General features: G+C 44.4%; 2 protein-coding genes across 7 annotated transcripts; one reads left to right on the top strand and one right to left on the bottom strand.

Moving 5' to 3' along the window:
* Positions 1-7,517: 7,517 nt before the first annotated feature.
* Positions 7,518-20,519, bottom strand: dthd1 (death domain containing 1). The gene is made up of 11 exons (XM_056443230.1): positions 20,453-20,519; positions 19,869-20,307; positions 18,127-18,562; positions 16,123-16,453; positions 15,106-15,285; positions 14,522-14,763; positions 12,631-12,786; positions 10,428-10,717; positions 8,995-9,245; positions 8,855-8,912; positions 7,518-8,373 (listed from the first exon to the last, which is right to left on the bottom strand). The coding sequence occupies exons 2-11, from the start codon at positions 20,299-20,301 to the stop codon at positions 8,084-8,086; spliced, it is 2,667 nt and encodes an 888-aa protein (XP_056299205.1). The 5' UTR covers positions 20,302-20,307; positions 20,453-20,519; the 3' UTR covers positions 7,518-8,083.
* Positions 20,520-22,961: 2,442 nt separating this feature from the next.
* arap2 (ArfGAP with RhoGAP domain, ankyrin repeat and PH domain 2) lies at positions 22,962-139,588 on the top strand. 6 transcript variants are annotated; one of them, XR_008835237.1, is made up of 34 exons: positions 22,962-23,069; positions 26,935-27,764; positions 28,559-28,641; positions 33,131-33,207; positions 33,518-33,582; positions 34,821-35,174; positions 36,025-36,094; positions 46,192-46,312; positions 54,992-55,185; positions 63,294-63,400; positions 69,975-70,174; positions 75,753-75,838; positions 76,062-76,244; positions 81,109-81,283; positions 89,961-90,071; positions 101,987-102,131; positions 106,127-106,229; positions 107,504-107,702; positions 113,099-113,162; positions 113,633-113,796; positions 114,576-114,788; positions 114,912-115,017; positions 119,211-119,358; positions 121,283-121,360; positions 125,396-125,470; positions 126,131-126,248; positions 128,586-128,714; positions 129,192-129,322; positions 130,874-130,956; positions 133,555-133,590; positions 135,213-135,276; positions 137,509-137,625; positions 137,810-138,223; positions 139,352-139,588. XR_008835237.1 is itself a non-coding variant. In XM_056443226.1 (33 exons), exons 2-33 carry the CDS (start codon positions 27,001-27,003, stop codon positions 138,164-138,166), a joined length of 4,920 nt encoding a protein of 1,639 aa, XP_056299201.1. In that variant the 5' UTR covers positions 22,962-23,069; positions 26,935-27,000; the 3' UTR covers positions 138,167-139,073. The 6 variants fall into 6 exon arrangements, 1 of the variants encoding a protein (XP_056299201.1); XR_008835235.1 differs by having other exon boundaries at positions 139,243-139,588; XR_008835236.1 differs by having other exon boundaries at positions 139,230-139,588.
* The last annotated feature ends 4,591 nt before the right edge of the window (positions 139,589-144,179 follow it).

The following is a 144,179-nucleotide window of genomic DNA, read 5'->3' as shown; positions in this document are numbered from 1 at the left end:
CGTGTGCGATTACACTTCCTCTATAGTGGAGCTATTCCATTGTTCAGAATGTGTCTTTCTTTCTTCTCTGCTAGTTTCGTGAGGAATCGGGGGTCCGCCTGTTCAAATTAAGAAATAAAAACGCCGCATTATTCAGCATCATCATCAGATCGCTGGAGATCCTGGCAAACTCGGCACTTTACTCTGCTTTACTCAGCACTTTACTTTATTTCCCCCTGTATATTTATTATTAGTATTAGTTTTTAGTTTTTAGTATTTTGTTTTATATTTATTTTTCATTGATGCTCTGAGGTGCACCGCTGCTGTGATTTTTGAAATGTCCCCACTGCGGGACGAATAAAGGAATATCATATCATATATCATATATCATATTTGAATATCTGCATGTTTTTTTGGGCTGTATTTGGACATGAGTCCCATATAATATAGTTAATAAAGACTCAAATGGACCCACAGCATTCAAACACCGCTGTTCCCTTTTGCAGTGTGAGAATATAGCTGTTCTACACATGCTCAAACCCATGTTGATGTGTATATACGCCGCACCGTGACCAGGAAGACACATTATTGCCTGAAAATAATTGTTTTCAAAACAGTGAATCATCGTCCTCTGGGAGAAGTGTGGCATGTATGTCTCGCATTGCGGCGTGTTGACATCTTTTATTATTTTCTCTTTGCTCTCCTGTCACAGTAGGATGTGCATCATGGTGCGTACAGCCACCAGGGTCAGCGCCACAATGACAGTAAACATGCCGTCTGCTCACACAATGCACCGACATGGTTTGTGTATGCACGTCGGCACTGTATCTACAGCTGATATCTGCAGCCTGAAGAGCTCAAAGGAGCAGGGTTAAATTTAAGATTGCGATCACACGTCTAAACTAGAACGGGCACTCGGTAGAGCGCATACCTTCGCATATCACAAGAGTGGGTATTGAATTATGGACCGTGCTATGGTAAATAGAAGATTTTTACCTTTCCGTGACCTTGACCTTTGACCCGATTGATCCCAAAATCGAATTAAATGGTCCCCGGATAATAACCAATCATCCCACCAAATTTCATGCGATTCAAGAAGATGTTGACCTTTTCATGACCTTGACCTTTGACCCGATCAATCCCAAAATCTAATCAAATGGTCCCCGGATAATAACCAATCATCCCACCAAATTTCATGCGATTCAAGAAGATGTTGACCTTTTCATGACCTTGACCTTGACCTTTGACCCGATCAATCCCAAAATCTAATCAAATGGTCCCCGGATAATAACCAATCATCCCACCAAATTTCATGCGATTCGGTTTAAAACTTTTTTTGTTATGCGAGGAACACGCATACAAATAAATAAATAAATACACGGCGATCAAAACATAACCTTCCGCATTTTCAATGCGAAGGTAATAAGGACGGAACAATACGATCCCTGCGGGAGGAAGCTTTCTGCAAAATCCAATCTTTTTGGACACTTAAGCGTAATGCTTTGACAATCATCTCCACTTCAGGTTGGAATAATTCTTCTGCGTTGCTGCATCCGAAGAGGATCGTTGGAGTAGTGAGGAGAGAAGCCAGATGGTTGTTTAACATAAGAGGAACTTGTGAGACTTCTCGCTGCAAAAACAACAAGATTGCTCGTCTCCTCTCGCTCTCAGGCTTATTTTAAGCATCGTTGACAATATCTTTGCAAAAAAGTCGAACCCCAAAAAGACGAAAGACCTTTTCGAGGCTGTTTTTTTATTCTTTCGAGCTCCTCTCAGCTTACAGAAATGTCAGTTCTGGCTCATGGGACATAACCGAGACGTCGTTAAAGATGGACGGGTGAACGGGGACATGAAGAAAAGAGGGCATGGGGGCCATCAGACGCTCGGAGCGTGAGCCGCCACAACGAAATGTCTTCCTTGTCTAGCAGACGACCTTTTCATTTCCTTTCACTCCCTTTCTGCTACTTTTGTCTTGATGCACGTTCCTTCCTCAACACAGAGTTTAAAGGTGCTGAAATAAATATATTTATATAAAGAAGGGATCAAATTGAGATGGGTAACGTGAAAAGGGACAGACATGGGGGCGTCGGAAATCTCTTTTAGATGGAGCCAATCTCCTGCTTAGATCATCCCGGAGCCTGTGGCCTTCCAAGAGCCAGAATCGATCGGCCTAAATAATCACAACATACGGTCTGAACACAGTGGAGCGAAAGCCATTTTGAATCATTCATGTCACACTCGATTGGATGGCAGAGGGATACTGTCAAAGTGGAGGGTTTGGGAAATCAGCAACTTTGCTCATCTGTGGAATTCCGCAGCGTCTTTGACAATTATCTTTCAAAAGTCAAACAATGAGCTGCAAATCGATGGACGCGTCTATTTATATGCGGCGACGGTACAAGTTGCGGCTCGAGTGTCCGCCCCGTGCTTTTAGCAATGGAAACGGATACGAAGCTTTTTCGAGCAGGCAACTCGAGAAAGGTCGAAATTTCTGTCAGATTCAATAAATGTCATATTTCAGCACTGGCAGCTTAATAGTTATATCAAATGAGGTATTGAGTGTAATCGAAGTGTGCAGGGTTTGACACTGTAGCATTACTGTGACAAAATGTCTCGCCTACTTTGAGTGGGAAGGGTATACTGACAGGGCGATACTTAGATAGACCCAGAAGAGGAGCCGATGCAAGAAAATACCTCGGGTTTAGTTTTCTTGCTTGATGATCAGTGTTGGGAGTAACACGTTACAAAGTAACGCGTTACTGTAATTCCACTACTTTTAGCGGTAACGAGAGTGTAACGAAGTATTTTTTAAATCAACTAACGCAGTTACAGTTACTGAAATTTAAATGAGTTCGTTACTCGCGTTACTCTCTTTTGTGAAAAATGAACACTTGCAGACAAGAAGACAAGCTAGGCTACTTTAGCTGCTTCTGATCCGACATCGCAGGACCTTGGTGGCGCAATGATGTAACGTCTCGGACGTTATGGACTGATGACACGGAGACTGGGCGACGTTATTATTCCTCCCTTTATTGGGCATCCACCAACACAGACAGCGTGCTCCTCTCGGCTCAGCAGCTCGAACGTCAACAACAACGGTTCCCGTCAACCACCCTTAACTTCCGTTTTCCGACAGGTTAACCCCGCCTCCCCTCTACTCCGCCAATCACAGGCACGCCTCCCCTCTCCTCCGCCAATCACAGGCACGCCCCCTCGACCAGCACGCACGGTGCCACACTGTGATTGATAGCCACTTCCAGTGTTGCCAGGTCCGCGGTTTTTGCCGCTGGTTGAATTTTGTGTCCGCTGGTTCGGGTAGACCTATTTTGCATGCAAATTACATGAATATCTTTAAATAAAAATCCATATTTTAAATGAAATAATTTATTTATACCCAAATCCTACCAAACTGACTCCAGATCAGCACGTACACGCCTCACTAGCACCCCCCCCTCAATTATATGCAGCACCTCAAGGCACCTTTGTTTTCTCTTTTAATTAGTGTTAATACTGTAGGCCAATCACTTTTATTTCATTGGGCCTAATGTGGTAAAAAAAACACTGTTAAATCACTGAGACAGTTATTTTTATTAAGTTAACTAAAAAAGGGACTTTTGTACTCCTGCTTGATTTGAAGGCCTGTTGCCCTGTTGATTGCAATAAATAGGTCTACAACATATGTTTATTGTGTTTGACTGTTCATGACATTAAAAAAGCAGACATAAAAGTAACTTAAAAGTTACTTTCCCTAGTAACTAATTACTTTGGATATACAGTAACTAGTAAAGTAATTCAATTACTTTTAAAAGAAGTAACTAGTAACTATAACTAATTACTAATTTTCAGTAACTTGCCCAACACTGTTGATGATTAATAAAATGGTTCATGTTATAACCGGAAGACGGTTGACTTGCATTCTGTCGTTTAGGTGTTGTGTTCGTACAGGTCCGCATTGCTCTTTTAGAGGTCATGAGATGTCGAGCTACGCACGCTTTATGACGTCACAACCCTAAAAAGGTCTTCCCAGCCCTCCTGCACTGTGATATTCATTTATCTCGGTTATGTGTGTTTGTTTTTAAAATATTTTTTGGGTTTGAATTGTGCAAAAATAAATAAATACAAAGGTCCTCTCAGCCCAGCCAGAAGTCTTTGTGTGTGTGAAAGAGAAACGGAGCCAGTCTCCATGACCCCCCCCCCCCCCCCCACACACACACACACACACACACACACACTCACACTCCCACTCCAGATGTCAGGCCGCTTCTTCACACTCCAGTGGACACACTGTTGCCGCACCTCCCCCCCCCCCCCCCACAGCCTCTCCCATCGTTATCACACCTTCTCGTCCGCTCGGCTCCTTTTGCTCATCCCTTCTCTCTCTGCTTGTTTACTCGGTCTTCCATCGCTCCTCTCCTCCGTCACCTCTTCACCCCCCGCCGTTTCTCGCTCTCCGTCGGCCCGGCCCTCTGTTCACCTCTTCTCTCCCGCGCCATCTCACGACATCACACGCTATCTCGGAGGATTTCCAGAGTGAACAAAACCAATTTAATTGCACCAGACCATGGTCCAGCGGGAGGATGTGCATGCACATGGGTGGTGCATCTTAAAACCACGGACTGATCCATGAAAGGACGTGAGGGCTTTTGATGTGTGAGGAAAGAGAGCAACACATCAGCGGCACGCTGCTGCCCGGTTTGGAACCACTCCAAATTTAAGTTGAATATGGATCAGCTGTGCCGGCACTTCCTTTTCAAAAACAGCCACCCAGCCAGAATTTGGTTCAGACGGGTCGGCCCAGCGGCCAATCAGAAATCTCAAATTCCCTGGAAAAAAAACCACAAGCTTATCTTCAAAAAACGGCAGCCAGCGAGCTTATTGAACAAAATCCTCAACGATGTCCTTTTTTAATAGTTTTGAGGTGAAACCTTCACTTAATTAATATTGTATTATATTTGTGTCTGCATATATGTTGTGTATATATATATACATATATATTTTATTTTGTATTATATATTTTACTTTGTATACTTTGCACAGTCATTGTATTATATTTGTTTGTGTGTGTGTATATATATATACATATGTTTCATTTTATATACATATATATATACTTCATTTTGTATTTTATATTTTACTTGTATACATCTATATCTTTCATCCCTGTTTTTTATATTTTATATTTTTTTCTCGTGTGTTTAGTTTATTGGTGCTGCTACTGTGGCGACAAATTTCCCCTTGGGGATTAATAAAGTATATATCTATCTATCTATCACTGCTCGCATTTATTATGTCATGCACCCCCCCTCCCCCGGTATGAAGAGGCCTTTACTTTTGAGATGTTCCCAAAGCGCTGACCTTTTCCTCTCGAGAGCTTTCCGTCACTCGAACAACTGAAGTTGAGATGAGGGAGTTAATTTTCATTATTTGTCGACTTTCCATCACATGAAGTCCTTCTCATCCGTGAGCACACACTCGACTGTGGTAGATCTGGCTTTTTATTTTCCTCCCATCTTCACATTTAATCTTTTTGAGAACTCGGCTGTGCTTACTTCTCAATGACTGCGAGGCGGTTGCGGTGTGTACGATTGCCTAGATGAGTAAACGAGAGTCTGGGTAATTAAAGCAGCCGTGAATCAAAAAAAAGAATCAGCCGTACAGCAAAAACAGACTCTCATAACTGAATCTGGCTTTCCACTTCTTTTTTTTTATATGCCAACATCAAATTTAACAACACATCTCAGGTTTCACGACGAGGGACGATAAATCTCCCCCGCCTCTGAATCCCACGCTCCGACACCTCCCCGGGATGAGCTGTGACAGTGCATATGTTCATTCATGGCTGTGTCTGCATCTCCATCACGTCGCACTGTTTTACCCCGACAGCCAGAAGTGGCAGAGCGGAGAGAGCGATGGAGGAGGAGGAGGAGGAGGAGGAGGAAGAGCTCTCGGAATGAAGACGAGGGCGATGAAACAAATGGTGGACCGGGTGAGGTTTTAATCGGACTCTCTTCGTGGGAATTCGTCACCTCATCAGCCTTCTGTGTCCTCCCCCACTGGACGATGGGGCGGCCTCCCAGAGTGCCTTGCTGCGTGGCCTTTTCAATAATGTAGAAGGGAGACAAAGGGAGGCAAAACGATTTCCTGGGCGCTGTGGGAGACCCCTCTGTGACATTCATCTCTCGCATGGCCCTCAATGTCTGTGTGTGTGTGTGTGTTCGATGGCCCTGTGCCAGACTAATGACACCCCCCTCTGGTACACACACTGGAGGCGCCAAGCTCTCCTGCCATCGTGATGCCACACATGTCGCGAAGCGTTTCGGGGAAAGATATGAGAGCAATAGTTCCTTCAAAGAATGAATAGAGGAGGCAGGTGACAGAGAAAAGAGCGAGAGCGATCATCCTGTTTAATTCATTGGCTCCACCTGTTGCCATTTCATACTTCATTAACCTCCCCCCCCGACCTCATTTGTGGCACTGGGTGGTCTCCGCGGGGAGTCCCCTATCCCCCACCTGGACACATCTATCATTACCCCCCTTGCTTCAGCTCAGAGCCTGCAGAATGTCACGCAGCTGGAGCGTGAGGCTCTGAAGGAAACCCCGGCGAATGTCATTAAAGAGACCGAGCACACGGCGCAGCGACAGAAAAGGAGTCCTCGTCTTCCTCGTCGTCCTCGTCAAGCTGAACCAGCTTCAGCCGAGGAATACGAGAGGATTGCTGCATGGAACACAATGGAGAAAAACAATCTGACCTTTAAGGTCCCTATGGTGGCCGAGCAATTTCACACCATCTTCAATCATCCCGTGGAGTTCTCACAGGTAAATAAATATAACCATGAAGTAGAGCGGAGCATGTAAAGGCTTAAAGGGTTCAAAGTGCATCCTTGACCCTGGTAACAGGTTCTCAAAACAAGGCTCATTTGAAAATGTAACGTCTACAATGGAACTTTGGCTGAGCCCCATTTGGTTATTTTATAAGTCCTCTATTTTAGAAGGTTTCAGGGAGAAAAGCGTCTCATTTCTGGACCAATAGTATCGGCTCAAATGACATCTGTAGCTGGCAGATTTGATCAGATTTATCTCCAAAGCTAATCAAGCTCACATGGCTCCATGATTTAGTTGGAAGCACTACTTACTACTAATTGGTATCTTCCAGTTCCATGACTGGGCAAGCTCGTTATGGGAATGTGATATGTTTGATAACTCCAGTATACCAACTAAATGGACCTCATGGTGAGATCTTGTCTCGACTGGTTGAACAACGGGAAAAAAAAATCGACTTTGCACACATAAACATATAGGACCTGTTTGCATATTGTCATTTAAAGGCATAATATGATCCAACGGAGACACAAATCATATATATTGTTCGCCTACCTACCTAAAGTGAGTGTAAACATAACAATAACCTGAGAAATCTCACATGTTTTAAAATGTGCCCATACACACAGGGTAGTTGGCAGTGTGTGTTTAGGAATCAGCTCCAGTTATATTTTAATATCACTACTTTTACATTGAAAAAAAAGAGAAAGAAAAAAACGAACTTTATGTCATTATTTTAATCAGAATCAAGTTCTGGGTGCAGATATGTCACCCCGCTTGAGATTCATTGCATCTAAACAAATAATATGAGACACGGTGTTAATCGCAGAGGACTAAACTAAATATATGACCGAATACTTGACCTTGATTGTTCGACCGGCTCACTCGTATGTGGTGATCTACAACTATTTTTTATTTCAAATGTGTCACAAAAAATGCTGAGAAATATTACCCACACCCCTGCTAGGGGTCAAAAGAAAAAAATATGAGGTCATGAGACAAAGAAACAGAAAAAAATCCCAAATTAGATTTTCTTTTCTGTTTAGTTTAGTTTTTTTCACATAATCTCATAAAGTCTTCAGGGCTCTAAAACATTACTGGGTTGGCTTGTCAGGCGTAAAAGACTGAAGTCTGGAGGAGATCACGTAATCTCACAGTCCAATGCTGACCCCTTGTGGATCACACAACGTACTGCCTCCATCTCATTTGACAGGCACACAGGCCTCTGACTAAAAGCAACGATTTTCTTTGGTTTTCAATCTCAATTTCTACTTTTCAAGCTTCCCTATTTGGGCGCCGCCTGCCGCAGCAGCAGCTCTCGGGCCAGGTCCGGCCTGCCGCTCTTGGCTAAGCAGTGGGCCAGCTGAGAGGCCTTGGGTTGGTGCGTGGCAGCGGGCAGCCCCCGCCTCCACATGGTCAGGACACGGAAGGCCTGGGTGGGCAGGCTGTCCCCCGCCCGGAGCTTCACCAGCTGGGCGGCGCTACGCCGGAGATGCAGACAGAGCACCAGAAGAGCCACTTCCTCCTCGGAGAGCTCCCCGGACAGCCAGAGGAGAAGAGAGTCGGACAGGGAGTCTGAAAGATGGAGGAACTGGTGCACTGAAAGTGATGCTTTCATAACGAGAACAGCTTGCTTATGAAAATAAGGAAAAAGATCTGGGCTGAGATATCATATTTTCACAATATCAATCAGGACAATTCCTGATACTGATTTATCTAAATATACCAAATAGTCAAAGTTGAATTTAACATATTAAAAGTATTACATTGTTCAATTGTAACTCTGGAAAACTGTTTCGGGGTATAAAAATAAATATTTTGTATTTTTTTTTATTACAGCATGCTCCAAATTATTTTTGTGGAAATCAGCAACTTAGGTAAAAGTATTATTTTACCATAATGTAAAAAGTACTATTAGCCACACGTAGTTGAAGTCTCAACAGTAAGAATAACCACAACAATAGCTGTCAGATAAATGTAAAGAAGTAAACAACAATACATACAATATTTCCTTCTGATATGTAGTGGAGTCGTGCACCTGAGACATGTCACCCACCTGTCTCCTCGCATAACTTCACCCGAACCGTGACGGGCCGATTCACGGTTCTCACTCTCTGAGATGAAACGGAATACAAACGTGAGAATATGCTTTTCGTTTAAAATATGACGCAGACTTCCTGGCGAGTGTTCGCGCACCTTCGGTAGAGTCAGAGACAGCTTGCAGACGGGCTCTCCCAAAAGCTTTGCGTCCATCGGGACCGGTCCGTCGCCTCGCCACTCCAGCTGACCTCTGCTGACCTTGTGGAACACGGCCGTGCCCTTGTAGTGGGGCGAGCTGTAGTTCCCGAAGGGGTCCACTTCGCTGAGCCGCAACGAGAGGTGACTCTTCCGCTGATTGTGGAAGGTGAGCCGCTCGCAAGGGAGCCCGTTAAGGTCGTTTTGAGCACCTGTCGGAGAACATCGGCGTTGGACTCGTCACAAAAATCTGCGAAACTGTGTCACGCTCAAGTGCGAAGGACAGCACCTGAGGCCGTGGAGAAACTGCACGTGTAAATATACATCGTATATTGAAATATACATCGTTAATAAACTGCATTCATGTACCCGGCTGTGTGGTAACGAGCAGCAGGAAGACCAACCTGAGCCGAGTTTTGCTTTACTGTTTATGTTGAAAGCTACAAATGGATTAATTCTGACTTCACGCTTTTTAATAATAGCATATATAGCAGCGAACGTGAATATTGCAGTACACACCCAGAAATACACACGGCAAAGGAAGTAGATCGAATGGATGGTTCAGGGACACACATTTGAGCGGGAAAATTCTTTTCTTTAAAGTTACAGAAGCCAAACCAAAACTCCCTTTCGGCATCATTACCTTCGCATTGAAAATGCGGAAGGTTATGTTTTGATCGCTGTGTATTTATTTATTTATTTGTATGCGTGTTACTCGCATAACTCAAAAAGAATTAAACCGAATCGCATGAAATTTGGTGGGATGATTGATTATTATCCGGGGACCATTTGATTAGATTTTGGGATTGATCGGGTCAAATGTCAAGGTCAAGGTCATGAAAAAGTCAAAATCTTCTTGAATCGCATGCAATTTGGTGGGATGATTGGTTATTATCCGGGGACCATTTGATTAGATGTTGGGATCGATCGGGTCAAATGTCAAGGTCATGAAAAGGTCAAAATCTTCTTTTTACCATTGCGCGGTCAATTTCTATCCAATTGGCATGCAACTAATGCCAAAATGTTCATAATTCAATGCCCAATCTTGTGATATGCGAAGGTATGCGCTCTACCGAGTGCCTGTTCTAGTTCTAACTTGTATTAAAGGGGCAGTGTGTCATATTTAACAGCATCTAGTGGTGATGTTGTAAATTGCAACCAACTGAATAACCCTCAATTCACCATAAATATAAATATAACTACAGTGGCCTTCGGGTAACCCGGCCACTAGCACACCATCAACACACATCACATACTATATGACTAGCAATGGCCAGGAAGGAGAAAGTAAGTTGACGGCCTTATCATCAAACCAATCCCCTTTCTGTCACTTTCCGCCTTCATCATTTGTACGTCAATCCCCTCGTCCTTTTGTTTGAAACATGTCACCCTACCCGTGGAGGTGATGTTGCCGCTGAAACGCAGGAGAAGCTGGTCTCCTTCCCGCATGGAGATCTCGGAGGCGATCTCCGAGAGGCCGCTGTAGCCCCGGGCTCGCAGCCTGGACATCTCCCAGCCGAGGTCTCTGCTGGGCAGCGCCGCCACCAGGGCGGCGTGAGGCTCCTCTAGTCGACGCTGGAGGACGACGGTCACCGCGTGGCAACAGACCGACTCCTCCAGCTCCTCCGCCAGGGAGGCGAGACCACCGGGCTGCAGGGGTGAGAGGAGACGTACCGCCAGCAGCCTGACAGGTGGACAGCCGGAGACAGGAGGATTAGACTGCTGCTGCACAGGAAGAAGAGATGAGTCTGTTATCCTGAATACAGACTTAATATACTTAAGTTAAAATGAAGAATTCATATTACATACTGCACTTATATTATTCCCTGGGGAAGCTGCTTTAGATAAGAAAGAGAACTAAAGCGCATGAGAGAAATAATGGCAATCCATCCTGATTAAAGGAACAGTTCACAATTTACAACTAGCGGTCTAATATATTCCTAATTTAATCTTTTTCAGCAGGACTAAAAACACAAAGGCAATACGATATTTTCGTATTATCTTTGAAACATTTTGACCAAGTCCTAGAAATATTAAAGCCTGGAAAAGCTCACTAAGTCTGGCCCACAATAAAACACTGAATTCTTTTTATTTTTTTAATTGAGCCAAAGATTAAATCCCCCCAAAACCCTGCAATGAATTCATCATGTCAAGCCTTCGGGTCGGTTTCCTCGGTGAAGCAAACAAACCGTGAGTCTGAGAACTGCGTCTCGGCAAGAAGGTACGCGCAGCCAACCAGACGGAAACGTCTTTCGCTTTCATTTCATTTGTTCCGTGATGCCTGAGAGTGTGTGGTGCCCTGTGGTCAGAGGCAGGATGTACGACATCCTCTTTTGTGGCGCGAGCAACCGACGTCAGTGGTTGATGAACTTTGGCAACGAGGCTCAGGCCCGAGGGAGATGTGGGGAGAGACTCACGGTCTGGCGGCGCAACACACACACATGCATTCACGCAATACTGTTTTAAGGGTTCTTTTTGACACGATATAGTCTGATTCTCTACAAATGAGTATCGCCCAGCCAGTCTGACCCCGGGCTTCACCGCGCAGTCCTTCTGTGCATGTTTCTGCCTCGCATTGACATTTGTGCTGTGATCTGTTTGGGTTGGACTGTAGAGCAACATTTCCACTGAGGGCCGCGGTCACAGAGAGTCATCTCGGCTTTTTGTCAATATTTCTGCAAAAAGCCCTTCTCTCTTTTTTCTTTTTGCAGCCTCCCACTGTCCCCAGAGCATCCCAACAAGGCTTCTAACAAGATAAGAAAACCCAATCACATTTTCTCTGGCCTCCCTGTAGTTGCTCCTTGTTAGTTTTGGAATTGAATCTACAATTCTTATATTTACATAAAATGATACTGCTGTTGCCTTGGCCCTTAATATTAGCTGTATATCTTCGCTCCTGTTACCATAAAACTGACGTACATCCCCCACAATACACACAAAACACTCCTTTACTCATTGGTTTTTAATTGAACAGAATCTCTGTAACAGTTTAGCTCCACGCCTTCCTTTTTGTAATGGTTTTTTTCATCCTGTCACACCATCTCGTCAATCCAACTCCCCTCACCTGCTTCTGGTCACCTCGTTAGTCCCTCATTCCCTTCACCTGGTCCTCACACCCTTCTCACCTGCAGCCCATCCCCTCATTAGTCCCTCACTATTTAGCTCCCTCACTTCCACTTGTCCTCTGCCAGATTGTCTTGTGTTTTCGTGCCAAGTTCTCCAGCGTTATTAGAGTATATTCCTGACCTGCCTGCCCTGACCTCTGATTCTCTGCCCCGCCCTTTTTTGGACTTGTTTGCTTCTTCGACTGATCTCCCAGTTTTGACCCAGCCTGTTTCCAACCAAAGACAGTCATCTTTGTTACTCCTGTCTGAGTCGTGCTATTGGGGCCACTCTAATAGCGTCGTGACATCTCTTATTTTTATTATTTGTGTGTTCTTGCTAGTACTGTATGGTGCGTATGCATCTTTCTTGAAATACGCATTTCTGTTTCGCTCCATTGCCGAGCGGTCCTGTAAATCCCTGTCGGTAAACCGCGGTATACATTTAAAGGACTCTTTGAATAAAGTTGCGATGCCACTGCTACAGATCTGCTACCTGTCGAAGTTCTCCGTCAGCTCAAAGGACACCAGTCCGTTCTGCTGGTTCCGGACTGGGACATGATCCAGGACGCTCCACTGGTTGTCTCTTGAACCCAGAACAATCAGCAGCTCGTTGGACATCTTCTTAGACTTCACCGAGGCCCCCAGGACTCTAACAGAAACATTCAAAGTAATATGTAATATATCAGGGTGGTGCTCCACAGCTAAAGCCTTAACATACTCATGTTAACCATGTTCCTCCTCCTGGTTTAGGGGTTTAACACGCAACAACTTGCTCATTAACACGAAAGAATGAATACAGCTTTATTTTTTTTAGCAAGTATTTAGTCATGAACTAAAGTATTATGACATAACTTACGTTGCTACACTTCCTCCTAAGGGGAACTTGAATGTTTGAACCACATTGTATAGCTATCCATGCAAAAGGTAATATTCCTGTTTGGACCAGCTGGCAACCTTTTCTCTTTTTTTCTTATAAGACAAAAGACAATACATAGACATAACACCTAGAGGACGACGAAACAGTGCGGATGACAAAACAATGGACATAACATCATAAAGTCAGAGTATTGTGAAAGAAGAAAAAAGAAACGAAGAAAAAAAATATATATAATAAGAAAGAAAATAAGAAAGATGCATGTGTATATGTGCGTGTGTGAGTTAAAAAAAATTTATTTTTTTATTTAACCCTTGTGTTGCCTTCGGGTCAATTTGACCCGATTCAATGTTTAACCCTCCTGTTACCTTTATATTTACTAACATATTTTACCCTTGAGGTCAATATGACCCCAGCTATTAAAATCTCCAGAAAATTATTAGAATTAATATTGTTTTCCAAGTTTAAGTGTGAGATACTTTATGTTTGTTTGTTGACTCCCGAAAGAACACCGACATTAAACATTGAATCGGGTCAAATTGACCCGAAGGCGACAGGAGGGTTAAATATTGAATCGGGTCAAAATGACCCGAAGGCAACACAAGGTTTAAAGAAACAAAAAATCCATTGATGATGGCAGATGTATATGTATGAGCGTATGCATGTACATGGAATTGAATTGGTTTCCAGGCAAGGTAAAAAAATTAAAACAAATAAAATAAATTATGATGAATTAACTAATCAATAAGAGGAGTGGTGTCATGTTTGTAAAAATATAGTGAATAATGACTAGCTGGCAACCTTTGGACCTGAAGTGATTGAAGGGCCTTAAATTAGGGGGGCGGTTCCTCTCATGGCAAAGATAACTCTGATTGCATAGACAGTCTAAGAGGAAAGTACCCGTCTTCTCACTTGATTTATCCCCCGTATAAAACACGTTTTATGAGTTTCTGGTCTCAATCTCTAGTTTCAAGTCTTCTTCCACACAGCATGGTGTTCATTGAGTTCACTACGGTCCAGTTTGGAGTCTAATAGACGATAAAGCAGGGGTTGCTTTAGGGGGCGGCGGCTTTGTTATTGAGGTCTCCGCCCCCTAAAGCAAGCTCGGCACCATGGCCGTGTCCGTTCTGGGTTTTTTACAGTTTCTTTTTAGTTCATGGAAGTAAATCGTAATCTAAACGGTCTCAGTCTAGCTCCATTTTCTCGTGTCACCTCTGGTTGGGAAAAAACAAGGTGGCGATGGCTGAAATGTCAAACTCGAAGCTTCAAAACATAAAAAAAAACACAATACAATGAGTGATGTCACCGTGACCACAACCATGCCAATATAGTGTTGAGACACAAGTGTTGTACCAGCTGACAGGCCTTTGTTGTCGTTTTAAAGATGGTTCGTACGACACAATATTTCAGTCGTTACTTCATAAATTATCATTCTCATATGGGAGCTGCATATTTTTGCCCACCGACACCCTGGTGTCTAAAAAATACAAAGAGGTCACACTTTACTCACCTCCTTCTGTGGCACGAAGGGCTAACAGGCCGAGTTTGGTGGTCTCGCTCCTCCTCTTGACCCCTTGTGTGCCTCTTCTTCTCGGGGTTTGGGGGACAGGGCAGGGTGAGAGTGAGGGGTCTCCTCAGGGGCTGAGAGGAGGGCTGCGTGAGGTAGAGCAGCGGACTCGTGGACACCACCGAGTGATACGCGTCGCTTCTGGACTTGACGGCCGCCAGAAGAACGGCGTCCACCGGCTGGATCTGAGGCAGATGAGGCAACAGCTGCAGTTTGGACTGAGCTGCTGTGAGATATGAAAATTGGTTCCCCCCCCCTCAATTCAAATATCGGCCACAGCTGTTCATCCTTCCACCTCACAGCAAACATCTGGGAAATCTCAAGTCTGTGAATTATGAGCAGTCTCGCCGTTTCTCTTGACAGGTGTCGGATTTGATCTCCTTTTAGGAACAATTTTAATATTTATAACATTGACAAGGCTTGTTGTGTTTTCCTACTTCTCAGTCCCCAACAGCCAACAATACATTATTAATCCGTGAAGTAGAGTCGGAGACAGACGGATGTTGTTTGAATGAGTATCTCTGTACCGCGGTTTGAGCCATCACTGGAGCCGTGAAGCATCCTGGGGGGTAGTTCAGACAGATCCGTTGGTCCATGGGAAGCTTGAGTAACAAACCCTTTGTGGGAACTGTGTAGTTTTCTTTTTTTAAACAGGAAACCACTGCAAACAGGCCCAGGGAGTACACCCTCACCTCGGCGAAGGAGCTCTGACGACAGACACAGGCCAACCATGAAGGAACTCATACGTCAGGTGTTTTGAGCATTTATAAACGGAGGAATACACGTTTTTCCTTTATGTCCCGACGCAGTGCAAATACAGCGGTGTCAGCTGTTATTGCGTCCATCGATATGCAACATTGCACAGCTGTATTGGCTTTTAGAACAGTTGAACAAATAGCGGAAAAGAAGTACACGATTGGTTTAGAAAATATATTTAATTTATTAACTATTTTAACCACGCCGCAATCCAACAGGAGAACTAGTTAACTAGGAGACCCCCCCCCCCCCCTCCACCATCCCTTCTTCCTAATTTTGTATTTTACTTTTATTTTGTTTATGTTTGCATGTTTCTACATCTCGATCCGGAGTAATACCCCAACTTCTTGGAGGTGGTTTTATTCTTCCTTTCTGTGTTTGCAAATTCAATAAAAAAAAGATTTAAAATAGAAAAGATATTTCAGTGTCTTTGTTGATGATTGTTAAGTTAATTCAAAGTTAAGTTCATAAAAAGTGCAGCACAAGGCTTTATGTTAGCAGTTAGTTTGTCATCCAATCAGATTACTTTAAATCCAGATACTATGATTATCTCTACAGTTGGCAGCTAATTAAAAACTAATTTCTTCAAGTAATACTACTTCTTCAGAATGTACAGCCACTCTATATAAAATGTTTACATTTAAGTGAATTTAAAAGTTTTGCACTTACATATATGCTAATAAATTAATATAAATAATGAATGTCATGTCTGACAGTAATAAATAAATAGATTAATAGTTAATAATAAGTCAATGTTAAAACATACAGGAAGTGAAAGAGCAGCTCACCCTCTGCCCTCCGTACGTGCCCTCTGTGGTGACGGGAGTGACGTAGCTCGCCCTCCTCTCCCCGTCGACTATCTTCACGACTACGTCCCTGTAGTTGCCGCGGTAACGTGCGCAGAAGGGCACGACCACGGTCACGGGGAAGCGGACGTCGGCTCCGTCCCGAACGTCGACCCTGATCACTCTGCTGACCAACTCCTCCGAGCCGGTCACCATCAGGCAGCTCAGGGTGTCGGCCGCCTCGCATCTCAGGGCTCCGGCCGCACCCTTGGGTGCTCTGATGAAGCACGTGTCTGGCACATCTGAATAACTCTCCTCTTGTTTACCGGCGAGTCTAGAGATCAAATTCACACAGACAGTGATGTAGGGAGGATATTTTGACAGTATTTTTGCTTTAATCTTAGTACGGCCAGTGTTGGCGGTATAATTTGTTGTTGATATATTCTCATTTAACCCTCCTGTTACCTTTAGGGTCAATTTGACCCCATTCAATGTTTAACGTCGGTGTTCTTTGGGGTCAATTTGACCCCAGGCTGTTTTTCACTGTGTCAAACATATAAGAAATATCAACTTTTTTATATATTTAAAGGGCTATTTAGGTAGTCAACAAACAAACTAACACTTAAACTTAGAAAAAAATATTAATATTAATAATTTCTCAGGGTTTTTTTTAATGGGGTCAATTGACCCCGAGGGTAAAAAATACTTGTTTGTAAAAAATGTAGGACAGGTAGGAGGAGCTTTACAGCAAAAAAAAAAAAAACACTTAACCCTTAACCCCCTTTTTACCTAGGGGTCAATACCCATTCAAATGTTAAATGTCGTTGTTCTTGGGGTCAATTTGACCCCAGGCTGTTTTTCACTGTCAAACATATAAGAAATATCAACTTTTTTATATATTTAAAGGGCTATTTAGGTAGTCAACAAACAAACATAAAGTACCTCACACTTAAACTTGGGAAACAATATTAATTCTAATAATTTTCTGGAGGTTTTAATTGCTGGGGTCAAATTGACCCCGAGGGTAAAATATGTCAGTAAATATAAAGGTAACAGGAGGGTTAAACATTGAATGGGGTCAAATTGACCCTAAAGCAACAGGAGGGTTGAATACATCTAAAATGCTGGACTACGCACATTTCCATATCGGCTTCTCCCAGACTCTGCCTCTCCCTCTGATCTCAATGTTCCTGATTTGTTTGGCTTTTGGACACATCTGTGCGTTGACCCGACTTGGAGCCAGCTATGAGGAGGCCAGGTGGTCGAAACATGTGCACCTTGTGAGGAGCCACTGCAGAGAGCTCAGCTTCTGTGTCAGTGAGCAGGGGACATGAGCGGAAGGAACGGCATCATGCCCCGGCTCCCAAGCTGGATCAGGGACAGGATGTCGGACACGGAGAGTCTAAATTATAGTGGAACAACCGACATGTTTGGCTGCGAGCATGTAAACGGGAACAATTTAGAATAATTATGATGGAATTATGATATGGTCTAACTACAAAACAAGCAAGCCTACAGAGACTTCAAGTAGCTTATAATGATGTCATGCGAAAATATTGAAGAGACCGAGGTGGAGTAGGGCCAATGAAATGTGTGTGGTTGCAGGAGTCAATACTTTACAAGCTGTTTTAAGAAATCTTATGTATAAATGTATCTGCCGGGTTGATGACTCCAAAAATGAGATCATCAAGGTTTTATCAAACATAAAGTTTAGTACAACACGCTACAAATCCCAGCTGTGGAGACATTGATATATCTGTCGGATTATTTGTAGTTGTATGTATTTTAATTGTGATTTTTGTATGCATTTTATTCTATTTTAATGTTTTGCACTATCTGGACCTTAAGTCTGAAATAAAAGTTTGATTTAATTGTAGGTTTTGAATATTTCACCCTGTGTCATTTGTCCTCTCGTTGAAGAACTGGAGCGAGCTGATGAGCAATATAAGAATGTCAAACAGTGTGGACAGTGTGCTTTAGAGTTGAAACTCTATGTCGTCCACTCACTCGACTGGGATCCATTCCTTGTTGACTTGTTTTGTGTCCTTCTCTGTCTCCTCCCGTAAGTCTGTCTCACTCTCTGCAGAAGCACCGTCCTCATGCTCAGCCCCTCGACTGTTCACCGGCACTTCTGCCTCTTCTGCCTCTTCTTCCTCTTCTTCCTCATCGTTGCAAGCGGAACTGCTGAATCTTGAGTCGGATGCTTGTTCAGATTCAAGGGGCTCACGGGAGTCTCCGAGTTGCTCTGGTGCTTTCCGATCTCCGGTCTCCTTGAGGGACGCATCCACAGTCGAGGCCTCCTCTGCACTTGCTCTGAGGAGTTCTTCATCCAGTTTGGCTACGATTGCGTTCAGTTTGTCTAAAATGTTCTCTATGTTCTTCCCGACACTCAGAAAAGTGCTACTGAAGGAGTCTGAACAAGGTGTGACGTTACATTGTGTATCTGCAATAAAACAGACGTAAAGAACAAAGCAAACAACTCAACGATATTGTACAACTTCTATGTGACAAACGAGAGCTTTTGAGAGCCAACTTTAGATTCTTTCTTAAACTAATCTGTAAAAACAATATGACATTGTTTGGACTGCTGGTCAATTGCTGATCCACAAAAGTATTGTTGAATTTCTCCCATAATACACCCTTTCTAAGTAATTAAGTCAAATGCTTTGGGAATTGTATATATATATAAATATATATATATATATACACATATATAAATATATATGTATATATATAAATATATATATATTTATATATATATAAATATATATATACTGTACATAAATATATAAATATATATATGTATATATATATATATATATCATTTTTTTTTCTTTCTATGCAGGCTTCAGCAGACAAGTCCCACATCATTGATTGTGATGTCGTGCTGCTGCAGTGGAAGCGAGCCGGCCCTGGGAAGCGGCGCCAAGGTCGCGCTCTCACACACACAGAAATGTGTTTGTTCTAGAGAGATCCAACGGTCATTAGCAGGAACATGAAGGTAAAGCACAGAATGTCAGCTGAGGTTGTGGTCGCTGAAGAAGAGGGAACACAGACTGTGTGCATCAAAAGGGATAAAACCAGGGTTTGAGAAGGTTTTAGCTCCTCTAATTAAATGATAATTCACATTAATAATATATTGTACAATTATATCTACTGATTTTTTTCCGTCAGTTGTTGCATCGTTGTTGCGTGATAATGCAGTGTGAGGGCTGATTGATTTGCAAAGTCTGCACTGTATTTACCTCCAGGGCTGAGGACTGAAGTGCAATATGTTTTGGGGACTGACTAAAACACATTTGTACAGTTAAGTATCAACAGTTGACATTGAGTGCTTCAGCAGTTTTAACGATGCTTCAAATTCCACTGCCTTCAACACCTAATCCCGTTTTCATGCTTCCACATGAGCTACATTTCAACTCCCTTTTCTGCTTACAAGAAATTGACACACGTGCCCTTAAAATAGGTTTGAAATTGCATAAAATAACTCACGATCCATCTCTTCAACTGACGCTCAACTCTTTCCACCTTTTGTAATTTACTGACAAATGCCTCCAGCGTGGATATACCGATGGTTCAAATTCAACTCCTCTTTCACAGTCCTTCAAAGTCAACCAACACTTAGACTGACACTTGAATAGTGTCAAGTCTATTACGTGTCATCTTATCATACTTGTCATACTTCTTTCTCTTTAAACGAATATAAAGCGGCTAAAAAAGACACACGTCAGTCGTATAAAGTCTCATACCTGTAGTGGACGGATGCTGCTGATCACTGCCCCCTGGTGGAGACCTGTGGGATCGCTCCCTGAGAACTTCTCTCCACGCTGTCGCTCTGTCTGAATGAAACACACTCAGCTGCCTCAACACTCCCAGAACCCTCCGCTCGCACTCTCTCTCCTCCCGCTTCTCATCAGCGTGTCCTCTCGTTTCTTCAGCGTCGTTCTCGTCTTCCTCGTCTCCTGCGGGACCGAGCATCCCTCCTTCTCTGCCTCTCTGCGTTCCCTCTCCTCCGCCTCTCGTCCCACCCTCGGTCCCACCGTGACCATCTCGCCGACGTCTGACAGCTTCAAGCCTCCGAAGAGTTCCAGTCAGCACGTCGAGCAGACTGAGCTCCCTCTTGTTGCCGTGCAGACACTCGGCTTCGTCCATCAGTTCATCCGCATGCCGGTGTGCCTCCATGCTGAGCTGGAAAAACACAACAGATAGGGGTTGAAAGTACATCATACGGCCTGTTTTGTAAGCACATGGTAAAAAATGTTTTGTCCTTCAACAAAACGATGGGGAATAACATCAAATATTCACTAAAAATACATTGCGTTCCCTTGTGTACCTCTGAAGTGCCCTTGTTCCTTGTGTCCTTGGCATTGGGTGTTAGCGTGCACAGCTTTCCTAGTTTACAGGAGGCAAACGCTGTATTTATACGGCCGCCGGTAGTAAAACACGTTGCCAAGGCGACCCCTGGAGGCGCGACTGAAAGGGACAAAAGAGGAGCCGCAGAGCAAAAGACTCTCAGGGCGACAGAGTGCTGTCCTCCAGACATCTCATCCCTTTCTTCTCTCCTTCTGTCACTCGTTTTACTGCTTGTATGTGCAGCCAGTAAAAGACTCCAGCTCCTTGAATTCACCCACTCCTGAATCATACACAAACAACAGGATAATTGTTTCTATATATATGTATATCTTTCATTTTAAATAGCAGAAATGTAACTTGTTTTGAACGCATATTGCATTTTGAGGAGGAGGAGGAGGAGGTCGTAGACTGACATGCTGGCTCTAGACAACACAAACACTGCGGGGAGCGTCATTTTATAGGTTTCCTTTGGAATTCCTGGTTTTACGATGTAAAAACATTCGTGGTGGAGAAGTATTCAGATGAATACAAAAGCACAAACAACTTTGTCTGAAAATACTCCACGTGAAACTAAAATATGCCACGGAAGTAAAAATACAAAAAGGCCATACTACCAACAAAGTGTTTTTACTGTATCATTAGTAAGCACTATGCAGAAAGTATAGCTCTCCTTTCAGAGTGATACTTGATATATTAAATATACCTCAAGAGAATGAAACAAGTAACTATTCTTCTATTCTTCATCAAATATATTGTAATATTGTGTAAAGTTTGTCAATGCTTTGCTTTACTTTATACACTGGGTTGGTTGATAGTTACACATCATACTTTATAACTCCAGCTTATATTTTGCTTGTCAAATAAAACGATATAAAATGAAAACGCTCTTTAAGATTAGAATTACCGTTCATGAATCTGGATTATCACAACGGGCGAATAACACAACGTTAAAAACACGAAGTTCAGAGCTATTTAACCGAAAATTAACTCATTTTAAAGACAACTGTGTTACTCCATCGTGCACAGACAGTATGATGGTGAGCCAGCATCCACGATACCAAGACCCTGGAACTGAGGCATCTGTGATCATATTATTATAATCATCATTATTATTATTATTATTATTTAGCCCTGTGCTTTTACTACGATGACGTGTCAAAATATCTTCATTGTGGAAGGACCATTTTATTCTGCTCTGCGATTAGAGTCCCGGAAGCTCCAGTGCAGCAGCACTCTGTCACCATCATGTGGCCGAAGCTGTAATCTGTTATTCTGTTACTTATTTGATCGCTTCTGATTCCATAAGAATCAGAATCATAACAGTTTATTGCCAAATATGCACATGCATACATACAAGTAATTTGTCATGGGTGGGTGGTGCGTAACATTAAACGATACTCATAATAAGTGTCCACCCAAGGGGACAGAGGTTAATATATATATATATTCAAATTAGGATATAATTTAGATGTTTAATATATATATATATAATAAGTTTTATATTCACAATAGAGGGGTTACATTGTTAAAGTGCTGCATTTGACACAGTGGATCACACTCTCCTCCGAGAGCGCCTCCACGCCACCATTGGACAGACTCTGCACTCCAGTGGTTTCAGTCCTACCTTTCTGGCAGAAGTGAATATGTCTCACTGGGAAGATGCAAGTCCAGACTGCTCCCCGTCTCCTGCGGTGTTCCGCAAGGGTCGGTCCTCACCGCCTGTCTTGGGGAGATGAAGGCAATAATGAGCAACAACTTTCTCCAGTTATACATTAAGTTAAATGTATAGAAGAAATGGTATTATATTTAAAAAAATATATTTTATTGTTTTAATGACTATTATACTTGTTACTGGATTTGGGTGCATTTGTCATCAATTGTATTGCAAGTCGTAGTCCAATAGGAATAATAACGTCCCATGTAATATTTGTTTATATGTGTCAACACTATTTTATATGTCATTTAGCTTTCAGCTTTACATTTAAAACATCTTACATCACATTTGTTTTTGCTCATCAATTAAATGCCTTTTGGTCGCTGCAGCTCACCTACAATATCAGCATTTAACGATATAGCACGCAATGAATAATGACAAATAATGAAACTAAACGTGTGCTTCTCTTCATCGGGACTCGCTCGATTCGTAATGCCGGGCGTCCCGCTGCATTCCTGTGCGTGCGTTGAATGCGGAGCCCGGGGCCCTTGTTGGGGAATCAAGCAGGAACACGCAGGTCAACCCCAGCCAAACAAAACGAGTGCCTCCACTCTGCACTTCATCCGGTGCCTATCGCATGCGAGCCCATTTCTGTTGTTGTTGTTGTTTTTGTTGACAACTTTCAACGGGGCGACTTCACCTCCGTTAGGTATCAGGTGACCGCAACGCCGCTGGACTCCCGGAGCCCCGCGCGCTGAAAGGGGCGTGGTCAAAGCGACACGCTGGGAGCGGAAGCAGAGCATGCGTGTAGGTGTGGGAGCGCGCGTGGCGAGGGCTCGCGACAGTCAACAGAGCGCAGCCGCAAACAACAACAGCAACAAACCACAAAGAAAGTGCGCCAAGCTCGACGCCCTGAGGTTTGTCTCCTGTTTTTAAGCCGCAGGTAAGCTTCGCTAACTATAACCACCTGACGCACTGCGACGTGTTACGTCAACACGCCCGGCTGGTGTATTGATTTACAACCGAAAGGAACTAACTTAAAGTTAAATAAGCTTCCTTTTAAAAACAATTACATAGTTTTGAAGTTTGTCAGAGTGCAAGTATGGCAGTTAGCGTCACTTCACCGTGTTCGTGTGCACATTAAACCAAGTGCAGTGAAGATGATGGAGTCGAACTGCGTCTCTATTCGTAGTGGCGTGGTACCCGTTTCCCCCGCAAGTGAAAACAATAATTAACTAACGCAATGCGCAACCCTCACTTGCGTTAACACGATACATTAATAACACCTTCAATTAAAACACAGTGCCGCTTTAACTACTTTCAAAAAGTGTTTTTTTTCTCCTTCATTTACCACCGTTTTAAATGATATCCTATTGAAGTCCAAACTAATTTCTTTAGCGTCAAACCAGGAAGAGGACACCAAGTGGACTTTGATCCCAGTTGGTTGGCTGAGGGATGTATGCAGAATTCTGAGGTGCTAGATGTGCATGCATGGGCGTGCATGCATGCCATGACTCACCCCCCCCCCCCCCCCTCGTGCTGTACCCATACCTGTGGTGTGCTTAGTGGGTGGAACTCATCTCGGGCAGCATGCTTACACAAGTAAAGTTTAGTTTAGCAGAAGAAATAATATCTTCAGAAATTACTGTTAGAAACTGCAGTCCTGTTGTATCCAAGTGAGCTTTGTAGCCAACATACTTTGCCTACACACACTCACACACACACACACACACACACACACACACACACACACACACACACACACACACGCACTGTGTTGCCATGCCCCTGTGGGATGTGCAAGCTGTTTATCTCGTGAAGTTCTCTTTTTTCCCCTCCCCTTATTGAACTTAACACCCTGTGGGCTTCGACATCGGGCGGTTTCTGTGGATCAAAACTATTGTGTGTGTGTGTGTGTGTGTGTGCGCAGCTGTGTGTGTGGGAGTATGAGCGCCGACAGGCAGAGTTGAGGAGCGGGCCACGGTCAAATGAGCTCGCAAGCTCCGGCGTGTGCCTGCGCTGGCTCTCCGCCACGATACAGGTCCCTGCATGTACACAGCTGCAACACACAGCTGGGCAGGTCCGGTGGACTGCAGAGGCCCCTCGCTATTGTGAGGACTGAATACTGTTGTGTGGAGCTGGGACTGTGTGTTCAGTGCAAACAAAATAGGGGAAACAAAGGTGTGAAGTGCTTTCGAGATGAGAGAGATCTACGAGAACACGAGCGATGTCATTCTGAGAAGAAGGACAAATACTTTGTGCGCGTTTGCGCAACGATCGCCTATCAGATTGTAGTCGGAAAATAGCCTCAAAGGACCTGAAGGTCAGTTTCAGTTCATGTTTATGATGAAAACGGCTCGTGTGGTAAAGCTCCCACGATGTTTACGCACATGCACACGCCGCAAGACTGTTTACGTGAAAGCGGAAGTAACACGTTGTCCCCTGCGCACCGTAGGTTTGCAACCCAAACGAGAAGTGGACTTGGCAAGATGTTGGTGTGTCTAACTGTGAGTTTGAAGTGTGTGTGTGTGTGTGTGTGTGTGAGAGAGAGAAATAGAGAGCAGTTGTGCCACACACTTCATTAGACTTTGAAGAGATGGTGTCAAAGCGCGAGGAAACGGACGCTTAACAGTAGCTTCGCCATTTCAGAGGGTTATTTAAAGTCGCCGGGCAGTGAGCTGCGATGTAAAGCTCGGACCTGTAAATTGTGTGATTTTTACAAACAATTTTTTTAAAAGGGTGACGATGTCAGTTGGCCTTTCCGGGTCCAGAAAGCCACTTTGTGTGTCATTTGATTTAAAAAATCGCACCTCGAGGTAAGTCTCAACCCAAAAGCTGTAACACCGGCCTGCTATTTCTTCACAGCAGTTGCCGTTTCCTGCCGTTGCATTTGAGGGCGCAATTCTGGGCACGTTTGCTCACTTGTCAATGAATGTAAAGCACATGCAACAGCATTGATCTTTTTGTTGTTGTTGTTGTTTTTGTTGTTGTTGCTGCAGGGAGTAGTAGTTTCGGGAGAGAGGCTTGTTCAATATATCGCTGAAATTGCACAACAGAATAAATATTGATCTCATGTCTGCGGGGTGATTTTGAAGCTACATCCAGGAGACGCTTAGCTTAGCTCAGCAAAAAGACTTGAATCAGGTAAAAAAAGAAGGAAAATCTGCACACCAGCAACTTTGAATTTTTTTAATTTTATCATTTTTTTAAAGTGAAAATGTTCTCGGTAAATTGGCGAGGCAGATGATGAGGCGGTGAGAATGCAAGACGTATGCAGAAATGAAATCATAAGCATGTGATGATTTTAATCTCTCCACAACACTCGGTGCTTGTAGTTCTGCTTCATCATAAACACAAAAAAGTGTTATTTGTGCTAATGAGCCATGAATATATTTCATTAACAGCCTGCAAGGCGCTGCTGAGGGCTCGACCCCAGCAATTAAAACCTCCAGAAAATTATTAGAATTAATATTGTTTTCCAAGTTTAAGTGTGAGGTACTTTATGTTTGTTTGTTGACGACCTAAATAGCCCTTTAAATATATAAAACAGTTGATATTTCTTATATGTTTGACAGTGAAAATCAGCCTGGGGTCAAATTGACCACCGACATTAAACATTGAATGGGGTCAAATTGACCCTAAAGGTAACAGGAGGGTTAAGCAAATGCTGGAAATGAATCGTTAAACTCTGTATCCTCATTGTGAGTCCTCGTCACGATGCAGGCCGCGGTCACCACGACACAACTTTAATAAAATGGTCGCCTGTCGAACCTCTTTTTATAAAAAAAGCAAATAACTGGTATTTACAGACGTGCATCGCTCCTGCTTCGCGCTCGGCTCTCCGTACCGCCTCCCAGGCCGCAGCTTCATTTTCACCGTACGCACGTTCGAGTGGTATCATCAGCAACTCGGTGTATTCCCCAAAAATGTCAAACTTTCCCCTTGATGAGGTCCAGTAATGTCATCAAAGTGTAAAAGACGGTAGAATTCAAGTCTTTAAATACATTTTCACCTGCAAAACAACCCTCCAAGACAAAATCCATATCCACTTAATCATCTGAGCTGGCAGAAAGATGCATCAATCGAGCCTTCCAGCTATATTGAAGTAGTTCTGTTCGATTTATTGGACATTTCACAGGTTAATAATTTAGCCTAAGTGGATTCCTGCACAGATTAAATTCAGTCTGCTATAGGTAATAAAGCCTCTTTAGTTTGCTGTTCTTTGTTACCCTCGCATTGAAAATGCGGAAGGTTATGTTTTGATCGCCGCGTATTTGTATGCGTGCGTGCGTGTTATTCGCATAAGTCCAAAAGTATTAAACCGAATCGCATGAAATTTGGTGGGATGGTTGGTTATTATCCGGGGACCATTTGATTAGATTTTGGGATCGATCGGGTCAAAGGTCAAGGTCAAGGTCATAAAAAGGTCAACATCTTCTTTGAATCGCATGAAATTTGGTGGGGTGGTTGGTTATTATCCGGGGACCATTTGATTAGATTTTAGGGATCGATCGGGTCAAAGGTCAAGGTCATGAAAAGGTCAAAATCTTCTTTGAATCGCATGAAATTTGGTGGGATGATTGGTTATTATCCGGGGACCATTTGATTAGATTTTGGGATCGATCGGGTCAAAGGTCAAGGTCATGAAAAGGTCAACATCTTATTTTTTACCATAGCACGGTCAATTTTTATCCAATTGGCATGCAACTAATGCCAACATGTTCATAATTCAATGCCCGATCCTGTGATATGCGAAGGTATGCGCTCTACCGAGTGCCCCTTCTAGTTTTTCTTGTGTGTGTCTCCAGTTTAAAGCCGAGCCACGACGTCCTCTGAATGTGTTCCTGATGTGCGGTCGGTGAGACGACGGCATCATGTCGGTGCCTCCGGAGCCGAGCCGGGGGATGGCGGAGTGGCTGTCCACCCTCCGCCTGTCCCAGTACGCCCCGTACTTCCAGAGCGGAGGCTATCGAGCTCTGGGAGACTGCAAGGAGCTCACCGACGACCGGCTCCTGGGGCTCAACGTGTTTCCGACGGGCCACCGTCGGCGCATCCTGCGAAGCTTGGAAGCGCTGGGGGTGAAGCAGACGAGCGGCGGAGAGGAAGACGACGACGACGAAGATGAAGAGGAGGGAGAGGTAACGAACGGGGTGCGCCGGAGGAGGCCCGTGCCGCACCCGAGACACGTCTTCCTGAAGGATAAGAAGAGGGGCGCGTCATGCCGGCCTCAGCCGGAGGAGAGGGGGGGCCGTCAGTCGGAGGGCAGTCGGACTCTGCCCCCGGGGGCCGGACTGGGAGCAGAACTCGAGGGCGGTCTCACGCCTCAACCGGCCCCGCGCGACCCCCAGAACATCCAAAGGGCCCTCCCAGAACACACCAGCGTCTCCGGCTCCTCCTCCAGCAGCAGCGACTCCCCCTCCATATTTGAGATTCCCTCGGATGGGGAGATCTCCTCAGAAGATCCCTCGCTCACTGGCGGCAAATGCGGTTTCCAAGGAGACATGGTGGACAACTCCATCTATGAGGCGCAGCCCCACTTCAAGGTGGCCCTCGGCCCACGGGTCACCCGCTCCTACCGACTGAGGCACCGGCCCGTGCCCAATATCCCCGATCTGACCGCGCCGCCGCTTCAGGACAGGTAACGCTTCAACCGGAACGGTTCAACGGTTTTTTTTCCTTCTTTTTTCGTGGGGGAAATGTACCGGTTGACTTTGTTGTGGAGCGGGCCGACGAGAGCCCAATCGTCTCACTTAAAGCTACGGCGTCTATTTTTGGGGACATGTTGAACTCTTCCTTCGAGTATAAAAGTTTGACGTAATGAAAGTTTAAGTTTGAGAACTATTCAAACGAGTTGGAGGAGCACTGGGAAAAGCACCTGGAGAAATAAATACATTTGCATGCTGAATGAATATGAAAACATGACTCGACTCATACGTTCACTTTGACACTGATGGAGCACCTGTGGCCTCGAGTTTCATTTGTGCATTTTGTGGACATTAATAACCCTCATTCTGATCATGGACTTCTGAAGCGTGAAACTAACTTCTTCTTCATGGTGTTACCTCTTCTTCTTCTTCTTGTTCTTCTTCTTCCTTCTTCTCCTGAATGGTGTTAGCTATTTTTCTTCTTCTCCTCCTCCTCCTTCTTCTCCTTCTTCTTCTTGTTCTTCTTCTTCTTCTTCTTAATGGTGTTAGCTATTTTTCTTCTTCTCCTCCTCCTTCTTCTTAATGGTGTTAGCTATTCTTCTTCTTCTTCTTCTCCTCCTCCTCCTCCTCCTCCTCCTCCTTCTTCTTCTTAATGGTGTTAGCTATTTTTCTTCTTCTTCTCCTCCTCCTTCTTCTTCTTCTTCTTAATAATGGTGTTATGCCTATTTTTCCAGCCCACATGCTTTCTCGGGGGGTTGTAATTCACCGATTTCTCGCCCTCCTCCAGGAGCGCCGCGTCAGCGCAAACAACCGGCCCCGAACACCCAACCGGCTCCCAGGGTCCCACCGGTGCAAGCGGCAAACAGAAAGGTACACCGCCTTTTCTTTTTCAGATGCAGCCGCTCTATCGTCTCCGCCATGAATATTTCATTCGTCAGTCGAGTCAGCGGCGCTGTTGTTTGCCCGGATGAAACAAGGGAGAGGAGATGAGGGGTGTGGGGAGGGGGGGGGGGGTTTGTTCAGTGGCTGTGTCGCGGGAAACTGCATCGCCCCCGTTTCCAGCAGCACGTCTCACTGGGAATATCTCTCACATCGCGTCCCTCAGCGAGAGCCTGCTGTGTATTCCTGTCACCCAGCCCTCCAAAGTTTTTGAGAAGTTGTTTAACTTTGCTAACAACACACAGGCGTGTAGTACAACCGGTACAAATACGTCGTGATATCCCCCCCCCCCCCCCCCCGCTGTCCGCGTTGGGCTTCGTCGACCCTCGCGTCTCATTTGCTGAAGGTTTCTACGCGAAGGTACGAGACTTTGAGAGTGCGGCAAGACGGTGAAGTGGGTTGGGAGGAAGAGGAGGAAGAGGAGATGGAGGCAAAGCAGGCGGAGAGACGGAGGAAGAGAGGGAGCCAGAGACGCTCCCCGAGCGGGGAAACACAGCGAGGTCTAGGCAAGGCGTTATTTGACGGATCATTTTACCCGAGCATATTTGAAGAGTTTATTCACTGATGAGATCTAAAAGTCTCGCGGTATTCAATCAAAACTTTCCGTTGCAGGCTGACAGAATGTTAATTAACACCACAACAACTTCACTTATAGGTTTTATTTTTTTTTCCACAAGGGAAATCTGTCTGTCTGGTGCTTCTTCAGCAGCTCTGCAGCTAAAAGCACACCAAGCAAGTCCTTCCATTCATGACTAAAACGTATGAATAATTACAGTTATAAGGCTACTTTTTAAGGCCGTATTAATGCACTTCTAAGGCTGTATTAATGCACTTCTAAGGCTGTATTAATACTCTTCTAAGGCTGTATTAATGCACGTCTAAGGCTGTATTAATACTCTTCTAAGGCTGTATTAATACACTTCTAAGGCTGTATTAATACACTTCTAAGGCTGTATGAATGCACTTCTAAGGCTGTATTAATACTCTTCTAAGGCTGTATTAATACACTTCTAAGGCTGTATTAATACTCTTCTAAGGCTGTATTAATACTCTTCTAAGGCTGTATTAATACACTTCTAAGGCTGTATTAATACTCTTCTAAGGCTGTATTAATACATTTCTAAGGCTGTATTAATGCACTTCTAAGGCTGTATTAATGCAATTCTAAGGCTGTATTAATACTCTTCTAAGGCTGTATTAATGCACTTCTAAGGCTGTATTAATGCACTTCTAAGGCTGTATTAATGCACTTCTAAGGCTGTATTAATGCACTTCTAAGGCTCTATTAATGCAATTCTAAGGCTGTATTAATGCACTTCTAAGGCTGTATTAATGCAATTCTAAGGCTGTATTAATGCTCTTTTAAGGCTGTATTAATGCACTTCTAAGGCTGTATTAATACTCTTCTAAGGCTGTATTAATACTCTTCTAAGGCTGTATTAATGCACTTCTAAGGCTGTATTAATGCACTTCTAAGGCTGTATTAATACTCTTCTAAGGCTGTATTAATGCACGTCTAAGGCTGTATTAATGCACTTTTAAGGCTGTATTAATACACGTTTAAGGCTGTATTAATGCACTTCTAAGGCTGTATTAATACTCTTCTAAGGCTGTATTAATGCACTTCTAAGGCTGTATTAATACTCTTCTAAGGCTGTATTAATACTCTTCTAAGGCTGTATTAATGCACTTCTAAGGCTGTATTAATGCAATTCTAAGGCTGTATTAATGCACTTCTAAGGCTGTATTAATGCTCTTCTAAGGCTGTATTAATGCACTTCTAAGGCTGTATTAATGCAATTCTAAGGCTGTATTAATGCACTTCTAAGGCTGTATTAATGCACTTCTAAGGCTGTATTAATGCAATTCTAAGGCTGTATTAATGCACTTCTAAGGCTGTATTAATACTCTTCTAAGGCTGTATTAATGCACTTCTAAGGCTGTATTAATGCACTTCTAAGGCTGTATTAATGCAATTCTAAGGCTGTATTAATGCTCTTCTAAGGCTGTATTAATACTCTTCTAAGGCTGTATTAATGCACTTCTAAGGCTGTATTAATACTCTTCTAAGGCTGTATTAATACACGTCTAAGGCTGTATTAATGCACTTCTAAGGCTGTATTAATGCACTTCTAAGGCTGTATTAATACTCTTCTAAGGCTGTATTAATGCACGTCTACGGCTGTATTAATGCACTTTTAAGGCTGTATTAATACACGTCTAAGGCTGTATTAATGCACTTCTAAGGCTGTATTAATACTCTTCTAAGGCTGTATTAATACTCTTCTAAGGCTGTATTAATGCACTTCTAAGGCTGTATTAATACTCTTCTAAGGCTGTATTAATACACGTCGAAGGCTGTATTAATACTCTTCTAAGGCTGTATTAATACTCTATTCAGGCTGTATTAATACACTTCTAAGGCTGTATTAATACATTTCTAAGGCTGTATTAATACACTTCTAAGGCTGTATTAATACATTTCTAAGGCTGTATTAATACACTTCTAAGGCTGTATTAATACACTTCTAAGGCTGTATTAATACACTTCTAAGGCTGTATTAATACTCTTCTAAGGCTGTATTAATACACTTCTAAGGCTGTATTAATACATTTCTAAGGCTGTATTAATACACTTCTAAGGCTGCACTTCCCTTTCTAAGCACCCGGCACATTTCAGCCTGTAGGGTTCCTGTGACATTGCGGTGGTGGTGACAGACATCACCTTGGTGCACTGAACTTGTTTTGCTAACTCACACGTCCAGAACAAAGGATATATGACTCTTTTTACATAAATATTTGCTCATGTATTGACATATGTAAACGCTTTCTTATATATTGCTGTAGAAAGTAACCGAACCGCAACCATAGCAACAATTTGCTAAAATAACAGCCCCTATTATTGTCACTATTAGTGATTATAGAAGGTAAACCGCTCTTGACTTGTATTATTCTTGAGCTATTCAGGAGTAAATTCCGGTGAAGCAGTGACTGAAATAATAAAGAGTTCGGTGTCTAATTTGAATTCAGACGGTGGCAATTTGTAAGAAAATCAATCTCCTCGTTAACTCCGAACTGATGGCGGCATCTAGGTCTCTTACCGGATGGCGAATTGAGAGAGAGAGAGAGAGAGAGAGAGAGAGAGAGAGTCTGTTCAGGACCAGATAAAGAAGCGGCGTGGACGACCGGGAGAGACAAAGAAGTCGGAGACAGAACCAGGGAGGGGAGGATGGAGGGAACCAGACGGGAATGGAGTACAGCGGCGTCCTGTGAGAGAACGGCGAGTGGCCTGAAGGTCGGCTGATAGATGATGACTGATGGTCGCCACATGCCCGCAGAGAGGGGTGGCTGTGTTGGAGTGGATTCCATCATCCAATAAACTGACCCCTTCATAGAGCTTACCCAGCACACTACATGCCCCTCGTGCCCTTCTGTAATGGTCTGCAATGTGTGTGTGTGTGTGTGACCGCCCGTTTCGTCTCTACGTCCGTGTTTTGTCTCGAGGCATCTTTATGTGTTTCGATCTCCGTCTGCGTGCATATGCTTCTCTCCGCCGGTGTCTGTGTGTGTGTGTGTGTGTGTGTGTGTGTGTGTGTGTGTGTGTCTCGCCCGGAGGCGGCGGTGTCTTCTGGCCCTCACAATCCTCAGGAGAGGGGCGGTGTCATTTTTCACAGTGACAGGCCGCGGCCCACGCAGGGTGGCCCCCAGGTCTCCAGACTAATAGTGTCTGGCCACACTCTCTCCGCTCTCCCCTCCTCCGTCTTCACTACCGCCGACCCAATCCCCCCCCCCCCCCCCCCCCCCGCAGCAGCCGAGACAGAGAAATGGCCTTGGAGGGAACTGGGTCTGTGTGAGGCACGCCGAGGAGCATCCTACTCCCAGTTGGGCAGGAGGGGGGGGGGGGAGGCACGGAGATAGGCACGCTGAGACGAAATGTAACAGGTTTACTGTTTCCAGGGATCAAGTGTTTTCACATGTATGCAGATCAATGAGTTGCTTTCATCAAAGGGCACCGAGTGATTTTACATTTGACTGGAACAATCCGTCTAACCCTCCTGTTACCTTGAGGGTCAATTTGACCCCATTCAATGTTTAACGTCGGTGTTCTTTGGGGTCAATTTGACCCCAGGCTGTTTTTCACTGTGTCAAACATATAAGAAATATCAACTTTTTAAATATATTTAAAGGGCTATTTAGGTAGTCAACAAACACATAAAGTACCTCACACTTAAACTTGGGAAACAATATTAATTCTAATAATTTTCTGGAGGTTTTAATTGCTGGGGTCAAATTGACTCCGAGGGTAAAATATGTTAGTAAATGTGAAGGCAACAGGCGGGTCAACGCCGCGACGTGAAAACAAAACACTGTTGTGTTATCTGTGTCCTTTTTTTCTCTCTCTTTTTCTTCTTCTTTTCAGCTCCACTTCAAAGAACCGTGACGCCTATCGCTCCCTACGGAGAGCTGTTCCTGTACAACAACCCCGAACGCACTCCGGTAAGTCGGCGCTCGCTCCCAAGAGTGGACAGTGAGCAGCGGCTTAGCAAAGAGGAACAGGCGCCTCTCGGATCTCCCAACACTTGTCGGTGGCGTTTCGACCACACCGAAACTTCCCTCTCGGTGTGAATGTCGTCACCGCGGACAACGCGGCGCAGTGGAAATATGTGCTCGTTTCAGTTTGGCCACCTGAGGTTAATGGAAATGTCAGCCGGCCACTAAAGTGTTGAGCGATAACGCGATAACGCCGTCTGACAGGAAGACGGGCGCCTTCTCTCCGTCTGATGCTAATCTCCTGTGTGCTCTGTAGGACCACGGCGCTAAAGACGGGCGACCGAGGGGCTTTAAGGACCAGATGAAACCGAAGAAACAGAGGTAGGGTCCGCTGATGTACTGCCGCTGTACCCACGGATCTGGAAACCTCAACTTTAACCCTCCTGTTACCTTTATATTTCCTGACATATTTTACCCTCGGGGTCAATTTGACCCCAGCAATTAAAACCTCCAGAAAATTATTAGAATTAATATTGTTTTCCAAGTTTAAGTGTGAGGTACTTTATGTTTGTTTGTTGACTACCTAAATAGCCCTTTAAATATATAAAAAAGTTGATATTTCTTATATGTTTGACACAGTGAAAAACAGCCTGGGGCCAAATTGACCCGAAAGAACACCGACATTAAACATTGAATGGGGTCAAATTGACCCTAAAGGTAACAGGAGGGTTAAGAAAGAGTGGCAGCCACGTTGAAGCAATTCTGCATTTTAAATGACGAACACAAGACATGGTTTGAGGCAATAGTTCTACATTTTCTACACGCATGACTGGAGGCCTTCTTAAAGGTTGGAAACATGCATGTAGATTATTATTCTTATTCTTCCATTACATGTCAATTAGCTGACGCTTTTATCCAAAGCGACTTACAATCATTTTACATTCATACACACAGCTACAGGGAGCAATTCAGGGTGAAGTGTCTTGCTCAAGGACACATCGTGTAGGGCGGGGATTGAACCGCCAACCCCCTGATTGAAAGACGGACCTGCTGACCTCTGACCCACTGACACGTGTGTGATCAGAACCACGTCATGTCTTATTTGCTAAGTACAGTCAGGTTGTAACCATTTTATGTCCGTTCCTGTTGTTGTTGTGAAATAGGTACGACATGTAAGAAAAAAGTAAAGTTTAAAATGTAAAAATAAAAGTTTTACGTCTAAAAATTCTATATAAACAAAAATACATACACTACCGTTCAAAAGTTTCCATCAACTATCACTCCAGTGTTCTAATGGTACATTGTGTTTGCTAATCGCCTTAGAAGACTAATATCTGATGAGAAAACCCTTGTGCAATTATGTTAGCACAGCTGAAAACAGTTATGCTGGTGATATAAGCTATACAACTGGCCTTCCTTTGAGCTTGATGTTTGTAGAACAAAATTAATACTTCAAATATTAATCATTATTTCTAACCTTGTCAACATTTTATATTCATTTGATAAATAAAAGTGTGATTTTTCATGGAAGACACGAAATTGTCTGGGTGACCCCAAACTTTTGAACGGTAGTGTACGACGTGTTGTCAGGCCGGTTCCTTTTTTTCATGGTCCCACAGAAAGAAGATACTGAAACGGAAGAAATCCAAGGAACACGTTCCCCCCCCCGCTGCAACGCTCCCCGACCCCCACCAAGACGACTACTCAACGGTGGACGAGTGCGCCGGCGTTTTGCCGCGAGCCGGCTTGAACCCAAGTTTCCCGGCGAACCCCGAGGGTCTCGCCGTGGGCCCGGCGGCCTCTGGCCCCGAGGACGGATCTCTGACGATGGTGGAGTGTGACCTCTACTCGGATCCCGCCGGCGCTCTGGGGGTCGCGGCACGGCCGGACATCTCTCCGTACGCCTGCTTCTACGGAGCCCCCAAGCACCAGGTGCTCAAAGTGGGTTGGCTGGACAAGCTGTCGCCTCAAGGGTAGGTCGCCGTGCTGCCGAAGGTCGTTCGAGGAATTGTTCTCAATCCGATGATAATGATGCGCGATCGATCTCCTTGAACTCATCGCGGAGGTCATCCGGCAGCTCGGTGCGTAGGTCGCGTTATGAATGTGTATTTAACGCTCTCGCCTTTCACCCCATCGACCCAAATCGGGCCTTGTGTCACTTCCGCAACGAGTGGCGTGGAAAGTCACCGCCGATGTCAGTACTTCCTGTTCCTTCGCAGGCCCCCTATTTCATTCGGCGCTCTTACGACAACTCCCCCAACGTGTCTCCCACCGTTTGAGCCTGATGCATGGCGGTAGATGCGGAGCGCCTGAAGTGGGTCCATCCATAATGCGCTGCACGGGCGGGCGGAAGGGAAGACGGGTGATAACGTTGGAGTATTGAGATGCAAAATACGTTGGCCCTCACTTAGTTTGGCTTCTCTGGCAGCATAACATTTATTTCCCAGAGTCTCTGCGCGCAACCTGCTTCGCCGTTTGCTCCGAGCCCGAGCTATCAATCATTTACTTCCTTTTTATATTCTGCCTCCCCCCACCCCGATTTGCATAGATCTGGCAAACCGCCCATGGCTGTTGAATATTCAAAATTGAAAGTGCCCATTTGTTTTGATTATGCTAATTGACAGCTGTTGATACAACTCTTGACATTAATGAATCAATGGCACTCTTCATGAAATATGAGTACCTGTTCAGAGCGGATTTAGTCACCGGCTTACTGCCTCGGCGCGTTTAGATCAGCGTTGTTTCTTCAGCTCCAAAAGTGGGTTAGTTCGGTCCGTTGAGCCAGGCGGATTGAATTCACACCTCACCTTCTCGTCTTCGCAGGAACTGCGTTTTTCAAAGGAGGTGGGTGAGATTTGACGGAGAGAGTCTGGCCTACTACAACAATGACAAGGTACGGTGAGCGCCAGAGGAACACGCGCACCACGCTCACGCCTTCCTTCCTTCCCTGCCGACACGCCCACATCCTCCGCGGGCACGCTTGCGAAGTAAACCCCTCGGACAGAAATCTAGCGTCCCATTCTCGTACCCTTTCTCCCCCCCCTTCTCATCGTCATCATCAACATTAGCTCGGCAGAGGGAAGAATGTGGGCAAGGACGGAGCGACATTACGCCGCGAGCGACAGGCCAGCATTCTCTGCCCGCTCAGCCGTACGTCGATGCTGGCGTCCGACCAGTTTCCCCCCCGAGCGAGAAGGAAGGAGAGGAAGGGTAGACTTCTCTCCTTTTGCCTCCCTCAGCAGTTCTCTCTCTGCCCCTGCACCTCTCTCCATTCTCCTTCTGTCTGACAGCCGAGTTTGAAATTTCGCTTAGCAGTGCCTGCCTCACCATCAGAGAGAGAGAAAGAGGGGGGGAGGGAGGGAGGGAGGGAGGGAAGGGGTTGGGTGCGAGCTGAAAAAGCAGAAAGTGGAGAGCAGGCAGACCGAGATGCAGGCGATATGGAAGCTTCACCTCCACCTGTTTAGTTTGAAAACTTTTAATATTGAGATTTTAACCTTTACAAATGTTTTTTTTTGGGTGAAGAATGTAATTTCTCTTGCATTTTACATAATACACTTTTATATATGTATATATACATATTTTTATATATTATTTATTTATATATATATATTTCTATTTATTATTATTATTATATATATATATATATTATTTATTTATATATATTTATATTAGGGCTGTCAATCGATTAAAAAAAATTAACTAATTAATCGCACATTTTGAAATTGCGATTAAAAGTTTGTTCCTTCTTTTAAAAGACAAAACTTCACACAGAGCTGTGTTTTCAAAGAGGCTCCTACCTATAAAGTGCCAGCGAGGTATTTAATATCGTGGATGATAAATTGTTTCTTCAGTGAAACATCAGATTAGTAAAAAAAAAGAAGTATATTGAGACCCCATTGGTCCTGTCATCTTTAACATTGAACAGCAGCAGAACCAGTGGCCTTGGTAACTGACTGACATTCAAATATGTCACGTTAACCCTCTGGAGGCTGGGCTCATTTTATACATTTTACAACAAACAAAAAAATTCACCTTTTAAAGGCGTTTGCATATGACACATACCCACGTGTGTTATACATCAAACATTCCAGAACAATCTCAGCTCTATTCAATGAGGCTCATTGTCCTCGCGCCGTGTTCTCTGCTCTCTGACTGACAGGCTTCTATAGAGCTCCCCTGTGAGGTGGGAGGTCCTTTGTGATTTACTGAGTGTTCATTGGTTGTTTTTTTCCCGAAATGTTGACAGACAAACGGATTGACAAATCACGTTGAAGGTTTCGTGTGACGAGTTCTTTCCGCGCCGCGTCACCCGACACGTCGCCCCTTTGTTCCTCTGTGTATCAGAGGGGGAGACGGGAGGAAGGAGGAGCAGGAGGAAACCCGACTGATTCATCCACGAGTTAAACTGATTTCTGCTCCTTATTTTCGCTGAGAAATAATTGTTTTAAAAACGGAAACAGTGTCAAACCGTACTACCGCGGTTTAAAAAAATAAATTAAAAAAATAAAAATAAAAATTTGCGTTAAAATATTTTAGTGCGTTAACGCGGCCAAATTAATCGCATCGATTAACGCGTTAACGCTGACAGCCCTAATTTATATATTATTTATTTATATATATATTTATTTTATTTTATTTATTATTATTATTATATATATTTATATATTATTTATTTATATATATATATATATGCAGACTTTCCAAATCAATCTTCCCTCACACTGCATTACCACGCAACAACTGACGGAAAAATCAGTCGATATGATTGTCCAATTGATTATTATTGTGATGTGAATTACACACAAAAAGACACTTAGCTGTTGAGTATACATTTAATTAGAGGAGCTCAAACCTTCTCAAACCCTGGTTTTATCCCTTTTAATGCACACAGTCTGTGCTCCCTATTCTTCAGCGACCACAACCTCAGCTGACATTCTGTGCTTTACCTTCATGTTCCTGCTAATGACCGTTGGATGTCTCTAGAACAAACACATTTCTGTGTGTGTGAGAGCGCGACCTTGGCGCCGCTTCCCAGGGCCGGCTCGCTTCCACTGCAGCAGCACGACATCACAATCAATGATGTGGGACCTGTCTGCCGGAGCCCGCTCGTTAATCACTTACTAATTATAGCCCTCCGTGTTCTCTCCTTCCCCTCGTTTTCTCTTTCCATTGCATTTGTTGCTTTATTTGTCGGGACACGCTCCGTCGCCGGCAGAGCGGGAACCGGCGGGGGAGGCCGGGCGAGTCGGCACTTTTTACGCCGTGTTGGCGTAGGCGCGACAGATTCTGGAAAGATGAAAGTTTGTCTGTGTTAAGACCCCCCCCCCCCCCCTGAGAAAGCAGCGGGCTTCATCATGTTTCGGGGTGAGCGGAGCGGTCGAGTACAATCTCTCCGTCATCCCCGCTATGTGCGGCCAGCTGACGCTCCGCGCCTCCATGGAGGGAGCCGACTAGAAAGTCTCTCGGCGCCGCTTCACGTCAGAAATTGAAATATGAGTCTTTGGCTCGCAGTGCAGAGGCACGCATGTGTGTGTCTTCTGCTCTGCCCCGAGCAGACGGCTCCCATTACGAGTCATTTTTTTCTTCCCGCGCTGTCATGTCGCACACAATTGATCTCAGACCAGGTCTATTGATTATAGGAATCCTCTGGAGACTATTCATCTTCCCAAGTACAAGACGTGTTGCCGACTCCTTCCAATGGAACTGGGCCTTAATGTCGCTGTATAGTGTCACGCCTGAATTTGCATATTGATGACGTCATCACATATTTAACTAGAACGGGCACTCGGTAGAGCGCATAGCTTCGCATATCACAAGATTGGGCATTGCATTATGAACATTTTGGCATTAGTTGCATGCCAATTGGATAGAAATTGACCGAGCTATGGTAAAAAGAAGATTTTGACCTTTTCATGACTTTGACCCGATCGATCCCAAAATCTAATCAAATGGTCCCCGGATAATAACCAATCATCCCACCGAATTTCATGCGATTCGGTTTAATACTTTTTGTGTTATGCGAGGAACACGCATACAAATAAATAAATACATAAATACACGGCGATCAAAACATAACCTTCCGCATTTTCAATGTGAAGGTAATTATCGTATAGAAAGATCAAGAAAACGGAAACCAAGTGGAACTAAACTCGACTGACTAACGAGCTGTATCAGTTGCCCATATGACCACCGGGCCAACGCCATGGTAACAAGCTGATGTTGAGCATGTTGCCATGATTAACTTTCACGTACAGTTGGAGGATGATAAGAATGGATTTTTTGCAGATATTTGGCCATGAATGAATATATTTTATATTAACTTTACAGAATCAGCCTGCCCTAGACTTCATATCTATGAATATCATATTGTCCAGTTTCGACTACCCCAACGCAAACATACACAATTCCCATCCTTGTTCTCTTTCTCAAACTTTCAACACCCCCACACACTCTTTTGTAGTTTCTAATCCTCCTGGAATCTGCCCGCCTCAGACAGAACTAATCGCGTTTAATCACAGTCGCAGCTTGAAGGTCTCTGGCTGCGGCGATGTCGTCATCGGGGGTAGCGGCGGTGGCGTGGGAGAGTAGCGAGATCCTCGGTCTCACTTCCTCCCCTCTGCAGTGTTGTATCCAATCCGTCTCGCCAATCACCCCCTTTCGGCGGATTTCGTCAACACAGGGATTGACTTGGGAGACCGCTGTGGGCCGGGGATGTAGTCTTCAGGGTCCTTCTACGGTGTCGCATGTGTGTGTGTGTATGAACAGTCCAAAGCCCGGCTTCAGGGTGGTGAGGAGAGGGAGTGTGGAGGATGGCTGGTGGGGATGAGAGGATGGGGGATGGAGGTGGAGGCTGAATAGAAGGGCCAAAGGGGAGATGAGGTTTTAGGATCGGGGATCAGTCTTTCAGTGCATCAGTCCGCCTGATTGTCTGCCTGTCTGACACTGCAAAGCTCTCCACCCCCCCCCCCTCTCTCTTGTGTCTTCCCAAAATGCCCGTGCAGACGGTTGACGCCAACAGACGGGAACACCTCAAGTGTTGATTTTCTTTTCCCATTTTATTCCGTGACCAAAAAAAAACCACGCAACATATTTCAGGAGCAATATTTTTTTTCTTTTCTTTCTTCGCGGTGTCAAACATTTCCACGGCTCTTTAGTTGTGGCACGATCACATTTTCGTATATCTTGTTGATGCATTGACGTTGTTTTAATTGACACCAGTCCCTCAGTTGGAGTCAGACGAAGGTGCTCGTCAGAAAAGCAACAAACAAATGTGTCAAATGTTCTGTTAGCGCTGCACCCAATACAAACTCAATGTTGTTCCAGGATTAAATGTCTAGGTAAAGCAGTCTCTCGTATTATTAAACTCACAGATAATTATCACCCCGCCTCTGCAGTTCCCTCTGCGGCTGCAGAGCTTATTTGAGTTTGAGTTTAGTTTATTTCGATCAGTAAAATATACAACAATCAGAATTCAACAAAAGAAGAAAGTGGCTGACCGAAAGGGTCGAGGCTGAAGCTATTTAGCTTATAAGTACCCCAACCTATGATTTCTCCAAAAAAACTTATTTCAAAGAACCAGATATATATACAGGACTGTCTCAGAAAATTAGAATGATAAGTTCTTTTTTTTTTTTTGTGCAATTAAAAAAAAAAAAAAAATGTCATGCATTCTGGATTCATTACAAATCAACTGAAATATTGCAGCCTTTTATCTTTTAATATTGCTGATTTATAAAACACAGTTTAAGAAAACTCTAAAATCCTATCTCATAAAATTTTAATATTTCCTCAGACCAAGTAAAAAAATTTATAACAGCTGAGTGTTTGTCAAGGCTCAGAAAACCTTGCAGGTGTTTCGAGTTAATTAGACAATTCAAGTGATTTGTTTAATACCCTACTAGTATACTTTTTCATGATATTCTAATATTTAGAGATAGGATATTTGAGTTTTCTTAAGCTGTAAGCCATAATCAGCAATAAATCAGAATAAAAGGCAATTTTTCAGTTGATTTGAATGAATGAAGAATGCATGACATTTTTTTTTTTTTTTTTTGCATACAGAAAATAAAGAACTTCATCACAATATTCTAATTTTCTGAGACAGTCCTGTATATATATCTAAATCGATATATATATATATATACACACAGACATACATACACATATACATACATATATACAAAAAACAAAACAAACAAATAGTGTCCTTCAGCTCAGTGACCGTGTTTACACGCATTCGAATAACTGGCTTAGTCGGACTGAAATCGAATGATCCGTTTCATGTAAACACCTTTGTTCGACTATGTGCGGTCCGACTACGATCCGATTAACACCCCTGGATAACTCGATCCGATCCGGTTGATAATTCGACTATCGCGGCATGTAACGGTGAATTGGATTAGGAACTGGACTTTGCGTCTTTGCGCATGCTTGAGATCCCGCCGCCCTCCTCCCTCCTCCCTCCCATGTCGTGACCCGGAAGTCGAAAGAGACGATAAGTTGTCACTGCCGGGAGCCTGGCCGGCAGAAAACAAACAAACAACGCCAATAGCGCCATTTGCATTCGCTGTACTCCTATTAACATCATGCAAGAACAGTAGAGGGATGGAGCTTCGCCTTGCTCTCTGTTCGCCATCTTTCTCGAAATGTTGTTGTTGTTGTTGGTTGTTGTTGGCGGTGGTGAAGAGGTCAAGCGGAAATGGCTGTATCACCACGAGTTGTAATGAGAACAGCGCCACCTATCGTATCGGATATGACATGCTTTCAAAGGCCAATGATTCGAATTACTCACTGCCATGTATGTTGGGATAACAGCAGATCCCCCAAAAGATAGCAGAGTCCGACTAAAGCAAGATTCTAATTATACCATCATGTAAACGCACTGATTGTTTTGGTGTCCTGGCCCACAACTCCACCGCGGCTCTCATCAGGGTTGTGTTTGTTTTTGAGCTCCTGCAATTCTAAAGCTCCAAACATCCGATGTCCACTGGCCGCCCAGCGCTGACACATTTAGCAAATAGCCAACATTCGACCTGCTGAAGAGCCCGACGTCTTCCCTCAGGAGCCGCCGAGGCACCGAGCTGAGCCCGACGGAGAGCGAAGCGAGAGTCGTAACCCGATTTTATGTGAACGTCGTGTTTACGGCACCGCCCGCCCCGGAAAAATGAAATAGCGCAGGTTCGAGCGTGACCCCCCCCCAAAAAAAACTACCACAAAGTCTCGGGGACCCGATCCCGGATGTCTCCGCACTCGCAAACTCGGAGGCACGTTCCCGCCACGCCCGCGAGGGTTAACGGCTGTCCCGCTGTCAAGTCGTCAAGTGCTCGAGGGCTCTCTCCCGCAGACACGTCGAGCCCTTCATGCTCACTTCCCGTAAGTCCGCCTTTCTGGCAGACTTTTTTTTTTTTTTTGCCTGAGGGAATTACCCACAATTCCTCGCGTCGCGACATTAAACACCGGCGCACCGGGGGGAAGCCCGCGGGCGATAAAAAGTAAACTCGACGTAAACAAAGAGGACGGCCCCGCGTGTTCAGCCTCGGCAATATTAAAAGGGACGCGGAAAACATTCACATTAAGGATTTACGAGGGTCCATTAAAAAGGCATGAAATCAGAGGAACGCAACCGTGGAAACAATGTTACCGGGGTCTATTCATCAAACATTCCCCCCCGTCAAACAAAAACAAGTGCATTGATTATTTCACAATCACCGCGCGTCTCGTAGAGGCAGGAAAGAGAGAGCCGGAGAGACGTTCGAATGACGCGGTCGAAGAAGTGTGAACTGGAGCCCCGTCGGTGGTGAATCACGCGTCTCGGCGTCGTCAAGGTGAAGTGACTCGTGACGAGTCCCACTTGGGATTCATCCCAGTGCAGCCGCTCACTCCCATGCATGTACTGCGTGGAGTCGGTGAAGTCCCCGAGGGTCTAGCGCTTAAGGTCTTGGAGGCGGGGGCTCCTTGTTAGAGCTCCTTTTTTGTTGTTTTTTTGTCTTGGATGTGGGAGGAAAAAAAAATCAAATGATAATGGTCAGCATTCAGAGACATGAAAGTGTTGCAACGGGCTGTCTCGTTGGCAACGTCTTTAAAATCCTTCAGGCACACTCTCCACTCTAAAGGGGGGGCCACACACACACACACACACACACACACCAGAGTAAAGAGGCGTTTCCTCAGCGGTGCAGCTCTCTGTTCCGACCAGTTGGTGTCCTCATGCCTCCATTAAACGGTGCGGCTCCTTTGGTTGGCCGCCGCCAGAGCCTGAACTCCACGCCGGTGGTAAAACTCTCTCCAGCCCTCCTCAGCCTCCTCTCTGGCTTTATCCCCACGCCGCCTCCATTATTGTAGGCTTTAGCTCAATTGCTCTGCTTTAATTGTTTCCTGAAGTTTACCAGGGTGGCTGTTGTTGTTGTTGGTTTTTTTTTTTTTTTAAAGAGAAAGGAGACACAGAGGAGACGGTGTGCCACCGAAAAAGAAGAAGCGACCCCTCACACACACACACACACACACACACACCACCCCACGCAAAAAATGTATGTAGTTCAATAAGTGCCGGGAGGGTAAACGGAGAGGCAGTGATACGGGGGGAGTGAGGGAGGTGAAAGTGAGAGGAAATGAGTCCGGTGAGGTGTGTCTGCTGTCGGAGGAGGAGAGGGAGCTGTGCCTCATTGCTGTGTCGTCTTGAGATTAGTCTAAAAACATCACGTGTGCGTGTGTGTGTGTGTGTGTGTGTGTGTGTGTGGGCGACGCGCGGCACGTCGCATCTGAATCCAGCTTCCTGACACTGACCGCCTCCTGCTCCTCCTCCTCCTCCTCCCCACCACCCTCCGCCGACTCCCGCCGTCTGTCGAGAGTATTTACAGATGCACAACGACGCAATTAAACAACTCTCTCCTTCATGACCCCAAAAGTAGAATTAATACAATTAATTACCGTTAACCCATACTGGGGTGTAATTAGCAGCTACCAAGCTAATCCATCCACACACACACACACACACACACACACACACACACACACACACACACACACACACACACACACACACACACTTTCTCCTTTCCTCACCTTCCTCTAACTTCGATCTAAATTTAGAGAGAGGCAAGAGGGGAGATATTGGTGTGAAACTCCTCGGGAGAGAGAGAGGCTGTCGGTAATTAGGTTGAACCGCTTCTTGCCGTTGTGAACATCCCGTGTTAATATGAGGAGGAACCCTCTCCGACCCTCTCAGGCCTCTTCATCGACCCAATGGAGTCTTCCTCTCCTCCCTCTCCTCCTGTCGCTGCGTCTCTTTCTCCTTCCCGATGATGGAGTTCCACTGTTTGCCTCTTCTTGTTTTGACCTTTCCACTCTGACGGACCTCCCGGGGCGCTTTGTCATTTTCTTTCTCTCTGTCCTCTCCTTGGCCTTTCACATGAACCTAATTTCTCCATTTTTTTCCTTCTAATTTCACACTCCCCATCTATCCATCCCTCTCGCCACTCCCCCCCCCCCCCTTCTCTCTAACTGACTGTGCCACCTGCTATATTCTTGGAGGTATGGTCTCTAAAAATAGGCTCGCGTGGCTGGCTAAGGTCACGGGGCTTGATTAAGAATGGCGAGAGAGAGAGAGTCAGAAGTTCACCTCCTTCATCATTTCCCTCGCTCGACTTCCCCCCCCGGATGCGACCGCGGCGGTGCGGTCGAACAAACGCACGCGGTTTGCGCGCGTGGCCGATCGCCATCGAGTTATTACGCCGTGCGCCGGACGGCGGAGGATGAAGAATTCGGGGTCGAGCCCATCGGAGAGGGGGGAAAAAAAAGACGTCTGTTTTTTTTGCCATCTTCATTCTTCGCAACCGCGAGGACATTATCGGCACGAATAATGCAATGTTTGCGACGACCCCCTTTTATAACCCAGTGATGTTCACGCCGCTGCAGAAATAATGTACGGCCCCCCCCTCCTGTATTGCAAAAATGTTCTTACTACTCTAACTACTTTTCCCTGTCGCACTCGCCACATCGCGGTACGGTTCTGTTCTTCGCGTCTTAAGAAGTGATGATATTGACGTTTGATTTAATTATTTATCCCCCCCCCCCCCCACACACACTTCCGTCTCTTTTTCCTATTGACGATGACCCAGTACTTTAATTGCCATTGTCAAGGGAGGTTGTAAAGAGGGTCATGAAGCCTCCAGTGCAACATCCTCTTTATTTAGAAACCTCCACTAGAGCTGCTGAGGAAACACATGGGGGTAATGAAACAATACACACACACACACCCACACACACACACACACTCACACACACAGCCCTATCTCACTTTAACCAACGAGCACTTTCTGTGCTTCACCCGAATCCCCCTACACGACAGCATGCCTGTTTCTTTTTACATATTTGAGAAGTTTGTATTTCTGCTTGAGGATATGTCTTATGATGTCTCCCGACACCCTTCTTGTCCCTGTTCTGTGTGTTTATTATTTTGGGCTCTGTTTTAATGCAATGCAATTTCACGCGCCTCTATTTCCAACGACACATATTTCTCGCCTGTAACTCGAGTTATCTAAGGTGATAATACGCATTTGTTCCGGCAGTCTTAACGGCACGCAGCTCGTATGGAATCGTATACGATGATTGTGTGTATTCCCGCAGCCGCTTTCGGGTTTAAATGCTTCTTGTCCAAGAGCTCGGGGCCATTTATCAAAGTTATTGCTTGAAAGGGAACAGGGAAGCCATTTCTGCAAATACATTTGACACTCTTGATGGTTAATGGCTCCATTTTGACGAGGATGTCTTTTAGTGTCGTTTCAGATTGAATGCCATCATAGTAACGGGACTCGAGCATCTATTGATGCAAACAATGGGCCTGAATACAGTCGATGTGGGTCGACAGATGCAGATGATAGGAATAGGGAGTAACAGTATGCATGAGGTCGCGTGTGCCGGCTTGAGTTTATATAGCAATTTTCTTTTGTTGCACTTATCTGTCTCTTTGTGTGTGTCTCTGTCTCTCCTCAGGAGATGTACTCCAAAGGTATGATCCTGGCCAGTGCTGTCAGAAAGGTGCGGGGTCTCGGCGACAACAAGTTCGAGGTGGTCACCGCCCTCCGGACCTTCACATTCAGAGCTGACAGAGAAGGTCAGTCGAGGACCCTTTAGGCCTCAGGTGGCCTGTCCGGTGGTGCGGCCCAGTCTTGTGAGCGTGACATCTCGGGGAACTCCTTTGAGGAAACGTCTCCACATTTGGCCCAAAACGTGCACTTGGACTCGTGTATGAACTGATTGGAGTTCGCAGGTCAAAGGTCAGGGTCACTGTGCCCTCACTTTTACAGGGTTCGTACGGTCATGGAAAACCTGGAAAAGTCATGGAATTTTAAAATGGTCATTTCCAGGCCTGGAAAAGTCATGGAAAAAACTTGAATCATAAAAGTTTTGGAAAAGTCCTAGAAATGTGTTATAATTTTGAAATAATTAATATGTTTTTTAAAGAAAGACGCTCAAAATATAAGCCGGCGTACGCTCTCAATACGCAAAATGTTCTATATTTTTTTGTTTATACCGAGCTTTCAGTTTGGTCATGGAAATTTGTTTTAAAGTCCTGGAAAAGTCCCGGAAATCCATCGGTCAACATGTGTAAGAACCCTGCTTTTAGTTACGCCTCGAGAAAATGTTCTCAAGTTTGGCTCCACTGTCCACTCGGACTCGAGGATGAACTGATTTGAATGTGGTGGTCAAAGGTCACTGTGACCTCACTTAACACCTTGTTGGCCATAACTCAATAATTCTCGTGCCACACATGACTATTTCACACACATTTATCACTGGAAAAAGAAAAATGATCCGATTTTTACCATAACACATGGATGCAAACTGGCATTCCACCGCCAGGTGCTATTTCTAGTATTTTGCACTCATCCGTCAGCTACGCCGGTCGCTCTGTGTTTGTCTGATTCCTTGTCGAGCTTTGTTCTTCTCTCTTGTCCTCCACCTCTCTCTGTCCTTCTCTCCCCCTCCCTTTCCATCGCTCCCTCCCTCTCGCCTCGCTCTCTCTCTAATGTGGTCATCCTCCGCCTCCCGGTCTGAATCTGTTATGAGTGTCTATCTTAGTTTAGCATAACAATGAGAAGTAAACTGAAATGGGCTTGCCTTTGATCTCGTCAAAAAAATATCCCAAAATAATTTTCAAAATTCTTGAAAGATCACTCGTTCATATTTTAAAAAGTCATATTTCTAGAGGGAGTTGCATGCTGAATTATTAGTACAACACATTGTGTACAAGAAGGCTTGTGATTGGGTTCAGGGTTTGTTCTTTGCACAGAACTGGTTGTCCCACCCGGGTTCTGGTCTTTTTCTCTTCTCCTTCAGATCGGTTTCTCTTCGCCGCTCCCGGAATATTGTGCCGTTTTAAATGTTTAAGGAGATCTTGGTGGCAGTAATGACTTCATGACTGCATGTCTGGACCCAACTGTACGCCATTAAGTTAATCTAAAGGGACGGACTCTATGAAAAAAATTAGCACATTCTCAAATCTCCCGGGAAGCGTCCGTTTAAGCGTCAAATTGAATTATCGATATTTGACATGTTGCTGATTGATATTGAGCATCTGCCGTTGATGAGTTCACCTGGTCGTTTATTTACTCGACACTCGTTTTGACATATTCACGATGGTAAAGCTTACAGTCGATCATAATGCAGCCGACCTGATTTAATGGCTCCATCAGTCAGGTGGACGCTTCTTCTTGCGTCTCTATTATGGAACATCTTTGAAGGACCGAAACCTGCTTCTTAACCCTCCTGTTACCTTCACATTTACTAACATATTTTACCCTCGGGGTCAATTTGACCCCAGCAATTAAAACCTCCAGAAAATTATTCGAATTAATATTGTTTCCCAAGTTTAAGTGTGAGGTACTTTATGTTTGTTTGTTGACTACCTAAATAGCCCTTTAAATATATAAAAAAGTTGATATTTCTTCTATGTTTGACACAGTGGAAAACAGCCTGGGGTCAAATTGACCCCAAAGAACACCGACATTAAACATTGAATGGGGTCAAATTGACCCTAAAGGTAACAGGAGGGTTAAATAACATATATAATATTTCGTAGTGACTTTTCGCTCCACCATCCCAGTGTAGAGAGCAGTGTCAGCGTGATTGACCTCTAAAAAAAACGTGCACTCTGTTGACGCCTTGCATCAGAATAAGGAATTTATTTAGTGGGGTTGATATTTGAATATGCAACGGCGACAATCTTGACCTGGTGTTTATTAAAACAAGGCCAGGGACGCATATAATCTCTAAACAGCTTAAAAGTCTACAAAACATTAATGCATGCTTGTGTGTAGCTTGTCGTTTAAATATAAATTGTATCCCTTCTACTATCACCGCACTGAGCACGAGCGATTCCTCCTCCTCATGCCGTCGACTCAGTGCGGCGCCGTATCGACGTCTGCCAGCCCTTCCGTGTTCGTTTATGAGTTGCGGGTCCGCGGCGGCGTCATTCATCACGCTGTCAGCCAGCCGATCGCCGTACGTCGCTCTCGGAGGGGAGAGGGCCGTCTTATTCGGAGGTGGCCTCTGACCGCCTGGGATCCGTGGGAGGTGGCTGCTGCTGTCGGGCGAAAGGGTTGGGAGGAGAGATGGAGACGAGAGAGAGAGACGAGAGGGAGGATAAATCCTGGCCTCATCCTCTCATGCATCTTTAAACGGGCCCATTCGCCTCGTGGCGGAGAGTCATCAATCTTTGGGGAAACACATGAGAAAGAGAGAGACGTGAGGAGACGGAGAGAAAGAGACGGAGTGAGTTAGTGAAGTGGAGGTATGGAGCTGCTGGGCTGATGCAGTAGGGGGGGGGGGGGACGACGGACAAGCGAAAGAAGCGATTTTAAATGAGGGAATAACAGGAATGGACAGAGCGGAGGGAGGCCGGCACGCAATCTCGGCGTGGAGAAGCAACAGAGAGGTAAAGGCAGAGACGGCGGGGAGAGATGAAAAGAGCAGAGTGAAGATGGAGAGATGGGGGGGGGAAAGGATGGGGGGGCGAGTGAATAATTGAAGGCCACCGGAGAGAGTGTGCACACAGCTGTCGACTGATTCTCCACTTGGTCCGCAGGTGGCCTCTTCCCTCAGGTACTGTCAGCTTGAGATAGAGGAGAGATGGAAGGAAGAAGGTGGGCAGGCGGAGGGAGAGAAGAGAAGAGGGGGAGGGAGGGAGGAGAAGAGCAGCAATGGGGGGGAGGGGGAGGGAGGAGAAGAAAGCGAGGGGGAAAAGTCGAGTTTGGCAGGAAGAGACGCGGCGCAGAGTGACGGGAAAACGGTCGGGACAAGAAGACGGCGCCGGAGACAAATGTGCTGCGAGGGAGAAGATGGGATTTATGGTGTAAAGAAATGTTGATGATTTGTATTCTGATGCTTCGGCAATTGCCTTTCCACAAAAGGCCGCTCGGAACACACGTTCGTCTAGTTTGAGATGACAGCGGAGGGGCGACGAGACGGATGTGGAGGATAAGTAGAGATAGCAACAAAATGGTTGGGAAGGGGCCAGAAGGAGAACGGTGAAAGGAGTATAAACTCGGGAGGACACGGAGTGGGTGGAAAGTTGTATTAACTTCCTGGACATGTTTCGCTTTCTGGATCATTTCACATTAGCACGAGATTTAACGTTGAATAACATTTAGTGTTGGCTTCATAGCTCGTATTAACAAGCGATGAGACGGTTGAGTGGAGCTCCGTATATTTTTAGATATATATATTTATATAAATATATATATTTTTTGTATATATTTATATATATATAAATATTTATATATACTGTATATATATATTTTCATATATATATATATTTATATATATATATATATATATTTATATATATATATATTTTTAAATATATATATATATATATATATATATATGAAACGATAAAGATTGATATGATTGTTCGGCAGCAGCCGTGACCTGATAAAAAATGGGCCGATAAACCTGGACAAATCCAATAGAAAATAAAATAAGGGATATAGCACTCATAGCGCCAGAGCTCATTGAGTCAATGGAGCGGCGGAGTAAAGCACCTCCTCTATTTTACGTCGTTTAGCTTCTTCTTCATATGAAAAGGTAACCAGTTAGTTACCAGTCGATGGGTGTCGGGGAAAGCAAATTAACCCAAAACCCCGTCCTAATTCTGGCGAATAATGCTTGAATCCCGAGGTCTCAAATGGATTAACGTGCACGCTTCTCATACATTTTCTATCAGTTTAATACAGTAAAGAATTCTGAAGCGTGTAATATGATGGTGAGTTTAAATTGCCTCCATGTCCTGTGGCAATGTACCATTGGCTGATACCATCGGCATTAGCCAATCGAAGAGTAATGCACACATTTAATTATGCTTTGTGCCCGTATGTTGGGGTGAGAGGTTTAAAAACGACAAAAAACAAAGGAAATCTCAAGCTTTGTATTTAGGCTTTAAATTGATTGCATGACGGCCGCGTGGGAGGTTGAGATCTCTGTTGACCGCTAAGTGGACCTTGATCTCATCTCATCCACTTTCAACGAGCATTATCCTCTCCCTGCGTGTAAAGCGGAGCAGTCTTTCAAACACACGGCCGTACGGATCCAGATGCGGCTGCCGGGTCTTTTAAAAAAAAAATATGCACAAGGAAGGAGGTGAGGGGCATGTTTGTCAAACTTGAGTGGAGATAATCTCGGCAAGCACGCCGGCGCTTCAGGTGCGAGACGGTGTGAGCGCCGAAAACCTGAGGCGAGTCGCATGCGAGACACATGCAGGCGTGCCGCCGTCTCCTCGGTTACACTTTGGGTTTCTCTCAATCCACCCGCCGCCGGGCCTCGCTCCAGCTCCCTCCCTCCCCCCCCCACAAACTCGGATTGACAGCCTGTGGGGGAGGAGGAGGAGGAGGAGGAGGAGAGAGAGAGAGAATGAACAGGCAAATAAGTGAGCGCAGGACAGGTAATGGAAGTCAAGAAAGCACAGGCGGGAATGGAACACTAAAGCCTCATGATGTAAAGAGCAGTCAATAATTGAGTAGGCCGTTCATTATTAATGCCAGCTCTTTGTAAATTTATAAGAATATAGGGAGGGGGGGGCAGACCAGAGGTGAGTTCGGAACCAGACAGCAGATCCAGTATTTTGGAGCTCAGGTGTGTGTGTGTGTGTGTGTGTGTGTGTGTGTGTGATACTCACAGAGGAGAGATTCCTTCAGATGTGGGTGGATATGTTCCCATGCTCCAAGATGGGCACATGTGCACCAGGGCCGCTGAGGTCAGGAGGTCACTGAGTCGAGAAAGTTAATTACGGTCAAATTAGGGCACCGTGAGGTTGACAGTGGCCACGGAGTGACTGACAAGTCCCTGAGAAGACCCCCCCCCCCCCTCTGTCACTCAGCAGGAGGAGAGAGATTCAAGGACACACCAGCAGGTCGCTCTGAGGGGCAACTCAAGCTCACAGTTGGCTCTGGATAACCAGAGAGGAAGGGAGGAGAAAAAAAAGAGCGCTTCTCTTAAAATAATACGTGATGCACACAAGTCGTTAGAATATGTGCGATATTGTAATATGAACTGATATTTGTGAATGAATGCGTGGAGAGTTTTTTTCTTTTTCAGACTGTTCACACAAAGTGAATCTTCAAAAATAGAGACCAGGACTCGCCGGATCCGAGATAGACTTGAGGAGGATCTGAAATACGCTCGACCCAAAAGGAGAGAAAACAGCGGCATGATGAGCCGCGCAGTCGCGAAGGCAAAGATCAAGAGAAACACACATATTTGTGCTTAAATGTAGGAAAACACTTGAGTCCTGCAGCATTGAATATGATTTGCTAAACTCTAGATCTTGGTTGCCTCGCTGTGATCAAGTGTCAAGCAAATTCACAGTTTCTCACTTTGGCACAAGTGTGTTATAAATAATAATAATAATGCATTTTATTTGTAACTCACTTTTCATTTCAAAGCATCTCCGAGGGCCTCACCTCTGGCTCTAAATACTGTGGGTCAGTCATTTCTTCATTGAAGTTTAGCATCGCATCTGCCACGGATATTTTAACACTCAATAAACTCATAAACTGGGAAAATAAGTTTCTAAAACGGTTATATTTACCCCCTTTTGTCCTTCTTTTTGAGGCCGCCGCTGTGTTTCCGTCTTAATTGTGTCGCTGCGCCGCTCACGGGTTGTTGTTTTTTTCCTCCAGGATGTGAAGCGGACTTCTAACTTCGGTGCACACACGCTGCGGTGGCAGCTGTGATTGATGCCGACTGAGAAACGATACACGGAGTAGAGCACGTGGGACGGAAACAATGCCTCGGGTAACTCGGGGCTACCTGGTTCCTGAAAGGAAGCTTCGTTTAATGCGATTCTAAAATATCACACGACGCTATGAACTAAAGGAAACGACAGAAAGTTTTGAATCGTTTCAAGCTGAAACTAAACCAAACCTCCGCACTGCGAGCACACGATGAAAAGGAACTGGCCTCGTGTTCGCTTCTCAGGAGAAAGCGTCCAGCGTCAAACGTAGTTGCGGTTATTGTGCGACTCCACGACGGACACAGGTGACCCATGTCCATGCATCTTCTTCTCAGTCTGCAGTCCAGTACATGTGTCACCGTCACAGGGTTCGTACGGTCATGGAAAACCTGGAAAAGTCATGGAATTTTAAAATGGTCATTTCCAGGCCTGGAGAAGTCATGGAAAAAAACTTAAATCATAAAAGTCATGGAAATGTGTTATAATCACATGTTCATTTACGCCGAGTCTGAAATAATTAATGTTTTTTAAAGAAAGACGCTCAAATTATAAGCCGGCGTACGCTCTCAATACGCAACATTTTCTACATTTTTCATGTTTATACCGAGATTTCAGTTTGGTCATGGAAATTTGGTTTAAAGTCCTGGAAATCCATCGGTCAAAATGTGTAAGAACCCTGCCGTTACCTCCGGGATGCTTTGCGCCAGACATTTGAGTCCGTCCCCGCTTCAGGCGTTTTTGGTTCAATAGAGGAGTTTTGGGAAGAAAGTGGCAGAAGAAAAAAAAGAGGATTTTGTAATTTTTTTTTCTTCAATTTGGCAATCTATAAAGGCAATAAAAACAATGATTCTCTCTATACTTGAATTGGCACGCTTCAACAGCATAATGTGTTAACTACCGACAAAACATTTCCACATGCTTCCTTAACCTACATAGCGAATGTATTTTGGGGACATGATGTGTGTGTGTAGCCTTTAAAAAAAAAAAATTTCCCCCCTCTTGGCGAAGAGCTGGCCCATAATAAGCACATTAATGGGTGATAAAATGAAGTGATTACACCAACTAAGGGCTTCTCCTCTGTGCCCTGAACAGTTTGATAAAATACAAGGGGACCGCTGGGAAATTAAGTCCTGTGTTTGGGGAACATTGATGACATCCTCCATCCTGTTGTTTGCTCAAATTCATGGGAATCCAAAAATAAATTTTCTGAAACCGGGGGTCGTGACGCCTCCGGGTGACCAAACAAGTGCTCGCTGTTGTTCTGAGAGCATCGCTTTGCCACTTTTTTTTTTTCAGAAAAGCGTCTGTCATTCTATCTTCGGAGTTGTTGTTTATTTTGGATGATGAGTTCTAAGGAAAGTGTCTTGTTGCCTTTTCTCAAACTGGCTGGTCTGCCCCAATTGTTTAGTTTTAACACTTCACAGATTTATTTGTTCTCCTTTTTTTCGGTCTTGTATTGAACAGTTACCACAGTGGGCGCTGCTGCGTTGGACCTGTGATGTCTGTGTGTGTGTGTGTGTTTACAATCCTCTGGTATCTCTCGTCTTTCCACTTTGATAGCGCGATGTCTTGATGGGCTTTGCGGCGGCTTCCCGTCGTCTTTTATGTCCATTTTGAAAGGTTGCAGGGGAAGATATGCGAGATGCCTTTTGAGGGCACGTCGTTGGAACGTAAACCCCGGATGACACTCGACGCATCGCCTTATACATGAGCCCTGCCACTACCGTGAGGTAATCCGGTGTAATTCACAATAAATCAGGGATTCGGTGTCGCGTTCAAGGACAAATGGCTTTTGACTGTGTGTGTGTGTGTGTTATACACATGGGCCTATAGAAGGAATCCTAAACTGGTTGGATGGTAGTGTCCCTTTTTTCCCCGCCATCAAGCGCATATTCAGGATTCCTGAATAAAAAGTTTGCCTGTAAGTCAACTGGAACAGGAAACCACCGCGTGCGTCCGACATGCCTTTCTGTGACTTTGCTCCGTCGTGTTCCAGGTTGAGCGAGAGAACGAGTGGATTTGCAGAAGTGTGGCGGCATCTCATTAGAGGCAATATTTTTTTTTTTTGTAATGAGGTGTGGTGTGTTTGACTCTCATTACCCCGGCCACATCTTGCTGGAGGCGTGCAAATCTCCGAGTCACCACTATCCATATCTCCAGTGCCAGACTTTTCAGCACTTTTCAGCTTGTGCAGGATATTCATATATTTTTTTTTCCCGGGGCTAACTGCATTTACACCAATCGCAGCTCATCCCGTGTTTAAATTCCTTCTCTCTCAGACTGGATTTTTTGTTATATCAGCAGCCTATGCAACCGGGGGTTTAGTAGCCAACACGCCCGGCCTAGCTCACAGAAGGGATGTAAAAGTGATGAATTAACACGACGAGCCAAAGACTTTAAGATGCCCTGATCTCTCGTTGCCTTCTTCTCTTCTCTCTTGTTTTCTTCCTCTCGCGCTTTTCTCTCTCTCCGTCGCACGCTCGCACCTCTCCCTCTTCTTCTTCTGCTCCTTTCTTTTTCTTCCCCGTGTCTGTCTCTCACTCATGCTCATCATGTCCCCAGGGGAGCGCCAGGAGTGGATGGAAACTCTTCAGACGGCCACGCGCCCCCCCGCCCGCGGCTCCCAGGAGCGCGCCGACAGCCTCTCCCGCCCCTCCTCCACAAACAAGCGGGGCTTGCTGGAGCTCCGCGGCTACAAAGGCAGAGTGCTGGTGTCCCTGGCGGGGAGTAAAGTCAGGCTCTGCAAAACAGAACAGGTACTCCCAACGCCGCCGGGACCTCCTCTCCGCAGGATGACAGCTTTCTGTTTTGAAAACGGGGGGGGAGGGAGGGGAGATAATAATCACGGGCCCCATTTGAAGCCCACTGGGGGGGGGGGGGGGGGTGAAGGATATGGAGATCTTTTGTGAATGTGTGATGCGAAGAGTAACTCGATATGTGCGAAAATGAGGAGTTGGCTATGTGGGAAAAAAACGTTAAAAATGCAGATATTGAGCGATTAGTTGCAGCGCCCCATCATGTTTAAATATTAAAAAAATAGTGTCTGAGCCTCCTGGTCCTCGCTCTGCAGTCTCCTCCTTACCGGTTAAGACTGGAGCAGCACAAGGCCGCTGGGTCTATCTCTGTCTGGCGTTGTTGATCTTTGTCTGAGGGAGAGAGCTGTGTGTGTGTGTGTGTGTGTGCCCTCTCAATCATCTTTGTAGATGTAATTTAAGCCTAATATAACACAATGGAAAAGTTTAATACACCCTATGTATATATGTTGTGGAAGCACACAATTTGAAACATTTTAACCACCACAGTACATTTGGGGATGCTATGTGGACATAGGCTAGCAATTTGGTGAGGATAGGCCAAGTGATTTGGGAGTTATGAGTATTTACAGATTAGGCCACACCCCTTAGAAGTTCATTGGGCCATATCCTCTAAACCCAATGAGATATCAACAAGCTTTTCACAATTTATGATGACATTGAACCAATAAAGAACCACAGAAAGTTTTTTAAGAGCCTGACCCAGCGTGATAGGGGTGAACATGAGGGTCCTGGGATGAACTGTGCTCCATTTTTGGCGGATAGACGCCCATTCGAACTTTGGACTTTAGAGAAAAGAGAAGAAATGTTCTGGTAGACAACTCAAACGCATGTACACTACCGTTCAAACGTTTGGGGTCACCCAGACAATTTCGTGTCTTCCATGAAAACTCACACTTTTATTTATCAAATGAATTGAACATTTCATAGAACATATAGTCAAGACATTGACAAGGTTAGAAATAATGATTAATATTTGAAGTATTAATTTTGTTCTTCAAACTTCAAGCTCAAAGGAAGGCCAGTTGTATAGCTTATATCACCAGCATAACTGTTTTCAGCTGTGCTAACATAATTGCAGAAGGGTTTTCTAATCAGATATTAGTCTTCTAAGGCGATTATCAAACACAATGTACCATTAGAACACTGGAGTGATAGTTGATGGAAATGGGCCTCTATACACCTCTGGAGATATTTCATTAGAAACCAGACGTTTCCACCTAGAATAGTCATTTACCACATTAACAATGTAGAGTGTATTTTTGATGAATGTTATCTTTATTGAAAAAACAGTGCTTTTCTTTGAAAAATAAAGACATTTCTAAGTGACCCCAAACTTTTGAACGGTAGTGTAAGTATGTAGAGTGTGAATTTTAGCTGAGGCTTCTCTCCAAGACGAGTAATAATATCATTTTTCGTTTCTTTTCTTCCGGGTTGATACTATTGCCGATGAATCCCAATCAGATCCTCCAGTGCAGTCGGTGCTCGTCGGACCGCCGCGGCCCTCTCTGCTTCCCGGGCCAAGTCGCCCTTTGTGCTTGTGCTCATCAGATCTCTCCCGCTCTGGCGTGACCTGAAGAGGAAACATGAACCCCAACAATATCGTGTACATCGGAGTCCAATTAAGCCCCGATAGTCCCCGCTCATGTTCTCTGTTCTCTGCCTCCTCCTGCCCCGGCGGCAAGATGCCCTCTCTGAGATCGTGTTTTTTTTGTTGTTGTTGTTTTTTCTTCTTCAAGCGCAGCGAGACTATTTCTTAAAGTGCCCCGACACATATTTGATAATGCCGCACACGCTCGGCTACTCTCCGTTCCTCCTCGGCTCTCATTTCATTTCGCTCTATCTTTTTTTTAGTTTTGTTGTTTGCCTTTCATTATTTTCCTCATTAGCGTGAACAAACATCGTTGTAAGACTTCTCTTCTGGGTATCACTCCGTGTCAGCACATTCTGAGCTTGAGAGCTTGAGACGGCGGAGAGAGAGAGAGAGAGAGAGAGAGATTATGAGAGGGAGAGGAGGGAGAGAGGAGACGAGAGAAGATAGGGACGGAAACGAAGAGATAGGTGTAGAACGATGAAGTGTAAAGGGTGGAGGTGCAGAGGTCACGCGAGTGAGAAATGAGCATCGGTGGTTCTGAAAGAGAAAGGAGCGAGAGTGATGGAGAGCGCCGAGGAGGGAGCAGACCGCTGCCCCGTTCAAGTTCAGTGGAGTGGAGTATTTAATCTAACGTGATGAACGAGCTATTGGAAACATCATCCTCCCGGCTCTTCCTCTTCCTCCTCTACCACCACCACCCCATTTCTCACGGGCCGTAAGCCTTGTGATGAAGCTGTGTTTAAGGTCATTTTAGCACCAAGGTAAAGAAAGTCAGACACACACACACGGTATAATCTCACATGGGCCTGCATATGGAGATTGGTACAACCAGAGCAACTTGTTTCATGTCTTATCGCGTCGTGCATCACAAGGGGTTTTCAGATGAGGGATCGATCGGTCGTTGGACGATCACATTTCGTCCTTTCTGCGTCCCCCCGGCGAGGTTGAAGCCACTTCACAAAACGTGCACATGCAGCGGAGCCTTCTCTGCTGGGAAAGGTATTCAGAGTGTACAGAAACAGAGGGACTGAGGATTTAATTAATCTCCACGTTAATCAAATCTCCCGCTCTCTCATTTGTTCTTCTAAAGATCTTCAATTAACATCGTCCCCAGACTGCAAGGCCGTTTTGTAGAGTTTGCGACACAAGAGTGATTCTCATTTCACCGAGGCCTTCCTCTTGTAATGAGCTCCGTTTCGCAAAGATAATAACGTTCTTTGAAACACGGGGTTGTTTTACCGCTCAGTCTTGAACAAGTCGTATTACAGTCCGATATTGGAATGCGATCGGCTGAACCGTCACTCGCTGAATCCGATCGCCCTGGTGCTACTTCCCATTCGTAGCCACCGCTTATGCTTGGACCAAAAATGTGCTTTGTGTGCATAAACAATCATTTCCTTATCTGTTTTTTGATTTTTTCGAGGAACGGAACCTCCTGGAACTCTTTAGAAAAAGTGACGGACTTTGTCTGTTTGAGACGAAGAGTCGGCCCTTCGAGCTAAATGCTACAGTTAGCATGCTAACATGGCAATGTTGACGTGCTGAGGTTGAGCAGGTGTAATGTTCACCATCTTGGTTTGGCGCGTTAGCGCGCTGACATAAACCGATAGAGGGCCGAGCGGAACCTCATTAGTTCTTCGAGTGTTTGGACATAAACACGCCGGTGCAGCTCAGCGGGGACCGTACGACATTTCAACAGCAAGCTAACGTCTGTAAAGTTAGCCGTACGATGCTAGCACGGCTGAAACTAATGAGTGCATATTTCCACATCAAATCAGATTTGCAAAGTTTGAATCAAGCGAAGACCCAGTCAGGTCGGTGCTGAATTGACTCATTTGGGATTCAATGTTGAATCGCTCCAACTCAGCTAAACTCTCATTGAAGCCGCAGCCAAACTCATAAAGTCTTGAAAGCCGTGTTATGCACAGTAAAACTTATTGAAATGGCTTCAACACATTTTTTTTCTTCTTTCACCTGAAATATTGAACTCTGAAACATAAAGTTAACTCTCAGTGCATTCATCACTAGCTTGCTTCTGTTTCTAACTTTTTCCCCCCCTACATTCCACCTTATTATTCGTCTTCTTACATTTAGCTTTGTTGTCCTTTTATTCTCCTCCAGAGCTCTTCGCTTTCCTTGACCTCTGTCCTTTGATGTTTCAAAAATAATCACACGTCTGTCATCTCCATTGAGTATGTGCTCCTTTTTTTAAATGCACCCACCCCTTCGGATGATGATGTTGACCCCCATGCTTTTGGAGCATCCTAAGCAGAGTGGACTTGTAATTGGAGATAGAAATCGAGGTCGCCTTCACGTGTCTGGCTTCCTCGAGAGCAGCACGGCACTGTGGAGGGGCTGAGTCGCACAATGAGACGTTGCAACACTTAGAAAGACATAACAATGTGATGCATGACTGGAGTCTTCAGAGTAGGCCTTTGCTCAGCACCTACCAGGTTAAGGCTATTGATTTTAGGGAGCTGGTGTAATCCTGCCCCCCCCCCCCACATACACACCTAGTTTTATTTATTTTTATTTTTAATTTATATTTTATGAGTGTTCAGAATCTCACATACACATATTTCAATTTGTTTGATTCTATGTAAAAAAAATAATTAAAAAAAATACACATATACAAATAAAGAAACAAAAACAATACCATAGTAACACAAATATAAATAAAGTAGGAAGAAATCATTTTCCATAGAGTAAAGAAATAAAGTCAGGCCATTTATCTGTACACCTAGTTTTCTTGAGTTAAGGTGATTTCTTTCTTTCTTTCAGTTGATGGATTCTTCCTTGTTTAGAAATGTTTAGTATATTATGATATGTGCGTAAAACCAAGCATACGGACATTACCCCTCGGGCCCCCTCCCCCTCTTTCTCCATAAGCGCCGTTTTTGTCACCTACCTCTTGGCTGTTGTAATTGGGTGAGTTATTTTTACCTCTAATGCCTGCCCTCCATCCCTCCTTCCCTCCATCCCTGGTGAATTAATTGGAGAGGGCAGGAGGCCACGGCACATATTGGGTAGGTAACGAGTGGCGAGGGCTGGACGGCCGATAACACCCAGCGCTCTAATTGGCTGCCTGAGAGGGATGAGGGTCATTAGGCACAGGTGACTGCTTTGACCTCTCGACACGGCGCTCGGTACGTACGGCGCGGAATGCGTTTCTCCTCTTCCGGACGTGAAACGGAGCATCTATTACGGTAACACACGGAAACCATTTTCATTCTCTCCGCGTTTCAAATTACAGCCGCGCGTCGCGTTGAGTCACTCGGCCCGAACCGAGCGGGGAAGCGATGATGCGCCTTTCGAATCGAGCCTTGAAGCGCGCTCATTATCGCATCACGCTGCGTCTTCAAACCCCAGGAACATCTGGAATTCAAAAAGAGCAACGACCGCACGTGGTTATAATTGAGAGGAGCCTTCGCATCAAAAATGTTTAGCCCAATTAGGACCTGGCCGTAAAGTCAAATCCCTCGTCTCGCTCACTGTCGCGACGGGATTAGGGTGGACCCAAATGCACGACTCAGGAGACAGATAATGCTGATGAAGATCCTTCACTGAAAGTATTGTCAGGAACGGAACAGACCGAATAAACAAACACACAGCGGAACGCTCGAGGGCTTGGTCTGAGAAACACAACACAATCTGGCAGAGGACAAGTGGAAGTGAGGGAGCTAAATAGTGAAGGACTAATGAGGGGATGGGCTGCAGGTGAGAAGGGCGTGAGGACCAGGTGAAGGGAATGAGGGACTAACGAGGTGATCAGAGGCAGGTGAGGGGAGTTGGACTGACGAGATGGGAAGCAGGATCTGGAATGACGTGATAGTTAGTGAGACAGGATGAAAACAACTAATACAAAAAGGAAGGCGTGGAGCTAAACTGTTACACTCGCGCTCTCTCGCTCCTTTTCTCTCTGATGTGACCGTCGTCTGAGCTCACATGGCCTTAATTACTCACGGCGCTACATGGGATGTCCACGCCCGCCTGTCGCTGGGTTTCCATCCCACCCGCTCCGTTTTAAGAGCGTTGCACGAAAAGTGTTCGGAGGGGAGAACGATTGCTTCCACCGCAGTCCTCTAAATTTGATTGAAGGAGCTGTAATTGGGGCTAATGATGGACAAATGATGGATTCGACAACATTAGCCCCAATTGAACCGACGCGCACACACACACACACACACACAACACCGGAAGATCGGGTTGGCAATCCTACACCCGCGAATGTTTCAGCAACTTCCTCCCGCGTTGCAATCTGCAAAAATTGGCGCCGATGAGAGGTTTGCCGTCAATTAGTCGAAGAATCCTGCAAGAGACACGGCGGCATTCTCTCAAACACACACACACACACACACACACATGCATACATACGCATATGTCTTTCCTCTGCGAGGCCACGCAATTCCAAAGAGTCAACAAAGATGGTGTCATTAATTTTCTTCTCTTTGTTTGCTGTAATTAGTGTAAATTGTTTTGTTGGTGAAGAACAGTTAGCGCAGACGGCACACAGGCGTTCGTAGCTGGCACAGCATGGCAGCATTTAGCGCTCCCCGCGACGGCAGTACTTTTTAATTCGCTGTTGCGGAGCACTGGCGCGGCTCCTGTTTGTCTCCGGCTCTTCCCACACACACACACACGCGCCCAATTACACACACACTTTGCACACACACACACACATGTATCCTCACATTCCCTGTCAACCTCTCAGCTCACCCCTCTGCTCTCTGTGAGGATCACCGAGACCCTCTCTCACTTCGTACGTTCTCCGCCTTCCTCTCCCTCGTCTGTTGGACCCTGTTGTGTTTCTGTTGTATTGTAATCGTTTTTTGGGGTTGTTTTTTCGTGTGCTCTTTTTCTGCGTTGTGCCTATATGTGCGTGGGCGTAGGTGCACGTCTTCTGTCTGTGTTGCTGCCTCAGCTCGGAGCTCTAGGCTATGGAAAATGGTCATAACCGCTGAGTGCCGAGGGTGAAGTGGAGAAGGGAGGGGGGGAGGGGGGGGTGATGCAGAGTTACATTGCAGCTGATAAAAACTGTGCCTCTGCATCTAACCCCTATTTCTGAAATGGGCCTCGGAAAACATTGAGACTGAAAGCTTGGGTTGCTTTGGATTCCCCAGACGCACCTGGTCCATTTTGCAGAGCATTGCTGTTTCTCACACACACACACACACACTTTCTCTGTCACACACACGCGCAGACGTCACGCACGAACTGGGCTCGTGCGTCATTGGTGAGGAGGAAAAGCTGACGACGGTTTGGTGCGTTAACATGTGACTCTCTGACCGTCCAGTGAGATTTCCTCCAAGAAAAGCGCACTAAAGGAGGAAAGCGGGCAGCACAACAGACTGAGGAGGTCACGACAGTGACGGTCGGTCTTCTGTTTTTTTGTTCGCTCGTTTTAATTTGACCAAATAACATTCAAGCCCCATGGACGTTGAGACTCTGATGAGGTGAACTGTTATCCCAACTTGTTCAGAGGGGTCTATCATTTCCTAAAAAGAGCACCCTAACGTGTTCACGGCCATTTTTAGGAATACATTTGCTCATTTGGGTGCTTTGAACATTCCGATATTTTGTATTTCATTATTTGTCTTTTCGTGTTTTATTACTGGAGCAAGTATGACAGAGACCCGGCTCCATCGTGGCGTCCCTGCAGGACTCCAACGAGACTTGAGGAAACGGACTCTGTTCCCAACAAACAGTCAAAGTTGACGGACAACGTTTCCCCGATCGTTTGCTCCAGCGAATTGTTTTGTTTCCCCCGGACGCCAATTTTTTAAACAGTGCACGATCGCATTGCACTACCGTTTTTTGTTTTGTCATGTTTTTGTCTCATGTAGAAAATAGACTACAACTGCACTTTTAAATCGTCCTTTAACCCTCCTGTTACCTTAACATTTACTAACATATTTTACCCTCGGGGTCAATTTGACCCCAGCAATTAAAACCTCCAGAAAATTATTAGAATTAATATTGTTTCCCAAGTTTAAGTGTGAGGTACTTTATGTTTGTTTGTTGACTACCTAAATAGCCCTTTAAATATATAAAAAAGTTGATATTTCTTATATGTTTGACAATGAAAAACAGCCTGGGGTCAAATTGACCCCAAAGAAGACCGACATTAAACATTGAATGGGGTCAAATTGACCCTAAAGGTAACATGAGGGTTAATCCTTGAATCAAAGACGAAGAAAACCGCTCCGTCGGGAAACTAGAAAAAAATAGACTCCTAAATACGCTTATTGGCTTTCATGCAGAGATTGCGATGAAGAGCACGGGTCATCTGAAACCCGGCAAATAAGTGTATATTTCAAGATGCTATTTCTTTAAGTTCTTCTGTGACTCATGAGGAATATCCCAGAGGTTGATTATTTGAAGTGACTGTACTGTAACCTCCCAGTTGATGAATATGAATTCTATAGATCTCCATCTCTCTTTCGTTTGTGTCTTCCAGGACTATAATGCGGGCCTGGCGATTGTCGAAGTAGAACTGACGGCCGCCAACATTAGAGACGGGGACCGCCGGGGCTTTGAAATCAACACGCCCTTCAAGAACTTCTGGTACGTCTGGGTCCGCCCCCTCCTTTCACAACGAAGAGCTGTCGATGCTAAAATGTCTGATATATGATGGCGTCTTTAATTGTGTGTGTGTGTGTGAGAGAGAGAAAAAACTGCACTCGTTCTGTTTGATCTTACGCGAACACGTCGCGGTTTTCCTCATCTAAAAGATGAATGGTAAGAGAAGGAATCTCTTTGAATGCACACCCCTCAGACTGATGTATTCCACAGGCGGACGTCGCCCACCTCCACATTTGTCAGTAGGGAGCAGCGGGATGATTTCATATTCCTTCCTTAAATACATATCCCCGCATCGTCATCTCATTTGAGATGCAGTTACGGGAATGCCCTTCACATAGACCAAGTTTCACGTCTTTTAATCTCAATAATCGTATCTCATAAAGCTTCCTTATTCACGACTAATCTTCTCTTATGCATGTTCGGTATTAAGAGTCTCACAATGCGATAAGAGTTTGGGCTGCTGAAGAATATTCACGTCTTCCTATCAGTTTGGGCTTTAAAAAAAAGAAAATAACCGGGGCTTTGTCTTCCTACCTGGACAGTTGGGGGATTAATTCAAACCGGTTTGTTTTCAAGGCTTTAAAACGTATCTGCTGTCTTTTCTTCCTGCTTTTCGGTGAAATGTGCAAATAGGAAAACAATACATATATTAAGTATATCAAAAGTTTAAAAAAATAAAGAAAAAAAGGCGAAATTCTCAATAATTATTATCATTATGATTCATTTGAATGGAATTCATGAAATTTTGAGGTCAAAGAGTCCTGCTTCTGTGTTTATGAACCAAGAGCCGGATGATGTCACACAGACGGATGGAGGTCGTCGCTGTCGTCCTGCGTCATCAGATCTTCGGGGACCTGCGTGGGGGGGGGGGGGGGGAATGAGATTCATACCCGACATTACGATGACAGCCGTTACCGGGTGGGCGTGACATTTCATTGACCTTTCAGATAGAAACCGCCACAGAGAATCGCGCTCCTTAACTCCTTTTCAATGTTCCGAATGATCAGGCAAACGTTGGTCATTGATTCATGACCAACAGATGACCGATCGACTTCATTGTCGTATTATACATAGATGGATCGGTAGATACTTTATTCATCCCCAGGGGGGGAATTTGTTATAACTGCATAGCTCTCTTTCTGTAGTCATAAATTCTGTGGTCGATTCATTATGTTTTTACAACTCGGCTGGCTTCCTGCGGGTTGGATCGTACCTAACCCGCTTGTTTCCGTTTGAGTCGGTGAGAAAGCGGCCCAAACATCTGGGTCAAGTGGGTGTGTCACTATCTGTGGCCTATCGGGTCTGAAGCAGGATGACCAAGAGCCTTATTAAACATGCAGTTTGTCTAAATATCTATAGGAAAGGAAACGCAGGCACCCCATGTGACCTCATGTGACCTCATGTGACCTCATGTGACCTCATGTGACCCCATGTGACTCCATGTGACCTCATGTGACCTCATGTGACCGCATGTCACCTCATGTGACCCCATGTGACCTCATGTCACCTCATGTGACCCCATGTCACCTCATGTGATCTCATGTGACCTCATGTGAACCAATGTCACCTCATGTGATCGCATGTGACCCCATGTGACCCCATGTCACCTCATGTGATCTCATGTGACCTCATGTGATCTCATGTGACCCCATGTCACCTCATGTGACCGCATGTGACCTCATGTCACCCCATGTGATCTCATGTGACCTCATGTGACCCCATGTCACCCCATGTTATCTCATGTCACCTCATGTGATCTCATGTGACCTCATGTGACCCCATGTCACCTCATGTGACCGCATGTGACCCCATGTGACCCCATGTCACCTCATGTGATCTTGTGACCTCATGTGACCCCATGTCACCTCATGTGATCTCATGTGACCTCATGTGACCCCATGTCACCTCATGTGATCTTGTGACCTCATGTGACCCCTTGTCACCTCATGTGATCTCATGTGACCTCATGTGACCCCATGTCACCTCATGTGACCCCATGTCACCTCATGTGATCTTGTGACCTCATGTGACCCCTTGTCACCTCATGTGATCTCATGTGACCTCATGTGACCTCATGTGACCCCATGTCACCTCATGTGATCTTGTGACCTCATGTGACCCCTTGTCACCTCATGTGATCTCATGTGACCTCATGTGACCCCATGTCACCTCATGTGACCCCATGTCACCTCATGTGATCTTGTGACCTCATGTGACCCCTTGTCACCTCATGTGATCTTGTGACCCCTTGTCACCTCATGTGACTCCATGTGACCTCATGTCACCTCATGTGACTCCATGTGACCTCATGTCACCTTATGTGACCTCATGTGACCCCATGTGACCTCATGCGACCTCATGTTCACGGCGCGTGGCGTGCTGTGTGCACTGAAAGGCGACTCTGTGGCCACGTGTGTGAAGGTGAACACCAACACCAGTTATACAGCGAGTTCTTTGAAATTGTTTCGGTGAGATTCACCTTCGCCCAAAAGCAATTCCTAAATCGTGGACGTAAGGAGGGGGCGTGTCCCAAAGTTAGGACTCTGCTCTAATGAGACAAAGAGAATCTCCTCGTAAGCTTCGTATTCACTGCGTTTTAGTAGCGCTCTTGTGTCCTCTCCCCTCAAATCTCTTTTGAAAACAGGGTCCAGGAGAAGGAAAAAAATCACTAATGATGAGTATCTTTTTAAATGATATCTCCCCATGGTGCTTCATGCAGGTGCATGTGCCCCTCTGTAGGGTGCAAAGCCGTTCAGGTGATTCCGGTCTGCAACCGATGAGCGCGCTGCTTGCTGGCGCCGTAACGTCCCATTTAGAATACGACCGTCGCCGCCGCCTGGACAAAGTACGCCTCGTTTGTTTGTGTACGCTTGTTCACTATTTTCTTCTTTTTTAATATATATTTTTTGAACCCTTTTCGCTTTTGTTTGCCTCGTCTAAAGATTGTCTCTCCCCCCCCCCCCCACCCTCATTCCGATCGATCCGTTTGCGTCGGCTCCTTTAACGGTCCCGTAGTTCGGCAGCTTCGTTAATACGTCGGACGTAATTGCCATTGTGTGGAACAAAAAATAAAAGAGGCGGAATTAAAATGAGCTCAGGTCTCCTGAATTGTTTTGATGAGGTCAATGCTGAAAGGGTCTCTCCGTGTGTGTGTGTGTGTGTGTGTGTGTGTGTGGATCAAATCGATTGGCAGCCCGGGGAGCGTTCCCCTACCTGCTCAAGGTGGGGATTAGTGAGAAACTCATCTAATCACTCTAAGCTGTGGAGACTCACTTTGGCTTCTCTGTGTTTTTTTTGTGCTGCCGTTAAATGGACGGAGCGCTCGGCCCGCTGTGGGAGGTGCAACGGCAGACTTTTGTTTGTTTGTTTTTGGAGGAGAGAGAATGACAATGAGGCAGAGAGGAGCGCACAAGCAAAAGACACTGAGGTTTGAAGAAAGGAAGGGGAAAAAAACCATCGTGCCCTTGATCAGAAAGCACCTCTGCTAGAGTAAAGCTGCAGATAAATGCCTAGCTCAAGGGCATATTGGAGAAAATCCGTGTTTGTTTAGTGTTTATCGGGTGCGTATCGAAAACTGTGGGCAGTTTCGCCATCGTTTTTTTTCTTTTTTCAACCGTAGATAGAAACTATTTTTTTAATGAAGGTTTAGCGAGGTCTTTGCAGCGGGAGAGGCGTTGTTTTGGAAGGACATGTTGCCGTTTTTTTTTTTTCTTGCAGATTTGAGCCGCACACACACTTTCATTCAACTCCATTGCAGCGAGGTGGAAGCTGGAAACTCCCGACGCTGCTGTATCTGTACGGCGTTGTTGGACATCGCAAGGGCAAGTGTTTATAGTTTGGAGAGAATTACCCTTCAGGGGGAGATTGTTTCAAGTCCGACCTGAAACTTATGTCCCCCTATGTACGCTGACATAATTACTGGTCGCTCCCATCTGTGGCGCCAACGCTGATATCAAGAGCGATAGTGTTTTTAGTACCAAATTCTATCAGGCAACCTGGATTTTATCCCCCATCACTAACATTGGAATTGTCCCAGGAAGGGATCTCCTCACCGTTATGGTCAGGAATAGGTCCGTCGTGGGTCTTTCACATGCCCGGGACAAGATGATCTCCAACCCCCCCCAGCAGATCATTTAAAGGTTAGTTCCAGGAGGTCAGATTAGAGCGACCACTAACTCTTTCAACAAACATACATGCAACCCTGAGACGCCCTCTCTCTAAAATAATAATCGTGGTTTCACCAATTTTTCAAGTGCCAGTGTTTCCCCTACTATTATATAAGGGTGCCCCCCCCCCCCTGAAATCACCCTCCGCCCCCCTGCCAAACTGCAAAAGGGACAAAGGGCACCGGTGTAACTTTTACATCTGAATGCTCACTGTGTGTTCCGTTTATATCGGCTTGAAAAAAACACGAGAGCCTCGTGACGAGCTGGAAGACGCCCGATGCCGGTGGTTGTTTGGGTGATTTACATATTTCAACAATATATGAAATATTGTGAAAAGAAGTGCTTGCAAATAGCTTAGTCATAACTATAGTCAGGTGGGGGGGGGAGGCAGCAATTTCATCATTGTTGTAAAACAATACTTTTACTTCTACTCTTCCACGACACCTTTTTTTATTTTATAATTCTTTGACTTGATATTTTCCTCCTCACCCACCGGTCGTCCCGAGGGGTGTAATTAATTTAGCGGGCCTTAACCCGAGACCGGGCCTCCACGCCCCGCGGCCCGGGCTCCTCCGCACGCACTCCGGCGCCTCCCGTTGCTCCGCCGTGGTTTCGGAGGCCATCCTGTAGTTCAGCGGGCGCGATGTGAGCAGTCATCCCCTCAGACGGCCGACACGGAGCAGCTGAACCCAATCAACCTATCGATCTTTGCCGGGTTACCTGGCGAGGCCGGGCGCACATCCTCTGCTGGCGGCAACAACGTTTCCCCACCCCCCGTCGTCGCCCCCCTCCCCATCCTCTGTTTGACTTTACACCGGTTGCCAGGTTGCCATGGAGACCAGTGGTCCCATTTCTCCTTTTTAAAGTGCTTCTTCCCGTCAACATAGGACTATGTCTCTCTCTCTCTCTCTCTCTCTGTTTTTTCGTCTCTCATCCTCTCTCTCATTTAAAGGCGCTGCATTTCACCTTCTGAACATTAGAACGGCAGCAAACGAGATAAATGAAGACGTAGCGGAGCGACGTCGACCTCGTGTCGTTATCCGCGCTCCTCCTCGCCGTCGCCGTCCGAGCCGGGCCAGATGCTTCCGAGCGTGTCGGTGCACGCCAGTGTGACCCCACCGGTCACCCACCGGCTGCTGCTCCGCTGATGGACGGCTGTCCCGACCGACAGTGTTGTTGAGGAAGTGTGGAAGCCTCCAACCCCCCACCCCTGTTGTTTTGCTCAAAATCCACACACTGTCCTACCCATCAGAACGCTGTGCTCTCTCTCCCTGCAGGATGAGTTTGACAGTAATGGAAATATGGCGTCATTCATCTGTCTGTGGGTGTGTTTTTGTGTGTGTGTGCGCGCATATATAGATTTCGAGACGGGTGAATGAGTGTCCTGAAATAATCCCAATTTGGGAGCTATGACAGTCGAGCATATGCACACAGCACACGTCTACAATGTTTGTGTGTGCTGTGTGCATATTTAGTTCAAATCAAATATGGCTGGTTTTACCTCCCTGGTTGTATCACTTTAATTAGTAGATGGTGTGTGGCAAATTACTTTACTTAAAAAAAGACTACGTAGCCTAAATGTGGACACGGGCACTGATGCTGGGCACGAAGGGCCCGAGTCGGCGTGCTCGTGAGCCGGTATCTAAAATATCATTCAAGGTGCCTGCATGCGCTTTAATAAGTTTGGTTACAGCAGAATTTAAGCAGCAGCTGTAATCGGGGGACGGAAGCAATATTTATCGCCCGTGTGAAAAAATACTCGTCATTTGATTTCTCATTGGATTTCTCCATGCGATCGCAGAGCGGCCGGACGACAGAACATGACAACGCGCCCCCCATACTCGGACCCTTTTCGATTGAAGCTGTACTTGTGAAGAAGTTGGATTCGCACCATTTCCTGCAGTGACAATTCAGACAAAGGATTCTTTCTCAATGCAGATGTAGAAAACCGCATATTGTATTACCACTAAATCTGACTACTTACCCGCTGCAATTCTATGTGCCCGGTACACGGTAAGTCCTGTGTAGCTGTGTAGCTTTAAAATTTTCCCATTTTTCAATTGGCCGAGCTCGTCCCGGATGGAACAATAACGTTTGAACGTGTTAGCGTTTTATAGATTTTGATGGTGCAAGGTGAGTCTGATTGATTTACCTGCCCCGTCGCCCCCCCCCCCCCCCTCTTCCCACTCCGCTATCAATTTCCCCAAATCTATCGCCGTCACACATGGGCGTGCACTTTCAGCAACTCCGAAAAACTCCACACCTCTCGTAACCCCGCCACGCGGCACTATGCTGTTTTTAATTGCTCTCTCAAATCAAATCAATAGCTGTGAGGCATTTGTTTGGTGACGCGGGGCAAAAAACAAACCAAAAAAAATCCATTGTTGCAGCTTCACGGCCGAGTCGGAGCGGGAGAAGGAGGAGTGGATTGAAGCGGTCCAGGAATCGATCGTGGAGACGCTCTGCGACTACGAAGTGGCAGAGAAGATCTGGTTCAACGAGGCCAACAGGAGCTGCGCCGACTGCCGCGCCCCGCAGGCGGAGTGGGCCTCCGTCAATCTGGGCGTGGTCGTCTGTAAGAAGTGTGCAGGTAAGGGTCCCTCGTACGCCGCCGACCTCTTGGCTTCCTCGCGCCGTCTCGGGCCGACGCACACGTTGATGAAGCAGAATACACACGCGGCGCACGGAAGAAAAACGACATTGGAAGAACCGCCAATTGCGCGATGGATCATAAAACTCTCGATCGATCCCAGATATGAGCCACGGATCCAATCTTGCCATTAGTCGGTGATCCGTACCGATCGGCCGATAAAGATCCTCTTTTGTCGTTTTGGGTTGTTCCGGCAGCTCGTTTACATGAATCCAGATTATTATTATTTTATTGTTGCAAATAATTATTGGCATTAGTCGTTTGAATGATGTGTTATAAGCTGCTTAGAGCTAGTGTGGGGTAATTTATATCTCAAGCTTGTTTACATGAATCCAGATTACTATTATTGTATTGATGCAAAAAATTAAATCCCTCTATTATTTGATTAATTTAGCTGTGAAAACATCCCCATCAAACAACTGGATGTATTCAAGCTTCTCGCCTAGACAACATTTTACAAGATTACAGTTTAAAAACATCACGATGTTTTAATTTACAAAAAAAAACAATGACATTTGCCCACTACAAACAGAGCCTGAACGCATCGTAAAGTACCTGAATGTGTCATCCGTACGTTAGTTGTTCGCGGTGCTGCTAGCGTGACTGACCTTCTTTTCAATTTCAACAAGGATTAGTTCTTAGTGTATCAGGAAATGGCAACTATAAAGTATTAACGCTTATTTACTGATTGTATGATGAATATCATCCAATAACAAGCGGCGGTAAAAAACTTTCTTTCACACATGGATTGTTTACCCGGGTAATCACTCAGGGATTCCCATGCGTTCAGAACCTTCGAGGGCGGCATCCGAATGGATCACCGATCTGCAACGGTCCGCTTCCCCACCGCTGCCAATACACGGCGTTGTGTGGAGAGGAATCCAACAACACGTCTACACACCTCTCGTATGATAGTTTTTAAAGACCCCCTCAAGATAAACGCGGGGGGGGTTAAACAAGACAAACAAGACGACACTTAGTTTTTTTTCAATCATTTTTTTATTATTTCTTCGGAACTTCCCTGGAACATTCTTTCTTTCTTTTCTTTTTTGGCACTAATTATAAGAAAAAATGGAGACAAAGTTAATTGTGCTCGCGTTCATTATTTATTCCTTTTTTTCTAACCCTCCTGTTACCTTAGGGTCAATTTGACCCCATTCAATGTTTAACCCTCCTGTTACCTTGAGATTTACTGACATATTTTACCCTCCGGGTCAATTTGACCCCAGCAATTAAAACCTCCAGAAAATGATTAGAATTAATATTGTTTTCCAAGTTTAAGTGTGAGGTACTTTATGTTTGTTTGTTGACTACCTAAATAGCCCTTTAAATATATAAAAAAGTTGATATTTCTTATATGTTTGACACAGTGAAAAACAGCCTGGGGTCAAATTGACCCGAAAGAACACCGACGTTAAACATTGAATGGGGTCAAATTGACCCTAAAGGTAACAGGAGGGTTACACATTTTATTGTGAGCTTGCTTGTAAACTAATTTCACGTGAATGTTCAGTTGACCTGTTGTGCACCGGCGAGAATCTCACACTATGTTTGAACTCGTTGGAATTGATTGCTCTTAAGTTTGCTTATTGAACCATGTGACTGTACCAGCTTACTGTTAATTAATACACACGGTTTACGCAGGAACCTTCTTCGGCGTGATGAAGACGCCACGCTGCATTAATCTGCCCATTGTTTTATTTATGCGAGTCGGTGCTCCTCACCCAGCGGCCCCTTTTGGAATAAGTTCTCAGGTGGTAAGCCACTTATGGGAGTTGGCATCTGGCCTCTGGACTCTCTAATCTATTTGGCAATACTGGACGGTTTAGATGAAATGACAACAAAGATTAAGCCACGGGCAAGAACTTGATCCATCCCAAACTGCCTCTTGACCCTCGCAACATGATTACAGAAGGAGCAGCGGCCAGGCCCGATGTGGAGGGATACCTGGTTGGGAGTTGTTGTTTTTTTCACACTCTTATAACCCCCCTCCCCCTCCCCCCGGATCTTTTTTCTCGGCCTGCGATTTCTCCCGGCGTCGCGACTTTTTAATGCGATTCTTCACCTCACCTCTGCAAAGCCCACATAATTGGTACGCATCGGATATCCAACACCCCTCTTCAAACGCCCTTAAATGATTTCATTTGCAGGGGTGTTTAATATTACATGTTGTCGACACGCCGGGCGATATCTGCAACGAGAGAGAGAGGCTGCCCTCGCTCCGCGCTCTCCTTAAATTAGACGACGGTCCATTTGGAATACCAATGACTGCTCGTGCTTTTAATTAGCGCTCCCATGTCACGGACAATAAAGAGAAATGCTGAACAAGAGGATGGAAGTAATGATTCCAGATCGGCTCTCCTCTTTTCATGCCAAGACGGAATATAGTTTTTAAGGTCTTTAGCTCGAATCTCTGGTCTCGAGCAGCTTCGTATGCCGTCTTTACATAGTTCTGAAGCTGTGCCCATTATTTTTCCATGACATTTTTCTTCTTATGAATATTAACATTCAGATGAATCTGATCATATTCAAACCTGTAGTGGAAAAAGTGTTCGTTCCACGGGCATTCATATTTTTTATGATGTTTTTTTTGATTACTTAAAGAGACACAAATTCGTATTCTGCTCCTTCGCGTTCGGCCCATTTATTTCTTCCCCTCATTCTGATAGAAAGTGAGAATGCAAATGGGAAGATGTCATTACTGGGAATATGAGTTGTTGTTTGCTGATGCTACAGTGTCTCCTTTGCAGGGAAATCACTTCCTGCTGATAATCAGCTACTTCATCTCAGTAAAAGAGTCTCAGTATTGTTTTTCTAAAAAATGAAAACTAGTGAGTTTTAAAACCGCATTTTCTTTTTGTCGGCCACTTGGGTTGCAGCGCTTTTTGATTTAAATGCAACATTATCACCTCATTAAGTTCACAGGCCTCAAGTCTAGAGCAATATTCGTGTTTTTGGCCACGCAATCAATCCACTCTCTTTTTACCTTCGTTTTGGTCTCCACCTGCGGGAAATATCCGTTAAGCTGCTGAATGCACACTTTTCCAGGCTTTGTCCATCTGCTATTCGATGCTGGGCAGGGCATATACATATATATACTCCCGTCACAGTTTTGGGGGTCTTTAGAAATGTCTTTTTTTTAAAAAAAAAGCACTTTTTTCAATAAAGATAACATTAAATTAATCTACACTCTATACATTGTTAATGTGGTAAATGAATATTCAGGCCCATTTCCATCAACTATCACTCCAGTGTTCTAATGGTACATTGTGTTTGCTAATCGCCTTAGAAGACTAATATCTGATTAGAAAACCCTTGTGCAATTATGCTAGCACAGCTGAAAACAGTTATGCTGGTGATATAAGCTATACAACTGGCCTTCCTTTGAGCTTGAAGTTTGAAGAACAAAATTAATACTTCAAATATTAATCATTATTTCTAACCTTGTCAATGTCTTGACTATATGTTCTATTCAATGTTCAATTCATTTGATAAATAAAAGTGAGTTTTCATGGAAGACACGAAATTGTCTGGATGACCCCAAACTTTTGAACGGTAGTGTATATGATGAGAACAGAAGCACTAAACTAAAACCTTTTAAGCGGCGGGACATAAAAACAAAAGGATGAGCAGAAAGAACCTGAAATGCAATCACATCACCCCAAATATTGAGACCTTCCACTTTACCACATCGTATTGCGACGCACTCCTCTAAACCAGGACGCAACTCGTAGACTCGTCTGCTGGAGACGGTCGCCATGGTAACGCTCAGACGCAGTCCTCGTTTGGCTTCGTTTCCTCCCGGCTCGTCATCGGCTGAGTGGTGAACGCCACGCGGCTGGGAAAATGCTCCGCGAACTGTCACGGAGAAAGTCTTTAATTGGGAGGTGAGAACCCGAGTGCGGCGCGCGGTCTCTTCCCGTGGCAGCCGCTGTCCTGGGGATACCCGTCTGGCGTTGTTTTTGGTTCCATCAGGAAGATGAAGACATTTACAACAGGCTATTCACATGTGAAGAGCTCACCGTGTCAAGCTGGACTCATGTGGTCACCGAGATGCGACGTGATCCTTCCTCTCTCTTCAATGGGAGTAGACGAGCACACTAATTCATCCGCTGGATTGCTGGTTCTCGAAATAATGACTTGATGGACAATACAAAAATGTACCTGTAAAATCCAAGCGTGTGTGACTTGGAGCTGGCAGTTGGGGTTCGGCCATATAACGCATGTTCTCGTCACTTATTTGCACTTATTTCTGATGACAAAACGGGGGCAGTGACAATAAATGAAATTGGAATTTTTTATAAGTGCTTTTTAAGCCAGTGCTTTTCTGACGGTGAAAAGCTCTCTGGACACTCAGCCTGTGGCTTCTGTAGTGGTCCCTTTCCTATCAATTGGTGAAGTCAATTAATCAGTCATATATGAGAACTAGACCCTAAACTCTGCATGTGAAGATCATGTAATAGAATTGATATCGCAGATTGTTGAGGGCGACTGGTTGGAAAATGTTAACATATCAGCCGACCCTTGCATCCACACACTTGACACTTTTAAGTGAACTTTTCCCACAAAAGATTAAAGAACATCCTTGGGGAATGTTTACTATCTGTAGTCTCAGAGCTTAACTGTAACAGTATTGCTGTGAACCGACCAGCATGGACCAGAGCGTTACATTATTATTCTAAGTGAGATCTAATCTTTTAATAACCCCCAAATGTGTGTTTTAAAATAATTGACCAGCTATTGAATCTGTTGAAACGAGCCGATCCAATCAGGAACGCAATCAGACCAGTCGATTCATGTTAAGGTCTGCTCGTGTAGACATGTCAGGGTCACGGCAATCAAAAGAAAATTCTATTATTTCTTCTTTTTCAGTATAATAAAAAAATACAGATATGTCAATGATGTCTGGCATCTGGGCTCCGCAGATCTGTGTCAAGCCGTCTTTTTTTCAAGGCCCAGCATTCTCGTTCACAGCTGCTCGACTTGAGCGTAGGACACGGTGATGAGCTTATGCTAAGTCTAAAATTATCCGCCTTTACACACTACAATAATTTGCATTCACACATACGGTGTTCTTCCTCCTCGTGTATTATGCATGTGTGCTCCGTCTTCGGCCACGAGCGACCCTCGAAGCCTCGCGTTCAGCCAAATAAACAGGCCGACCCACAAACACAATGAATTACTCATGATTCATTAGCAATTAATGGCGCTCGTTCTGTGCTTTCATTTCCAATTCGCCGCGCTGAGGGGACTCAACATGTCTGCCGTGAGTGAGAGAACGTGCTTCCGCTCCAGCTCTGCTTCTCCGTCTTGTAACTGCCGTTTTTTTAGAGTTTATGTGGAGACTTTTACGTCCATATATGAGCACGTGAACTTTACAGGAACTAAAAGGGTAGCCTGACTGCCGTGCATTTGTAGAATATATCAAATTGAGAAAGGCTTCATAAACCCACGGGTCGTATGAACTTGGGTTTGTGTGTGTGAGCACATGTGTGTGTGTGTCTTCCTGTGCAACCAGGGCAACATCGCTCCCTCGGCCTGAGTATTTCAAAAGTGCGGAGCCTGAAGTTGGACAGCAGCATCTGGAGCAACGAGCTGGTGGAGGTACATATTGATTTTCTTATCAGTGCGAGGAAATTAGGTTCTCACTTGATATGGAAGTCAGTGCTGAACTTCAAAGGATTCATAAACGTAAGTAAAAATGTGTTTGTTGCCGAGACGAACTCTTCATGGCTCGGCCAGATGTTTACATGAAGCCTTTTCGAATAGCGTCTCCACGTGATTCTCACCTGTACCTGTCCTCTTTCTATATTCCTCAACCCCTCAGCTCTTCCTGGAGGTGGGGAACAAGAATGCAAACAGCTTCTGGGCTGCCAATCTTCCCTTGGAGGAGGAAGTCCACAGCGGGGCTTCGGTGGAGCAGCGCGCCACGTTCATCCGCAGGAAGTACAGGGAGAGGAAGTACCGGAGGGCGCTGGAGGGCTTCCATGACCTGGAGGAGCTCAACCAGGTACAGATACAGAGCCTGAGTACAGATGCTTCATTCAAAAGACTCAAATTCGACCGTAACGAAATTAGAAGAGGGAATATGTTCAGGTATTTAGCACATATTCTGCTGATGTATTTTCTGTTTGCTTGTCCACTACTACAGTACACTGTATGCAGATGTGGTACAAGTACTCCTGCTAGTGCACTAGATCTACAGCTTCCGAACCCCCTCACTGCCTTGACAAGTTGTCCCCGTGACATTAAAGCTGTGGTTTGTGTCTCTTGGCCTGCATCTTTGAGTCTTGTCTCATAAACGACACCAAGACTCAAACCACTTGCTGAGGTGGTCTGGGACGCGTGTGGCAGCGTGTCCGTCGTGGTGGAAACACTAATGTGTCGTGATGTTGTCGTCAAAGCCGCGGCTTCCCTTTCGTCCTCCTTTTTTTTCTCGTCTCCAGTTCTCAAAATATGGCAATATCGATAACGCCCATAGATCAGGGGTCGGGAACCTATGGCTCGCGAGCCATATATGGCTCTTCAGGTGACGGCATATGGCTCCCAGACAATTTTGAGTAAAAAAAAAAAAAATCTCCGCCCGTCCCCCTGTAATTTTTTCTATAGCGCCAGATTACAGCAGAAGTAATTTAAGGTCCCTTTTCTTAAAGACGTCTTTGTTCTTTTATTAAACTAAACAGCCGTGTGTTATCGATCGTCTCTACACAACAGCATGTCATTCTGTCTCTCCGTGTCGCGTTAACACTTCTCGGCTCGCCGTCTCGGAGCAAAAAAAAGTGATATACCTCAGCTCTACTATCATCTTGACAACGGAACCTGGAGATGGTGATGCAGTGGCATGCTCTCCGACGCCGCAACGTGTGGAAAAGTAAAACATCGAGAAGTCTGTTTCTGACATCGGAGGTATCTTTTCATATCTCCGGCACACCCCATTCGCCAAATCCAACTCGTCCTGTACTCGTCTATATCTTTCGGACCTTTTGACCATCAGTAAAACAGCGCCGCGCAAGTCCGATCGATCGGTGCGAGCGGGTTGACGCCGAGGCCTTCTCTTCCACTTTGTGGTTGACGGTTTTATTGCTGCAGAAAAAAAAAAGAGAGAAAGAAAGGCGCCGTTTTTGTTTTTTTGTTGGCTTCCCTCTAAAAGAGAAGGTCTTAAAAGCACCGAGCCTCCAAACGGCGACGTTTCCACCGGCGTCAGCATTTGCGCGGATCAGCCCCCGTGTATTGTTCTATCATGTAGAAATAGAGGGATGGAGAGAGAGAGAGGGGGGAGAGAGAGAGGGTAAGCAAGATATATACCGGCAAGCAAAGTGGAAAAGTGGATTAGGATCCACAACAGGAACGCTTGGGTTGGTTTTATTGCGGCTTTGCTGGCCTTTTGCGAGTGTGTGTGTGTGTGTATTTGGGAGTGTGTGATGTGTACATGCGTGTGAACATGTGTGCTGCACCACTAAGGATGTGTGAATGTGCTGTTAGTGTGAGTTTTTGTTGTTGCTGCAGGAGATGAAGTGTGACAGCCACAGAGAGTGTGTGGCTGCCTAAAAGGGTTTGGGCAATGGAGAGGTGTGTGCGAGCATGTGTCTGTGTGTGTGTATATATATATATATATATATGTTTGTGTGAGTGAGAGTGAGAGAGAGAGAAAAGGTGGAAGTGGGTTGTTCTGTGTGCTTTCTCTCCGTCTACGCCATAAATGGGCTCAACAGATCTGATCGAGATCAACGTGTCGTAGAACCATCACACACACACACACACACACACCCACACCGTGACTCAGCAGATGTGTGTGTGTGTGCTAACATTTCAAAGAAGTTCATTCACTGAACACCAAGAAAAGTATTTTAAACATGAACGAGGACACTGAGTCTTATCTCATTGGACACATTGTTCCAGTTTTGTGTCACACTTACTTACCATGACACGAGTATGAATATGAAAGAATAAAAGCTGTATAAAACCTATTCCTCTGGGAGTCGTCTCGGCAACAAAGACAATAATACGAGCAATTTCCTCACTGACATTCATGCCATTCTGAAATCACGTGATGGCATTTCAACCATTTTTACGGGCGCAGGGGTCACGAAACTCACTCGACACAGAGAGTCAATTGACGTTTTAAAGTGTCCATCGAGTAATAAAATGTAATTAAAAGGTAGTGAAGGAATTTATCCCCGACTGCAGCAATATGCCTCGTCCATCATCCCAACCGTGCGTGCTTGTTCTGTTGAGATGTTTTCCCGCCCGTCATCCGGTTTCTCCATTTCGTGCCCTCTCTTTATCCTCTCTGTTCCTCAGTCCCATATTCCCCATTAGAAGCTCATATCCCGGTGACCTCCACACAGTCTCTGCAGGCCACATGACCTAGAGAGGGGGGTGTCAAAGGACCTTCTTATATCATTACACTGGCAGACACGCATAAACCCTCTAGTGGCTGCAGTAATTGCTATGACTCGGAAGGTCATTTCCAGAGATGATACAGAAGAAGGCCAGGTTGCTTGGGACATAAGCTGACCCTGTATTGTGTGAGTAAGTGTGGATGAGAAAAAGACAGTAAGCGACTAAACCAATCATATATATATAGATGTGTGTGTGTGTGTATATATATATATATATATATTATAATATTAAAAATAATAATTTATTTTATATAGCGCTTCTCAAGACACCCCGAAGTCGCTTTATATATATATATGTGTATATGTATGTATATATATTCATATGTGTGTGTGTATATATATATATATATATGTGTGTGTATATATATACATACATATGTCTGTAGATATATATATATATGTGTATATATATATGTTTATATGTGTATGTGTATATATACATATGTATGTATGTATATATATATGTATGTATGTGTATATATGTATATATACGTGTGTATATATCTATATATACATATATATATATGCATATCTATCTTTCTATCCATCTATATTTATATATATAATTATATCTCTCCATCTATATTTATATACATATAGTTATATATAACTATATATACAATGAGCATGGATGGTAATGGATAAATCTGTGTGCATGGAAGGCCCTTTGTGTATGAGAGCACGTTATATTGACAGGTGCTGTGTGTGTGTGTGTGTGTTCGTGTGTACATCTATATGCGCAGCCTTTCCTGCGTCTCACTTTCAGACGGATCTCGCTCGTTCGTGGCAGATCGATGCCGCTTCCCGACTCGCTCCGGGTCCGATGAATAGAGGGGTTGCTCGTTGAAATCTCACCATTTGCCACTCGACTCCTCCGTTGATCCATTTTGTCGTGGGTCATCGTGCACAATGTCGCGTCAATTGACTGGACTGATGGGAAGAGACAAGACGGAGGGAGAGCAACTTTTTTCCCTCCGTCAGACTCTTCAACGTCGCTTGGCTTTCACGCTTTGTGAAACAGGGAAGAGTTTTAACAAAGCTTGTCTGCACACACGACATGTATAGGTGTGTTTCAGATATATCTTTGATTGACATGTGTCTCAGCCTATCACAGCGGTTGCCCTTCAACTCTGCTTCTCCCAGGCTTCCTCCACTTTGAATATTCAGTAGATTCGGGATCAGATGGCACAAAGGTGTGACCCATAATCCGGTCCGCAAATTACTTTTTTAACAAACTATTTTACACAACTAGGTGAGTTTATTTGTCACTTAGAGTACCCTAAACCCTGTGGAACCAGTTGTTTTAATGCCTTCCTTGGCTCTGAGAGGAGACATCGAAAATATCTCGAGTCAGAATTTTCTTAAAATATATATAACAAGCTAGTTCCCCTCATTTTATGAAAGTGCTTTTGAAGTTTAAAATACGACTTACGGTCCAAGTTGTTTTTTCGGGGGGGAATTACTGGAAAGGCGAGGGCTGAAACATCCGTTTTCAGTCGGCTCCCATCACACTCGACTGAGTAGTTTTCTCAAAGCTGGCGTTGAGGACAAAAGCACTCGCTCGGTTTATATATGAATATTTTTGAGACATTTTCTGACTATAAACATTCTTAACATTTTTTCAACTGACAATGTTGGAAACTATTACAGTGCATTGTGGGCCTATTCACACCCATAATGTCTTTTTAAATTGTCCTATTGGTTATGTGTTTTCTATTGCATTGTCTTGTTTGCCAGTGTCATATTGAACATATCTTAAACCCTCGATGTTTTCGCTCCATGAATTCCTTTTTTGCCTCAGTATGCTCTTCTGTTGTTAACTCATTTCATTTTATGCCTCTATTCCCACGTTTCTCCTCTTCCAATTTGAAACTCTTACTTTCATTATATTTAATATGGCCCATTTGTCCTGTTCTTATTTGCTGTATTCCTTTTTTCCCCCCACCGGGATTAGAGATTTAACGATTCCCCACGGGGAGTATTACAATTTGATCTTATTTTAACTTCTCTTTTGAGATCAGCGGGCGGAACTCAATTCTAAAGTTTATGTGGTTTTTCCTGATGCCACTTTATAGACTCTTTGTCCTCTATCAACCTGGCATCTCCTCCACGACCGCGTGAGAACAATGCTCACATTTCTACTCGTTCATTGTCTGGGATGTGACATTTTTTAAAAGCTACTTAGAAATGCAGTGAGCTGTGACTGCACTTATTCATTCTTTTATTAGTCGATCGCACGAATACGCCTTAAGTGACGGGTGGACTTACACGAGTAAGATTCACGACCAATAAAAATAAGCCCTCGGCATTCCAGTTAGAAATATGTCTAAATGAAGAACTACAGTCATATCCTACGTATACGTTATTTAAGAATTGTATGAATGGTGGTGGCCTCATGGGACCCAAAGACAGAGCGAAGGCACAGTGTTATTTAATGCTGTCTTCTGTGTGTGTGTGTGTGTGTGTGTGCAGGCCCTGTGTGCAGCTGTGGTGCTGCCTGACGTGCTGCAGACCATGCAGCTGGTGTTCAGCGGGGCAGATGTGATGTGCGCCACTGGGGATCCGGCCTCCTCCACCCCGTACCTCCTGGCCCAACGCGCCGGACAGAAGCTACAGATGGAGTTCCTGCACCAGAACAAACTCTCCGGTAAGCAACCGCAGTCGGGTCACCCCCCCCCCCCCCCCCATTGCAGTTTACCATGACAACGTTTACTGCTGGAAATTTAGTGTGAAAGCGTGGGGCTCTACATTTTTTCTCACTTATTTTGTCAGCCACAACCAGGTTATATCAGATGTATGCCAACTCCTTGATTTGTTTTTTAACTCTCACAGCTGCTGACATTTCTCCAGCTAATCACCAATAACCAAATTATTCTGCGAAATGGTTTCAAATACGCACTTAATGCTTACATACATCACGCGAGTGAGTGATGCTGCATGTCCCCGCCAAGAAGTTGGCATCCTCTGATGAGTGTGGCCTTTAACATTCAGAGTAGAATGATTCCTTCAAGTTTGAAATCAGAATGCACCGTTTGATCAACTTCTTACGGTTTGTTTTGTCTCTTTGACGTCAGTAAATGCATCCCAACACAACTGTACATACGAGAGAACAAGAGCTCCAGGTAGAATCCTTTTCCAGTGTTGAGGCCAGGTGAGATGCTAGACCACAGAAAGCAGCTGTGGAACAGAATAACTCCAGAATTCTGCTGGACTGACCAGAGAAAGGAGCCGACACGTTCACATGAATCAACGAAAAGGCCTTTTTAAACGACGTGTGCGAGTCGGACTTTTACAGCCGTCGGCGCCACATAGTCGACCCATTGTCTTTATACTTTAACAAGCCAGTGATGTTTAGAACTCTTCCTGGCCGCTGTGCCGCCACATTTATAAAAGCACAGTGGGAGGTTTCTGTTGTTTTTCCACCGCTATGAATAGAGAATGAAGGCAGAAATACCCACAAATTTGAAGCCAGCAAGTTAGAAGTAAAAAAAAAGTCTCTTGCAGCTTCTTTTTACTCTCTCTCTCTCTCTCCTCTTTTCCCCCAACTCTCCTTTGTAAAACCCACCTCATGTTCCCGCCACCGGATGTGCTGTCTCGTGACGGCTGGGTTTGTTTGTGCGGTTGCACACGGGGCTGATGATGAGAACGTATTGGATTAAAAGGATCGACAGAGGTTATTGGCTGTGGTCGTGGGGGGGGAGGGGGAGGAGAGGAGAGTTCTCCGGGTCTGTATTTAACATAATGTATGCGCTGCATCTGTGCACACTCGCCTGTTCGGGACTCCTAATTGCTAGCTTGGGTCACCTGGTTGCCTTGGTGACGGCCATTACCTGGAGGTGTGCTCAGATACACACAGACAGACGGACACAAACACACATTCACGCGTGTCTTCTTGTCCGTCGGAAATGTGGAGCACACTGGCTCATTATTTGTCGGGAAGTTGTCGGGCACCATCGTTAAAAACACAGAGAGATGTGGAGCTAACGAGACTGGTCCGATAGAAATGGATGTTCAACTGAGCAGACCCAACTACTGCAGGCAGAAAGGACCCGGACCAGGGAGGCGACCCGGAGCCCTCGATGGAGATCTCACCTCCAGGGTCAACAGTCAGTCCGTCATGTTTAGTCTGAACTCGCTGCACCGACCACGAGGAAGCTGCTGCTTAAAGTGACACGCATGCGCCATGAAAGATGGCGTCTTGTTTTCCATGCAAGGGAACATTCGCCACCTTTTAGGAAGATGTCTTTGGCGAAGACAATAAAATGAAAATAAAACAGATGGTGAAGTGTGAAATAAGAGCTGTTCATTTCCGTACATCGAATATGTTTTATGTAACGAGGCTAAATGTCGTTTATGTGGCAGCGACGGCGATGTTGACGACGGCAGAGACACGGAGTGAAACTAAGTCTTGAATGTCAATAAAATAGATGATACTCCCGACATTAAAATACAGAGTGAAGTTTACAAAGCATGAAGAGGACGTCAGTCCTCCACCCTGTCCTTTGTCGTCGTCGTCCTCCTCCTCCTCCTCATCATCTTCCTCCTCCTGCTGATGTGATTCACGGCCTGTTGATGGCAGAGGGAGGAGGGCCTGTTCGTAGCAGTCAGACAAGACGGGCTCAGTTTATGGCAAACAGACAGCCTATAGTTACCTTCGCATTGAAAATGCGGAAGGTTATGTTTTGATCGCCGTGTATTTATTTATTTGTATGCGTGTTACTCGCATAACTCAAAAAGTATTAGACCGAATCGCATGAAATTTGGTGGGATGATTGGTTATTATCCGGGGACCATTTAATTAGATTTTGGGATCGATCGGGTCAAAGGTCAAGGTCATGAAAAGGTCAACATCTTCTTGGATCGCATGAAATTTGGTGGGATGATTGGTTATTATCCGGGGACCATTTGATTCGATTTTGGGATCGATCGGGTCAAAGGTCAAGGTCATGAAAAGGTCAACATCTTCTTTTTAACATAGCACGGTCAATTTGTATCCAATTGGCATGCAACTAATGCCAAAATGTTCATGATTCAATGCCCAATCTTGTGATATGCGAAGGTATGCGTTCTACCGAGTGCCCGTTCTAGTTTTAACTTGTGGAGCCGAGGGTTACGCCGCGCCTTCTTTAAATGAAGTAATAACACCCAGGCTCCGTTCACTTCTTCACCTCCTCTCCACAGAGCAGGAGCCGACTCCGCCACCATCACGTCAGACGACATGTCCGATAGTCAAACGTAGCGTCCGACGGCGCTCGTCCAAAAGCTTAGGAAGTTTAGGAAACAAATGCCAAATCATTTGCATTCTTTGTCGGTGGGCAGTGTTCTGTTCCCCGAAGAGGCTGAAACTTTCCGTCACTCCACAGAGACATGAAGTTCCTTTTGTCACGGCATATATAACACGAGGCACGGTGGAGTATTGACTGACTCAATTCACAATGATCGAACGCGTGTGCGTGTTTTTCTTTTTCTTTTTCCAACACCGCTCTATATGTGACGGTGTGTGCCGCCGGCGTCTTTTCTACGAAAATAAATACAATTTCTGAAAACACGGTGGGTTTATGTCGTGCCGAAAAGATTACGGCGCCACACAAAACCCTGTCCAAATTCCCTATTTGACGTTTTTCCCCCGACCGCCGGACACACTGTCACATCGACACAAAGCCGTGGGAAGGAAGCGTTGTCTCTTTGTTTTTTTTTTTGCTTGGAGTTTGCAGGGGGGGGAAAAAAGAAAAGAGAAAAAAAGACTTAGATTAAACAAAAAATGTAACTTTTTTCAGCGGGTTGTGTCTGCCAGAGACTGGGAACCATTCAAAACCCAAATCACACCCTCCCTGCTGTATAGCTCGGTGTCGAACACAGAGAAGATGGAGAGGAGAATAAAAGGAGTAACAAAGCCGCCGATATCAAGGACACGACCGAGTGTTTCAAAGACCTCAGCCTCGGGTTACAGTTGAAGTTCGGCACACCAAGGTAACATCGGGACCGATGGAAGTATCTGATTTCTTTTGCAGCAATGTCTGCTGCCGCGGCATTGTACGCATTCCTGCTGTGGCTCTGTGCTTCGCTTTCTCCCTTTTTAAAAACGAAAACGAATTTCATCTCATAAAGCACACATCCACAACTAGGGTGCACTTCAGGCCTTCACTGAACCACCACATTGTGCTGTAAAGCAGAAACTATATTGGATGAAATGGCAGCAAACATAGTTCTTTCCCCAAATTCACTCTCCCTCGGCGGGGAGACTTGAGATGATAAGATGGTGATAAACAATCGGCAGACCGAACAGCTCTCCCTCCCTCTCTCTCTCTCTCTCGCTCTCTTCGCATCTGAAATCGCGGCGTCTCCTCGCGTGAGGGGAAAAAAATCGCGGCGGCGGCGGCGTGTCCTCGCAGCGTGAATCGTGCTCCCAATTTGTCGAGATGAAAATAGAGAAAGCCCCTTCATTTCCCCTGGATATGTGGCGTATGAAAACAAAGCTGTCAGGCTACACCTCCCAGAACCTCCTCCCCTCCACACACACACACACACACAGCGGCTCACTCGTGGCTCCGGCTTTAGGACGTCCTCCGACGGCAGAGCATCGCGTCTTCATTAGCGCCTCGGTGCGTGCAGGTGGGCCTCGGCGGACCCGCTCGTCCCGCCCACACCTGCTCGCCCCCAGAAGCACCGAGGGACGCTGCAGGAGCATGTTCATTTCCATATCCCCATCCCAGATTGGATTCGAATAAAGCCGATGGCAGCTCTCCGAGGCATCGCGTCTGCTCGCATTCCGGGGCCCTCCCGAGGGCAGCTTCCATGATGGATCTCTCCCTTATCGTCCGACGCTTCCACCGAGGTGGTTTCTTGTATATCTTTAAAGCTCCTTCATCAATTTTCACGTCCCGGTGTATTTCCATATATATTACTTGAGAAGCTTCACATAGTTAAAATGTGTAATTCAGGGCTTAAATGAAAATAGTTTCGGGAGTGTTTAAGCTGAAATATTAAATGAACGTCCTCCCGACGTCAAACACGTATCACGCCGATCTATTTTGGCACGGCCTCATGTCTAACCGAGCTGTGACGGAACGCCGCGGACACTTTTTGAATGCTAACTCGGCTCAATAAGGAGACCAATCTCCCCCCCACACACACACACACACACACTCCCCCTATAACCAGAGGATCCGCGACGCCTTTGCACTGAATTGAAAGTCATTCTTGACAAAAGCGTCGACTGATGAACCGAAACTCTCGTTGTAAATTCTCTCCCGACAACAAAATGAGCATTGTAAAAACCCAAAGGAGGTGAACGGGCGCCGAGTCGACTGATGGGGTTGCCAGTGTTGCCGTCACATCCCAGTTTGTGGAGCTAATGGACGACCCGGAGGACGGGTTTGGGTTTTGGCCGACGAATAGTTTGTTAACTCGGAGAAGAAGTTTCAGTCCTTAGACATGCGACTCTCCGCGTCGGGGCCACTGGTCCCCGCCCGACTGGAGGGACGCGTTGGTAATTGGTTCTTAGAGGCTGCAGGTGGGGAGCGTTGCCAACGGAGCGCCATGCGCCACATGCCGGGTCCCTCTGAGCCAGCTACACACCGACCAACCCCAGTCAGCTGATATCATAACGTATTTGATTAGTGCTTCACACCGAAGCTTCTATGATGAAATGAAGGTGCCGTGACTGTGTAATAACGACAGAGCGATGGAGTTTACTCGTCAGCGGTCGCATCATAGATAGATAGATAGATAGATAAATACTTTATTAATCCCCAAGGGGAAATTTGTCGTAGCAGTAGCAGCACCAATAAACTAAACACCCGGGAATAAAAAATAAAATATAAAATATAAAAAACAGGGATGAAAGATATAGATGTATACAAGTGAAAGATATATACAAGAAGTATACAAAGTAAAATATAAAATAAAATATATATATGCATATATATACAACATATATGCATACACAATACAATACTAATGACTAAAATTAAATTAAATATAAAAATATTAAATATAAAATCATCATGAATCTGAACTTGAGTATAAAATATTAGAATATAAACAAATCACTTGAATTGCTGAGGAAATATTAAATATGTCGACGCGTGTCATTTGAAATCTTGGAAATCGCACGTGCAACTTTACTTGTGCTCAACCAGCATCGCTCTCACTGTTGACGTCATTCCAAATAATAAAAAGATGAACGCACGCCATGCCACGCGGTTGCAGTGGTCTGACTCTTTCTTCAGTGCTTGTTGACGTTCATGTATTTTTAACCTATGCACACGTTGTACACTGGGCTATTAGAGGGGTCACAAGGTCACAGGCAGCGGGTGAGTGTTTTTTTTGTCTTAGTCTCCATCACAGAGGTGTTCCCCTGGTGGAGTGTGTGAGTGGATGGCTTATGAGGCCTCTGGCTAAAGAGCTCAATGTATAAATGAGTTTTATGTCTGTCACCATGTGGATTGTCTTTAGCTGACTTGTTCATTTTGTCTGTGCTTGCCTTGTGTAAGCCATTTGTGTTACAATTTACTGTGTGCGGCTTCACTGTGTGTGTGTGTGTGTGTGTGTGTGTCTGTGTGTGCGCGCACATGCGTGTGCGGAGCGAACGGCACTGATTACCCCACTGTCCGCTGCTTGTCGGGGACCACTTTGTGACCGTTGCCGTGGGCGACCAGATGGCTAATTGAGCACTCTGTCATGTCGCATCCCTTCGCTGGGGACTTAGCCAATCGGCACAGGCCAGACTTCTCAACCGCCGCCCCCACAGACATCACAGTCCCATCCTAACAGAGTCCAGCTTGAGGGGCCCAGAGGGGCTGTTTAGAAGGCTCACAGAGACTCTTGTTACAACCGATGCAGCATCAAGCCACTGGCTTATTTACATTCTGTCAACCTGTGTGTGTGTGTCTCGTTTCCTTGCAGTTTGTTGATTACATTCTGTCAGGTTCCATGTATTTATGATTCTGCTATTGGCAGACACATTGTCCGCGTCAGATTCAAAGCCAGTTTACAGATGTTGCTCCCTAACGACACCCAAGCGTTATGTCACCCGGCTCCCGATGACATGGCTCTTCATCCTTGGGGTCTCAGGGAATACACATGTCTTCATCAGGCCAACATGTCGGGGGAAAAATTTATATTTTTCAATATATTTAAAAGTATGTACAAAATATTTCTATATCTTGCTTTTCTCTCGATGTGAAAACGTGAACAATATTTCAGATGACTCATCGGGGGCGTTACACGCATCCAATCGAATGTGACGTGGGCGGAGTCGCTACTACCTCCGCCCGAGAAAAGAAGGAGCTTTCGTTGTCAAAATTCTAAATTAAAAGTGACAAGATAATTCTATCAAAAATAATAAAGAAAATTAAAAAAATGTTTTAGTTTTATTACGAATTAAAATATTGGAAATAATTCTCACAATGGCCTCAGCTAGACATAGTTACATGAGAGAACATGGCATAATATAAATTACAAATTGGTCATATCACTGTATGTACAGTGGGAACAGAAAGTATTCACTCCCCTTTAAAATGTTCACTCTTTGTTTCATTGCAGCCATTTGCTAAAATCAAAAAGTCTGACTACTTGTGACCATGTGATATTTCAGTTTTTCTTTTTTAATGAATTTGAAATAAATTCTACATTTCTGTTTTTTTCTGTCAAGATGGGGAGCTGAGTGTTCATTAATAAGAAATAAAATGAACTTTTTGGATTTTAGCAAATGGCTCCAATGAAACAAAGTGTGAAACATTTAAAGGGGTCTGAATACTTTCCGTACCCACACACTGTCTACTCACGGGGAGCTAAATGTATATATTGATGTATGGTTTTATAAAAACACTTAATTCAGGTTCTTACATGTGATATATATGACATCCATTTAATTTAATTTTTCAAAATAATATGTTACTGAGTCCATAATATTTTCTATAATTCAAAGATTTTAAATGTGCGCGTGAAGACTTAATTAATCTGACACAATCCACACATGGAGCTCCCAGATTTGGAGTGAGCCGTCTCGTGGAATGAACAGATTGTTTTTCTCAGAGGAACGATACGCAGCGGCCTTGAGATGAGGCGGTGTCGGTAACGGGTGGAAATGTCGCTTCAATTAAAAGTGGTTTCAATTATAGTTCTTTTACCTTGCTTGATGAGAGAGCTGGAGGTAGTGAAGATACAATCCGAGAGATATTGCCATGGCTCAGGCAGAAAATTGAACCACAGAGTTGAAGCTAATTGAATTTGAGAACGATAAGGTTGAATGCGGGGAGCTCCTAAATCTCGCAAAGCAAGGATGAGATGAGGGAGTTTAGCAGAAAGGGAGAGAAATGAGGGAGGAATGCTCCTAATTTAAATGGATAAAGATGAAGAACACTCATTTTGAGCAGATACAGTGCATGTGGGCGTGCGCCTCGAGATGCTCTGAGAATACATTATCTTTGAGTGACCATGTGACAGTCGGCACAAATTAAAACTTCTTTGTGTGATTATGTTTTCTGCTCTTTGTGTGTGTGTGCTTTATTGATGTGTTTTTATTCTTTTTTGCGGAATAATAGTTCAATATAAAGATACCGGTTTTTTTCCGATAACAAAATGGAAAACCGCTATGATGGACATGTGACGGCAGCTGGACATCAAGATACATAATATATAGATAATGCTGTTTTTGTAGTTATACAGGCACAAGGATGTGTCCCACAAAGTGCACTCAGGACTGCATACTTGAATTAATAAATGTACTACCATACAGTAGGGGATAACTCATTATTGGGAGAGGATTATTATTGTCATGACACAAATAAAACATTTTCTATTCCAATTGAATTATCAGAAAATACTTTTAATTTGGGATTATTGTCTTCACAGCAGCGGAATACAGTTTGTTGGACATCAAAAGGATTATATTGTTTAAAAAAAAAGTTGTAATATTGTTTAATATTATTGCGATATTGTAGCCGTCTTGTGAAAAACAAATTTTAACCCCGTTTTCAGCTTTGTGACGATTTTTTTTTCTCAATAATTAGAGTTTTGTTTTGATTAAAATGCATGAGAATGTCCTCAACCCGTAAACAACCGCTTAACCCTTCAGTTATTTTTAAATGGTCCGATTCATAAATACAGTTTTCATTTCATATCCTCTGATTCAGTTTGGGGTCAAGTACGGCAAAAATAATCCGAAATTAGAACTCGAGTGTTACCGCTGCAGGTGGAGGCGAACTGGTGACACACAAGTTTGCAGGTAAAACATCGCAATGGTGCCACTGCCACCAGTTCATTAATTGGGGAAAAAACCATTTCCCTCCTCATCGACTGTGTCTCCGCCCTCGTTGTAGATTTCCCCAGACTGGAGCAGTGGTCGGAGAGCCCCTCCCTGTCTGCCGTCTCCATCTTCATGGATGGCTTCCTCTACATCTCCACTGGACTGGACCGCCGCGGCAGAGACGGTGAGCGAGAATGTCGTTTATTTTAGTATTTTTGCAAGGGCAGATCAATCCGTTCGCGAGCGATTTAAACGGCGTGTTTGTCAGAGATCCACTCCAGTTAAGCGCCGAGCGATCAATCAGTGTCGGCCTGTCGGTTGTCAAGCCGCCCATCGTTTAATCCTTACACCAAACAGTCCGGTCAGAACGATCAATGGATCTGTCCAAAAGGCGTTCTGCATCGGCCACCTGGGAATACGCGTCGGACCGAAAGACGACCCGGCACCGGATGCTCGACGGGGGGAAGCTTAAGGCCCGGTTACAAAATCAAGACGGAAATAAATTAAGAGAGTCCAGTTCAAGTCCTCTCGAAATCCGCCTGAGAGATGCTCCCCCCCACACACACACACACTAAAGCTCCTTGTTTTGTCTTCCAAAGCGGCCCCTGAAACTTTTAATCAGCCTCCATTTCACACTCAAACTCCTCAGCTGCTGCTGCCGCTGCACCTCCTGGTCCCACTCCTCCAAGCAGCTGGAGCGTTTTCCCACGGGTAATTAGGAGGAAGGAGCCGCCTCTGGATGCTGCCCCTCGGGACGGGGGTCACGGGGAAGGTCGGAGGAGCGGGATGGGAGGATGAGGGGGATGGAGGATGAAGGGGATGGGAGGAGGAATGGGAGAAGAAAGGTTTCCGGGTGGGACTGACAGCTTCCAGTTTGCTACCACTAGGATGAGCTGGATCTCCGACGTCTCGGCCGAGACATCCATCCCCATTGCCGTCCACACACACACACACACACACACACACACACACATGGTTGTACATGGTGGCTAATGAACATAGCTGAGGTCTGGGAAATTGCCCCTTAGAGGAGATGCGGGCTGGGGGGGGATTCTCACCACTGTCTATTGAAATTCTCATTATATGTAGAAGTGGAATTTCATTTCCATTTAATCCGTTGAAGGAGAATTCACATGTATCGCAATTTGGGTCCTAATCCCACCACGGTCTGCCATCATTTACGTCGGTTACGATTATATTTTGCACTTGCCAAAGAAATTGCAGAGGGCCTCGGAAAACACGGCCACCTCGCTAAGTCCGATTGGTCGGCTGATCGGAGAAGTTTCAAACGGGGCTGTTTTGAATAAGATTGCCCGATTAGCTGGACCACTAAAGAAACGATCTTGTGTTCTATTCGCTCAAACCGTGGCTATATCCTGACATCAGCACCATGAGGCAGATAATATGTGAAATATCCGCGTCGCTCCGCCTCCTCTTCCTCGCCGTGGCAGCTGACAATTACTGCTTCAGATTTGCGATGGAACTGTCAAGCTGAGCAGCGCTGATCAAATATGAATCAAGATGGTGTTACCGTATTGCACATTCCCCGCCTCCAATGTTTAATTAAACCTATCTTGGTCTCGTTTTTTCGCCGTAAAATGAGAAAGTTTGCTACGGCGGGGGGGGCTTTTCAACATGGCAGCCAGTTGTGGTGGAATGTGTCAATTAGTTTTTTTATGACGGTCCATCTCCAGCGAAGGCTCTTTCCCATACTCGATACGCACACGTTGTAGAGGTGCATTCTGGTCTCTCTACCACTTAAAGGCACGGCGCCGTCCCAAAGCTCCATTCTGATAAGTGCCTGTGATATCGTGTCCGATAAAGACCTGGTGACTTCATCTGTTGTGAAGAGCCGCTCACGTTTGGCTGTTGTTGCCTTTAATGGGGCCTTAACTGCAGCTGAAGCTTGTTAAAAAATTCAGAGGGTCTGGGTTTGAAACTGTGTGTTTTTAGCTTCTTCCCTCATGAGGGAGCACTGTCGGGACTTTGTGACCATGGAGGGAGGAGGTATTTGTGAGCGTACTCCAGGATGCCTTTCGCTCCCTGGCTAATGGCACGATGGTCTATAGATACACCCATGTTCTTAATAATTCATAGTTCGTAGTCGGTGGGGGGGCTTAATAAAAGCACTCTGCCCCGCAGCATCCTAAACTTTTTGTCTGGAGACGACTCCAATGGAGGCTTTCTTGCCTCCGCCGACGGGAGCTAAATTGAGAGTGCGACATGAATTAATTTGGCGAGCCATTTTGGTAATGGCCTCGACAGAGGTGCGCGAGGGGGATCATCGTGCCCGTCTGGCACAATGAAATAAAATACTGCGCTACCTGGCGTTTAGCAAAACACGGCGTTCAGCCTCGATGCAGGAATATCGATTAGGATTAGAAGGAAAACCCAATAAAAATCAAAGTTGAACTGGTTCATTCTCCACTTTATCAGATGTTCAGTCGGTTCTGGCGTAAATGAAGTCTCCAACCTAAACACGTGGAGGTATATGTGTGTGTGTGTGTGTTGGGGAGGGGGGCACTCGTGACAGTCCTGAGAGGCAAGCGAGTCGCTCGGCAGTTGGGATCCGAAATGGTGAGTGGCAGCAGGGAGAGGCCGCTCCTAATTCCTGATTAGTTTTTATCTTCTCCTCATCAGCCGCACTCTGTTTCTGCCCGTAACAGGAGCTCAGAGAGAGGAGCAGGAGGAGGTGCGGTGGACAAGTAGAAGTATGTCAATAGTTGTATCGAGCATTCACGTCCGACCGCATGTGTCTCTTTAAAATAAAGCAAATATTATTCAAAACGTAGATGTCAAAGGATGTAATTCATAAGCAGTCACATTTATGTTATGCTACTTTTTATACTATATTTATTATTTTATGAGGATTACACGAAAGATGTCTTAATCTAATATGTTTTTTTCCCGAGTGCTCGTATTTCTGTGCCTCTGCTTGCCTAAATGAGTCAGTAGTGCAGTTTCTTAGGCCAGAAATACATGGCAAATAGTGTTTTTTCTCTTCTTTATCTTATACCATATCTGTCCATTCCTCCCTGTAATGAAGTGGGCTGTAAATCTGGCACAGACGGATCGTTCAGATCCCTTCAGTTTCTCGATTTCCATTCCCAGCTCCCCTGACAAGCTGTCCAGCAGATGTCTTCATCGCAGATATTTTAGTCTGATGGCGAGATAGGCAGAAGATCGGCGGCAGGTGGAGAGGTGGGAGAGCGAGCGAGCGAGGGATGAGGGCGATTCACTGGAAAGGGAACCAACCCGCTTTTTTTCGATGCATACTGAAACGGGTGCCTGTGCAATGTCGATAAAAAGTTTACGGGGGGGGGGGGGGGACTTTGGGCCAATCTGGAGCAGTGCAGTTGGAGGCACAGTCGGAGTCTTAACTTTTTGAGTAAATATGTAATTCTGTAACCCGGGCCATTCAGCCAGGGAACAATAAGACGGTTAAACTGCGACGTTGATGACTCGATGAGTTTAATCAACCTGATCATCTCGCATACTTTTTGCAAATTTTTACCAATTACGGCGGCGAGAGGAAGTTCTAAAGAAGAGAGAGAAAAAGCACATTAAAAAAAAGAAAGGGATTCCAAAAAAAAAAAAAAGCTATGCAGAGGAGCACTGTTGGCGTACGAGCTAATTGGCCCGATTGAGCCGGTGGAGGCATCTACCACAGTTTGGCTTCCGCCTGGCGTCGTCTCCGGCGGGCTGGTTTGCGGACTCCCGCGGAGAGCGGCTGGGCAGTGCGTGGGGAACAGCTGGCAACGGACGCAGCTGCTTGATTGTAAATCAAGCACTATTGTCGTCGCCCCCCCCATTGCACGTCTGCTTGTGTAGAAGCTCGTGGCATCCCACCCGCCAAGGACATTCTGCACCACAAACAAAGGAGGAAGAAGGAATGCGCGTGCAGGTTTTTTCTTCTTCTCTTTCCTTCTTCTATAAAGCCGGTTTCCTGGTGGAATATCTTAAAGGGATCCAGAGGCATTCATTGCTGTGTGAGGAAGGAACTTCTGCAATAAATCACAAAATAGATGAATAATAGTTGCATTGAAATTGGTGTAAAACTCACTCGCAGCTATAGTGAAGTCATTATTGTACCTTATCTTTGGGCATATTTGAGATATTCGTTCACTTTCAGGCCTTTTCCTGTCATCACAGCCTCTTCCGTCCTCCCATCAGTCTCCTGAATCCTTCAGTCGTTCACACTTCAAACCCAAAACAGAGATAACTGTATCTGAAATGACATTTGTCAAACATTTGTCGCCCCTCTCCTGTTTCCTCAGCCATCTTTTATTTTGGGGCGCGCGGGCCAATATTAGGACAACTCGTCTGAAACCGGTTGGTCGAGCCGTGAGCCGAGTGACCCCGGGGTGTCTTGGAACAATTTGCTTCTTGGATTCACGATGGGGATATTTAAATGTCTTTTCTCCTTGGAGTTGGGAGGAAATTCGAAGGAGACGGGATTGAAATGCCACGTGCGCCAACGTGAAAATAAAATCTATTATTTATTCCGGTGATTATTTCAAATCCTTGTTTTGTTTCAATATTTTTTTTTTTACTGTTAAAGGTAAAGTTATCCAGTAATATACAAGATCAATGAAAAAGAAACAGCCATGTGTTTTTACTCTTTTCCTGTTATTCATCTAGGTTCCCCTTACATTTTTTCATTATAAACCCAAGTCTCTACCCAAGATTGCATTGTAATAAATTCGATATTTTACTCAAAAACCCAAATATTAAGCTTTTTGGTGGCACTATAGGAAAAGTCAGGGCATCACAAAGGTCCTGAGGATTCATCTTCTGGGGACCACGGATGTCTTTGTCCATTGATCTGGACACAATCGTCTCGCAATCCATCTGATATTCTGTACACATAAACACCGGAAAAAAAAAAGGAAACAACCACCAGGAAACAGGAGAAAGAAAAGGGGAGGATGAACAGAGAGGGAAAACAGGAAATGTGGACAGATGAAGGACAGATTTACAGATAAATAGGACAGATGAGAGTTACAGACATAACAAAATATAGACAAGACACAGAATTCCATCGAGTGCAGGATGGGCAGATTCCACGAGAGTAACCCAAGATGGGATCAGGGGAGGAGGGAGGAGGACAGTGGTGGGCGAGGAGGAGATGAGAGGCGAGGAGTCAGGCAGGTGGAAGGATCCTGAGGAGCAGACGACAGAGTATAGTCGTGCCAGATAGGAGGTCAGAAAAAGGATTTCCCCGACCTCAGCAGAAGTGACAGAGAAAAGGAAGAGAGAAGAAGAGTTAGTAGAGAAGGAGAGAGAGATAGGTACTCAAAAAGGAGAGAAAAAAAATCCAGAGAGGAAAAAAAAGAGTCCAGACTAAGGGGCATCGCAAGCTGAGATGATTCAGCCCAGCCTAGGCCAGCAAAAAGAATCCTGGCAAAGCTAAAGGTATAAGCAGGCAGCTCAAACGAGGTGACTGTGTCTGTGGGACTGTGTCTGCTTCCCGAGGTGAAATTAAAGGAAAGGCTCTAAAACCAGAGCTCTATAACCCATTCTACTAAAAAAACTCTTTCACTAAACTGGTTCACTCTCTTAAGAAGAGCAAGGTGTACAAACAAGGAGCTAAGAAACCTTATACAGCATCACACTCTAAGGCTTTGTAAGTTAAGGAGCATCACCAATCAAGGCTTTGTAGGTTAGAAGAAACAGAAAGTGATTTGCAGAGGTGATGATTTTCTTTCTTAGTTTAGTAGTTAAGTGAAAGCAGATTTTGTTTAGATTCTTGATTTTAAGCAAGTGCTTTGACGAGCTGAGGACCATACAGAGAGCTTAGAGCTCTAGTCAGTAAGAGGGTCTAAAGTAACGCTCCAAGCATTCTAACGAATCATCTACTTTTTTAAGATGTTTGACTTTTTGAAATATTTTAATTTGAAAAATATTACTGTTTGAGATTTGCTTCCTTGTATTTATGTTTTTTTTTGCTCTTTTCAAAGATAATGCAAAAGATAACGCCAAGATTCTTTTCAAAGATATGCAGTCACAGGGATGCCAGGCACTACAGAATCTGCTAACAATCTATTGACCAGATAATTGAGATTAAAATTACTTAATTTTTATCGGGTTTTTGATCAAGTTTAACATCGATGTTTATTGGTTTTTAGTGTTTTAGGTCATGTTTTGACATGCTGTTTTAGTTGCTCTGGTTTTTGTTTTGGTATACAAGTTAAATATAGTTGAATGTCATTTGCATTACAATGAAAGTCCTGATAGTGTTTCCAAAGTGTTTCCATAATAAGGTATATAAAAATGGTCCATAAACACACAGAACCTTGTGGAAAGGTTTTGTGGTGGTGGCCGTTATTAACGTTGAGTGTAAATAAAAAATAAATCTGATCTGATAAATGAGATGTTAAATTTAAACCAAATTAGTGCTGAAATGCCAGTCGACTGCTCCAGTCTCTGTAACAGGATACAGTCATGGTCAATGTATGGTCAATGCAGCACTAAGTAACCAAAGACCAGGAGAGCAGATCTGTCTTTATCTGCTGCCCATAAGAGGGTCATTGTAATTTTTAAACCATAGGTCTCGGTGCTGTGGTGTTTTTCCAACCTGATTGAAATTTTAAAATATGATTATAATTTGATGTAGAAGTGCCTGATTTGGTTTGCGACCACTTTAACAAGGATTGGAGAGAAGGAGGGTTATAGATAGTTAAGTGTAGTGCCAATACCTCTGGATCCAGTGGGCTTCTTCAGGGAGGGTTTAATAACAGCCAGATTGAGGTGCCTGGGCACGTAGACTGTTGATAGGCAGAGAGGGAGATTAATAACAGCCACCTTGAAGGAGCAGCAAACGCCTTTAAGCAGAAGGCAAACGATGGGCCAATGGGGAGTAAGAGACAGGTAGACGTGGAAATCAATTGGAAATAGAAAAAAGGTCAAATATCCAAAGAAACATCCAAATTTCCAAAAATCCATCGGTTTTGTTTCAGAGGTCCACACTTGAAAATGAGAACAGATTGAGATTAATCTACATAATTAATATGTCCTATTAGTTAAAGTCTTTTCATCATAAAAGTATTTAAAGTCATTACCACTAGGTTTATAGGTCAGGCTTTTAACACTCGGCTCACTCAGGCTGTGTGGCTCTGTCAGCCTGGCTACTGTTTTGATTTTTTTTATTTTTATTATTTTTGATGAGTAATAGGCTGGATTTAGGCTGGCCTCTTTCTTATATGGGCCTCTATATGGACTAAAACTAAGGCATTCTCTTTCTGCTTGCTATGACCATTAGCGCTCTGAGTTTGCGGACGCAGCTTCATTTGGTTGAGGGTTATCATTATACCAGGGAGCTTCCCTCCTCACTCCTCTCTTCTTCAGAGGGCCATTCTCTCCAGTGTCATTCTCAGTTCCTCAGTCCAGTGTCAACAAGATGATCAATCTGGGACGGACAAAGAGATTAGAGAGTCCTCTGTTATATTCAGTATCGGAGAGTATCGCAATAAATACAGGGAGGAATATCAATACATATATACAATTATCAGTTAGACATTCAGTGTAGAAACTTTTGACTAAGTATTTACATTAAGTAGTACAACCAAAGTTAAAAGTTATTGTGTCCTGGTTTGACAGAAGAGTGGGTGAGGTTGTCAATGCTCAAAAGTCAACGCCATAAGTAAGACAGTAAGAAAAAGAGCCAAAGCTAGCAGTCTGTGTTTCTGTACTCTGACAGCAAACAGAGTCCAACAAGGTCCAACAAGCAGATGAATGCAGCAATCAGCACATCATTATGAACATCCAAATAATAACAAAAATATCCAACAATAACTTTATATACCAAAACAAATATAAAATATGAATTCAGATCTAATCTGATAATTGATAATATGGAATATGAATCAAATCAACAGAATAAATTGGGAATTGGCTGTAGGTCCATGTTGGATGTGAAAGACAAAAACAAAGGCTTTCAAATGAGGTGTAGTGTAATTTTTGATTTGAGGATTAATTAATAGGCTGGATGGTTGATGACTCTCCACCTCCTCCTCCCTCCCGGACTCGGAGTGGAGTATTGTGGAGAGGCGTATTGGAGGAGTCGATTCATTCAGGCAGACATATTCTTCATGGCCAGGCTCAGTTAGGCAAAATACGCAACATGTGATTATATGAATTCAGTTTCATGACATGATGACAGAGATCGAATATTTAAGAGACCAGATTAAAGAGACCTATTTTGTTTTTAATGATTTATAATTGTGTTACTGTGTATGTAATTGTGTGTATATTCACTCGCTTATTTTTTTTTTTTTTCTACGATTTTTTTGCTTTTTGATTTATTTAGTTGAGTCTCCTAAAGACACAGACTCAGTCTCCTAAAAGTCAAGGGCAGAGAAGGGCTGGAAACTAAGAGCAGCTGCCTGGTTCCTGCTCTGAACCCTGATCTGAAGATGACTGTGTGTGATCAACTAAGTCATATTCGCAGAAATGAGACGTCATTCAACGTGCGGGATGAATGCCGCTCCTCAGATGAAAGCGTCTCTTTCATCAGTCTCTCCTCATTTCTACGAGTCCACATTATTCGAGCCCCGGTATTTGCCAGCCAGCGTTGAAAGACCGACAGCCATTGATATAATTACTGTCTGCAAACATGGAATCTGTCAATGAAAAAAACGGTGAGGGCCAACGCCTTACGGACAGCACCACACACCCCACATAATTTTATTCGATTGAGTTAATTTAGGCGCTCGGGCCACCGGGGCGCGGGCGGTTATTCGATCTGACTGTATCTCTCATCTTAGCCAGCAGCTTCAGCACAGACCCACGCCGCCCGCCACCCCCGGGAGGCACCCAGAGGCACACCTTGTGGCTTCTCGCTTTCGCTATTTCACGTTCCTGACTATAGGCTCCCGATAACTAGTCTCAGGTGTGTCAGCGGTCAGAGGGTGTGTGAAAAACGTCGAAAAGGTGTGACAAGCGGCTTCTGGCGTGCTGCTTCGACTCCCCGAAAACACTCCCCCCAAACCATCCCCAACCATACCGCTGCCACTGGGCACAGCTAACACTGTACACAGCTACCGACCGGGCGGCGGGGGGCGGCTAGCAGCATAGCTGTCTGAGCGAGAGCTTAGCGCGGCATCTAACATCTAACCCCACTTACCCAACCCCCCAAAAGCAAATAAACCACTTGTGTATTGTATCATTATTATCATTAAGGGAAACTATACATGAGACACACTGACAACAGAGAGAGGGAGGGAGGAGAGAAGAGAGAGAGTCATGCTCGCTGAGCTGCTGGCAACCAAAGCCGGGGAAGAGTGAGATGATGCGTTCAGGAGCAGCTGGGAAAATCCAATATCAATTAAAATAGAAAAAGAAAACAATAAGCACTTTATGCTCGGGGTTAAGAAGTTAAACAGCTTATATTTATTTGTTGTTCCCAACCGAGCATTATCGGTTAAAAAAAGCAAAATAGTTAGAATGAATAGCATTACAGTTTTCTAGCAATTTATGATAGCAATCGACTTAATTTGGTAATATTAATGTCTCGGGATTTCAGACGGTACGGATGAAGCTACTCAGTTAGAAAGGCACACTTTCACAAAAATAAATACTTAACTCTGACATGGTGGGAAATGATGGACATGACATTCTCTGGCAAACCATTTGGAACGGAAGTGAAGTTCCGATCTCTTCCGTCGCCAAGACAACGGTCCGTCCTGTCAGATAGATTGGATTGGTAATGACTTTAAATACCAGTCTCTCTCTCTCTCGCTCTCTCTCTCTCTCTCTTTCTGCACGGGTGGTTTCAGATAAAGATTATGATTCTTCGGCTGCTGGAATAATTTCCTTTTTTTCTCAGAAAAGTGGGGTCAGAGGAAAAGTACTTTCTAAATGCCACAGGAAGCAACTGGATATTCGTCGTTTTTTTGCGGTTTGAAAGCCGTTAGATGTTTGTGTCCAGATTGTTTTGGGGAGACAACAAGACAAAGAAAAAGTGAGAAAGAGCCATACAGCGAGGCAGCGCGAGGGTGAAGAGAGCAACACTGACATCCTCGTTTCCTATGCTCATCACACCCTTTTTATTTTACCAGACAGTTTTTTTTTTTTTTTTACTATGTCTGTTCCTTCAGAAACATCACACAAAGTTGGCAGAGGATTGTGCGATTAGCATATTCATGAGAGGAATACAGTGGAAACTTTGGAGTCACAAGCGCCAGGGGGTGTGAGGAAGAGGGGGGGTGTGTGTGTGTGTGTGTTTGTTGCAGAACACAAAAGCAGATGGCACAGGGACTTTGTACAATCCAAAATTAGGCATATTTTGGTGAACTTCATGCTCATTGGCTATGCAAATCGCAGACAGGCAGCCCTGGAAGACGATGCGTTCCGCAGCTTCTCCGTAGAGATCACGCTCGTTGATGGAAATCAGCTCCGAACTCAGTCTCCCGAAGCCGCGTTTATACAGGCGATGACGTCATCGCTGCTCGCCGGTCGAGTGCGGCGAAGGCTTTCGCCGCCAGCTGATCGCTCTGAGCTTTTTAAGACTTTTAATGTCGCGCATATTTCCCCTCATGAAAACACGGTTAATCTGCCTGAGGACTCTGTTGCATATTGTCCCTGGAAATGTAACCTCCGTTTCTTTAAAGAGCATCCAATACTTTACAGTATCTTTCTCTACAGGGCTCGGCTGAAAGCAAATAAGTTGCCCATGAATTTGAGACGCAGGTTTACAGTTCCCACCTCGGCTTTGTGGAGGTTCGTTTCGGGTATTATGCCAGAAACACTCGATGTCTTCACATTATAATTAGTTTGTACAGCCTCTGGCGTTTCGTGGAGCGTTGAGCATAAACGCCGATGTGCGTTGTCTGTGTGACTGTGTGAAGACACACACACACACACACACACATTTAGTTGTCCTCAAAGTGACCGAATGGACCGTCCCCGTAAGTAAAATATCTGATTCATCATAAAGTAAAAACTAAAAGTTGGATGTTTGCACTCCTCTCGCCGTGCCAATACCTCTTTTGCTGCATTATTGATGTTCATTTTTTAATATATTTTTCAAATGTTGACTCTGAAGTGATGTTTGCTTGAAACGCTGGCCTTCAGGTGCTGTGATCTCTTTATGTCTGCTTGGTTTGGCGTTGGTTAAAAGCAACTCTCAACAAAAGTGGAGCCTTATGACATCTCCATTCATCCGTGTGTGAAAGCAGAATGGAGAGTGTCTTATCTCCGGACTTAAAAACGATTTTTCGGTCGTGCTCCCTGAGCTCGTAGAAAGGCGTTGCCGCTGTTGAACGGGGTTGGAGGGGTGATAATTATTCACAAACCAATCGCTAGCATTGCAGGCACTACTTTATTTATATTTCAGATTCTACAAACAATAGCCAATGTGATCAGTGTTCAAATGCGTGGCTCTACAGTCGTGGTTCAATAGAGGCCAGGTGCATTGGAGAAGCAAGACAATTTCTGAAATTAGCATCAGATTTCTGACCCAATATCGCATAATCTGAAGGAAACTACGAGTATCTGTGCGGGCACTGAAACTTAACTTCATGGTGGGGGACTAATACAAACCAATAATTAATTATTCTCTCAAAAGTGAATTTGATAAGCAATACAGTGCACTTTACCGCTGAAGCCTCACTCGGTCTGGACCCGGAGCCTTTGGTGGATAATTCAATTCAATTCAATTCAGTTTATTTGTGGAGCCCAATTTCACAAATTACAAATTTGTCTCGGAGTGCTTTACAATCTGTACACATAGACATCCCTGCCCCAAAACCTCGCATCGGATCAGGAAAAACTCCCAAATAACCCTTATGGGGGAAAAAAAAAAACATGTCGCCGGTCGGCAGGCTTTGGTAAGATTCTTCGTTGAAACTGACACAATTGAGACAATTCCCTGTCTTTATGACCGCTCCTCATTTGTCCGACCGTATGAAACCCTTATATTTTAGAGTTCTAGCAAACATGCCAGTGGCTTTCCGAAAAGAAAAAAAATGTTTTTAAACTAGAAGTAAACGCACTCCTATTCAACAAGAGCCCTTTTCCACTTTCTCTCATTGAATGTTTAAAACGCTGTACGTTGTGTGTCTGTATGTGTGTGCTTATATAGCTCTGTGTGTATTTCAGACATGGCCCATCGCTGGTGTACATTAGAGGGCGGCTTCCTGACGTACTATGAGAGCGAGCGCAGCCCGTCGGCCATCGGCAGGGTGGACGTGTCCGAGGTGGTCAGCCTGGCCGTCAGCAACACGGAGACCATGACTGGAGCCGGGTACGAGCGCACACTCACACACTGTGTACGCATTGCTGCCGGCCTCTTCATAACCCCCAGACCGGAATTGACTGTAAACCTTTGAGGCGAGATCAGAGCAATTTTTTTTTTTTTTTTTACTTTTTATTTTGCATTTTCCACAAACAGATTATTCCTTGACATCGAGAAAAAAAAAAAATATATATATCTACAACAAAATAAAATCAGCACACATCCAAATCATCCATATCCACATAAACACCCGCCAAAGATTCCCACCCATCCCCTCCCACATGTTTATACCCTCCAAGAGGAGGACCCAATGAGGAGGGAAGCAACTTTCTAACATGTTGAGCGATAGTATTTTCTTCAACTACACTTTAAATCATTTAACGGTTTAATATAGTTTTTCACAGTTTAAATAGCTTTATATGCTTGTTGGCGTTAATATTAATATATATAATTAAATATTGATGTAAATGAATGTGAAGTGAGTGATAATTTACACAAGGCCCTCTATAGCGGAGGCTTTCCTTCACACACACACACACACACAAACGCATACTTTGCAGTCAATCTGAACAAAGTCATAATTTATATTTCATTGTTCAAATGTCTTTTCAAGTGTATTGTTTCAAATAAATCAGTTTACAGTTTACTGCTCATGTAGGAAAGTCACATAAACACAAACGCATCTCCGCCGTTTCTTCCCGTTGTCACATGTCCCCTTAGAATAATCCAAACTTGAGTATTATTCAATTTTAGAGAACCTATCACGGCTTTTACGAGCGCCATATTTCCTGTTTACTCTGGCGGAGACGCGGGCGACTGCCGCAGCTTTAACGGCCCTCCCTCCGTTCACTTTACCTCGGATTATGATTCACTCGGAAAGTTTCCCTGGCATCAAACTTTTCTTTATGTCTTCGGGAAGTGTTGCAAACGCACGAAGAAGGAACAGATGTCTTGATCCTCTCCTTCACGCCCTCTCCCCGCTCCCATTGGGTGTGTGTGTGTGTGTGTGTGTGTGTGTGTGTGTCAAGCCCGCGCACGCTTCAGTTCCCCTGCGAGGAGTCTGATAATGGCTTATGATTGAAGCATAAGCCAGGTCCTTAATGACAGCAGCAGATGTTATGAAATGGAAACAATGCTTTTATTTGTTCATTTTATTTATACAGCCATTAGAAACACAGCTGGCCAGCGAAAGCTATGACCTTTCTCATAAACTGGACACACACACACACACACACACGCAGGTACTATATTGTGTGCACAGACGCTATAATGCAACGGTGACATGCAGCGGGTTATTTTTTTTTCAGCTCGCCGCATACGTCCCAGTTACAGGTCGCGGCGTCGCCCCCAGAGAGGCGATTATTCCTCCGGCGCTCGTAATGGCGCTGCGTTTCACTAGATTAAACTCTGCCTCACTCCCTCTCGCTTTTTTTCCCAACTTCCAGCGCTTTCCCAGCGTGCGAGCGAGCGAGCGAGCCGGGGAACGCCTCACCTCTCGACCGTCTGCCGCCTATGAATATTAACGTATGCAGATGACACACTCCCACCGGCAGCCTATCGCCGCACGACAGGAAGCCGTAGGTGTTCGCTTCCATTAAGCGAATCGCTCGGGTAATTTCACCGTGGCAGAGGACACCGAGAATTACGGCTCTGCCCCCGACGCGTACGTCTGCTGAAGTCGTATGGATATTACAAGCCCACTTCTCAGGAATTAATGCAAAGCAAGTATGTTAGCTGGTGATAAGTTGAGGCTTTCAAGGGACCTATTTTTTTTTTTTTACTCATCCGCCCTGTTTCTACAAGAATACATTAAGTTAATTCTGACCTTCAAATTCAAGTGAACAGCATGGAAGCAATTTTGTCTATTTATTTTGCACCTTTTCACTCTTTTTTCCCCCACTGTCGTCGTCTTCTTGGAAAAAAATCTGCTTTTCTTGTTAGAAGAACGTAGGCGCTAACGTTGCCAGCGAGATGGGTTCGATACATGAGCGCTGCAGAATTAAGATCTTCCCAGAGGCAAAACATGCAACACACGTATGTACACATGCATCCAATCGTGTGCAGCACAAGGGGGAACATCCATGTGCACTCCATCAAACTTTCACGAAACAATAACGTACTTTATGCTTGTAGCTCACTCACATTAGCACAGGGGTCAGGAACCTTTTTGATTGGGAGAGCCATAAAAGCCAAATATTTCTAAATATATTTCATTGGGAGCCATATCGTATTTTTAACGTATAATAAATTAAATATGTCTTGCTTTTAATGCGACTTGGGGTGCAGGTGACTTTTTCTTTGCTCCGCCCCGAGACGGAGAGCCGAGAAGTGTTAACGCGACACGTAGAGACAGAATGACATGCTGGTGTCGAGACGATCGATAACAGACGTTTAGTTTAATAAAAGAACAAAGACATCTTTAAGAAAAAGGACCTTAAATTACTTCTGCTGTAATCTGGCGCGATAGAGAAAATTACAGGGGGGCGGGCGGAGATTTTTTTTTTTTTTAACTCAAAATTGTCTGGGAGCCATATGCCGTCACCGGAAGAGCCATAGGTTCCCGACCCCTGACTTAGCGCATGATCCTGTCGACCTCCATTTTGCTTTTGCCGATATCCACGCGAGCGAGGTTGTTTTCAGGACACAAGATCAATACCGCTCTTATCCGTTATAATTGAACTGAAAGCCTGCGTAAGGCCTATATTCACGCCTCAAGACTTTTCATGTGCGATCCCAATTTTACTGGTCCTGTTTTTAGGTGCATCGCTTATGATCCCGCATTTTAATTAATAAACTACTCATTGTATTTACATGAACGTTGTGGCTCGAGCTGCACAGATGTCCCGTCGGGATGTCGATTCAATTACGGACCAGTGCGTCGTCTCTCGTCTGACTTCTTGTAACCACTCGGTTTCTTCATGCCTGTTACTGTTTCCACCTCTTTCTCTCTACTCTCTTTGTCTCTCTCTCTCTCTCTCGCTCGCCCCCTTCTCCTCGCCCGCCCCCCTCCCTCTGGGACACTCGTCATGCAGCGTTCATCTCCCGTCGGCCCGTCTTCACGATGCCATTTGCCCAGCACGCCACTGCCAGTCCTTCTCCCTCTCTCTCTCTCTCTCCCCCTCCGGGACTCCGTCTAACAAGCGCCTGCACACCTGTCAGGTGGAAGGCGGGGGAGGGGAGGGTCACGCGAGAGGGCACGCAAACACCCGTGTCGCCGCTCGCTCCCCTGACACATGTCGGAGGGAGAGAGAATCGGCGCTGCCGTGACCCCGCGCGACACGCCACCTTAGACGCCCCACGCCCGCTGTTGCGGCGTTTAAGAGGCGATGGAAACGAGGCCACCGTGCGGAAACCATTAAAATAGTGATACCCTGACCTCTGTACCTTCACACTGAGAGAGAGAGATGGAGAGCGAGGGAGGAGGTGAAGTGAAGTGAAGGCAGAGACAACAGGAGGACCAACAAAGATTAATAGCTGCCTTTTTGCTTCCAACAGCAATGTGTGTGTGTGTGTGTGTGTGTGTGTGTGTGTGTGTGTGTGTGTGTGTGTGTGTGTGTGTGTGTGTGTGTGTGTGTGTGTGTGTGTGTGTGTGTGTGTGTGTGTGTGTGTGTGTGTGTGTGTGTGTGTGTGTGTGTGTGTGTGTGTGTGTGTGTAACCTAATGCTCACATGCATCTCTTTGTCCATAACTGACTGTCACGTATTCTACGAAAACCCATTCATGACGCATTCAAGGCAAAATGTGAATAACTAAACAACATTCTCTCAACACTATATATTAATAAAAAAACGGGAATATTGCACCACATAAATAAACTGGAAATCTACTGAAATACGACTGAATATCTAATTGAACATTTCACAATATCTAGTTAGACGTGTGGAGATTTCTACGGTTTCTGTGCTGATGTTCGCCCGATTGGGCGCTTGTTTCCCGCATTTGTGCGTTTTCGTGGCGACAAATTCCGTTCCGCATATCTAATAGCGAGCTGCGTGTCTCTGGCAGGGCCGTGTTTACCGTCGAGTTGTACCTGCACACGGAGCGAGTGCTGATCGTCGGGGCTGAAACACAGGAAACGCAGCACGACTGGATCCAGGCGCTAACAAAGGTGACACGCTTTGCATTCCGCACAGACACACAAACACACTCATTTCCATTTCCCTTTCTCTTTTTAAGTTTGTTTTTCACTTAAAGTTACAAGGAAGAAACGGTGTGTGTACGTGCCACAGAAGTTGCGGCACATCCCTACTTTTTTTTCCCTTCCTTCTTCATTCACTCTGCTGCTGCTCTGCAACACGTCGTCCTCAGTGAGCCTCGATGCTGCCGGAGCTTCTCTCAGTCAGACGAGAGGTCTGACTATCTCTCCCCCCGCACGCTGCCACGATCCTGTAATAACACCCTTCATAAATATGTCTCCCATTCCTTTTTGTATCTCTTTAATCCCGGGCCACCCTGTCATGGATCGTGGATGGTAAAGCTGCGTTAGTCCATATGTCTCTCCATCTGTACCATCGGCCTTCCACGCCTCCGTATTTCAGTTTCAATCGCACACCAACGAGCAGGAGAACGGGAAATGTGCTTGGAAAGTAATTCCAACCCCGAAAGGGTAACAAAGGTTTAACCTTTTTAACGGCGAGACGTCCACAGACGCTCAGTTTGTTGCGTGTGTTGCCGTTTGCTTCGAGAGGCGACCACGATCCACACTTCAGAAAGCGATGGCTTCTTAATTCTCAAGAGCGTAATCTCTCTCTCTCTCTCTCTCTCTCTCTCTCTCTCTCTCTATTTCTCTCTCTCTCCCTATCTATCTCCCTCTCTCGCCCTCTATTTCTACCTCTCTCTCTTTCCCTCACTCTCCCTCCCTCTCTCTCTCCCTATCTATCTCCCTCTCTCTCTCGCCCTCTATTTCTACCTCTCTCTCCCTCTCTCTCCCTATCTCCCTCTCTCCCCCCTCTCCCTTTCTCTCTCTCTCTCGCCCTCTATTTCTACCTCTCTCTCTTTCCCTCTCTCTCCCTCCCTCTCTCTCTATTTCTACCTCTCTCCCCCCTCTCCCTTCTCTCCTCCCTCTCCCTCTCTCCCTTCTCTCTCTCTCTCCTCTATCTATCTCTCTCTCTCCCTCCCTCTCCCTTTCTCTCTCTCTCTCACTCCCTCTCTCCCTTTCTCTCTCTCTGTCTCTGTCTCTCTCTCTCTCTCCTCTCCTCTCTCTCCTCTCTCCTCTCTCTCTCTCCTCTCTCTCCTCTCTCTCTCCTCTCTCTCCTCTCCTCTCGTCTCTCTCCTCTCCTCTCTCCTCCTCTCTCTCTCTCTCTCTCCCTCTCCCTCCCTCTCTCCCTCCCTATCTATCTCCCTCTCTCCCCTCTCCCTCTCTCTCCCCCCGTGACTTCGCAGGGCTTCGTCCCGTCCAAAGTCGAGGGGCTGGTGCAGAGAGACGTGGAGCTGATTGGCAGACTGCACTACAAAGAAGGCCACGACCTGTACCACTGGAGGGTGGGCTGGTTCATGCTGGAATGCTCCGCCCTGCACTTCAGCTCCGGGGAAGAGGAGGGGGACGAGGAGGTCCTTCACCTCAAACAGCTGCAGGAGCTCAGTAAGCACTCTGCATTAGTCTGTGTCTATCTCTCTCTCTGGGTCCTTCTTCACCGGGTAACGTGTGAAGAACCAGTTCCGCTACCTTCCCGGTATAACGCTGTATAGCGGCACATTGCTGATGTAAAAGCTTCTTTCATGTTGGACTCCATGTCTCTCTTTTCCCTCAGAGTGTTAGGGGGAAATAAACACTTGAAAATGTCTCTAAGATAGGATTAGTCATGGATAATGGTCCTCGCCCTTGAAGTCTTTCTCTTGTAGAGGTGAAACATGAATCCCACATGTGTGTAACTTGTCCGAGTAAAACCCTTTAGGATCATTCAGAGTAGCGACACACACACACACGAGTCTTCAGAGACGCCTTCAAGGTTTGTAAGGGCTAACTAACTCTCCGCCTAGCAACACTGAGGCTACTAAACCACTCTCAAGCTAAACTTTGTGAATGTAACACCTGAATATGTAAAGTACAGACCCCACTTCTAATGTAATATTCAGAAAATCAAATCCATCTTCAGCATTTTGCTGTGCTTTGCAAGTAATCTAATCATCGCAGTTCCATTGAAGTCATTTTCCCTAAACACATACAACAGTATGTACACTACCGTTCAAAAGTTTGGGGTCATCCAGACAATTTTGTGTCTTCCATGAAAACTCACTTTTATTTATCAAATGAATTGAAAATTGAATAGAAAATATAGTCAAGACATTGACAAGGTTAGAAATAATGATTAATATTTGAAGTATTAATTTTGTTCTTCAAACTTCAAGCTCAAAGGAAGGCCAGTTGTATAGCTTATATCACCAGCATAACTGTTTTCAGCTGTGCTAACATAATTGCACAAGGGTTTTCTAATCAGATATTAGTCTTCTAAGGCGATTAGCAAACACAATGTACCATTAGAACACTGGAGTGATAGTTGATGGAAATGGGCCTCTATACACCTCTGGAGATATTTCATTAGAAACCAGACGTTTCCACCTAGAATAGTCATTTACCACATTAACAATGTATAGAGTGTATTTTTGATTAATGTTATATTTATTGAAAAAACAGTGCTTTTCTTTGAAAAATAAAGACATTTCTAAGTGACCACAAACTTTTGAACGGTAGTGTATAACACCGTAAACACATACATTATCCTCAGCTCTCTCCTAAAATGCCAAAGTTTACCCAATACATAATAGTTGTCAGTAAAAAAGAAAGAAAGTCACAGCTCAAAATGACCATCATATCTGCAGATGGTTGATCGTGTCGGTGGTCAATTTCTGTCTTTGTAAAGAAAATCCACTCATTTTTTTTGGTATAAATCTGAATATTCACCGTATGATCGGTCGCATTCTTTTCACTTTTCCACGAACCGATACGGCCAGCGGCGTAACGGATGCTCGGTGGAGGGAAGTCACCCGGCGGGGCTCGGACGTTCTCGTGCACTTTGGCAGATTGATCGATTGCGCCGGTGTGATGTGCGAACGGGAGGAGGAGGGGAGAATCGATGGATCTTTTGAATCCATTTATAGCTCGACGTGGATCAAATCGCACAATCCCCCCCCCCCCCCCCCCTACCTCGGGCGGGATAAAGAACTGCAGCGGTGCTCATTTTTAGTCCTGGCTTTCTCGAACCATATTGGTCACAGCCGAGGAGCCGCCAGAGGGGCCTGTGTTTTGTCGGCGGATGGTAGATTCCGGAGCGTTGAAAGGATCCCTTCTGTGACACGGGATTAACTGTTATGTTCTCTACAGTGACACCGCCACATGATAGGTGCCCCTGTGAAGCAGTGAGGCATTTAATAAAATAATAAAAAAACATTTTGTTGTTGTTTTTCAATTAAAATCCCGACATGTTTCCTACATGCCTCTCTTCAAACTGCATCGGGAGGATGTGCGAATGTGATGCAGCCTGTTCCTGTTCTTTTGACTCCAGGCGAGCACAGTTACCATAATTTTTTGAGACCTTTTTTTCTCAAAACGTACTAAAGGTTTTTTTTTTTTTTTTACTCTGGGGAAAAAGTAATCTTTGGCTTTTATTCATTCCTTAATTGCCTCGTCTGTAATGTAGTCTCTGTTCGTCTCAAACCAATGACGAGGACAACCGTTACCCTCTTTAGCGTATTGTTCCCGTGATTTAATTCTTCATCGTGTGTTATGAAGCACTTGTTTTTTTCTGTTTCAAAAAGCTCCATATAAATAAATAAATAAATAAACAAATTCCCAAGCAAACAAACAAAAGAATAATCCTGCCACGAGCGCACTGCCTCTCCGAGTGGCTTCTCGTTGGCTCAGCGGCGTACTTGAGAGACGACTGATCTTTTTGGGATGTCTCGTGTCGAGATGTCTGCCGTGTACGTCTAACTATATCTACAGTTGGATAATCATTAATCCGTCACGGTGCACGAATCAGCTTTCTTGCCCAGCACCTTCTGAAACGAACGCTTTTCAAGCAAGATAAGGACATTAACTCTGAGCTCATTCTGTGCAATTTTGTCAGAGTATTAATCTCACGGCGGTGGATAAATGGAGGGGAAAAAACACCGTTAATTCATCGCTCTGCTCAATCATCTGGAAATTAAGATAGGCATCAGCACAAGACTGCGGTCCAGCATATTTAGTAGCCAGATGTCAGCGTGTCCACACGGAAGTTAATGTTAGGGTATAATTAGATATTTAGATTTATAGCACCCGCAGATCAGATGCTCAGTCCTGTTAGTGATGATTCATGTTCAGTTGGAAGATAACAGAATGTGAGTTAATTGCTGATACCCGATTCTGATCCAACTAATATTTTTCGACTTATTGTTGATGACTAACGATAACCTTCATGATTGGTCCAACTTCTTATCACGTAGCCCCGGTTACATCACAGTCATTAAGCCGACCAACACAAGTTTTGATTGATTTTGACAGATTGAAACTTCTGAACTTTAGCAGCATTATGAAGTGAATATAACTGTCTATGTTTTTAATTGTTATATAGACAAGAAAACTCAACAGGACACCTTGAAAAGTGTTTCTATAAACTTTGAGGAAATTCTCCCTCTACTTAAATATGTCATATTTAGTGTGTAGTTTTTGCTGTTTATATGAATTTGTATCAAGCAACAAGCCAATAGTATCTTATTATAGATATAGCAGTATAATAATATGTGTCAGCATTGAAGTAATGCGAAATGTTACTAAAAAATGTTTGACGTAATTTAAAAATGTGTTTATGTTTTTCATAAATGTTTTCATTTATGGAAAGAAAATATAATATATCAACCTCACAGTTCCATTTATGGTGGAATTATGGCAACATCCAAGAGCATGGCCAGTGTTGTTGATTCAATCCAGAGGAACCAAAGGACTCACACGGCTCATTATATGATCAGGTTATCATATCATACCTGCCAAAAAACAACAACATAATGCTCTCAATGGAAATTTGCACCAGCCTTCTAAATCACCCAGAAAAAAAAAAACACCAGAGAAATCTCTTACGGGCCGCGGATTACACAACAAGTTTGCAGACTTAGTTCCTTATCACACCAACATATTCAGGGAAGAAGAACAAATTCCCATTGAGCTGTAAGATGGATAAAAACAAGTTTGTGTGTTTTGTTCACAAAGCGATGACAAGTGTTTTGCATTTACCTGATAACACTGTTAATAAACCTCTTCAGTCAATATCAATCTCAGAAGTTCTCGGCTTTCTTCTCTTGTTGTTTGGATCCTATTGAAATAATGAAATAATGCGCCCTTGAAAAACTCCCAAAGAAAACAAAAAGCTAATTATTTCTTTCAACAGAGACTTTGGGGATTAATTGTTCTTGCTGTTTCACTCAACATGCAAAGGATGAAATAACACTGTTAAATGTAACATTTTGAACCAATCATGTATTATTAAATTGGATTGTGGCCTGTCAGTGCTGATAATGATCAACGTGTTTACGGAGCAGTTGCAGAGATGGTGGTCTGGGGGAGAAATGTTAAAAACGAGTTTGTAGATGAGATGCTATATGCAGTACAAAGACAATATTGTGCAAGAAAAAGCTACATTCCAGTCATACACATTTGAGTTGTGGAGGTCAACCTAAGATAATGGGTTAGGATCCGGCGATTCTAGGATGAAAAGAATAGTTTAACATTCTTTTTAAAGGATTTGGAAGGTCGAGACCGCTCTCATGCCTGTATGGTTAGAATAAATCACAAAGGGTCACTTCTACACTCCCTTTGCGGTGACGCATGTAAACAGTGAGCCTGTCCTCTGACCAACACATAGCAGCTCTATAGGTCATTATTTAACACGTTATATCTTCTTTGTGTACAACAACAAAAAACATATTTTCTTGGAGGTTGATTCGGATTTATAATGCAGAATAACAGTTTGACAGTCTTAAAGTGAATAAGCACGTTTCCCAAAAATGTTTAACTCGATAAATAACCCGCCAAGAAAGCACAAGACGTCGTCTGTGGGCACCGTGACATCATCTCTCATTATCCAGGAATTACCTGTTGCTCAGGTAGCTCGTTAGCGAGCTGTCAATCTCCACAAGTCAACTGTTTACTTGGGTAAAGTCCAGATTGTTCTCTTTCTGTTAAGTTTCTTTGATAGGGATCCGTGAGTTGAGCATAGCCGGTGGGAACTCCAGTCAGATGAAAGTGCCAGATGTTGCCGTCTGGAGATTTGTGACTCACCTGCAGAGCCGCATATCTTTTGTTCTATTTTCGTTCCGTGTCGCGTCGTGTGATTGTTTCCGTGATCCAAGCAGCTGCTCGAACCCACAGAAGAGATTACGGCAGAGCTTTCCAGTCCCGACGCTCCCTCCTCGTGTATATCATTCTGCACCGTCGTGTTAAAAGAGTCATCGTACCGATGAAGAGTTGCAGGAACTCTTTTTTTTCTGTCTTTTGCTGTGTGGCGTGTTAAATATTTTCCCCCTTTTTCCAAATATTGTTTGTTTCCATCCCCGCCAACTTTACACGAAGCTCGATAACCATCGACACGTCCAGCCACAACCACCTTTAGTGAGTCCGTGACACACACACACACACACACACACACACTCCCCATGTTTCCCACTACAACGAGGAAACGCTGTTAACCCTCACCTTTTCTGTCCACTACTTGTCTGCACATTTGAAAGAACTAGACAGCTATGTCTGGACATATTGTGCAGGTTATTATTCTCAGCGATTGACTCAAAGAGTATATGAATACCGAGACCTTTCAGTGACAGGAAACAAATGCATTTTTCCAGTTTAATGGCGAACGCTTCTAAGCGCTCATGCTTTTTTTCGCCCGGAGATTGAATAACTGCAAATGTCAGACTTAAACACATTACTGTGCATTAGCACTTTTCTCTAAATTGGGATTTCCGAGGCTCTATTTTCCACACGACTTGTTTCCCTCCTCTCCGCAGCTGTCTCCGTGCACACAGAGGGTGAGGACAAGATCCAAGTCCTGCTGATGGTGGAGGGAGGAAGGTATGTCGGTCATTAAAAAAGAAAAAAAGAAAAAGGTTTGATAATTGGCGCCGCAACAACATAATGCATTATGCAACGCTGTGGGCTTTGATTCTGCCTTTTGTCTTGTTAGTCCGAATGCACTTTGCCTAACTGTAATCAAAGTCTCGCTAGACCGCCTGCTTCCGTTCCTGAGACGCTGAGCTCAAGCCAACGGCCTCTTCCTTTTAGAATAATTCAACCCGACTGTTAATTGCACTTCGTTTGTGTGTCTTTGATGAAACCTCACGGGAAGAAGTGGTTGTTGTTTACTGTGTGTGTGTGTTCTGCAGAAGCACCTTTTTGGATTCCTTTTGGTGGCGTGTTTAATGACTTTTTTTTTCAAATAAACAACTCTCGTATATGAAGCACTATATTGTTACAGGAAATGACGTCATGATGAACTACTTCATAACAACTTTTATTTTTCTCCCCTTTTTGCGTTTTAATAGAACGGTTTACATCCACGGCTTCACCAAGATGGACTTTGCACTGTGGCTCTCGGCCATCACGCTGGCCGCCGGCACGGACGGCAACGCCCTCGGCGACCAACAGCTCACGAAAAACGGCGCCCCGATCATCGTCGACAGCTGCATTGCTTTCGTCACCCAGTACGGTGAGTAACTTTACACTTCTTACCGTCTACTTTCGTGACGAGATGTTCTCGTGTCGCTATTCCATCTCTCCTTTCACCACCTTCTTTTCACTGCACTTCGCAACACCTATATATAGTAGCGCCTGATGCTTCACCAGCGCATGGTAAATGCAAACGGCTACTTATACCGTAGCTTTATAAGCCGTATGAAATATAATGAGGGATTGGCATGAAAGTCAACGCTGAATGAAGCTGTAATGCAGCTCGCAGGGAAAGTTTCATTACACCTGCTGATTCTATTTTCAATGGGCTTATGGAACGCTATTAAATCCCACAACTGAACATTCATAATGCTTGTTATAGACTTATTATAACTATATATGTGCTATATACACATCGGGGCTACTATTTAACCCTCCTGTTACCTTTACATTTACTAACATATTTTACCCTCGGGGGTCAATTTGACCCCAGCTATTAAAACCTCCAGAAAATTATTAGAATTCATATTGTTTCCCAAGTTTAAGTGTGAGGTACTTTATGTTTGTTTGTTAACTACCTAAATAGCCTTTTAAATATATAAAAAAGTTGATATTTCTTATATGTTTGACACAGTGAAAAACAGCCTGGGGTCAAATTGACCCCAAAGAACACCGACATTAAACATTGAATGGGGTCAAATTGACCCTAAAGGTAACAGGAGGGTTAAATAACATATGGAGAGGTATTGCATTAATGAGTAGAATGGTTTATAGAGCCAGTCAATATATTGATGTAATCGTCCATTTGTATCTCACCAGGTTTGTGCCAGGAGGGGGTCTACCAGAGGCCGGGGGACCCTGGTCGGGTGGCCCTGCTCCTGGAGGAGTTCACGCGGGACGCCCGTAACGTAAAGCTGAGGGAGAAGGAGCACCAGCTGGAGGATGTGACCGACACCCTGAAGAGCTTCTTATCCCAAGCTGAGGACGCACTGCTGACCAAGGAGCTGTATCCATACTGGGTGTCCGCTCTGGGTGCGTGCGGCGTCTTGATTTCGTAATTTGCACATTTCTGAAAAAGTACAGCATGATCCTCATTCCCTTTACGTGTCATTCGGGTCATATTTACCAGTCGTCCTCATGCGTGTGGTTTTGCAGACGAGGCCGACGAGAGGCAGCGAGTCAAGAAGTACTCCACTTTCATCGAGAGTTTGCCAAAGACAAACAGGTCGACCCTGGATGCTGTGCTCCAACATCTGTACAGGTATACACACACACACACACACAAACACATGCACGCTTCAAACTGCAGACGCATGTACAGCTCTGTACGAGTGAGGCCACTTCAAGGTCGAGGTCGGTGTGAGGATACGGTTTATTATCCCGGAGGAGAAATCTCAGTGCTCAACTTCGAGAACAGCACATGTGGAGCCAAAACTGCATTTATATATCTAGTTTAGAGTGAATTATTTAGCTTTTACTCCCCATATGTATCTGAAGGCTATATGTACTGCTCACCTTTTCAGAAATAAAAATAGAAGTTTAACATCAGCTAACATAAATTAATGATTCAGCTGCCTGTGCTGGCTTGCTTGTTTCAAAAGTTTTTTTTTTTTTTTTTTTTATTTTTTTTGCTTTTTTCCTCTTTTTCTTTTTTTTCTTCTTTTGTCTTCTTTACGGTGACACTGACCATAACTACTTTTTTTTTTAATTTCTTTCTGTGGCTTTTGTTCACTTTGTCGTAGTATCGGTGAGCCACAGCTTTTTCTCTTAGTTCTGACACTGGGGGACCTACACTTTTTTTTTTAATAATTCTGGCTTTTTGTTCTTTTTTGTCGTAGTATCGGTGAGCCACAGCAAAACAATGTGCTCAGTTGATGCTTCTGCCTGGAGAAAGACCTGTGATCTTGCAGATCGGGTGTCAAGCGGAGGGAGGTCTTTGGCGAATAAGGCGGATGAGCTCGGCGCTGGTAATGACCGAGAGGATCTTCCGTGAGAGCAGTCTCTTGTGCTTCACTGAACTATCCGGATCACAGCGTCTTTGCCCGGCTTCAGAACTGTTCGGGCTGACAGATAAGATGAGGCGGGATCGCTGTTTATGTGAATGAGCGGTGGTGCCATCCGGACCATGTGTGCGTGAAGGAACATTGAACTGTTGGCCGTGGGGATGCGCCGTCCGCCATTGTGGTTGCCATCAGCTGACGCTGAGGAAGCTGTGGACACCATCCACTCCACTGTGTCTGCTCTGCTGAATCATCAGCCTGGAGCATTCATGGCTATCACTGGTGACTTTAACCACACCACATTGGAAAAAGCTCTGCCAACCTTCCATCAATACATAGACTGCCCAACAAGGAACAATAAAACTCTGGACTTGCTGTATTCCCCTCGGCAGGTCTGATCATGACCTGGTCAGGTATGTTCCTCTGGTGAAGAGGCTGCGGTGACCACCAGGACTGTGAGGAGGTGGTCTGGACTGCTTGAGTCAACGGACTGGGATGTGCTGTGTGGACGGGAGGACATCAACAGTATGACCGACTGCATCACGGAATACATCAAGTTCTGTGAACACACCACCATCCCATCACGGACTGTGCGCTGCTTCCCCAACAACAAGCCCTGGATCACCAGGGACCTGGCTGCTTTCAGGTCTGGAGACAGGGATGAGCTGAGCTCAGGAGGCAAGGACTCCTACAGGAGGAAGCTGGAGGCCAAACTCCAGCTGAACAACACAAGGGAGGTGTGGTCTGGCATGAAGCAGATAACTGGCTTCAAGGTGGGAGGTAGACAGCCAGGGAGCTGAACTGTTTTTCAATAGGTTCAGTTCACAGCCCTCCCGTCTCCTCCACACATCACACCTCCCAAACACCTCCCCTCTGTCCCCCTGCTGAGCTGCACATCCACTCTCTGTGACGACTGACCAGGTGAGAAGACAGGTGGAGAAACTACACCAGCGCAGAGCTGAAGGTCCTGATGGCATCAGCCCCAGGGTCCGCCACCCAGCTGTCTGGTGTCCTGCAGCGCCTCTTCAACCTCAGCCTGAGGCTGGGGTGCTGTGGAATGCCTGGTCCCTGTCCCAAAGAAGTCAGCACCATCTGGCCTTCACCTCCCATGTGATGAAGGTGCTGGAGAGGCTGGTCTTGGCCCACCGTGAAATCATCGTTGGACCCTCTGCAATTTGCTTACCAGCCTCATGTGGGAGTGCGCCATCATCTACCTGCTCAGTCGCACCTGGATGGAACCGGTGTCTCTGTGAGAGTCACTTGACTTCTCCAGTGCATTTAACACCATCCAGCCACTGCTGCTGAGTGAGAAGCTCCACCATCTCCTGGATCACTGACTACCTCACAGGCAGACCACAGTTTGTCAGAATGGGCGTGTGCTGTCTGGAACGGTGGTCAGTGATGAACTGTTCTGTCTCCTTCCTCTTCACCCTGTACACCAGTGACTTCCAGTACAACACGGAGTCATGCCATCTGCAGAAGTACTCTGATGATTCTGCAGTGGTAGGAGGAGTACAGGGCAGTGGTGAGTGACTTTGTAAAGTGGGCGATGAGAACCACCTGCGGCTGAACGTGGCCAAGACCAGAGAGATGGTGGTGGACTTCAGGAGGCGACAGCTCCTACACCTCTGAGTGTCCTGGGAGTGGACGTGGACATGGTGGAGCTCCATCGACAGCCGACTGAACTGGAAGGCCAACATCAACGCTGTGTACAAGAAGGGGATGAGTCGACTCTTTGATCCTTCAACGTGTGCAGCAAGATGCTGGAGTTATTCTACCAGTCGGTTGTGGCCAGTGTGCTGCACTTTGCCATTGTCTGCTGGGGAGCAGCTGACACCAGCCGTCTTAACAAACTGGTTAGGAAGGCTGGCTCCATCATCGGCTGCCAGCTGGAGCACCTGGAACAGGTGGTGGAGAGGAGGACGTTGAAGAAACTGGTGTCCATATTGGACAACCCGGACCACCCTCTCCACCACCTCCTACAGGGACAGAGGAGTACTTTCTCCAGTCGTCTCCTCACGCTCCGCTGCCACAAGGACAGATACAGGAGAACATTCCTGCGAGGCTCTACAACAGTTTACCTCTTGCCAGATCACCCTAACCCTTCTTATATTTTGTGTTTTGTTTTTTTATTCTTGTGTGTTGCTGCTACTGACTCGACAAATTTCCCCTTGGGGATTAATAAAGTATATATCTATCCATCTATCTATCTATCTATGCGCCAGTATCTGGCCAAACAATGACATGAAAGTTGTTAACTAGCTATTCTTAATTGTGTAACAATTTGAATCATTATGTATAACACGACCAAACAATATTGATGTAAGATAACAAGCATTAAGTACTATTGGCTTCTGTAAACCGCCTAATTCTCATAATGTGAGGTGAATACATGGGACTACAGATAAAAACGCCTCTTGGCTAACTCTGGCACATTTACTGAAATGTTTTTATTAATGTGCACTTACCCTTATTAAATAAACCCAGGAAAAAAAGAATAGGTCATATTGTCTTTGTTTGCTTGCCTGCATGAATGCGATACGGCAGGAGCAACTTGTTTATTTAGACATGAAGAGGACACGACCAAATTATGCTGTGTATCTCATTAGATTAGTACCAAATTGTTAAATTGTTCTTGTCTATATCATGTTTTTAATTGTCCCCTTGGCTGGTGGAGCTCTGCAGATGCCCACCTGCATCACAGTAGCCCACGGGTTGCTGTTTAGCACCTGCTGATTATCCCGCTGTCCCATCAGCTGTGTTAACGACCCGCGTCACCCTCTGTTGTGTGTGTGTGTGTGTCTTCTGACCAATCAAGTCGGCCACGTCCTAGTCCGACACTGTGCTGCATGTGGGGCGAACATGTTGGCATGTCCTTCAAATTACAAGCTGAAAAGGAAAAAATACCTTTTTATTCACTAAAGCGACGGACGGCCTCCTTTAGGGGTGAAACTCATGATTCAGACCAACAGTTCTCGTTTTGAATATTATTTGGCAGTAGCTCTTTTTTGTTTTGTTCGGAAAATCATTCAAGTTTATGTTTCAGAAGGTCGTTTAATTAAAATGTTTACGAATTTTCCATCGTTTCCCTTTTCCGCTGCCCCACTCAAACACACACACACACACACACTCACTCTGCTGTCTCGACGTCTCATTCACTAATGCGCACATTGCACATTGCTCCCTCAGAAACCTGAAGTGGGTAATCGTGATTTAGCTGCATTATGTTAATGTTGTGGATTGTTTGGAGGCGGCTTAATTTGCCTTTTTGCTTAATTTGGACTGAGGCCTAACATTTTGACGAAACTCTGTGTGTTTGTGTCTCTCCGAGTGTGGGCAGGAGAGATTGAGAGAGTGTTTTGCTTTGATCTCAGTGTATGTATATATGTGTGTGTGTGTGTGTGTGTGCAGGTTCCTTTGGGTTCCTCTAAGCCTGTTTCCTTCTGTGATTCAGGATTCAGCGGTGTTCCAACCTCAATCACATGCCCAGCGTCAAACTGGCCTCCGTCTTCTCCTCCTGCCTGTTCCAGACTCGGGGACAAACCCCACAGGAAATCAGCGTCGTCCGTGACCTCATCAGCAACTACATTACACTCTTCAGTGTGAGTTATTTATTGCCGTTTGATAGTGTTGATGCTGGTGAGGAACTGATTGGGAGACGGTGGGGAGGGCGAGAAAGAGCTGAGCTGAGCAGGGGCACAAGATGTGGGTCCGCCACCTCTACGTTGGATTACACCTGATTTGTATTGCATTAACACCCAGGAAATACGAAGTAAATATATGATCTTATATTTAAATAAATACCTAATTTACAACTCATGGCAGACAAGTGCGTTAATTGGATGCTACTATGCTCAGCTGTTACAGCGGTCAGACGTAGAAACCAATGTTTCTGCCGACTGGATTCACACACACGATGACGGCAAACATCTCCAGAAAACACAGATATTATATTGAAAAAAACAGGTCACCTTGAACAGAAATACCGTGGAGAAATGAGGCCGGTGCAGATTGATCTGTGTGAGGGGTTTTGATTGCAGAGTAATATATAATAATATGATGAAGAAGAACAAAGACAGAGATAAAAACATCTGATACACGTTGACCGAGGAGTCTGACTGTTTGGATTTTAATGTTGGAGTAATGTTCTCTGTTACTTAAGAAGTAAATTATTCATCTTTCTGCTCTTCTCATAAAATTATAATTATATTGAGAATCAATTGCCCGCCTTTAAAAACGGATGCAAACCAACTATGAGGCCTGGGATGTGAGATTTTAAAATGTTCTACTGAATTTAGAAAAACGTGTCATATATACAGTGGGTACGGAAAGTATTCTGACCTCTTTAAAATGTTTGTGTCAATCTTTGTGTCATTGCAGCCATTTGCTAAAATCAAAAAACTTCATTTTATTTCTCATTAATGAACACTCAGCACCCCATCCTGACAGAAAATAACAGAAATGTAGACATTTTTGCAAATTGATTAAAAAAGAAAAAAAGAAATATCACATGGTTAATTTGAAAGGGGTCTGAATACTTTCCGTAGCCACTGTATATTCATATTTAAATAAGAGAGTATTCAAATGAACGTAAAAGTTATATTTGAACAAAGTAGGACAAAAAGCTCTGCAGCAAAAAAAGAAAGAAAGAAGAAGCTTAATTACTGTCTCAAGTAAATGCAAGTGAGAAACGGTCAGAGGGACTTCTGGTTCTTTCCATATGATGTGTATTGACATGGAAGAAAAAAAGAAAAAAAAACTTGTAAACATGACACATTGAATCTCCATTGAAACTCCGTAGTTTCAATCTAAAAACTAGAAGATAAACTGAGTCACAACTGTACATGCATAAGTACTGTAGGTGCGCTACACGCAGTATAATGTAGTCGCTACATGTATTCTGACTCTCCAATCAATGACGAGTGAATTATTGTTAAGCCGTTCATACATTAGCGTATAGAATATCTTAACGAATGACTTTATTTGCACTCTCTTGCTTCAACCATCTGGGAACAGAAATGTTGTCCGGATGTCGTCGATGGGTCCCATTATCGGGCTTAAACACACTCCGCGAGTTTGTGAGTTCATTTTTTATTATTATTTTGTTTTCTCCTCCCAATCTCCGCCGCCATTCGTAGGACTCCAACAAAGCAAATTGTCCTCTGAAAATCATGATAGTGTTTAAAAAAAGAAACCAGTTGGAATAAAAAGTATAATTTCCCACACAGAGCTTTGTGAAAGAAAGGAGTATTCCCTCGGTGTCGAGCTCTGTCAAAAAAACTCCAGGCTAACTTCCTTTTTTAAATTAGTTTTAGAAGTGTTTGCTGAACAACCCATTTCTGGAGTTTGCGTATGATGCCTTTTTTCTTCTTTTTCTCCCGCTAAATTTAATCTCGGCTTCCATGTATCGTATTTGAGGGCTCGAATTAATGCTTCCTTCTAAAAAAAAATTCCGAGTCCATCGAGCAATTTGTTGATGTTTCTCTTGGTTGGGTGTGAATTGATGCGACGGCGTGTGTCCAACAGGTCAATGAAAGCCGCGTGCAACAGATGGAGAGAGAGAACAGCTTCATCACCCGCTGGAACGAAAAGAAGGACACCACGGTAGGTCGAGCCACACAACCCAAATGGAAATCACCAATAGGGGCTCTGTTTGTTTGTCTGTGAGTGTGTGTGAGTGTATATGTGTGTGTGTGTGTATTGATTTGCCTGCATGCTTCAGGGTCTCTCAAATAAGGGATTCATTTGAACAAGTTTCATGTTTCTCTGGCAAAAGAATGAGGCGAAGGCTGAGCAGGCGGCTGAAGGAAAACAGGGCTTTGTTCCTGTTAACCTTTACGGCAGGTGCTTTCTGCCTGGATGCGTCAGCCGAGAAAACACATTTGGTTCAGGTAACTGGGGGTGTGGGGGGGGGCGGTGCGAGAAATTAATCACACGCCGCCGCTGCCGTCGTCGAAAAATCTAAGATAAGTTGTTTGTGCCGGCTCCTTTCTGCTCTCCGCCTCCTCCCCTCCCCCCTCCCCTCCACCTTGTCCTCATGCTTCTAGAACATGCCCGCTGCTGTGGGTCAGGAGGGTCACTCAGTGGAAAGCCCGTGTGCTATTACAAAGCTGTCGGAGGGGAAAATTGGGACATTTTAGTCATGGACACGGATTTGAGGACTGTAGGGTTTTGACCTAAGACAACTAAGGCAGAGGAATAGACAACGTTGCTAGTTTTATCATTAAAAACCATCATTTAGTGGAATTACAAGTCGGCGTTGGAGAAAATGTCTCCGTTGAGATAATTGATGAGCTTATTTTAAGGATAATTTAACATGTTAGCGAAGTGAAACATTGCCGATGTTTAAACGAGTATCTACTTTAACTTAGAACTTACTTATTTAGTGATATTTTCATAGTTTGTGCTGCCGTTTATATCCGTTATAACATTTCACTCACTGGCTTCAGCCCCATGACTTCGCAATGATGTCTGCACAGCTGCTTTCTCCTGACTCTAGCTGAAGAGTCAGGATAAGTACGAATGTAATTTCCCACTCACAGATTTGTAAAGGCTGCACTTACGGAGGTTTTGCAGTTTATTTATAATTGTGTGTGACTCAGGTTTATGTAAGCTATCATGTGTAGAAGAAAAAAAAGTAGATGTTTGGAAGGGTTTTGTTAGAAATAAAGTATGTATATTTTCTTTTCAACATTTATCATATTGTCACTAACAGCCAATCAACGTTCACCATGCAGAGTCTTTTGGAGAATTTCATTTTTTGACTAATTCAGGAGTGTTTTTTTCTGAAAATGGAGCCACTCCCCTCGCTCTGAAAAACGAGGCAACTGTTTAGTTTAGTTTAATTTATTTCGATCAGCAATAATATACAAAAAATAAAAATTTCAACAAAAGAAGAAAGTGGCTAACCGAAAGGGTCAAGGCTGAAGCTATCAAGATTATAAGTGCCCTAACCTATGATTTCACGAAAAAACTTATTTCAGAGAACCATATACATATACCTATATATATATACATAAACATATACACATGCACATACATACACATACAAATTCACACACCCATATAAACATATACACACACACATACATACACACACACACATAAATACACACACATACATATATACATAAAACAATACACAAAACCCCAAAAAACTAGACGGCCGTTCTAGCCGCCCGTAGGGAGGCTGGACTCGGGAACGTCCAAACGTTCAGCGGGATGTGGCTAAACGAGCGCGGCCCCTCGGTGACGGTGCTGACCTCAGCCGTTTCCTTCTGAAGGCGGAGAACGACATGAGGCGCGTGGCTCATGCGGCTCGACTGAAGCACATCGGTGATGTAATGAGGTACGAGGCAATGTCACGCCTTTTTAAGTTGGAAGTGGCACTTTAAAATCAATACTTGCATTTACAAGTGCAGAGATAGAAATAGCTTTATTTAAAAAATTTAAAAAATCTCCCTTCATTTAGCAATTATTGTTTTCACTCGACAAACGCTGTTCCATTGGTCTTTTCTCCCACTGCATGACACAGAATGGAAGTGGTAAAAGTGGAATTAATGGTGCCATATATGTGTGAGACATTACCCCAGTGTCCTTTCTCCGGGTCACAGAAATCATGAAATGGTTCCCTCCCTCTTATCATGTGAACGTTCTCAAGCCGGTAATCAACCTCGGTTCACCTGCACATTAAAATGACAAAGGAAAAGTAACTAATTTCCAGATGGCCAAAGGAAAAGCCTCTTTTGTTGGGTACTCACACAGTGGTTTTATTTTCTACAGATGGATTACCACTTAGCTAGAAACCTGCATTTGGTGCCTTAAGTGTCACCCGGTCTCTCTCGTATTTCCAAGCTATATTTTCCCTCTCGGGGAACTTACACACTCCCAAAAAGTCTGTTTCTAACTGGATGCAGAGAGGATTTCAGCTCCAACACATCGAGAAACGGCGCCATAATTGGTACTGACGAGAGCGATGCCGTTGGGGATTTGACCTTCTTAATGTCTTCCATTTAATTTATATTTAGTGAAAGAAATATATGTTGTTGTTCCTCGTCTCTCTATTGAGCTGTGAGGGAATTGTAAACGGCAATTGTACACACTGTTTATTTAGCTTCATCTAGCGGATCGTTGCCGCTCTGGTGTCTTTGTCTTTTTAAATATGGAGCCGCTGCAAGGATGTGGGTTAGTTTAGATTCGTTGGACGCGGGGGGAAACGACGTGCTTTCTTGAAGTTTGCATTCCCCCTCGAACCCAAACGGGCTGTCTCACGGAAGGCGTGCAGCGAACCCAGCGGATTAACATGTTGAATCTGGTTTAATACAAGCAAACACAATTTAAAGGACCCATCGTATGCCCATTTTTCCACAAGTTGATATGGTTCCTTGGGGTCTTAATGAAATGTTTGTAACATATTTTGGTCAAAATACCACAGGAATCATTTCAAACAGCACCCTTTTTACCCTGTCAAAAACACCTCCCCACAGATTTACCTGTTTTGAGTGCCTGTTCCTTTAAATGCTAATGAGCCAGCTCCCCCCTCCCCCCTTGTGGTGGGGGGCGGTCCAAGGCCATGTAGCCAGACTCCCTACATGGGCGTGCTTCAAAATCTACGTAGACATTGGTGGTGATCCCATTTGACGGACTCAAGCATATCATTTCTGACATAGACGAACCACAACAAGCCGCGTGAGTTGTTTTTTTCCAGCGTTTTTGTGTTGGGAGACATGCCAGATACCCAAATTAACGTATAGAAGCACTAAAAAAGTGGAATTTTCATAACATGTCCCCTTTAATACACACCTTGGTGGTCACAGAAGAAGAAAAAACAAGACCCCGCCTGTTGATTAGTGAGACTTTAGTTACATTCTTCATGCTTAGGTTGTAGCCGGCCGCCTCCAGGCTCGAGATTTATCCTGAACAGGGAGACATGAGAGTGGGATACATTTTTTTTATTTTTTTATGTCCAATTTTATGCAACTCAAAGCAAATTAGTTTATTGATGGTTTAAACTCATATTTGACTGCCACGAGAGCTTATAAACACGTGTACAACAGAGTGTTTCGTATACATTGATAGTCGGTGTTAGCTTCAGAAATAAAGAAGGCTTTAATGTGTAAACGCGGTGAAGCTTCCACGCCTCCTACGCGATGGAGACCGGTGGAGATCTCCCTCTTGGAATCTCTGCGTTGCTTTGCGTTTTTTTTCTCTTCCCACTCCCGTTATAGTCCCTGAACATTTGTCCAGGCGCTTCAAAAAAAACGCACAGCTCACCTAAAGTTCGCACCTGGGGAGAGCGATTTCTGGTTTTCGTGTAGGAAAATGGACCCGACGCTTGCACCTTTTTTTTACAAGTTTGTCCCACACGTGTTGTCTTTGTTTCGCCAGCTTTTCTTCTTGCATCCCATTAAAGCTACTGGGATCTCGTTTTGCCTCCAGCGCGGAAAAAAGACCTTTGGTTTCCACAAATCCACGAACCGTTTCCCTCACTTTTCTCCATTTAGATTCATGCCACACTGGACCGCAAATTTAGAAGAAAAGCCAATTAATCCCGCTGCATTGTTTTTGTAATTCGCCTGATCTCTCCGTCTCACTCGATTTTCCTTCTCTCTCTCTCTCTCTCTCTCTCTCCACCCACAGTTCTCTCCAGCCGGGGACCTGATCTTCGAGGTGTACCTGGAAAAGAAAGAGCCAGAGAACTGCTGTCTAATCAAGGTGTGTGTGTGTGTGTGTGTGTGTGTGTTCCTTCTGCTGGCATGTGGGCAATGTGTGTGTGTGTGTGTGCCTGCTGCTCCCACAGGTCCTTTTTGGCGGTGAGGAGAAATAAGAAAGAGGGAGGGGGAGATGGAGTGTGTGATGTAGGTGGGGTAGCCTGAGAGGTGGAGAGGTTGATGGAATAGGGCTGAGACATTCGTGGTTTAACCTGATGGGATTACCGCCCCAGAAATAAATCAAAAGCGAGCTAATCAAAGAAACGTCTGATTTAATTGTGCGAGTAATTGCATTCGACACGGCGCGCTGGCCGCTGCTGGTTCCGGACTCCTTTCTCAGGTCGGCGTCGGGACGGGGTTAAAGAGGAGCGCAGTTTGACTCGAATACTCCACTTTCTCTCCGTGGAGTTAAGTAGCACATTTGCTTTGTTCACTCCTGTTCAGGTACGCCTGATGACTCGACAAAGAGGCCGGCGTTTAATCGGCGCTCCATTGCGCGCGTGGCCGCGAGTCAGAAACCCGCGCATGGCGTTACGTGTTAAATAGCGAGAGGCGGTCGAAGGCAATAATATCGATCCGGGGGGGGGGGGGGGGCTTATGATCTGGAGCTTTATGTATGCAGGAGGTGTTTCACTTTCATTGTCACTTGTTGTGTTTGCGCTAGGTCTCTCCCAGCATGCGCTCCACGGAGCTCGCCGACACGGCGCTGAGGATGAGGAACGTCACCGTCGGGGCCGACGACTTCTGGACCACGTTTGAAGTCATCGGGAATGGAGAGTTGGGTACGCAGGAGGTCCAGAGTCTCTTCTCCCCTCCTGATAACACTGCAAAAACTCAGCCTCAAAAAACAAGAAAAAAAAGGAATAAAATGAGGGAATATTACTTGAAATAAGCCAAATTATCTGCCAACAGAACAGGAACATTTGACTTGCCAAGATTTCTTAAAACAAGTGAAATGCTCTAACCCTAACCCTGCCTTGGAAGAAGAAATATCTTGTCAGTCAAAAAACAAGCATAGATTGCCTTAATTTGAGATATTTCATCTTACTTAGATTTTAATTTTTGCAGTGTACTTTATTTAGGATCATCTCCAACATTCATAGTCCGAGTAAAAATTACAGAAAAGATGCCATCTCTCAACTGGCGCTATCCAATAAAGGCATAAATGACCAAAGAGCATTTCAGAGGCGTGCAATTTAACACAATATTGTTGTTTTTGTTATTTTCTATTTAATTTCTTAATTAAAAGTACAATTTTATTACATTTCAGCTCAAACATAATTATATTAAGGTTACGTCTTTCTTGCGTTAATGGAGTATTAGTCATGCTGAAGCCTTAAACCGTGCGACAGTTTTATCAACGGTGACATTTAAATTCATTTTCAGAGGCAACGAGTGTTTCTATATGAATAGACTTCCCTGTTTACCACTTACGAGAATCCATTTGGACAAATTAAATCAACCTTTTCTTTTTCTCAACTCAAGAGGGACAGAAAAGTAGAGACGGTGCTTTCGTGGCACGTGGACATGACGTCATCATGCTTCAACCGGAGGTCACAGCGATTTAATATGCAGCTAATACTGAGTCACAGCACTTTTGTCTCGATTAGCCTGAGTGAGTCCGATCTGAGACATTTTCAGAAAGATAAGAGACCGATTTTTCCACTTATCTCGTGTCTGATTGTCTTATGAGTGGAGAGACTGTGACATCTTGGAGTGATCACAGTTTCAGGACAATGTGACATGTTGATATTGTTTTTTTCAACTTTTTGAAATACCGGACGCAGTCTATGATATATTATCCAGAAAAGTAGACACCGTGTATTTATTTAATTTAAAGTTCATTTCCTTGAGTACAGTTTTTTGGGCTACTCGACCCACCTCTGCCAATTAGTGATTGATTTATCACGTCCACACACGCAAAGATCACACTTTGGTGCGAGGACCTCGCGATTCGAGAAATTCTGTTATCTCTCTAATGAACAAGTGTCCGCGGACGCGGAAGCACGAGGAGAAATTGGCCGAGCATCGTCGCTTTTGATGGTACGCGCGTTAATTAATCATCTTTACCGTCGTACGTCATGAATTGCCTTCATCTTTTCTCGCGCGATTGACCCCGGGAGCTGACCCGCCTCATCTCGCATTAATATGCACCGTCGGCGCCCCGCGCCTCACACACGCCGGCGTGTCGATCGCGATGCGGGGAAGCGGCAAAGCCAGCGAGTCAAAGTTGAGCGTCGTCGTGGAGACGCTTGGCTGGCGGTCCCCGTGCACTTTCCATCAGTTCAATGAGAGTTTATGTTTGTTTTCCTCCTCACAAAGTCACAGAGGATGCACCGTCCTCTTCTAAAAAAGCGACGGCGCGTTGAATGCTGAATATGTATTTGCTCACGCTTCAGCATATTTTCCAATATGACAATATGACTGTACTGCGGCAGAGTAAACAGTCAAAGCTCTTTTGAAGGCGTCGGCGTCGCAGGTTTTGCTCCTCAAACCAAGAAGAAGGGAGGGAAAGTTCGGAAATTAGCCATTGTGGAGGACGGCCACAGGTAAACACTGTTATCCAGGACAATAGGCGGGAAAGGGGAGCTAATATTTGTTGGGAAATGAACTAATTCCATGGCCCGGATCTGCACAGATTCCAGAGAGAAGATAAGCCACCATTATGAATAAGTTATGCCGTTGTGGCTCTTTATTATTATTTTCTTACCTCCTTCGGTTACGAAAAATGTGCGTGTGGAGGCATCAGAGCAGGGGGGGGGGGGGGGGGTAGACAAATTATCTACATTTTTGTTTGGGGTGGGGGGGGGCTGATAACACATACCCTCACCAATTGGGATGAGATAATAGGTCCATTTTGCACATGAGTGTTTTTATAATCAGGTCCTGATACGCTGGAGATAATTTAAACTGCTCCGTGGTGAAAATGGGCAGAACAACATAATTCAGTTATTTACTTCACGAGAAATTGTCGAGGTTTAAATGAGGCGAAGCTGTGATTTAGTTTCATGCATTTATGATTCACGGGGAGACAGATTTCCTTTGTTTTTCTTCTGGCCGTTACTGCTTCCTCCCTGCGCCCCCTTCCCCTCTGACCGGTCGCCTCGTGTTGTCCACAGAGCGTCCGCTGCACCGCAACGAGAAGGTTCTGGAGCAGGTGCTGGAGTGGAGCGCTCTGGACTGCCCCCGATCGGCTTTTCTCGTCATAAAGAAGTTCACTTGGGCCAAAACGCTGTCTGTCGAGAAAGGTGCGGTACAAAACCATTCCGGTTTCACTTATTTATGCACATTTTCACACAGCGTGTATTTATTTATTTTTTGCCTGTGAACATGTCATTTTTCATTGTCGGACTGCAACTAAATTTCCCCCCCCGCCTTCTTTTCTTTTTATGTTAATGAAATTCATCTAAAATTCTGATTTATTATATTCCATTATTTCCAGAGTGAGTCCACTGTAACACCTGAATACCGTTGAGATTGACATTGCGAGAAGATTTTGTAGCAAAAAAGGTGAAATATTGTAATATTGACAAAAAAGTGACGGATGAACCATTGAAATAGTGCTAAAAGTAATGGATAAACAGTTCAAACTAAATGGACGTAGATCAAAACATGGATAGACAGCGACTGATCATTACAAGCACCAGTTGTAGACTGGTGCGTATGCATTACGGGCTGAAATGATATTTCCCTCTTTAATCAACTTTAACTGTGTTTGACATCAGACCAACGGCAGCTGGTGAGAGGAGAACTTCTGAAGTTCAGTGACGGATCCTCCAAACTGCTGGGGCACAAATTCCAGGATAAATATGTCGTCCTGCACGGCGACAAGCTGCTGCTCTACAGAGATATCAAAGTGAGACCACTTTTATTGTTCGGCTTCATCCACCGTAAACACTCGCCACCGCGGGGTGTCTGCGCCTGCTTTGTGTCACCGGGGTCTAGGAAAGGTTGTCAAGCGGCGTCAGAGGACTAAAATATGTGAGAAAGGCGACTGCAACCAAAACGGACCGAGCTCCGACCGAACCGCCGCCGCTTCATCTCCATGGCAACGCGTCCGTCTCACGGTTCCACATCTCTGAATCGAGGAGGGAAATAGAAAACGCAGTGATGGCAGCGGACGACGTGCTTTCTCTATTTTTAAGAGAGCGAGAGAATATGTGTGTGTGTGCGTGCGTGTGTGTGTGTGTGTGTGTCAGAGAGGACCAGCAGGCCCCCCAGTTCCCCACAGGCCTTTCTTCCTCTTTTTACTTTTTTACTTTTTTTTATCAGCACATTTCTGCAGTTGAAACATGGGATTCGTAAAGGAGTGTGAATAAGTGTAAATAATTGATGGCGGTGCAGTAATTCTGGCGGAATGGCGGAGGGAAAATGGCGAGGTGCGTGTGTGTGCCGTCACTGAAAGCGTCTCTAAATATCAAGTATCACAAGCATGTGGCTAATTGCTGCGTGAACGCTTAGGAAATTCGAGGTGTTTCTGGAGAATGAATTGATATTCTTTGGCCTCTGCAATTATCGCCGGTGTCTGTGTTTAGCGCGCGCCATGTGGGATGAAGCGGGCACCGCGTTGCTGTGTGTGGGTGTCAAAGGCAAACTTTGATTTGGTTTCCCTTTGTTCTCATCCACTTTGTTCGCCGTCGCTTGGAAGAAGAGGCGCGCCGGTAATGATTCTTCTAATTGATTGTCGTGTTTTGATGCCGCGCAGATAGTTTGCAGGCGTCTTATTTCACTTTGTTTTATCGCAGTAAAGCAAAAGGAATTGAGATACAACAAGCACACACCGGGGTACTGATTTAGACGACGCTTTATTGGCAAATTGCGTTTGTTTTTTTACAAGTTTTTCTTACAAGAGCGAAAGACACTTTTTTTTTGCCATCAGGTGTGACTTTAATCACGGGGCGATGATTAGCAAAGAATCACTCGCAACCACGACAAAGGTAAACCGTCATGAATGGTAGGAGCAACTGGTCGATGACTAGAGATGATATAGATGATACAGAACATGTTGGGTCGATGTTTCCAGAAGGCATCACACACAGATCACGAATTCATGATTCGGTACCAAAAGAACTAGAAAGCCGAGAAAATGGTTGACAATTATTATGGATTAAGAAATACAGATAAAAATGACAAATTGGGAGAATAATCTGTGTTTTTATTCCTGATAAGTGTTCTGTGTTCCGCTATTCTTGATGTAGGATCAGTTTGACCTGAGAACATAAAGATGACACGTGTCATACAATTGATAACCCCTCTAATTGCATACTTTTCACCTGTCTGACCCAAAGTCTTTAGTCTCGGATGTGTATGGATAATGTGTTGTGCACTGGATTTACCGGGGTATCTTTATTGTTCTCCATTAATGTATTTTTCCAAAAAAAATTCAATTGTGATTCTTTTTTCGCAGGGCACTAAAGCGGAGAAGGTAATCCAACTCACCTCTGTGAAGTGTTACCTCGGCCTGAAGAGAAAGCTCAAACCTCCATCCAGGTAAAGTGCGCTCTGCTGTCTGGTCCGACACCTAGAAAGTACCGGATAGGAAGGAGAAAGGGATGGAAACCTCTGGGAGATTCACGAACACGACATACACGACCATTGCTGAGAACTCTCTGAGTCAAATTAGAGTACAGTGTTGAATATTAACACCTGATGGTTGTTTAACCCTCCTGTTACCTTCACATTTACTAACATATTTTACCCTCAGAAAATTATTAGAATTAATATTGTTTCCCAAGTTTAAGTGTGAGGTACTTTATGTTTGTTTGTTGACTACCTAAATAGCCCTTTAAATAAATAAAAAAGTTGATATTTCTTATGTGTTTGACACAGTGAAAAACAGCCTGGGGTCAAATTGACCCGAAAGAACACCGACATTAAACATTGAATGGGGTCAAATTGACCCGAAAGGTAACAGGAGGGGTAAGAAACTTAAATTTCAAATACAGACACCGTTTTTTGGAAACTTCAAACATGCTCTCTTTTTAGGACACAAAGGAAGGCTATAAACAATAAAAAGACAAATGTCCTTGTCCTTGAACTGTCTCCTTAAATGATATTACACATGTACGTACATGTACATGGAAGCAGAATATCCACGGAAGCGATTGTACCTCTAGGTCCGATCAGCTTGTTTTGTCGTGTTACTCTTTGAAAAACCTAATAAGTGGACAATTGTTTGACTTACATATACATCAAAGGCATCATTGTCATACTGTGCGAAGAAGTAAACCAGATGTTTGTTTGTGCTTCGACTCGATTCCTCCCGTAAACAAATCGATTATCAATCGATTATCAATCGAAACGTGTTGATTTGCAGCTTCAGACAATCGGAGGATTACCTTTTAGTATAACACCTGGAAGAGTATGAATCCAGTCTCCAGTCCTTCTAAAGAGCCGTTTAGGAGCATTTATTAATCTGCCGCATTTTAATTGATTACCTCAGTGAGATTGTTGTCGCCGTCTTCTGGATGTCTCCGAGGTGTGGATGACGGCTCGCCTCTCTCCCTTCTGTTGAGCAGCCAATAAAACAACAACGCCACACATTTTACACCTGCTCCACCCGGACGATAGATCACCAACCCGCCGCCACAGCGCTTAGTCGACGATTATGAGCCCGTTTTAATGGTCATCCGTCTACATTTCTGCTCTGCATACCTTTTTTTCTTTCTTGATGCAGTAAATATCGAATTCGACCGTTTTCTGTCATCGTACCGGTGCACAGACGCTGCGTAATGATGGCGGTCGAAGGTGGCTCATTAGAGCCCAAGCGAACGCGACGCATCTCCCCTTCTGTTATTAAGATGAACTCGTGATTATTTAGCACTGGTACCGTCTTGGTCCGTGTGAAGATGTATTGCCTTTTTTCTCTTCCCCTCCAAAGGTCAGCGTCGCCACGAGATACCCGAGCCACTCCTGACCCCCATCCTATTTTTCACCGTAATGAAATTGATTAAATGTAATTGCATTTTAACCAACGACAAATCATTCCGCGCTCAGGAAAACATCGCCGCCGCGCTTTCAATTTAACGATCTTCTCGTATTGAAATTTACGACGCACGCCGAACCCTCGGCGGCTCTCGCTGCAGCCGAAACACGGAGGAAAGTTTTGAGGAAGCCCAACCCCTATGTTTCACATTACCCAATTCTAATTCCTCATAATTCCCCCTCCCCGTGTCGAAAATTTGGAGTCTGGCGAAGCGTGAAAAATGAGTCCGGCCAAGCGATTGTCTGCATTACGCCGTCCTTCAGGGTAGAGGAAGTGGAGAAGAGAGCAAGAGTGGGAGATGAAGAGAGGGAGTGAGGAGGAGCAGGAGGATACAGCGTCGGTATCATAGATATAGTGCCGAGTGGGCTTTGGGAGAAGTGTTTCGGCGAATAAAGAAATAAAGACCGAGTGCCGAGGAGAATGCAGAGAGACGTGGGGAGAGGGTTCGGAGAGGCAGCGCTCCACTACCTCATTAGGCTGAGGTCTGTCTGCGAGCGGCCGCCTCGACTCACAGGAGTGGTGCTCCAGGCTGCTCTCTCTCTCTCTCTCTCTCTCTATGCCCTCTCTCTCTCTCTCTCTCGCTTTGTTCTTCCTCCTCTTCCCTGCTTCGGTTCAGCCACAGCTGTGAAGGGTTTCAGGGATGGTGTATTCTCCAGGAAGGTGATCTCTTAACCGCACGCTAACCCCAGTGCAGGTTAATTCCCACTGAAACATACATATAAGTGTCTGTGTGTGTGTGTACACGTACAGGACACTTTAGAGATCAGTTACTGTATGCATATGTAAAATATATATTGTAGTTTTCGGCTAATAGTGAGCAGCACACTTTGCATATGTGGGCTAGAGCGCCACTGACTAATTCCCTCCATGGTGCAGCCTCCTGCATTGGTAGTGAACTCTTTGCAGTTTAATTAAAAGGTTTTGATCTTAAACAGTTTCTCTATAACTTTGTGTTTTTCTTTTCTGGTGTCGACAACTTTAGAATTCCTCGCTCCTTTCACGACAACGTGCTTTTAACCTCCGCCTTTATGTGGAGCGGTGCACAGGACACGATTACGTTTGCAGACGCCGAGTCTGACCCGTGTCCTTTTTTCGTTTAACAGCTGGGGCTTCACGGTCTACACTGATAAACAACAATGGTGAGTGCCATTCAATAATTGATGAGTTTGACTTTTACCCTGTCCACTTAAAATATCTCTCAAACAGAACGAGTCAAGAGGCAGAGAGTTCGGAAGTTGAATTTAAAGCACTTCCAAGTGGTTTAGTGGTGTGACCATCAGTGCTATTACATATATATATATATATATTTATTTATTTATATATTATATATATATTTGTTTATATATTTATATACACTACCGTTCAAAAGTTTGGGGTCATCCAGACAATTTCGTGTCTTCCATGAAAACTCACTTTTATTTATCAAATGAATTGAAAATTGAATAGAAAATATAGTCAAGACATTGACAAGGTTAGAAATAATGATTAATATTTGAAGTATTAATTTTGTTCTTCAAACTTCAAGCTCAAAGGAAGGCCAGTTGTATAGCTTATATCACCAGAATAACTGTTTTCAGCTGTGCTAACATAATTGCACAAGGGTTTTCTAATCGGATATTAGTCTTCTAAGGCGATTAGCAAACACAATGTACCATTAGAACACTGGAGTGATAGTTGATGGAAATGGGCCTCTATACACCTCTGGAGATATTTCATTAGAAACCAGACGTTTCCACCTAGAATAGTCATTGACCACATTAACAATGTATAGTGTGTATTTTTGATTAATGTTATCTTTATTGAAAAAACTGCTTTTCTTTGAAAAATAAAGACATTTCTAAGTGACCCCAAACTTTTGAACGGTAGTGTATATATATATATATATATATATATATATATATGGTGGTCACATGGTGAGATGCTGCTGTCTGGTCCACTCATAGGAAGATTAATCATATACAATGATTGTTTCTATCTTTAAAAAAAAAAGAATTCTCTCCTTTTAAACCTTGACAAATGCTCTCTATTATCATAACATCTATGATGCTATTTAACTGAACCTTGCTGAAAAGGGTGGGTATATTTATGATGGGAACCAACAACTGAAAATCATTTTAAGTTTAAAAAGTCCGGATAAAAATATCTGATTTGTGTTAAGTGTTTTTTTTTAACCAAATGTGAGCATTTAACAGCAAACTGGGGTAATAAACATGGTAAAAGTTATTTATAGCATCCACATGTTAGGATGGTCTCCAGCCTCACGGAGCTGTACGCTCGTCTTTGGAGCTTGAATGCAGCCAGTTTTTTGTAATATTTTACAGTTTTTTAATATTATATATATATTTATTGTTAACCATGTGACACCCGTGTCTTTTTAAGGCTGTTTAAATTTTTTTAAACATTTTTTAAATTCAGATTTAAAAGAGACAGCAGAGAATAAAACAAATAAAAAAAGGGTGATACAATGTATACCAAACAAAAAAAACCTTGCTGCGTTGTCAAGTTTAGTTATATAGCACAATTTAGACATTTACTTCCAAGGCCTTTAATAATAATGCAATCCAGGCTTGAATAGGTGACACTTATTATTTAAACCATCCTCCTCGATTGTTACTCGCAGCACTAATCACCAACATCCATTCAGTCACACACACACACACACACACACACACACACACACACACTGTGCCGTGACTCACCTGGTTCAAATAAGTGTGAACATAACAAGGCGGAAATGAGTGACGGAGCTTTCTCTCCTCAGGCATTTCTGCTGCGAGACGAGGGAGGCGCAGGTCAGCTGGGTGAGCGACATCGTCATGGTGACGGTAAGATGCCATATGTCGCCATCAGAGTGAAGAATGCAAAATGCTTACTGAAGCATCGGCGCACGCTTTGACTCTGGGCGTGAGGTCATGTTTCATCTGTTCTCTCGCCGCCTTTTTTCTCTTCTTTTTCATGCAAACCCCAAATATATCAGCGAGTGTGACGTGCACATTGCGGACACGTCCTCGTTTGCCCCTCATTCGGGCGCACAAAAATAAATACGCTCGATTACGACGGGAATAAATCATCTTTCACGATCCATATTTGCGAACGAGGAGACGCGATAAATCATACTTTGCCCCCAATCATCCATTTCCATTGCGCCGTTAGTCAGATGAGATACATAAACAGGGAGAGGACAGTAACGTTTTTTCTTTTTCCGAGGTCACTCGGCACCGACGCAAATCATTTTATGGGGCAAAGCTGTGAGAATGAGGTCAAGGCGACTGCAACAATCACATCGGGGGTACTTAGCCCCCCAGATACAGCTACGTGTCGTCGCTGACACAGCACATATGACATAAATAATGCAAAGCAAAGCAAGCACGGGGGGGGGGGGGGTAATCGTTCTATTATTTCCCTCCCCAACTACCCATGTGAAATACCCGTCTAGTTTCCCTATTAGACTAAATATTTCCGGCCCGCTCGTTCCCAAGCAAACGACGATAACTTGAACATCACGAGAGATCTAACCGCCGCGTAGTGTGCGCTCAGCACATTCAGCCGGTATCAGCCTCCTTTATGGGAACCTGTCTGCAGCGCGGCGTTGTTTTACAGTAAAAAAAGAAAGACTTTTAGTGCCTTTAGTTTGGGTTGGCGAGTAAAAAAAAAAAAAAAAAGGGCAACGTTGTCAGGGAAAGATTGATCTGAAGGGGAAGCCAATTGTTTGCTGTTGTTTCTAAGTGTTTCAAGGTGTTTCTTTCAGAGGGCTCAGTGACTTTTCTGTGCTCTTTGCAGAAGCTCTTAGCTTTACAAGGACTAAATCCATCGCAGACGGGAGCCGGCTAAAAATATTAGGATTCTCCTCCCAAATCCGCTAAATATCCGGATTGTCAGCGCCCATCACAGGGGCTTGTGAGAAGGACACACGACTTGTGGGAAGGGCAGAGAGAGAGAGAGAGAGTGTGTAGATGAGAAAGTAAACGGAGAGCACTTCAGCCTTCTTGATTTTCTTTCTCTTACCTGTGAGCGAACATTGTGCTCCAGACAGTTTCCATAGCAACTGCCGGTGAAGGACCTCATTTCGAAGCAAGGTGGAATGGGTTGTGGTGGTGGCGAGGGAGTAAAGGTCCAAGGACAGCAACCTAGCAGTGATGAAATACAGATTTTTGTTTTTCTTCTTTTCTTAAAGAGACACAGTTCTAAGGGTCTGGGGGGTCGCGGCGATATAAAGGGAGAAGTTGTTAAAGAGAAAGTTTAGCCGGAGATCAAAACACAGGTGGCCCGCTGCGAGGGCACAAAGGCACGCCTGCCTCATTTCTAAAGATGCTTCAGCGAGTCCATCAAAAACACCAATTTACACCTTTACATCGTGCGCACTGACGCCGACTCGACCGCTTCTTCAGTCATTTCTTTGTCACGATGAAGGAACTGTGGATAGAAGCGTGGAGTGTTGCGTTACCCTTTACTTTGACATCTGGAGAAGCCCAGCGCAAACAAAGGAGAAGTAGAGGCAAAGGAATCAACATGAACTATCTTTGGTTTCCACAACAACAAATATACTTCTGTTCAAAAGTTTGGGGTCACTTAGAAAATATATATATTTTTTTTAATGTCCTTATTTTTCAAAGAAACGCTCTGTTTTTTTCAATGAAGATAACATTAAATTAATCGAACTACACTCTATACATCGTCTGGTTTTTAATGAAATCTCTACATAGGTGTATAGAGGCCCACTCCAGTGTTCTAATGGTACATGGTGTTTGCTCATTGCCTTAGAAGACCAATGGAGGGTTAGAAAACCCTTGTGCGATGATGTTAGCGCAGCTGAAAACAGTTATGCTGGTGAGGGAAGCTATAAAACTGGCCTTCCTTTGAAGAACACAATTCATATTTCAAATAAAAATCATTACTTCTAACCTTGCCAATGCCTTGACTATATTTTATATTCATTTTGCAATTCTTTTGATAAATAAAAGTGAGTTTTCATGGAAAAGACGCAATTTTTTTTAGCGTTTATTTTTACCGTGTTATTACCGTACTTGTAATACCTGCTTTTGGCTGTGTGTCTTCAGTACGGTTCTGACTTCTGTTCACGGGCGGGGAACTCAAAAGAGGGTGCACATCTCAAGTCCATCAAAGGGGGCGCTGTGACCGAAGGCCAGAAGATCAACCGCAACCGCGGCAGACAGGTGAGAGGTCTACGACGAGCAGGCCGGGACACGCGGTTTATATTTTAGGAAGAAGCCGAGTGACGTGTTCTTTCAGGCTTCAGCTCAAAGATTGTGTTAAAATATGTCATATATTCAAACTGTGGCCCGCAGTGGACTTTGAAATCCATCGGCGTTCACCTTTCTCCGTCCCGTTTGCCCACAGCTGACAGACGAGAGGATTCCCCTGGTCGACGTCAAACCGAGGTTCACCCGGGACGCCCCTCCCCCCCACAGGGCCCCCACCGCAGCCCCCTGCGCCAATCAGAAGGACTTCCTCCAGGCCCCGGAAGCCCCGCACAGGGGAACAACCCCTGCGGACGCCGGGCAGCCCCGACGGCCTCCGTCCCGCTCCCCGTCCAGACGCTCGCAGCCCGCGGCTTTGCCCCTCCCCCCTCCGAGCGGCTCCAAGACCCTCGGCAGGAAGGCCGTGGAGGGCATGCTGCCCCCGAATCTGCTGGGCGAACTGAACTCGGTGCTGAGCAGGAGCAGGAGCAGGAGCAGCGTCAGGGGCGACGAGTGACGGGAAGTCAGGAGGAAGAGGCGGGCCAAAAGCATTGCAGGGTTGAGTACAGACAAAGTAAGTATCATTCATAAGGGGGGGGGGGAGGCTGCTTCTGAACTCTGCTATAAGGGAAGCCGATGCACAAAGGGGTGTGGATAACAGGTGCAGGAGACATCGGAGGCCATGCAGACCCCTGCTGGACGTGGAGCACTACAAAGAGCGATTTATTTGACGCTCTCGCTACTAAAGTACGACCGGCGGTCAAACCCCAGAGGTTTCCAGAGACGCTCCAAAGTGCTCGCGTCATGCATTTACGTCTGCAGTTACTTTGAAAATGTTGTCTCGACCACATGCGGAAAAAACATTGCGATTATTTGAAGTTCATCTTTATGTAAACTTTTTTTAAATTTTTTTTTTTACAAGCACTTTTGCAGCAGAAGCTACGAATAGCATTCCCTATGTTGAGGATTCAAAGTGACGGGGTCGCCCATTACCGCATAGAATTACAATAATATGATTAAAAAATATTATGCAAGAGTAGGTTTAGTGCCATTTAGCCATTACTGGTGGCTAATAGGCAGGGTACGCAATATTAGCTGTGAGTGGTGGGCAATCGCACAAGTATTATTTATTTGTAATTATATATTTTTTGAACAGTTCCCCTCTGTAACCATTAGTTGTATTGCTACCTGTGTTTTTAAGCACCAATTTAAACTGTGCACCGGCCGCCAGCAAATGTTATTTTAATGCACAGTGTGAATATATTCTCGTAATAAACTTACTTTACTTGACGTTTTTGTGCATGTTTCACCCTAATGTTCAGTGTTTTTGTACAATAACTAAATAATAAACATGAACATCGGACACATGTTGCTAACATCCCTCAGCGTTAGCTTGTTCTTGCATGTATATTGTTTAAAAAATTGCTGCCTTGGGACTAAAGTTTAAATGTTTTGCACATTAAAATGACCAAATGAGTTCCACAGAAAAATATGTGGGAAATGTTGGTTAATTAACATTAAGTGTAGTAAAATGTTCATATGAATAAAGGTGCATTCATGACCTTAACCTCAGGGTTCAGTGTGTCTCCCCAGGTCACGTCAACATGCACGAGGAGCTGGGGATTGAACCAACAACCCTGTTGATGAAGAAGAATCCACTCATCCTGGTTAACTAATGAAACACTCCTCTTCCTCTCCACAGGAACATCGAATATCCACAAATAATAACACCATCATGTTGTGTAATATTCTCCAATCAAAGCAGGCCTCGAGAGAGAAATGAACAGAAAGAGGAGTTTAGCGTTAAGTCCAGGAGTAAAGTTATTTATCCTGATCAGATTACAATTTCACGATATTTGAATTTCCCCTAATAATTGCTTTTAGACACGGTATTTATGATTGACTCTCACTCATGTTCATAAATTAAGATTAAAATACAGTTTTCTTTACTCCCATTCGGGCAAAACATGATGTTTCATGTGTTCAAATGCAGATGGTGGGAACAATGGAATGGGAGGTATCTGTGTGCGATTGTGTATCAGAAAGAAGAACACACACACACACACACACTCAATGAGTTTTTAGAGAAATTGCCCATTTTGTGCTTTTGCACCATATGAAGCTACAAATACACTCGGATCCATCGGATAATTACAGTTTGGTACAAATACAATACCGCATGAAGGAAAGCCATCAAGATAATATGAGAATGAAAGCATCAGTGTTAAATGATAATTACCGTCATTGCTTTCAAGTTTATTATACATCATGATTGGATTTTTTTCTCTCCGTGCACTTGGAAAGAGCTCTTGTTCCGTGTTTTATTCCTATTTTAATATTGCATCTGCTCTCTGAGGTTTGTGTAGTCGTTTGGCCGTTTTTTTTTTAAACGGGTAAATCTGCCAAGTATCTGGATTTGATAGTCCATCAATTAGATTCCTCTCTGCACTCAGTTGTGTTCTATGAACACGTCTGCAAGATTTAAGAGACAGATTCCTGAAAGCACGTCGAGCATCTTAAGCCCCGTTGTGGATTTAAATAGGAATAAAACCCATCTTCCATCTTTGACTTATTTATATATAATTATAGCGTCGTTTTATTCATAGATTTCATTAAATTCTGCATTTTCTCCAGTGAAATGTGAGAATAAACTCACCATTTGAAGTCACGCCTTTGTTGAATAATGTATAGTTGCCGGAAATGCACACGTCGGCAATTGTCACACAGGTTCCTCCATGAAAAATTCATATTAACATTTTATTTTTCATTATGCCTCATACGCCAGCTGCTTGTCCTTTGTTTCATGTCCTTATATTCTAATCAGGGAGCTGCCACATTTATGCATTCATGGTCTGAGTATTTCTTATGAGAGCTTTGTTTGCACTGTGCAAATGTGTGTTTCCTTCCCGCCGCCAGATTAGTTCTAAGTTCATTGCACTAGTGGAAATGAATACGTTTCGACTTAATTGGCCTTTTGAGAATCAATTTCATCCCGTGCAGCCGTGCCTCCACGGGCAGCGGACGCAGTGTACGACGTCAACTTCTCGCTTCCGATGTTTGATAATATGTTTGTGCCTCAAAAATCACATTAGAAATCACATTATGACTCACTTGAAAGGGAATGATTGCTTTTAAATTCTCTCCCATTCGTGGCTCCTGGATTCACTTGTGCAATCTGTACGTCCTCTGCGTACTTCCTGCCGCCTGTATGTACATTTATCTCTGCTGTGCCGTGTGTGTGTGTTTGTTTGTGTGTGTAGAAGCCAGCATTGTTGCCATCTGTACGAAGGTCACCATATGGTGGGAGAGAGGTCAGTCATCTCTCGTGCATTGTAAGGTACACTTTGCATGTACTTCGCTAGATTATTTTCATTAGTGCTTTTATTTTCTTACTCCGCCTCCCTAAATTTGCATGTAGAGGTACAAGATTCCATCTCAAGTCGGAAGTGGCAGAAGTGAGATTTAAATGCTAATATTTTGGCGTAAATACATGTATTTTGGGAAGTTCTGAGCACAAGACTTGGACAATACTGCTCACGCTGTGTGGGAGGGATTTTAATATCGTTAGTCTGGAGTCTGTTTACTTTAATTCTCAGAGGAGCCGCGACTCTGTTTTCTCCGTCCACGGTGGAAAAAAACTGTTTTCATCAAGCAGCCAACAACACATGGTGAATAGGCCCAATCGATGCACATATGTTCATTAAAACATGTAAACCAGCCGACTCTAACCTTTTGGGCTTGTGACCTCGCAAAAACACAGAATTAAATCTAAACTGTAATTTTAATACAAAAAACAAAAATTAGAAAAATTTAATAAAAGTTCACATAAGTTTAATGGACTTCTTGATACTTGTGATATTTAAAGTACATTTGACTTTAAATGTAATGTATATATATTGAAGTGGCCATTTTACTTATTAAAGAAGAGAAAAAACAACAGTACATTTTACCTGATAGAATTTTGTGCAGGTGCAATGACTTAATGTGACCACTGGGGTCACGCTCATCATTTAACGAACCAATATGGTGATGTTGGGGCGGGTACTTTGAATGGGTTGCAATATAACGTGTTATTGTGCGTCATCTTTGTGTGACTGATGTGCAGGTTGTGAAATACACACACAAATCATAAAGAAGTGACACTGTATTTATGAGCTCATAATCCCTGCAGACTTTCCGCATCAATCTGCATCGACGCCGCAGAGCCAGTTTATAACACGCAGCGATAATTTAACTTTCACTGGGACGGACTCAACAACTCAGAGTTCAGAGAGCCAGGATATGAAGTCAGAGAGCTGAAAACATACAGATATGGTGCTTTAAGTGCATTTTATTGATAGTATTTATGCACTTAAGTGTAATGTGAAGTTATATGTATGCACACGGAAACAGGAAACGTTCTCCTGGTTTCTCCAGGAATATGGAGTCATGCATGCAGATGTGTAAAGTAGCAGAGCATCTGATCTGAATGCAGTCATCACATGGACAGTGATGAGAGAGAGAGAATGGGAGGGGGATTAGAGAGAAAGGGAGCCAGTTGATATGCTTGAGAAAGAGAGAGAACATGACAAGTTATTTCAAGAGAACCGACGTGAGCCCTCTGATTCTACGTGAGACGCCTCTCAATTCGACTCTGAGCCCGTGGTTTTCTTAAAAACAAGGCATGTCGGACTTAATCTGATGCAGTTTGGAAATGTGGAGGTTATAGATCAGCCTTCGGCCTCGTGGAAGTGTCCACTGGGAATGTGATCGGACCCCCCCCCCCCCCACACCCTGTCTCCCGCCATCTTTGGCGTTGGCTCGCTTCGCCTCTGAATAATATGAACATCCAAGGGCAGAAATGAGGTAGAGGAGGAAGGGAATTCGCTAAGATAACGCATTGATTTAAAAGCCAGCAGATGTCCGGGAGGATAGTCCACACAAATGAAGCCGTCTCCTCCGCTACGTTCCGGCCCGTTGTAAATCGTACTGTTAGCTCTGACATACTGCGGCTGTATAACATTGCTCTGGTGATTTACATTTGCAGAAAGGGTAAGCCTTATATTAATGGAGGCGTCCATTTGAGCGGCTATAAATAGCTCACTGCATGAAGTTGGTTCACTGCCGGCTGCCTCTTTATTATTTTTTTTACGCTGATCCACACATTCTGCCCCCTAATCTCGATTCTATTAATGTCTCGGGCGATATTTACGACGCGTGGACCCTTTTAGTCTGACACGGCTATAAAGTATACGTTCAAACCAGCCGAGCTTTATCTAATTAAAAGCCTCCGCTATTGCAATTCAACTGGGATTGAGTCTTTAAAACCTCAATCAGTCCCCCCCACCCCCACCCCCAGTCGAGGGAGGGGGCAAGTCGCCACAGGGCTAATAAAGAAGGGAATCTTAAACGTTACATGTATACAGGGTTCGTACGGTCATGGAAAACCTGGAAAAGTCGTGGAATTTTAAAATGGTTATTTCCAGGCCTAGAAAAGTTATGATAAATACTTAAATCACAAAAGTTTTGGAAAAGTCATGGAAAGTTGTTATATATCCACGTGTTCATTTACGTCGAGTTTAAAATAATTCATATGTTTTTGAAAGGAAGACTCAAATTATAAGCCGGCGTACGCCAAGTCCAAACAGGTGGATTTGCACATGAAGGATAATAGTTTGATTAAAAGAATAAACATTTATATAAGTGTTTCTAAGAATAAACATGTATTGTAATGTTTATTCTTTTAATCAAACTATTTTCTCTCATTCATTTGTTTCATTTAAGGTATACTGTATGCTTTGTAATTCTCATTGTTTGAATACTACATTTTCAAAAAGTTTTCATGTACACACCGAGATTTCAGTTTGGTCATGGAAATTTGGTTTAAAGTCCTGGAAAAGTCCTGGAATTCCATTGGTCAACATGTGTACGAACCCTGTTTATATATTGTGGAAGAATAAGGCTGTAGATTATTATTTTTTCCATTCTTGTTATTGAAGGAAGGTTCCGCTGAGCTAAATATTCACACAGATCCGGCGGTGATTGAAAGTAACTTAACCCTCCTGTTACCTTCAAATGTACTAACATCGTTTACCCTTTTTGATCACAGCAGTTAAAACCTCCAGAAAATGATTAGAATTAATATTGTTTCCCAAGTTTAAGTGTGAGGTACTTTATGTTTGTTTATTGACTATCTAAATAGCCCTTTAAATAAATACACATTTTGATATTTCTTATGTTTTACACAGTGAAAAACCGCCCGGGGTCAAATTGACCGATGCGTACAAGTTGTGTACAGGACATTGAAAACATATCATCATGTGAATTTTATGTTTTCCCAGCTGTCCCCAATAAATTAGGAATGTCAATAATTTTTTTAAAGACGTTAAACATTGAATGGGGTCAAATTGACCCCAAAGGTCACAGGAGGGTTTAAAGAAGAAGAAAAAAGTCACATTTTAATTTGATCTTGACATTGCAGACTACATTTAGCGTCTACGTCACTGACGGCCCGGTTCAGGTGTGATCGGCTCATTTATTCAACTCAACAC

This window comes from Pseudoliparis swirei, chromosome 21 (genome assembly GCF_029220125.1).
Source record: "Pseudoliparis swirei isolate HS2019 ecotype Mariana Trench chromosome 21, NWPU_hadal_v1, whole genome shotgun sequence".
Taxonomy (NCBI): domain Eukaryota; kingdom Metazoa; phylum Chordata; class Actinopteri; order Perciformes; family Liparidae; genus Pseudoliparis; species Pseudoliparis swirei.
Note: the sequence above shows the minus strand (reverse complement) of the source record. Positions and strands in the feature narration are given on the sequence as shown.

What these genes read in the sequence shown, in the direction of transcription:
- dthd1 (XM_056443230.1), bottom strand. Translation starts at nt 20,301, where the DNA reads ATGGAGGCACACCGGCATGCGGATGAACTGATGGACGAAGCCGAGTGT. An exon ending in CAGTGATGGCTCAAACCGCG is followed by an intron (nt 14,764 to 15,105) that starts GTACAGAGATAC and finishes CATCTGCCTCAG; the next exon opens with ATCCAGCCGGTGGACGCCGT. An exon ending in CTGACGGAGAACTTCGACAG is followed by an intron (nt 10,718 to 12,630) that starts GTAGCAGATCTG and finishes TCCACCTGTCAG; the next exon opens with GCTGCTGGCGGTACGTCTCC.
- arap2 (XM_056443226.1), top strand. Translation starts at nt 27,001, where the DNA reads ATGTCGGTGCCTCCGGAGCCGAGCCGGGGGATGGCGGAGTGGCTGTCC. An exon ending in ATTCAGAGCTGACAGAGAAG is followed by an intron (nt 46,313 to 54,991) that starts GTCAGTCGAGGA and finishes TCATGTCCCCAG; the next exon opens with GGGAGCGCCAGGAGTGGATG. An exon ending in ATACTGGGTGTCCGCTCTGG is followed by an intron (nt 114,789 to 114,911) that starts GTGCGTGCGGCG and finishes GTGGTTTTGCAG; the next exon opens with ACGAGGCCGACGAGAGGCAG.